This window comes from Carcharodon carcharias, chromosome 5 (assembly GCF_017639515.1).
Source record: "Carcharodon carcharias isolate sCarCar2 chromosome 5, sCarCar2.pri, whole genome shotgun sequence".
Classification (NCBI taxonomy): Eukaryota; Metazoa; Chordata; class Chondrichthyes; order Lamniformes; family Lamnidae; genus Carcharodon; species Carcharodon carcharias.
The window spans coordinates 187,212,652-187,342,673 of record NC_054471.1 but is presented as its reverse complement, the minus strand read 5'-3'; the positions used below and the strand labels follow the sequence as shown (position 1 = coordinate 187,342,673).

General features: G+C 43.3%; 1 protein-coding gene across 1 annotated transcript; it reads right to left on the bottom strand.

Annotated features, from left to right (window-relative positions):
- Positions 1-15,114: 15,114 nt before the first annotated feature.
- Positions 15,115-105,738, bottom strand: LOC121277842 (protein LYRIC-like). The gene is made up of 10 exons (XM_041187531.1): positions 105,554-105,738; positions 75,586-75,684; positions 71,186-71,270; positions 59,043-59,216; positions 34,214-34,453; positions 31,487-31,561; positions 23,725-23,823; positions 19,405-19,520; positions 16,077-16,193; positions 15,115-15,208 (listed from the first exon to the last, which is right to left on the bottom strand). Exons 1-10 carry the CDS (start codon positions 105,626-105,628, stop codon positions 15,191-15,193), a joined length of 1,098 nt encoding a protein of 365 aa, XP_041043465.1. The 5' UTR covers positions 105,629-105,738; the 3' UTR covers positions 15,115-15,190.
- Positions 105,739-130,022: the final 24,284 nt, after the last annotated feature.

Genomic DNA, 130,022 nt, shown 5'->3' with positions numbered 1-130,022 from the left:
GCAGTAAGTTCAAACATTAAATGTCTATCAAAGACCATTCGCGACCCCACTCACCCCTCATCCCGCCCGTGGAAGAGGTTTTTAAAAATGTGGCCTACCCTCCTGCCCGCTGCGCCCACGCGAAGATCTGAAGATCGCAGAGGACCCAGAAAATCGCCGTCTATTAGTGGCTTAATGGCCTTAACTGGCCCGTTAATTAATGGTGGGCGTGCATCGGAGATCATCACGTGCCTGCCCACCAAAATATCACGAGAGTGTGCAGTAATGTCGGGACATACACCTGACATCACCACACATCATTTTACGCGTCAGCACGTGGGGCCTGCCCCTGCATGCCGACGAGAAAACTCTGCCCTTAATGTTACTGGCTCATTTAAATAAATTAATGCAGATTCCCACAGACAGCCTGGTCAGCAGACGAAAACATGTGGCAGGAGGTAGGAAGCTTCCGCCAGTTGGGGGCGGGGAACGGTTAAAATCAGGCCTCGGCTCATTATTTGATGCCTGTTTTCCCAGATATGAGACGGCTTTATAAGGGTTTTGGATTTTACCCAACCTCATGATTAATAATACAAAAGGAAAGCGCTGATTAAACATTGAATTTGCTGGAAATGAATATGGTCGAAATAGCCATTGAAAACAGGAAATTTTAACTCAGCACAATTAAAAGGGTTCTGCTGGCAAAACACTAAAGCAGAAAGTTAAAGTTTTTCCAGATGATGGTACAACCTGTGTTTTTGAACAATTATCAATGCTGCAAAATTACTTCATAACCTCCCCCACAACAAAAAGAACTTAAAAAAATTAACTTTTCAATATTTCATGGATCTACTTCACAGCAAATGATTATGGCCTAGGAAATTCATTGCTCCGGAGGCAGTCCTGGCAGACTGTGGTACAACTGTTGTGAAGGCAGCTAAAAACCATGCAACAACAGCAGCCAGAGAGACTTAAGTTTTCAGAAGCAGAAAAAGGCCAAAAAATGCCCAGACATTAACCAGCAGCCTTAAACAACAAACCAGCTACTAAGCTACAAGTAATACATGAATCTTTTAAAGTAACACTGCTAAAGGGCCCTTCATGCCCAAAGTCCCGCAAGTTGCTGGGTGAATTTGTCACATGGTGACTCAGGTGCTGGACTCAGTCATTCTTGAGAAAAGGATCTTAAAACGGATGCAGGAGCTTAATTTGGATATTTCACTCGTTGTTTTAAATAGGTTGGCAGGCATCCTGGACGTCTACAATGTCGATGTCTTATTAAGTACATTGTTTTTTCTTTTTTTAAGACTGACACTGCCGTCCCTAATCTGACAAAAGCAATACAGTCTTTTTAAAACGTGAACAACAGTTGCTTTGTCCAGTGACCTTTGTACTGTTTTGCTTGATGGTGGAGACTTATCAGCAATTGTGAGCTGAAGGCGGCAGAAATTGAACCTCAACCCTCACGTTGAAAAAAAGCAGACACTTTTATTGTCTTTCGTTATTTGTTTTTTGAAAAAAAAATCTCTAGGTAAATGCAAACTGCAGCTGAAAAGATTAACTTTATAATATCGCACATCTGGAAAATGCAATCTACCCTGGCAATATGTGAGGTCGCCAGCGACACGCCAGGAGTCGTAGGGTCCAACGACAATCACTTTGTTAAATGTAAAGGTTTAATGGCAATTACGCTGTTAAGGCAATTGCATTGTTAAACACGTGCTGGGTATTGGTACATCTATAAATGGGGATAGATGTAGCTGGTTCACTCAGTTGATAAGATATAAATGCGGACAGCTGAACACTGAGGGGAGGAAACGGGAGAGTCTGTTATTTTGCTGTCCTGGAAATAAACCTGTTTTAAAGGTACAGGCTGGCTTTAGGCTCATTCTTCTTCAACATACAATTATTGGAACTGACATACATGAGCAGCTGGATACAATAGGACTGGCAGTATGCTTCCAGCAGCTAACAAGCACACTCTGCCTATCATTTTTGAAGCTCAGGCAGCTTTTTCATGACAATAAAACAGGCATAATACTATTGAATTTCGGGACCCCAAAGACAAGGCTTTAGCTCTTGATGGCAGCTGGGCAAGCAGGCTCCCTAGCAGGCAGCAAATCCATTGGGTCCCCACAGTGTGATCTGGGAGATTTTATGATAGAAATCAGCCTGGGCCTATTTCTCTGCCCAGATTCAGTGTGATAAAAGCAACATTTCCATTTGAAGCAAGAAATAAGAGGACTGATGGAAATTGGTCTTTAGCCTTGAACTGAATAAGCCGTCAGCGCTGCTGATATCTCCACAACCAGTTTGTCCAATATAGTAACTATTTCTGATTGTCTGCCTTGCTGGCAGCGGTCCTCAAATAAGTTTCGGTGAGGGTTGTGGGGTGGGTGGCACTGTATAGCTCTATTAAAATGTATGAATGACTGTCTCTGATATCACAGGATACAGGTTGGGGCGGTGGGGAAGATTGTATAGCGCTATTAAAAGGATGCTTTAGAACTGTCCTTGAACCAAGTGCATTCAAACGAGACATATTAATAGATGGAATTCTGTTTGCTTGCTTCAAACAAAGTGACTTGATAATATCTGGCATACAATCTGGTTTGAGCAAAGCAGAGGATCAAATTCAATTTAGATTATTACAATTTCTATTTCAAGGTATATAAAATTGAACTGACTAGTGCCCACCTAACTTGTCTGAATCTATTTTAAAGGATGTGATAGCTGGACGCTTAGAAAACAATGGTAGGATTAGGCAGAGTCAACACATATTTATGAAAGGGAAATCACGTCTGACAAACCATTTGGGAGATTTTTAAGGATGTGACAGAATAGATAAAGGGGAAACTAGTGAATGTGGTATGTTTGGATTTTCAGAAGGCTTTTGATGAGGTCCTATACATGAGGTTAGTAAACAAAATTAGAAACATAGGATTGGGGGTAACATACTGGCATGGATTGAGAATTGGTTAACGGCTAGGAAACAGTAGGAATAAATGGGTCATTCTCAGGTTGGCAGGCTGTGAGTAGTGGAGTACCGCAAGGATCAGTATGTTGGCCCCAGCTATTCAGAATCTATATCAATGATTTGGATGTGGAGGACCAAATATAATATTTCCAAATTTGCTGCAACACAAAATTAGGTGGGAATGAGAGTTTTGAGGAGGGTGCAAATAGGCTTCAAAGGAATAAAGACGAAGTGATTGGAAAAGATACAATATAATGTGGAAAAACAAAGTTATCCACTCTGGTAGGAAAAACTGGATTTTTTTTAAACAGTGAGAGATTGGGGAGTATTGATGTCCAAAGGAACCTGGGTGTCCTTGTTTATAAGTCACTGAAAGTTAACATGCAGGTGCAGCAAGCAACTAGGAAAGCAAATGTTGTGTTGGCCTTTATTTCAAGAGGGTTTGAGTACAAGAGTCTTGCTGCAATTGTATACAGCTTTGGTGAGACCACACCTGGAGTATTGTATACAGTATTGGTTACCTTATGTTAAGAAGGATATACTTGCCATAGAAAGAGTGCAACAAAGATCCACCAGACTGATTGCTAGGATGGCAGGATTGTCCTATGAGGGAGAATTTAGAAGAATGAGAGGTGATCTCATTGAAACATACAAAATTCTTGCAGGGCTCAACAGTGAGATGCAGGGAGGATGGTTTCCCTGGCTGGAGGTTCTAGAACCATGGGACACAGTCTCAAAATAATTTAGGACTGAGATGAGGAGGGATTTTCTCACTTGGAGGGTGGTGAATCTTTGGAATTCTCTACCACAGAGCTGTGGAGGCTCAGTCATTGCGCATGTTCAAGACAGAGATCGATAGATTTCTAGATATTAAAAACATCAAGGGATATGGGGATAGTGAGGGAAAGTGGCATTCAGCCATGATCAAGTTGAATGGTGGAGAAGGCTCAAGGGGCTGAACGGCCTACTCCTGCTCCTATTTCCCAAGTGCAATTACGATTCATAGGAAATCAATAGATCTACTATTGTTATTGAACTAGCAATTACACTTATGAATTACCACACTGTTATGATTAGTGAACAATTCCATTACCAAAGCATCATGTGACTATCAGGATGATAGAAAGTGAACTAGATGAACTTTGGTATGGTATGATCGCCTTTACAGCGATGTGATTGCAAGATGACCAAGGCTGGGAAATGAACAGTCAAAGGTATTTGACATTTCAAAAGGATAGGAAGAAAGGAAAAGGAGATGGGGTACTGTTAAATAAAGGATGAGATCAGTATAGCAGTGAGAAATGATCTTGGCTCAGGAGGTCAAGATATAGAATCAATTTGAGTGGAGATAATAGCAAGGGAAAGAAGTCACTGGGGGAATAGCTTATTGGACCCCTAACAGTAGCAGAGTATAAATCAAGAAATAATGGGGCCTTGTAAGAAAGGTACAGTAACAATCGTGAATTATTTTAATCTTCATACAGATTGGACAAATCAAACTAGCAAAGGCAGCCTTGAGGACGAGTTCATAGAGTGTATTTGGGACGGTTTCTTAAAATATTACATTGTGGAGCCAACCAGGCAACAGGTCATTTTAAACCTGGTAAAGCGTAATGAGACATGATTAATTAATGATCTCATAGTAAAGGATCCTCTGAGGAAGTATGATCATAACATAAGAGATTTTCGTATTTAGCTTGAAGGTGAGAAACCATTGTCTGAAACTAGTGTTTTAAACTTAAAGACAATTACAAAGGATGAGACTGGGGCATTAATAATGGGAAGCAAGGAAATGGCAAAGACTTTGAACAAATATTTTGTATATGTTTTCACTGTAGAAGACACTAAAAGCATCCCTCTAATAGTAAAAAATCAAGGGGTAAAAGGGAGGGGGAAACTTAAAACAATTGCTATCACTAGCGAAGAAGTACTAGAAAAACTAATGAGACTAAAGACTGACAAGTTCCCTGGACCTGATGGCCTGCATCCTAGGGTCTCAAAAGAAGTGGCTGCAGAGACAGTAGATGCATTGGTTGTGATCTTGCAAGGCTCCCTAGATTCCGCAAAGGCCTCAGCAAATTGGAAAACCATAAATATTATGCCTCCTTTCAAGAATGGAGGGAGACATAACAAGAAACCACAGGCTAGTCAGCCTAACATCTGTCATTGGGAAAGTGCTGGAATCCATTATTAAGGAAGTAGTAGCAGGAATTTAGAAAATCATAATACAATAAAGCAGAGTAATCAGGTTTTATGAAAGGGAAATTGTATTTGGAAAATTTATTACAGCTCCTTGAGGATGCAATAAGCAGTGTGGATAATGGGGAACCAGTAAGTATAGTGTACCTGGATTTCCAAAGACATTTGATAAGGTGCCACATAAAAAGGTTATAACACAAGAGCTCATGGAGTTGGGGGTGAAGTTTTAGCATGGATAGAGGATTGTATAAATAACAGGAAAGAGGGAGCCAGGACAAATGGATCATTTTCAGTTGGCAAACTATAACTGTAGCAAAGTGTAACTGTACCAAACTGATTACATCCTTGCAAGCTAAGATATCAAAACAGCAAAAAGAATTCATTGCCTACCCAGGTGCAGTTGTGGACACAAATCATAACCTAGTTGCCATGGATGCAAAAGTTCAACTCAAGAGAATAAAGGCGGCAAACCCAAAGCCCAGCTGGGATAGAAAGAAGATGCGGGATTCTGAGAGGGGTCAAGTGTTGTGAAGTAGTCGAGAAAAAATTAGAGATTAACAACAGCTCAGGAAGCAAATGTCAAGATCAGTGGGAAAGATTGAAAAGCACCATTTTAGAAATGGTAGTGTTAAAGGCAAAAGTGTTAGAAAGCCATTGTCTCAGAGGAATGCTGAAGAAAATGGACAAGAGAAGTGGAAGAAAAAAACTAAAAACTAATTGGGGTAAACAAATGTACAGAAAACTAAACAATGAGCTAAGAAGGGAGACTGACCAGGCAAGGGACAGAACTACAATAAAAAGAAAGAACGACACTTTCTGAGAAAATACAGGAATCGACTGGAGGAAGGAGAGGTAAGCAAGCACAAAGCGGAATTGATAGTAGAGATGATACTCTGTTTATGGAACTGCAGGAAGCAAAGAATAAATGGAAAAAGTACACAGAAGATCTGAATAACAGAGTGGAATTTGAAATATTAAGAACCATAAAAGAACTGGAGCCAGGAAAAGCAGAAGGATGTGACTGAATCCCTGCAGAAATGATAAAAGAACTGTGATAGAAAGCAACAAGAGAATTAATTAACTTGTGTAAGGAGATGTACACAAAGGGAGAATGGCCAGAAGACTTTTGGAGGAACAAAATAAGCAACAATATTGAGAAAACAAACAAACAATCCTCAATGTGCAAAACTGGTGCCCTCCACAGTAGCAAAATAATACTAATAACCAATGCTTCTTCAAAGAAAGTTTGATTTGAACTTCTCCAACACAAATCTAGCATTAAGAAATCAACTTCACCAGCCTTGGGCAGTGAATTGTTCATTATCCATTTTATATTGGTGACGTGAGTACTGGGGGTGGAGTTCACAGCAAAAGGTAAAATACAATGTGGGACACGACTACCATAATTATAGTAAAATGCAAGTTGAGCTGGCTATGATGGAGCCTTCCTTTGCCCACAGATATTCTTTGCCACAAATGTTGGTGTACCAACAACTTGCAAAATCAAAGCTACTGATTTGAAGTATTTCTTTACCCTCCGCTCAATTTAGAACTGCTCTCCTCCTCATTTTATTCTCAAGTGCCACTCAAGACCATACGTAGTTGGCCTGCTCCCAGGTCTCTGCCACTGCCACTTCATTCCCATATACTAGTGGGTTCAAGAGATTTTCTCAAGATCATTTGTCATCTGATTTTTCTTTTCTTTCTTCCTCCCTTTCATGGAATGGCATTGCCACGGTGAGGAACATTCTCCTTTGTTCCCTATGGGTTTGAATGCACATTCTACCAGAAGGAGCACTAGCTGATGTAATACCAATGTATGACATTGCCCTGAAACAACTGAGCACTTTTATCAAATAAATGCTTGCAAATAATAAAACCTCAAATTCTGCAAAGCAATAAAATTCAAATAAAGTATCTTAAATAGAAGTATGTTGAATATATTTCATTCACATCCTGTGGGCATTTGTAAGTTTGTGGCTCAAATGTTGTTTTTTCATATTATTATTTATGTAAACTGTAAAAGGAAGAAATTTAGTTCCACGAGAGAACACAAGAAATAGGTGGAGTAGAACAACCCCTCGAGCCTACTCTGCCATTCAATACGATAATGACTAATCTTGAGCCTCGGTTCCACTTTTCCGCCCGCTCTCCATAACCTGGTTCCGAGAGCTCAAAAATCTGTCTATCCCAGCATTAAATATAATCAATGCCGAGTATCCACAACCCTTTGCAGCAGATAATTCCAAAGATTCGCAACCCTCTGTGTGAAGAAATTTCTCCTCATCTCACTCCTAAATGATTGCCCCCTTACTTTGAGACCGTGTTCTAGATTCCTCAGACAAGGGAAGCAACCTCTTAGTGTCTACCCTGTTAAGCCCCTTCAAAATCTTGCACGTTTCAATGAGATACCAGAAGAAAGTTTGTTCCTATTTAAAATCACTTAGCTTACTTTTACTGGACGATGTGCTGGCCCCTGTATTCCACGGTTCAGTAAAAATATTCTCCATTAAACACTGTTTCACTCCAATTCCTGATCTTTCTAACAGCGTTCCCTTTGGATCCTCATCCACCGGAATCTTTTTTTGAGAATCATCTCTGAGCTTCCATGTAAAAAATAGAAAACAATGTGATACATTTAAAAACAACAACTTATGTAGTAAGAGGTGCTAAGGCACTTCACAGAACTGTTATCCAGCAATATTTGACACCAAGGCATATATTAAGGCAGGCAGCCAAAAGCTTGCTCACAGAAGTGCGTGTTAACGAGTGTTTTAAAGGAGAGAGAGGTAGAGGCATGGAGAGAATTAGGGAGGAAATTCCACAACTTAGGACCTAGACGGCTGAAAGCACTTCTGCCAATGGTGAGGCAATGGAAACTGTATTGAACAAGAAAGCAGACTTGTCGAATAACAGAGATCTCAGAGGTCAGGTGGGGCTGGTGGTGGTGGTGGAGTATAGGGTTGGAAGAGGCAGAGATAGGGACAGGTGAGGTGATGGTGAGATTTGAACTGAAGGATGAGTGTTTTACATTGAAGGACTCGGTGGACCAAGAGCAAATGCAGATCATCAGGCACAAGGGTGATGGGTGAGCAGGACTTAATGAAAGTTAGATTATGGGCAGCAAAGTATTGGATGAGTTGAAGCTTATGGAGAGTGAAAGGTGAGAGGCTGACCAAAAGAACTGATGGACTGGGGAAGGGGTGGAGAAGACTGATATTATGGAGGTGTAAGTAGGCAATCTTGGTGACAGAGAGGATGTGGGATTAGAAGCTCAGCTCAGGTCAACTCGAACACCAAGATTTTATTCAGCCTCAGACAATGGCTTGGAAGGGGGATGGAGTTGATGGCTAGGGGAGGGAATTTGTGGTGAGGGCTGAAGACAATAGCTCCGGACTTCTCCACATTTAACGGAAGGAAATTTCTGCTCATCCAATACTGAATTTCAGACAAGCAGAATGATAAGCAAGCAGCGATTTTCATAAAATATGAAAACTTCGATGGATTTACAGCAACATTTGAGTCTTTCACTTGATAAACCGTTCAAGGATCATGAACCTCGAACTCAGTCTTGGTATTTTTGTTATGCTTTTGCAGACAAGTAGAAAATTACATTTAGAACGGTAAGGGTAGATCTGCTTTTATGTTTCCTCCCTTTTTTCCCCAACCTCTTCTGAGATTTCCCATGGGCTCCCTGTAGTACCATGCTTAAATAGACATTATTCATGTACAAGTCAGGCAGTGATTGATAGGCAATTCAGCCTTGGAAGGAGGTATCAGCTGAGCCTGTTCCTGCGTTCAACTGAGGTCTGGACAGGCAGGCATATTCTTTCAAGTTAGGTTCACTAATTTTTAGTCAGGAGAAGGAACCCTGTCTTTATTACTCACTCTGCAGCCCAGGGACACCAAGGTCAATTGCAACTCTTACCGCATCCTGGCTACAATCTGATTATTCTGCATAGACAAGGACATTAATATGCCTGCTCCTGGTCCATACGGCACAGAAGCACACTATGCAAGTCATCATGGACCTTGTAAGGGTCTTTTACTGGTACTATTCCCACTTCATGATTTACAAGGAACTGAAAATATTAATTTAGACAATTAATGGGAGGATGGTATTAACTTTGCCTGATTTGACATTTTCCATGTTTAAATCCATTACTCCAGTAGCAATACTCCAGTCACAATCCACTCATATTTTATTTGTGCTTATAACTGTAATTCAGTATCCTTCTTTAATTTCTTTAAACTTACAGCAGGATTTGCAATACAGTGTACTTGACGCAGGCAGCATTAGCTGGATGGTCATATCTATTGTCGTGAAAATATAATAATTTTCATAACATTATTGCGATTTATTGTAACGGTAGGTTAATAGTGGGGTTTGGATTAGTTTCTCTGTGTGGATGTGTGTGGGGGGAATTTAATTGAATTAGAGACAGCTAGTCTGGAGCTTTTGAGCTATCAAAAAGGAAGCTAGGTTTGAAATGCTAAATACCTAAACATGGCTGGAGTTTTAGAGTGTGGTGTGAGCAACATTTGCATTTTTAGATAAACCAGAGTAGTGAATTTCAAAGAGATGGTAAGGTGTTACACATAGCCATAAGAGGCCAAGCCAAACAGTGTGTTTATTTTTCCCCAAAGGTTACTGATAATATGACTATGAAAACTTTATATTTTTAAAAAAGTAAAACCATATTGGAACAATGGGATTTACATTAAAAAAGGAGAAACATGTATAAAGGAGCTGAGTTTATGTTTAAGGAGAAGGCATTCTAAGATCTAACAAGTGTGAAAAACCTCCAGCCGCTAGGTATCAAGATGTTGTCTGCAGCAACCGAAGCTAAGAAAACTCACTGTGAATATCACTGTCCAACGTATTGTGTAGCTTTGCCTGGGTCTGTTGAAATTTATTTGTTTTTACTGTTGCCTTAATGGAGGTGTAACTGGGAGCTGGATTAATTAGGGAAGCTAAGAGTTATCATAGTACTAGTTTGTAGACCTATGTAGATGGTTAAAATCTTTTCTTTTATTAATAAAAGTTTAGTTTAGTTTTGTAAAAATACCTCTAAGTCTTGGTGGGCTCATTACTACTGAATTTAAGGCACGCGCCTTGAAATAAAGTACAAATTGCAAAACAGTTGTGGCAGCTGTTTAAAGTTTCCCTCTGGGATTTGAGGAGCTCGGCATTTACCATCTGCTGTGCCATTTCACTATCTTGTGTGATCACATTATTATGATTCGTCTTGAAGTAATATAAATGTGGGCCAGAAATCCTCAGATGGCATTGGCGGTGTACATGAAAGTGGTAGGCACCCATAAAGATGGGAAATTACAGGCCGATTAGCCTGATCTCGGTCGTTGGTAAGATTTTAGAGTCCATTATTAAGGATGAGATTTCAGAATACTTGGAAGTGCATGGTAAAATCGGGCAAAGTCAGCATGGTTTCATCAAGGGGAGGTCATGCCTGACAAATCTGTTAGCATTCTTTGAGGAGGTAACGAGTAGGTTAGTCAAAGGAGAGCCAATGGATGTTATCTACTTGGACTTCCAGAAGGCCTTTGACAAGGTGCCGCACAGGAGGCTGCTCAGTAAGATAAGAGCCCATGGTGTTAGAGACAAGGTATTAGCATGGATAGAAGATTGGCTGTCTGGCAGGAGGCAGAGAGTGGGGATAAGGGGGTCCTTCTCAGGATGGCGGCCGGTGACTGGTGGAGTTCCACAGGGGTCAATGCTGGGACCACAACTTTTCACTTTATACATTAATGATCTAGATGAAGGAACTGAGGGCATCCTGGCTAAGTTTGCAGATGATACAAAGATAGGTGGAGGGACAGGTAGTGTTGAGGAGGCAGGGAGGCTGCAGAAGGTTAGGAAAATGGGCAAAGAAGTGGCAGATGGAATACAACATGGGGAAATGTGAGGTCATGCACTTTGGGAGGAAGAATAGAGGCATGGACTATTTTCTAAATGGGGAGAGAATTCAGAAATCTGGAGTGCAAAGGGATTTGGGAGTCCTAGACCAGGATTCTCTTAAAGTTAACTTGCAGGTTGAGTCGGTAGTTAGGAAGGCAAATGCAATGTTGACATTTATTTCGAGAGGACTAGAATATAAAAGCAGGGATGTGCTGCTGAGGCTTTATAAGGCTCTGGTCAAACCACATTTAGAATATTGTGAGCAATTTTGGGCCCTGTATCTCAGGAAGGATGTGCTGGCACTGGAGACGGTCCAGAGAAGGTGCATGAGAATGATCCCAGGAATGAAAGGCTTAACATATGAGGAATGTTTGAGGACCCTGGGTCTATACTCGATGGAGTTTAGAAGGATGAAGGGGGGATCTGATTGAAACTTACAGAATACTGAAAGGCCTGGATAGACTGGACGTGGGGAAGATGTTTCCATTAGTAGGAGAGACTAGGACCCGAGCCTCAGCACAGCCTCAGAGTAAAGGGAAGACCTTTTAGAACAGAGATGAGGAGAAAATTCTTTAGCCAGAGAGTGGTGAATCTATTAAATTCATTGCCACAGAAAGCTGTGGAGGCCAGGTCATTGAGTGTATTTAAGACCGAGATAGATAGGCTCTTGATTGGTAAGGGGATCAAAGGTTACGGGGAGAAGGCGGGCGAATGGGGTTGAGAAACTTATCAGCCATGATTGAATGGCGGAGCAGACTTGATGGGCCGAATGGCCTAATTTCTGCTCCTGTGTCTTATGGTCTTATCACAATGGTGCTCCTTTCATACCTGCTGGAAATGGCGTGGGTGACATAGAAAATGTGTCCCACCAAAGGAGGCAAAAAAATATTTCTGCCACCACTTAAGGAGTGCCCGTTCCTAGATTTTGGCTTGAAAATGAAGTCCTTACTTCCACCACTACTCAAACTTGGTGATTCCCAACATAAGAATGCCATTTGCCTGCCCTCCGACATTATGAGGCATGCTTGTGGGAGACGCAGGCGCCACCCCAAGCAAGCACTGATGGAAACTTAGTGCCTAGGTCTGACATATCCAGGATTTACCTTCAGCCACGTGCCCTCTCAGCTAACTTATACTAAGAGTGCCACTGACTCCATTTTTATGTTTGGGCCTCATTTGAATGCGATTCGTGAGCTGCATGAAATACAGCGGCTCCTCTGTGAATCGCAGTGAAAGTTAGCACTTAAAGGGGTGAGTGGAAGGGAATCCTGGTGGAATGCACAGCAGCAAGCCAGCCAAAATGTATTTGGGATCCAGGAGCAGGAATGTTACTAAAATTTTTCCCCAGTGTTAACAGGGAACTGGACAGTTGAATATCACTCCAAAGGTCTCTATCTTGGTGATGAACAAAGCAATGAGTTCCTCCCTTTTTCCTAGAGGTGACGGTGGAATGATCGGGGAGAGAAGTTAAAACAGACAGTTGTTAGGAAAGGAAAAAGTATTTGGGAGCGGGGTTCTCTCTCCAGGATGATCCCAAAGTCAGGAGCAGCTTCAGCAGTGGAAAGTGAGGCTCAGTAGAGCTTGGTGTTGAGATAACAGAATGGAGTTACAGCCACATTACTTGCTGAAGTGCCCTTATGATTAGGATAAATTTAGTGCCCAGGATTATTACGAAGGTAATTTTAAGTAGATATTGTCACTGTGAGTCTACATTATCCCCCAGTGCTCCACAAGACTAATTTGGTCTTGTCAAAGTTTTAAGACTAACAACTTCTTCTCCTCTGTCCATCTAAGTAAATCACTTTGAAGTTGGGTCCTTATCTCAGGAGTTCTTGAAACATGGGGCAGAATTTTATGGCCTCGTTTCGGTGGGGACAGGGCCGTAAAATGCGGCGAGACATTCTAAACCCCGTTGGTTTCGGCGGGAACGTGTATTCCCGCTGCCATAAAATTTTGCCCATAAAGTTTCAAACTTTACAATGTTTCTTATTAACAGAGCAGAAAACTGAAATAATTACTGCCACTCCAAAGACAATACAGAGTACTGCACTGCTTCATCCATTATGTGAAAGGTCCCCGGACGTAAAAATTATACCATACCTTATTTATTTCTGAACCCGTTAAAACGAAATGGACCTCAGAAGAGCTAGCAATAACCGGATGTGTTTTTCCGAGTTCAGTTTGTGATTTACTGGGTTTTTCCAGTGTTACCTAGAATTAAAAAGATCAATACAGTTTATTTTTAAATTGCGTCTTTACTTTATTAATAATTGAAAATAACACTTATCAAAATTAAGGACAGCCTTTAGTACATTTTAATCATTTATCATTTTTCTTTGACATTTCACAGAAAAAGGTAAATAATAACCTCACTAATAATTTGTAGGTTTTCATGGCGTTTTATTCATACTTTTATGAACTCTTTTGAGCATTGAATGGTGAAGCAGAGGGGAGATGAGAATTTCTTTATGCGGCAGGCTGTCATGATCTGGAATGCACTGCCTGAAAGAGCGGCAGAAAGAGAGTCAATAGTAACTTTCAAAAAGGAATTGTATATATACTTGAAAAAGAAAAATTTTCACGGCTATGGGGAAAATAGCAAGGCACTTGGGATTAATGGGATGGCTCTTTCAAAGAGCCAGCACAAACATGATGGGCCAAATGGCATTCTTCAGAGCTGTATGATTCTATGTGGACTGCTTTACATCTATGCCTTGTAGGGAAGACGCTGAGGCTGGAATGAGACTGGCTTTTAACTGTTAAAAACAATGACACCAGTGGATCTACTAGGAAAGCTGGCTGTTTGGACACCATGGGTGGAATCTTGAGGCGTCGGGGGTCTTGCCTGCCAGCTGGAGAGTCGGCGATTTGATCAGCAATCGTTTCTTCTCTCAATACCGCAACTTCTTGTTTTGAAATTCAGTTTAATGTTGTTGATTTGATGGTGACCATTGTATATTCATGACTTGGCATTAACACTATCATTGAATGTGGCTGGTAGAAGGCAGGCTTGCCCAACATGCAGCCCACAAAGCTCCTCTATGAGGCCCCTGGAGCCAGTTTTGAAAATGCCGGTTAAACAGGTAAGAACATGAGAACTAGAAACGGAAGTAGGCAATTCAGCCCCTCGAGCCTGCCCCACCGTTCGTAACGATCATGGCTGATCTCATTTTGGCCTCAACTCCAATTTCGTGCCCTCTCCCCATAACCTTTCAACCCATTACTAATTAAAAATCTGTCCATCTCCTCCTTAAATTTATCAACATCCCGGCATCCACCGCACTCTGAGGTAGTGAATTCCACAGATTCACGACCCTTTGAGAAAAGTAATTCCTCCTCATCTCTGATCTATATCTACCACCCCTTTGCCTAAAACTATGGCCCCTCATTCTAGAATGCCCCAGAAGGGGAAACATCCACTCCACGTCTACTTTGTTTATCCTCTTTAGCATCTTATATACCTCAATTAGATCTCCTCTCTCCTAAACTCTAGCGAATATAGGCCTAAACTACTCAATCTCTCCTCATAAGACAAGCCCCGCATCTCTGGAACCAATCTACTGAACCTAATAAGATGGAATGGAAGATTCTACAAGGAGCAGCTTATCCAATCACAAACTGTTTCTCTCCCACATTTGCTGCTGATAGGCTCACTAAATCTAGGAGAGAAGCAATTTGTGATTGGAGAAGCAGCAAACGCCAGCGACAGTGAGTTCCAGACCAGGGGGAATGGATCTGGAGGTTGGAAAGAGGCTTATTGCCTCAGTTTTCTCATTTATTCACGCCACCACACATCAACACAAAAGCACACCAATTCACAGTGTGAACGAGCACTGGGAGACTGTAAGTGACCCTCTCACGCTCTGGTCATTTTCATTAATTACTCTTTTTCAACTTAACAACATATTGCTATGACATTGCTTTATTTTTGCTCAGCAATTGTTTATTTTCTTAATAACCTCAGCTATTTTTTTTTTTTGAAATTCGGTTTAAAGTTGTGCTGAACTTTATCTTTCCGAAACTTGCTCACCTGCCCCTTGAGGGGGGAAAAAAATGGAAATGTTCCATTTCCCGTGTCCCAAGCGAAAAGGTTGGACAAGCCAGGTGTAAGGAGATCATGAACTGTTTACATGCTGGGCACATAATGGAAAAGAAGAGATAAGTTTCGAAATACTGGAGCCTAATACAGCAGTTAGCAGGGCATGTGATATACTGCAGAACTGCTTCAAGCCAGATTTAGACAAAAAAAAAAATAGCACGTGATGGTAGGGTTAGATTAAATCCTTTAACTAAAGCCGGTGTACTTTAGAGAAAGAAATAAATATGGGATGAAGTCATGCATTTTTCATTGCTCAAGGCTAAGAGCCACCTTGGTTCTTTTTCTCTGATGGGTATTTTACTTATGAGTATTTAGGTGTCTTTCTTGCTTGCAATAATGGTTTAATGTTCAATAAATCTCTAAAGTTAAGCTTTGGCTACTACAGATAGGACTTTTAAAATATAGTCCAAATTAATAGTCTAACAGTTCTTGATCCATTTGAAAGCTAATACATATGTAGATTGTTTTTATAATTTAATAACATTTACGTAACACATTAAAAGGTCTTAAAAGAATTACATAAGAAATTATTTGTGAGGCAGGTTTTGCAAATTATTCTATTGTTTCTCCACTGCCAAACAGAAGATGCTGACTCAGGATAAAAAAAAAGGAAAATTATTACATTGCTCAGCACTATTCTTTCTCATTTGAATAAGCTGAAAATTCATCCAAAATATTAAAAATATAAAGTCCTGCTCAGTGTGTGATCCCTCTCCTCTTTTGCGTGGTGCCTGGAAGCATTTTGCACTCTTAAAGATGCTAAATAAGCGCATTGTGATTAGTATTACAAAGAACATGATGTTTCTCAAATACTCCAAAAAAACTGCTTCATTTCTCACTTTCTTAAAGCTGATCAAACTAAAGCTATTGTGCCTTTCAGGATTTTATGAACTTGTACGTACCTCCTCGCTGCCAACGGAATCCTCCGATTGCTTGCTCTTCTTCTTTTTCTTCTTTCGTTTTGACTTCCCACTGCCTGCAGAGCTCACCTGAGATTTTTCTTCCTCATCATCGGACACCTAGACAATGGAAAAAAAATGGCAACCCAGGGAAGTCACTGCATTTCCTTTTTAAAAAAAATCGCTCATGTCCCACTCACATTAGACATATGGGCCCGGATTTCGCGGAGTCGTGGAGACTCCACGTCTAGTCCAAAATGGCGCCCATATCCTAGATCTGGCATTCTTGCCCCCTTTTTGACAGATCCTAATTTCAACAGTAGGGGAAACGGGGAGGAGTGTGGTTCACACATGGGGGATACCCAAACCCGGCAGGGTCATTTGAACTCAGTGCCGAATTCAAACAGACCACATTTTTGCTGGAGTGAGGTACATTTCTCGCAGTGTGTGACTTACAACTTTTCTGAGTACATGTGAATTTTCATAAAAGACAGATAAGGTCTGTGGAACAGTCATGCTGTTGGGTCATTTAAATCCTCTGTCCTTTAAATTCCAGGGCAAAAGCGTGCCTGTGTGCAAGTTGAAAAAAATTGATGCTTTCAGTTTCAATAACCATTTGTTGACATAACTCCAAGTGCTATCATTACAGTATTATTATTGTTTGACTGCTTCCACAACCAATCATTATTACAATGGGAAAAACTGTTAAGTTTAGAGCTTGACTGACAGGTCCAAGCAGTTATTAAGAGATTAACTAGCTTTGAGTGGCTATGAATACGAATGTTTGTTTTTCACAAGGGATTAAGTATGTGAGGGGATTTAAATTTATTGTGCAGGTTTTTATCAATGTTTTTTAAATGTAGCAATGTATGTAACAGATACTTGGAACTTGATTTTATTTTACTTCAACATGACTCTGGGGGTCTACCCATGACGGATACTGGGTGAGTTGGCTAAGGGTGGTGGCTGGGGAGGGCACGGGTTGCCAATAAGTTAGCATAGGTGCTATAACATGCCATGGGAATGAGTGGGGGAGCATGGGTTAGTTTTGAGGGTAAAGGGGCCATTGGAGGTGGGTGGGGGCATGGGTTTGCATGAGTTGAAATGGATTTGGAATGGGCAGTGGATGGGGGTTGGGGGCTAGAGGGTCTAATATTCAACTACACAACTGGGACGAAGACCAGGGCACTGAGGCAGGCCTTTTAAACATCCTGCCTAGGCTGTTTTAGAAGACAATGGACCCGATGCCAGCACACACCTGCCACCCCCATTCCCAGAACGAAGATCCCGTTATTCGGGGCACTTTTTCGATAAGGCAGGTATGGTGAGCTGGGAAATTTCCCAACTTTGAACAGCCACCTCCGCAGCGAAAATCTGGGCTATGGTGTTTGAGACGTCATGCTCAAGGTGCTGAAGGCTAGGCTGGGGTACTTCAGCACAGTAATGAGAGAGTGCTGTGCTGTCGGATAAGATGTTAAACGCCCCCAGATAAGATGTCGGCCATCTCAGTTGGATGCAAAATATATCATGGCACTATTTCGAAAAAGAGCAAGGGAGTTTCTGTCTATGCCAATGTCTATCCCTCAACCAGCACTAATAGAATCTTGACAAGTGTGGGCTGCGTAAGCAGGTTGGGATGACGCGAGGTGGGGAGGGAGTTTCTGTCAGAAAATGTGTAAGTTTGGGCTTCCTGGCATGTTGTGGAGTTTTGACTCTCTGAACTGTACAACGTTTTGATTTGATTTACAGACTTGGCGTCCAGTCAGACAGGGAATACTCTGGAACAGGTCACAGGCTCAGGTAAATCACCTGCTGCTGCTAGTGAGAGCGTTGGAGAGCAGGGAGGGGAATGGGGGAGGTTATGATCTCCAAACCGGGGTGGGGGTGCATGATTGTTGTGGGTTCTTCTTTTAGCTGCTGGGTTTCCCCAAAGACTGAGAATTCTTGACAACCAGAAATAAATATGCAAAGCAAGTTAAATCGGAGATTTCCAGCCCCATTAAAATATTTAATTGGCCAACCTGTTCCTGGGAACCGTATGGCTGCCTGCCCTTGTCCCACCTCTGTTAAATTCAGAAGTGGGCAGGTTGGGGTGGGGGTTCAGATTTTTGAAGTTTTAATATCTCACCCAACCTAATTTACCCAGTTTTGTAAGTTCAACTCGGGTTATCTTGACATTTAGCTTGTGTTTGTGCGACCTGGCTGTGCGCAAATTGGCTGCCATGTTCCCCTACATTACAACACTGATGAAACTTCAAAGATACTTGATTGATTCTAAAGAGCTTTGAGCCTTCTGTGGTCACAAAAGCAAATATGCAATTGCAAATACTTTCATTAAATATGCACTGATGTTGTCAATGCAAATTCCAGAGCTGTACTTTCATAACAGCCAATATTAAATATGGTTTAAAGGAAGTTGGTGCATAAAGCTTACAGTAAACAACACAAGTTAAATATTTTTGAAACATCAATCTATACTAGACAATGCAAGTCTCAGTCATTTGCTGTCCGCTGTTGATGTGCAGTATTCCGCAACTGACTTCCAAAGTTAAAATTAGGGAGAATTGGCGTGAGTGGGTGGGCGTGCGGCCGATCGCCACCCGCGATTGGCTGCGCGTCGCCATTTTACGTGTGTGGGTCAATTAAGGCCGTCCAGCGTGTCGTGCACCCTGGAAGCGCTGTTTGCTCCCTGTGTGGGCAGGGGAGGAGGCTGAGTCAGGGCCTGCACTCTTTTGCACACACACATGAAAGAGCGTAGAAATCTCCCTGAGGCACCTAGCTGCCTCAGGGAGGTTAGTTTGATTTTTAAAAATTCAAATAAAGAAAGAAAAAATTTTTTAAGACATGCTCCCTCACGTGAAACTGTCACATGAACTGGCACAGGTCTATGAAGTTATTTAAAATTTTTTATTGAAGTTTAAAAACCTTCATGAAACCTCACCCCGCCCTTGGATGAGGTTTCACGATAAATGCGAAGGCCGCCTGGGCTCTTTGCCTGCCCGCCAACCTTAAAGGTTGGATGGGCAGCTATGTCAAGTATTTTAATTGACATTTAAATGGCCTTAATAGGCCTTAGACAGTTCGGCAGGCATGCACGCCGAACTGAAAATCGGAATGACATGCGGTGACGTCGGGAAGCACGCCTGATGTCAACGCGCATCATTTTATGCATCGGCAAGCGGGGCCCACCCCCGCTTGCCGACCCGAAGATTCTGGCCATTGAGTTGGAACACAAGTCAAAAGAGTTACATATGAGTTTATTGTAGGGCATTAAGGGGTCTTGAATTATTTCATTAACAGCACTGATTAGATAGTACGTTTTCATTATTACCTTCAGCTTCTCTTTTCCTACTTCCTGGGCTGTTAACATTTCCTCTCCTGTCCAGTTGCCCCATTCCTCTGTTGGTGGGCTCCAATCTGAGTTAAGGTCAACGGCAAAGGGGTCATCTGTAAAACAAAGGAATATAATTTTAACATATTCATGATTTTTTTTTCTATTAATGAACATCAAAATGATCTGAAAATATTGGACATCCTGTACAAGTGTCAACTTCAAGAAGTAACAGTTTCACCAACATTAAAATTAAGCACCCTCAATGTTACGAAATTACTTCCTAAGGGCTGAGGCTTTTCCACAGTCAGACAGGCAACTTGTTGCTGTCCATTACCTTTCACAATTACTTGTGGCAGGCAAGGGTCAGATGTGGTCCTGTGGCCAATGTTCAATTCCAATTTATTGCTGTACCTTTTGTCAGTAATTTTTCAAGGTTTGTTAGGTCTGTTCAATGGACTGGTTCCTCACAATCTTAAATCCACCAATGAAGGAGTAACACTGAAAACAGGCTTCCCAAATTCCAAATCAAATCCAGTGACTTTACCTGCATAAAAATAACATGCCAAGGGCAACATGTGCATTGTGAACCTAATCAGCAGGACTTTCCCAGCTGCAGTTTGCTCTAACATCTCTTCCCTGGTTCTATGCCACTTCTGTACATTGCTTTGATTGTGTCAAAAGGTTTGTACAACTAGTTCTTTCAGATATCTTTACCAATTTCCAGTCTTGGGGAAAAATTTTGAATTTCATCAGTCCCCTTCTCCCAATCTTTTGTAGAAACCAGCATTCATAGAGCTCCTAAGCTACCAAACCAAATGTTCCTACAAACAATACATCACTGAACATACCCTTCAACAGCAACAAGAAACACACAAATGCTGTGAAGATAGAAAACATCTATTACTCAGAAAAATTCCAAAATGCATGCTGACTGAACATTTTGGCCTCCCAGGAGTGAAATGGCAGGTAAGGGGGGGGTGGGGGGTAAAATTGGGCACCATGGCAGCTACCTGGCCTGTGGCAGGGGAGGCATTGAGCAGACTGCTTGCCCATGGGTCAATTGAGGCCCATAAGTAGCCAAATAATAGCAACTTCATGGGCTCCTCCTGCTGCTGCAGGGATTTTTCTGGAGGCAAGGGAGGCCAACGCCAAATGTCCAGGTGGGGGGAGTGGGTGCCTCCTATTTGGGCACCCTATGTCCATTGGAGGCCACCCCCACCCTGCCATCTTGGCCCCAGCGAGATCCCAGACTCACCTTGCTCTGGGCTCCTGGATCCTCTTCTTCAGGGGAATTGCTGTATTCCCAGCAATGGTTAATACTCCCACTGGAACTGCTGGGACAAGGGAGCTTCTGGCCATTTTATTAGCTGACAACTTTCAGAGGCAGGGTTTATCCTCAAATGGGGGCAGCAGCCTTGCCTCAAGATAATTAGAGGCCCAATGGGTCATTAAACGGCCATGGAATAGATGCCTATTAGGTTGAAAGCAATGATCTGAGGATCCACCAATGGTGATTAAGAATCCTTAAACGTCATTCTCATATCCCATGGCATCATCTGAAATCCTTTTAGTTTTGTTATTATTGACTGACAATTATTCTCCACGTCACATGTAATTGACTTTCCTGTTGCATTATCTCCCAAATATCAAAAATAATGTCATTCCAACAACCCTCCACCCCTATTGGGGTTACACTTAACAAAGACGTGGATTGAGCGATGGCAATGCTGTTAATGTCAAGGGGAGGTAGTTAGATTCTCTCTCACTGGACATGGTCATTGCTTTGCACATGTGTGGCGCAAATGTTACTTGCCATTTATCAGGCCAAGCCTGAATGTTCTCCAGGTCTTGCTGCATTTGTACAGGACTGTTTCACTATCTGAGGAGTTGGCAAGTGATACTGAACGTTATTATAAGTGAATATCCCCAACTCTGGCCTTATGATGGAGGGAAGGTCATTGATGAAGCAGCTAAGGTAGTTTGGCTTCGGAAGCTACCCTGAGGAACTTCTGTCATGATGTCCTGGACTGGAGATTATTGACCTCCAACAACCACAACCATCTTTCTTTGGGTTAGGTATGACTCCGACCAGTGGAGAGTTTTTCCCCTGGTTCCCATTGACTTTAATTTTGATGGAGTTCTTTGATGCCATAGATGGTCAAATGCTGCCTTGATGTCAAGGGCAATCATTCTCACCTCACCTCTTGAATTCAGATCTTTTGTCCATGGCTGGACCAAGGTTGTAACGAGGTCAGGAGCCGAGTGGCCCTGGCAGAACACAAACTAAGTGTTGGTGAGAAAGACCCACTCAACAGAACTGTAAACAACACATTCCATCACTTTGCTGATGATCAAGAGTAGACTGATGAGGCAGTAATTGGCCGGATTAGATTTTCTTGATTTTGGGGGACAGGGCATACATGGGCATTTGTCCACATTGTTGGGTAGAGGCCAGTGTTGTAGCTCTACTGGAACAGCCTGGTGAGGTCATATAGTTTTTTTTCCCTTTTGTTGGTTCCCTTAGCACCTGTCGCAGGCCCAGTCTGACAGGTGTGTCCTTCAGGACTCAGCCAGCTCAATCAGTAGTGGTGCTACTGAGCCACTCTTGCTGATGGACATTGAAGTTCCCCACCCAGAGTGCATTCTGTGCCTATGCTACCCTCAGTAATTTTGGGTAGTTCAATCACTAATGGCAGAATGGCAGTGCTGGGCTTGAGCCTGGGGTGAAAAGATATGGAGGTATTTTCCATTTTGGATGTAACTGAAAAACTGTTTGCATTGGATTGGCCACATGTGATACACTCTATTTTATCTTCCTTTCCAGTGACCTCCATGCCTGCTGAGTGTCTGCTTCATTTCGGTTGGTAAGCAAAGAGTTTACATGAGTGCAAAGGAGAGAAGGCGAATCAAGTGATTGAGTTGTTGCACCACACAGTGGTTGTAAACAGAAATACTCTCCTATAATGTAGTGTAGGTGGTGACTGAATGAAAACAGTCATTATTTACTGATTTTGATTTGAAATAAAATGTCAGCTTTTATTTCACCCGTGTTACAGCATACACCATCCTGGTGGACAGGCAAGTGCCATATAATTGGCAGGGGAATAACCAGAATTGATTTGCCTTCTGGCTTATCTCCCGTAAAACTAAAAAGCACCTAGATTCCGCATAGCAATGTTCCATGACCAAAACTATTACCTTACCAGGCAGGTGGCCTCATTGTGCTACAAAAAGTTAGTGAAAGAATTTGAATATCTGATGCTATTCATGAGTTTATTGAAGGAGAAAATTTTAATGATCAGTGTCTACAATCACTTAAATGTCAATTGATGTAGTTTCTTAATATTACTTTATATTAAATGGCATAAAAACCCTGAGGAAAATCCTTTATCAAATTCCAAAAAGAAAATCAAAAAACACATTTATGTTCTTGAGCCACACAGTGAGGGGCCAAAATTCTGCAGTCCTTCCAGCATACTCCTACCATTGCTCCAGCAAGAGTCTGATGAAGGAACCAAATATTAGACCTGGAACTGGGATAAGCCAGATCCTGGCATTCCCCTGCAGTTTCCCCGGGGCCTTGTGGGGGTGCATGCTGTCAATCTCCTTTACACTAAGCAGTTACTGGAAGTGCATCACTCTAATTACAGATGCCTTGTGTAAGAAAAAAGTGGCTTGTGACATCAAGTTTGGGTCTCATGAGCTTGAGGATTGTAGCAGGAAGGGAAGGCTAAAAAGAAGTCACGAGTTTCAGTTTTGGGGTCCTCGGGAAGGATTAAGACAGAGAAATTGCAAAATCCGTCTCACTTTCAACAAAATGAGGATGGAGCGAGGAGGGATGGCAAATCCGGTTGAATATTTTTCAAGCAGGATCCAGAGATGACTTTTTCGAGGAGCACAAGCCATAATAAAATGAAGTCAGGATTTCAAAAAAGATGCAGACAGTTCCTGACAGCAAGACAGGCAACTCCATCTTCCATTTTTACTTCACCCATTCTTATAAGTCAATAGCCCAATCACAAAATTTGCTGAGAACAACCAGTCAAAAACCCAAAGCAATCAATTCAAATTTGAATTTGGTATGTGACGCTGGTAACAAATAATTATTCTCAGACCAACTAAAACATTTTCTTTCAACTTTGCCCATTGCAACAGGGAGGCGCTTTATTCAGTTGTCTTACAATATACATTGTAAAACCAAGCTAATGTACTTCCCAATATGTAAAAGTTGTTAACTCCTTTACTGACTATATTAGGACTCATACCATGCAATTAATTTACACTGAGAAAAGTGTTTAAATAATGAGACTTTCCTACCTAGTCCAAGCCATGCTTCATCAATTGTATGAGACGACAATGAGGCACTCAGGTAACACCTTGATGGACTATCTTGAGATGATGTATTGTCTTGAGTAACTGAAGACAAAAAAAAATACTTTTTCAAACCAGTTCATGATGTCCTTAAAACTCAAGTGATAAGCTTGTAATCGGTGTAATTATGACATATTCATACGCTAATTTATATATTTCATGGAGACAATGTGACAGTTTACAAAGAAATGGCAATGTGAGGAAAACATTTTTGCATTATGGTATCACAGTGTTCCTGTCGCTATAACTTCCAATGAAAATTAACATTTTAGTTTTGATGTCGTTTGTCATTTTAATTACTTTTTTTACTCATTCACAGGATGTGAGCTTCGCTGGCTGGGCCAGCATTTATTGCCCATCCCTAATTGCCCTTGAGAAGGTAGTGGTGATCTGCCTTCTTGAACAGCTGCAGTCCATGTGGTGCAGTTACACCCACAGAGCTGTTAGGAAGGGAGTTCAGGATTTTGACCCAATGACAGTGAAGGAATGGCGATATATGTCCAAGTCAGGATGGTGAGTGACTTGGAGGGGAACTTCCAGGTAGTTGTGTTCCCATCTATCTGCTGCCCTTGTCCTTCTAGATGGTAGTGGTCCTGGGTTTGGAAGGTGCTGTTGAAGAAGCCTTGGTGAATTCTTGCAGTGCATCTTGTAGATGATACACACTTCTGCTACTGTGCGTTGGTGGTGGAGGGAGTGAATGTTTGTGGATGTACTGCCAAACAAGTGGGATGTTTTGCTCTGGATAGTGTCAAGCTTCTTGAGTGTTGTGGGAGACACACTCATCCAGGCAAGTGGGGAGTATTCCATCACACTCCTGACTTGTGCCTTGTAGATGGTGAACAGGCTTTGGGGAGTCAGGAGGTGAGTTATTCGCCACACGATTCCATGCCTCTGACCTGCTCTTCTGGTGACACTATTTATATGGCTAGTTCAGTTTCTGGTCAATGGTAACCTCCAGGATGTTGGTAGCGGGGGATTCAGTGATGGTAATGCCATTGAACTTCAAGGGGTGATGGTTGGATTCTCTCTTGTTGGAGATGATCATTGCCTGACACTTGTGTGGCACAAATGTTACTTGCCACTTGTCAGCCCAAGCCTAGATATCGTCTAGGTCTTGCTGCGTTTGGACATGGACTGCTTCAGTATCTGAGGAATCACAAATGGTGAACATTGTGAAATCATCAGCAAACATGTCTTGAAAGTCATTTTCAAGGGGATGCACTGTAAATCTTTCCCTTTTGCTTCATTTGGATTCCTCCTAAGATGCAGAGATCAGACAAAGTTGTGCCAGGTACTTTGCAACATGTTGTGTTCAGCATTTTATCTGCCCATGGCACCAGTTCAGATACCAGTGTCCTGGAAAATGCAGTACATTTGAAGCAGCACTGGGTAAATCACAACTTACCAACTGGCCTCTGGGTGGGAGGGCATTCCACCACTACACCACTTTCCTTCACCATTTTACAGGCTACATGTCCCTAAAGGCTGGTAAAATCCGGCCCCATGGGCAGAATTTTGAGTTTGGCGTGTGGGTGCAGTCAGTGGGCCTGGGAGCGGATGGGAAACAGGCTGATGCCCAACCGCGATTTCATGCTGGCTGCTGGCAATTAATGGCCAGCCAGCATGAAAGGCATGCTGAAATGCTCAGCGCTGCTGGGGTGGGTGCGGGAGGAGGGCAAGCACTGAAGTCAGCGCCGGTGCAGGGGAGCGCTCCCTGAAGGCAGGGAGCTGAGCTGTCTCAGGGAGCTGAAGAATTCAAAAGCCATAAATAAAGATTTTCAAATGGCGAAAAAATGTGCACGCATTAGTATCAGTCACCTGAACATATGGCTGATGTAAATTCTGTCTAAACATTTTTATATATTTTTTAAAAATTAATATCGGAAACCTCATCCCGCCCTTGGATGAGGTTTTCTCAAAAAGGCAAAGGCTGCCTGGGCGATTCACCCGCCTACCAACTGTAACGTTGGACAGGCAACGAAAAATCACCATTGATTACTAAGTTACTGGCTTTAATCGACCTCGTAGTTGTCGGCAGGCGTGTTGCCGACTCCTATTGCGTGAGCATGCGATGACATCGGGACGCTCGCCTGATGTCATCACGTGCTATTTCACGCTCAAGCGGGTCGGGCGCGCACCCATATGCCGACTGAAAAATTCTGCCCCACGCGTGCATTTGGGTTGGCTTGCAGAGTCTTGATGGCTACAGGGATTTTGTCTATAATCGAAAGGACTATTTGGCAGCTTGCACGTGATGAAATTTTGCACCTTCCACAATTGGTGTATTCTTTTTGGCGGGAAAGTGATAAGGGTGCTTATCTTGTCAAGCTTGATGCCAGTCACCTGCTTCATACAGGAATGAACTGTAAACTGGCTTATCTGCCAGATATCCCCTGCAATGGTCTAGAAGAATCCATGCTTAGCACCATGGTGATCATCACAGCTGTAGAAAGAACTATCCTAGTCCATAATGATGTCCACAAATCAGCCTGCACCAGCTGGCATAGTTTTGTCACTTGCCTCTCAATGAAGCTATGGCACTGAAGAGAGGTGTCTTGCGGTTTACTCAAGTATGGTGTCTTACTCTGCAAACCTGTGTACTTGGGATTTGTTCCTTTCAATAATTACCCCTGAGATTACTGGTAGGCCTGAACAAAATGATCCCTCATGAATTGGTCTTCCTCATCCAATTCATGCAGCACTTAGGCAACAACTGAAGAGATTTCCATCCCCCAACTTCAATCGCTGCAACTTGTATGCAGCAATAATTGGCAACTCTCCAGGGAATCATGTCTTATCAAACTCAAACCTTCCATAAGGAATTAACAATGTAGGAGGAAACACAAGTGTGCAAGATGTTCAATGCACATGTAAAAAAATGTGCACTGCAAAAAAAAAAATCGCTGGACTTTATCCAATGAAACTACAGCAGCCTTGGTTTATGTGATACTCCAAAGCTGGTCAGGCCTAATTTCCTGGCAATGAACAATAGAGCCATATAGATTTACAGCATAAAGAAAATTATTTGACTATTTGTGTTTGTGCTAGTTCCTTGGTAAAGCAATTGAAAACTAATCTCACTCTCCCCCTGTTACTGAATCATCCTCCGCCATTTTCTTTCCTCCAGTTTTTTCCTTAAAGGATGCAATGGTCTTTGCCTCAACTACTTCCTGCAGCAAAACATTCAACATTGTAATAACCCTCTGTGTAAAGAAGTACCTCCAAATTACCCTCTTCCTTCTTTTACAGGCAACTTAAATTGTTATCCCCTTATTGCTGATTCTCTATCCAGAGGAAATGGTCTTTTCCTGCTCATTCACATCAATTAAATCTCCTCTTTGCTTTCTCTGTTTTAGTGGAAATTGGTCTAGTATTTCATGTCTGTCCTCATAACTATAGTTTTTCATTTCTGATGTCATCCTGGTGAATTGCATATTCTTTATGGCTTTATTCTCTTTTCTATGATGGATCACCTAGAACTGAACAAAGGACTTCAAAAGTGGTCAAAAATGTCTGTATAAATTACTTATTTATTTGTTCTTTAATCCATGCCCTTACTTTATAAATAATGCAGGAAGACAGTGATTAAGAAACACTGTCACTTGCTCTCGCTGTCACCAGCTCAGAAACTTGAGGCAAACACAAAGGTGGGATCTGCACTCTGAGCATCAGTGGTGTGCATCCAGAAATAAAGGGTAACTTGCCAGAGGGTGAGGTTGCTCACAGATTCTGCAGAGTATTCAGATGAATACTTCAATGGGCCAGCATTCAGGAAAAGGGGGCAGGATTTTTCCTATGGCAGGTGGGCTGGGCGGGAACGGGCACGCCCCCAATTAAGGCCCGCCCAGCATAATATGCGGCCGGTAGCGCTCAGTGAAGAGCGCAGCAATCTCTGAGACACGGATCTGCCTCAGGGAGATTGAATGGATATTAAAATAATTAAAGAAATGATTTAGAAATGTATTTAAACATGTCCCTTCATGTGACTGTGTCAGAAATGTTATAGCCCATTGCAAACTCTTTCTGGCAGCCCTGCCAATGTCAAGGAGGGGTCTGGCACAGGCCTTTGAGCAGAGCTTGGAGCCCTTCCTTTCCAAAGCAGTACCAGCAGAAGCCACTCAGTCTCTGGGTGCTGCTATGGAAACTCAAGACGGTTCTCATTCAAGCTCAGCATGCTGCCACGCAAGCTCAAGATGGCTGTCATAATCGTGTCTTGCAGGGTGTCACAGCAGTCTGGCAATCTGTCCACTAAAAGATTACTGTGAATGCTGAGGTGCCACCCCGGGAAAGTGGCAGCGTCCCCATGAAGCACAAACCTGCTGTCCTCTCTCAGGAAAATAGCATTCATTCCCCCCACCACGACCACTCTGCCACTGCCCTTGCTGTTGTCGGTCAGCCAGCCAGCCAGCCCAGATTGCTGCCAAGATGGCGCAGTCTGAAGCCAGGCCTGCCTGCTCCGCTATTCAACATGATCATGGTTGATTTTCTGCGTCAACTTCATTTTCCTGCCCGCTCCCCATATCCCTGAATTCCGAGTGACCAAACATCGGTCCAGCTCAGCTTTCTGGCTTCTTGTTTTCTGGGTCCAGTCCTGCCTGAGGTCATCCTCCTAAGTTATCTGCAGTCTCTCTCAGCAAAAGTTAGCCAAGCTGCAGCCACAGGGGTAACATTGTAAAGGAGCATATGCCAGGCAAAGGCACACTGAACACACGCATAAAGGTAATGCAAAAGCTTGATTAGTTAGCGTTTGTACAGAATATGGCATGGTTTGATTTATTAATTTGGTTTTGAAATATTTACTTTGCATTAGCATTTATTTTTGCATTGTGGCTGAATGGTCTGGATGGTCAGTAACAGATGGTCAGTAAGTTAAGGTGCGAAACTGCTGTGAATGAGGAATTGGGATTGTATTTATTGATATAGTTGAATGAGTTCTTCACGGTCAGCACAGCCAGATGAGGGTGCTGTTGGTCGTCTCCTCTCTTCCTTCTCCTCAGCTGGTTGCTTTATAGCTGTTGTCAAGGCTGTGCCGTCATACTGGCAAGGTTATAAAGCATGCCGCAGACCATAACAAATCCTGACGCCTGCCAATTACTGCAGGACTCCTCCAGAGGAGTTCAAGCAGCACAATCATTGTTTCAGTACCCCACAGTCTAATCTATCTCATTTCATAGGGCAGCATAGCTTTCACATATGCATGCCGCCCATGTGTGTGCAGATGGCGCACCACAGTCATAAGTCATGTTGGATCAAATGATAGCTAATGCCACCCAGTAGCCACCATCTGGTTTGTCGTGGTGGCTCAAAAACAGATAACACAGTGGACTGCTGCAGAAGAAAGGCAGCATGGCTATTGCCAGGATACCAGGCATTGACTTGCATGATGTGCTATGACAGAACACCAGCTGTACTTTGAGGGAGTGAAATCTCTTCCAGTTGTGGTACATCTCAGGAGTTGACAATAAGTGCGCACAAAGCAATGTGAGTGTCGTCAATAGGACCTTGCGACATGAGGAAACCTGCAATCATGGTGAAGCTGCACATTCATTTCACCTACTTCTCTCTAAGAGAGATTGAAAGGTATTTAGCCTGCCTGGAATTCAGAACCTCAGGTGATCTCCCTTATTCAAATAGTGGACAGCAACTGGGTGAAGTTACAAATATCACCTGCTCTAGCCTGGAAGGAACCCGCGCATAGAAGTTCACTGCAATGGTCACCTTCATAGTTACTTGCAACGCTGTGCTCGCCCTGCTCTGAGATTGCAGTTGTGCCTGCAGGAGGTGGCATATTTCAGTGAAATTTTACTGAAACACAGATATCTCATATATTGTTCCTCATGGAGATTCAGGCAGGACAATTGTTCCCTGAATATCCTGAGTGGATAAGGCTTCCTGCTGAGAATCCTTCTTCCCTTTCTCCTCCTCCCTCTTCCAACAGCTTGTCCTGCTCTGTATCACTTCTGCTCATTCTCTCTGTTATGATTTGGTCCAAGGGGAATGCCTACTACTGCACCCATGTCAGGGAGTCAATGGTTTGTGCAGAATCCTTGAAGTCAGCACAAGACCCACAGCATGCGGCACACAATTTCCTGCACACATCAACTTTAAAAAGCTCTAGAAACCACCAAAAACCTCAAAGTTTCAGTGAGCCAGTAGAAATCAATCAAAAATTAACCTGAAAGTGGTTGATGATCCTTTTAAATAGCACTGGTTGACATCACGATCTGCCTACTCTGCATAAGTCTAGTGGATGCTCTCTGTGCATGTTAATGCCCTCACCAAAATCACATCCAGTATGGTTCGCATGAGAAGTGCACGCATGGCCACATACACCATTTTGGAGCCAAACAGGCAATTAACTGAAGCACTGAAAACAGGACACTAAAGAGTTAACAAAGTAAAACATCCCAAGGCTTTTCGAAGGAGCGTCAGGATGGTTGAGTCAGAAACTCCCGTAACATTTAAGTAGTAGTTAGATATTCACTTGTGTTGCCATAGCCTCCAGGGCTATGGGCCAAGCGGTGGAAAAAGGGATTAGTATAGTCAGATCTTTGTTGACCGGCGTGGACACGATGGGCCGAATGGCCTCCTTCTATGCTGTAGTCTATGAGTCTATGAGATAAAATTCAACCTCAAGCCACGTAGAATCATAGAGCAGTACAGCACAGGAGGACGGCATTCGGCCCATCAAGTCTGCGCCAACCTTAAGTCTTGTTTCATGTCAATATTATTACTACATTTCTTTTTATTGTACAAGCCTGTACTATTCTAGCCTCTTGCTGAACACCTTACTGAACATCCTCCTGAAAATCCATGTACACTACAATTGGCTTGGTCCCATTTTATATGAGCAAGGTGCACCTTGGGGGAAAGGCCTTGCCCAGAGTCACAAAATTTAATGTGGGGCCTAAATTAAATCATTTGAATATATCAGCATGAATTTTCCTTGGTTGCATTGCTTCTTTCCTCTGTCCAAAATCAATTTGGCCCACAAAGTTGGGGACCAATTTTTCAATCCAAACATACCACCAGCAAAGCGTTGTGCTACAAATGGAGCCTTGGAAAATGGGAGCTGTATGTATTAGTGGTAAATTCGCAAATCATATCTATCAAAAACAACTGTTATTCTGTGTGATACTACATCAGCAAACTCCTCTGAGGAGTCCTGCATCACAATGAAATTATTTAAAACAGAAACCTGTGACAACAAAGAGTAAGGCTGTTGTTGATGATACTTATTAAAAATATCAAAAATTCATTATCCTCTCAGACTATGGCATAATTTAAGGGGGAGGTGGTAACGTAGTGGATTTGAAAGCTTGTTTCAGTAATGAAGACTATTAAACTATCATCGATTGTCATAAAAACCCATCTGGTTCATTGATGTCCTTTCGGAAAGGAAATTTGCCTACCTTACCTGGTCTGGCCTACACATGACTCTAGATTCACAGCAGTGTGGTTGATTCTTAACTGCCCCTGAAATGGCTGAGCAAGCCAAAAGCAATTAGGGGTGGGCAGGAAATGCTGGCTTTGCCAGCAATGCTCACATCCCATGAAAGAATGAAAAGAAACTCAACTGTATTAGTGTTCTATGATTTAATGGCCACTATTCAGCAGCCTCTATTTATAATGCAATACAATATAGTTCACTGCTGACAATGAAATGAACCAAAAGTAGGGTTTGGACATGAGAATTCTCTGCACTTACTTGCTTCGGGAGGATCAGGAAATGCTCCAAAGGTCACAGGAGGTTTTCTCACGCCCGTCTTGTTGTCCCATGTTCCTAAACACAAATCAGCAAGATCAATTCATGACAAAGTAACAAATCAGTTGCTTCTCAAATCAATGGGTTTGAGATTGTTCATGACACTAGTTTTGGAATATGAGTGCTTGTAAAAGGGCTCATTTCCCAATTAGGCATATTCAGCATGTAACAGTCTTCACAGAAATTGCTGATCAGGGAATCTGTGTTACAAACTCCTGATTAGATCAGAGCTGCGGCGCTTTCCCATTTTCCCAACCAAATCTCTGAGTGTCGCTTACTGTAGAGAACATCCCATCAGGGAAAACAGCCCTTAAAACCTCTAACATTTAGCAAGTCTACATTTCAATGGGCAACAGACCTGAAGAATTTAAACCTGCAATCAAATTCTTATTTGCAAACAACCTTCTTGATTAGCTCTTTTTAAGATGTCAACAGGGTGCAAGTCTCCTATATATGTTACAATTAGTTCATAAAGTTTTTAACATTGCAATGTTAATGTAGAAGCTTCCACATAAAATTACATGACATTCTCATCCAAATCCACTTGAGACTCCTGCATCCTTAAAACTTGCCAATAAGTAGATATCAAAGTCCAGTTCTATAAATATTGCCAGTATCTGTCCATGTCTTTCAAGTTTTCTACAGTAATATTAAAGCAAAACTTCATTCTATACTACAATCTAACTATACAAACTGCCAACTTCCCTTATTGTTTCTGCCCTAGCTCCCCATCTCTCACTTATGTTCTCTCCCTTTCCTCTAAATCCTTTTCCTCCAAATTGTGGCTTATTTTTTGCCCAGTTGGTCTCCTTTCCCCTATCCTTTCTTTCTCACATACCCCAGCGTCTGCACAAAATTCTAGCTGCAGACACTGGCAGATTAGAAGTGATATAAACAATTCCTCTTGAATGCTTCCCGGGGTGGAAAAAAAATCAAAGTGAGAATCTTTGTCACTTTTTTTTGTTAGGCAAATAGACCATCGAGTTTAACAGGTCAAAAAATTGCTGCACACATAGTTATAAGAACAATGGCAAAGACTGAATCAACCACTTCAAATAACATAATAAAATGTCCCAAGGCAGATAAATGTTGTCGTTACTAAAGTCACTGCTTGGCAAATAATATACTTCTGTATCATCTTGAGTAAGCAGGGGACTTGAGAAAAGTTACATTTCACAGGTTTTTTTTAAAATAGCAGAAGAAACCTTTTCAGTTCAGAGTTGTTACTGTCAGCAATTTGTGTAAATATCCTTATAACCTATGTTAGGAGACATAATTGCGGTTTTATTATGGGATTGTAGCATGGGAACTATTGGCTGACTGTGTCTGCCTATCTTTATTTCATTTGTTAATAAAACAAGGCCAGCATTTGTTGTCCATCCTAAATTGCCCTTGAGAAACTAGTGTTGAACTGCCTTCATGAACCGCTGCAGTCCATGCGGTATAGTTACGCCCACAATACTGTTAGGAAGCAATTTCCAGGTTTTGACCCAGTGACAGTGAAAGAATAGGGATATAGTTCCAAGTCAGGATAGCGTTCTCATCATTCTGTTGTTCTTGTTCTTCTAGGTGGTAGCGATTGCAAGTTTGGAAGATGCTGCCGAAGGAGGCTTGGCAAGTGACTGCAGTGCATTTTGTAGATGGTGCACACTGTTGCCAATGTGCTTTGGTGGTGGAAGGAGTTATGTTTGAGGCGGTGGATGGGTTGCCAACTAGCAGGCTGCTTTGGCCTGCATGGTGTCAAGCTTCTTGCTTGTTGTCGAAGCTGCATTCATCCAGGCAAGTGGAGAGTATTCAATCACATTACTGGCTTGTGCCTTGTGCATGGTGGACAGGCTTTGGGAGTCAGGAGTGTGGGAGTCTTGGAACGTGTGAGAATGGTTAGAAGGCTGCTTGACTTGGTGAAATCTACTGACATACAGGCAGAAGATTTCCGTTATACAAGTGATTTAGTGTATATAAGGCAGATATAAAGCACAGTATAATGGAAAATTCTCAAAGTGAGACTCGACACGCTCATGTGTTACCACAAGACCATTCTAGATCGATCGCTTTGTGGATGTTGACAAGTACATTTCTGCATTTCTCTTATTTTATTATGCTATAAATATAAGCATTGTATGTTAATACTTTATTTCTTGTATTGTAGCTTCTTTTATAACGTTAATAAAACACACATACTTTGTACAAGGCAGCCTCTAGCCTAGAATACCAAAGATCAAATCTAATATAAATAATTTACAGAAGAATCCGAGAGCATCCAGGCCACAACTGTGGCATCTCCTGCTCTTTCCCATCATGAATTACCAGCTTTGCCAGGTGCAACCTCATATCACATTTAATGGGGTTATGTAAACTCTACTTCAGTGTTCCAACAATGCGCTTTAATCCCAGCCTCAGAGATTTCACTGATCCAGTGAGAGATTTTCACTTTCACCCCCTTCGTGGACAATATTGTGTCTCGTTATGGATTGTTTTGTGCCTGGAGTCAGACTAACTAAGAACAATATTGAGACTACTCATACTTGATCATGTGAGCTTCTAATCCTCAGTACAAGGAGACTTTTGTCACATCAGTTTATTCCATCTGTCTGGCCAGCTATTTTAATCCACTGCATCATCTATTCTTTTGCTCTTACTGCACTTACAAACAATTTTAAAGATATTGACCTATATTGGCGAAGATGTCCTGCTCAGCAGAATCTGCAGTATCCCAGTCGACTCCACTGCAGCTCAAGTCCTTGGCTGTTACTCCCCAACCTGAGGTAGCCATTGGTTTCTCCGAGGGTCCCCAGGACATAGAGTTCGCATCTCCTCCCGCTGTCCAAGCGCTGGCTTTGTCAGTTGCCTCATTCCAGCTGCACACTGTATCACCTAGAGAATCAGGTGGAGCACTCCATGCCATGGTCTCTGGAAAAATTAAACATAATAGCAGGTTAAAGGCCATCTGCTATAGAACCAGCAATATTTTACAGTCTGTTCTACAGTTATTTATAAGGCACGAGTTATTCATGGTCCAGTTTAAGGGACAGATTTATGGGACAGAATTTTACCCTTGGCGTGGCGGGGGGGTGAGGGGAAGAAGGGGGGATGTAAAATTCCGGTGAATGTTATTTTCGGCTATGTTTGTCACTCAGAAGTAAATGAGTTTTTTTTGTCTGTCACCAGTTTGACGCAACTGTGGACAGCTGATTGGAAGACTCAACACAGATCCCCCACTGAGCCCTGGAAAGAGCCGGAGACATAGATGTTTAGGGCCACTGTGACCTTCAGAGCCACTGGCATGACGTATCCACCCACACAGTCAGAGCTGATCTTATGACCATCCTCTGACAGATGGAGGTCACTGTCTCCCTTGGGAGACAGAGCCTCCTTCAGCACTGCACCTCAGTCATATTGAGGTAGCTGCATCGACGCCTGTAAACACTGGCAGCAGGACAGTGGCGCCTTCTGCTGCCTCTTCTGCCTTGGTCTTCTTGTTGGCCCTCCCCCCCCCCGTGCCTGCGCCTCTCCTCCCCTGGAAGCTGAATAGGACATCTGGCCTCCCCCTTCTGGCCCTCTCTTCCTCCTCAGAGGAGGTGCCTCTAGCGCACACCCCAATCCCTATTACAAGGGTAAGGGAAGGCTGTCTGACACCTGGAATGCTCCACGTGGTGTTGAATCATCCAGGGGCCTGGAAGACAACACCGAGTCCTGAACTGAAGATTCTAAATGCTCTGAATGCAGCTCTGAAGTGAAATGAAGCTGTCCTGTTCACAGGAACAAGCAGCAGCAAGTGATATCTACTCACTATTCGCTTTGTGAAGCCCACTGACCCCTCCTGTCCTGCCAGTGGATGAGGTTTTGCAAATTGTGGCCTGCCCGCGCGACAGCCTGAAAATCGCACGGGCTACGTAAACTCGGGAGTCAATCGGTCTCTCAAGGGCTTTAACTGGCCTCTTAATTAATGGCAGGCGCGCCTCCATCTTCATCGCGCACCTGCCTAGCGAAATATCTTGAGAGTGCACGTCGAGGTTGGGACGCTGGCCCGACATCAACGTGCTTTATTTCAAGCACGGGCATGTCAGGCGCATGCCCGCACGCCAAGGATAAAACTCTGCCCATGATTACAAAACCGATCCTGTTTCTACAGTGCATATCAAAGTCTGAATGAGTCAACTTAATGCCAACACGTAAATATTCCAGATGAACCTGAAATACAGCAGGGCTACAGAAGTTTCATCATTAGTGCTGTTATTGATGGATCCTTTTCCTGAAAAAGAATGTAAAATACGTATTCTCAGAACAATTCTTGTGCGTGGCTTTTGGAAGTGAAAATCAGCTGCAAGCTTGTGCCTTCGCTCTTTACCTTCTTACTGGCTACCCAAAGTCTCACACCTCAGGTTTACCCAATGTTGACAGAACTGCTCATTTCCTGCTTCATGGCCATTAAATAAAAACCTCTTGGATTTGAGAGTTGATTCAAACAAGGAGACGAGTACAAAAATGATGGATCTTTACTTTCAAAAATAGAACTACCAGGGCAGGGGCATCAAAAGGAATAATGAAGCTTTCAAGCTGATTTCCAGTTTCTAAAAATTTTACATGTAGGGCTTTGGGAAAACGGAAAACTTCGGACCAGTCACAAATGAGGACGTGTGTGTGTGTGTGTGTGTGTGTGTGTGTGTGCGTGTGCGCGCGCGCGCGCGCACGTGTGCGCGAGAGAGCACATGACAGAAATCTGATAAACCCAGTTTAATTTTTTGAGGATATCACCAATATGCTGGACAGGGGAATGTCTATGGATGTTGTCTATATGGTGTGGAAGGCATCCGATATGGTCTTACGCATGGGGCAGAATTTTTAGGTTGGCGGGTGGGCACGCGCCCGGCCTGATCGGAGGCAAAATTGCGCGAGATGACATCGGGTGAGTGTCCTGGAATCATCCCATGCTCACGTGATATTTCAGTCGGCGGGCGCATGGTTGGAAGCGCGCTCGCCAACAATTAAGAGGTCAGTTAAGGTAATTAAAGTTGCAACTGTCTTTACTTTTACATTGCCCGTCCAACCCTACAGTTGGCGGATGGTCGAATTGGCCAGGCGGACTTTGCATTTTTCTTCAAACCTCATCTGCGGGCGGGACGAGGCTTCCGCGACGAAATAAAATATAAATAAATTCCTGTGAACAGCATTTCAGTCACTAAACTTTTAGGTGATCACTTTCTTTCAGCTTCTAAAACCTTTTTTTTGATTTTATAGGTCTTCACCTCCCTGAGGCAGCTCTCTGCCTTCAAGGAGCTTTCATTCGGCGCTCACTCACACCCGCGCTGACATCGGCACCGGCCTTCCTCCCACCCCCACCCCCACCCTGGCGGTGCTGAGTATTTCAGCTTGCATTTCATGCTGGCTGGCTGTTAATTGGCCAGCCAGCGTGAAATCGCAGTTGGGGCCAATTGCGGCCAGTGGTCTGTTCCCCGGCCGATCCTGGGCCTGCTGATGGTGCCCACATGCCGACCTAAAAATTCTGCCCGTGAAATTTTTGGCAAAAAATAAAAGCATGCAGAACTGAAGATCACCTTGTAACGGTTGTAATGAGATGGGTGTTTTGACACAGTAGGAATAAAGGGAATGTACTGTGATTGACGGGATGTGAAAAGTGATGTTTCCAGGGATATGTACTGGGGCCTCAGCTGTCAATGACTTGGATGAAGGAATAGAGCTGAACATCCAAGATTGCAGATAACATTAAACTAGGAGGCACAGAATGCTTTGTAAGAAGAACTGCGAGTTATAAAGGGACATAGACAGATTAAGTGAGTGTGCAAAACTAAGGCAGATGGAATTAATTGTGTGAAGTCATCCATTTTGGATCCAAGAAAGACAAACCAGAATATAATTTTAATGGTGTGAGACTGGGAATCATGGGGGAGCTAGTACATGGGTACACAAACTAATCAAAAAGTCTAATGGAATATTGGACTTTTATGTCTTGGGTAAATGAGTTCGTTGGCCAACTGAACTCTAACTGCATGCCTTCCTATGTTCTCCTCAATTGCTGCTCACAATCAATAATGGAGGGAGACTGATATAAGAGGAAACAGCAATGGTTTATTGAGACACAGGGCAGAACACCAGATCATACTTACTCACTCAGAAACCTCCAGGACTAGACTTACAGTTCCCAGTTACCGGTAATGTACAGTGATTGTCACATGATCAGTACACTTGCATTCTCTTAAATGGACCGGATACCTCACTTTACACATAGACTTTATCTCAATGGGGTTGAAATACAGAGGGGAGGTTCCTCAAGTGTTGCTTTGGTGGTACAAAGCCTTGCTCGGGCTCTGACTGGACAGCAATGTTCTGTTTTAGGCACCACACCTCAGGAATGCTATTGGCTTTGGAGGGGTACAACAGGTTCAGCAGTATGATACCAGGGTTAAAGGGTTAAATTAGGAAAATTTACGTAAACTTGGTTTGTGTTTCTTGGAGGTTAGAAGCTTGAGGGTGACCCTTATTGAGGGGTTCGACATAATAAAAAGGTACAATAAACGTAGGTACAGAGAAGCTCATTCCTTTGCAGGCGGAATCCAGGACAAGAGCCATAGGCTGGGATTTTACAGCCCCCACTGCGGCGGGGCCGGCGAGCCATTGAAATCTCTGTTCACATTGGCGGGACCAGAAGATCCTACTGGCGTGAGGGGCTGGAAACTTCCAGCCAATGTTAAAATTAGAAAGAAGTGAAATCAACAAGCACTTCTTCGCATAATTCATAAAAATGTGGAATTCTCACCCCCAAAAGGAAAAAAGATACTCGAATTCATACATATCCATTTACTACATTTACATTCTTTCAACTACATTATCCCTTACAACAACAAACATTTCATTCCTTGCATAATCCCTTAATTGAAATGTTCCTGACTGAGACTGACAGATTTTTTATTATGGAGGAATATTAAGAGCTATGGATCAAAGGCATAGAGTTGAGGGACGGATCAACCGTGATTTAACTGAATGGCAGAACAGGCTCAAGGGGTTGTACGATCTACTCCTAATCCTATGTCCATGTGTATGGAAATCTGAGTGCAACTAAATGGACAGAATTTTGCCCTTGATGGGCGGGCGGGCCCGACTGACTTGGCAGCAGGCGGGCAGCCGATCGCCGCCGCCAAAATGGGCCCCGCTGCCATTTTAAGTGGGTGGGCCAATTAAGGCCCACCCAGCGTGACGCCCGATGGGAAGCGCTATGCGCTTCCTGTGCGGGCGGGAGAAGAATTCCCCAACTGCCAGAGTGCACTGTTTCACGCATGCACGTGAAAGAACGCACATCTCCCTGAGGCAAAGTGCTGCCTCAGGGAGATCACTGAAACTCTGTGAAACTCTAAAAATAGAAAAATTAAAAAATCATTAATATGTCCCCCTCATATGAAAATGTCACATGAGATGGGGCATATTAGTGAAGAACACAAACACTTTATTAAACTTTTTTAAACCCGATATCAAACCTCATCCCGCCACTGGATGAAGTTTGTAAAAAAAAAATCACTTAGCCACCTGCCCGTTGGGCCCATGCGCTGACCCAAAGTTTGCACGGGCCCCTCAAAATCCTGGTCGATTGGAGAGTTATGGGCCTTAAAAAGGCCTTTAAATTAATGGCAGGTGCACGTGCTACTGCATAGCACGCCCGCCGACCAACATATCACTATGCTGCGCGCTGACGTCAGAACGCTCGCACGACATTTTAAGCGCTGGCATGCGGACTCCGCTACCTGCACGTCAGCCAGAAGATTCTGCCCAATATGATTGCTGTTATTTAATGTAAAACCAGTCAATACTTTGTTGTATTTATTTTATAGTTACAACAACTGCATTTCCTGTGAACAGAAATCTCCAACAGTACTTCTTGGATTATTTCTCCTTGCTCCCCTGTTTTTGGACATCTAGCAACTTAGGTTGACAGAGACACCAAGTGGGTTACTTTATGCCATATCTTCATTAATTCCTCTTTAATCCAGGGAATCAGAGGTACAAGTGAACAGTTTGGAGTTAATTCTTTACTGGGAAGTACCTGGCCTCCAGTTAAGACTTGCCTGCTCTGATATAGCCTCAATTTTGAACATTAAAAACAGAGAGCAAAAGATTAACATCTGCGAAAACTTCCAGTGACACAAAGCTATATTTAGGTTCAAACTAAGGTATGATGCCTCTGACTGGTATTATCAATTTTGTAACCACAGTAACCATAATCTTCCCCCGCAGCTATTCTTTCACAGCTAGGTCTTCAAATTAATAACAGCTCTCAAAAGGTGCTGTTGAACAAAATCTCATTTCCCCTTCCAACTAAACTGAGTCACTGGACCTTCGTGCATGATAACATCAGGAAATAAATTCTCTATTAAAATTATATGAAGTGATGATGGCTGGCCAGCCCAACTTCCTAGGGGAACTATAGGTCTTGAGAAAAAGACCTAAAATGTCATATCTCAGTCCATCTAAATAGTCACTTTGGAATAATCTCAATCTCCAAATGCTATTTCAGTCGCATTCTGCTTGCATATTAACCCTCTAGGCACATGGTATTACATTTATTGTTGTGCTATTCCTAATTCTTTTCCACTTATCCTTTAGGAAAGGAGTTAAATACTTTACTGGGTTTATTCTCAACTTCTCTTACAACATTGTCATCCAACAGAAATTGCTGACCAGCGACAGGTGTGGCCCTTGGAGATACAGTGCTTTAGCCACATGTACAAACCTTAGAAGATGCCATGCATACATCGTGCAATACAAAGGTACTTCACACATGTGTATTTATTTAACAATCACCAACACCATTCAGTAATCAAGGGAAGTCAGGGGCACACAACAACCAAAAAAAAAACTCAGAGGTCATCAGCTCTGGCCTAGATTTTCATCTGTGGGTCAGGTATGCAGAGTCAGGAGAATTCCCAGCTCTCCGAATTCCAACCGTCTAAAAACATCTGACGGAATATCAGATTTTTATTCCAGGGTGGTGGACTGGCCTACCTCAGTGTCCAGGACTGTGTTGGAGTTTAATTTACAAAACAAAACTAAAAAACAGCCCTCCAGCCCTCGCCCCTAATCTACTACATGTTAATATGCCATCCATGCCAACCCATACCACCTAATGTCCTCTACCCACCCCCCCGTCCCTCATATCTATGCCCTTCTACCCACCCCATGGCCCTTTTATATCCCATATGCCAGCCTGTGCTCCCATGGTCCTTTATAACCCCTATGCCAAACTATGGCCCTCTACCCGCCCATGGCCCTTTATAGACCCTGTGCCAACTTAGTGCCAACTCATGCCTTCACATCTACTATACCAACTCACCCAGTATGCACTGGCAGGCTTCAGGACCCATGCTGAAATTAAATACAATAAAGTTCCAAATGTCTATTGCAGACTTTGGGCCAAATCTTCCACTGAGTAGCAATCACCCTCAGAATGCTAATCCGCTCCTTTTTCTTGGAGCTGCGCATTTCTCATCCGGACTTCCTACCTAGGCCTACTGAGAAATGTGTAGCGCAGCTGTTCTGGGAGTCCCTTCTGTGCAGTGCAGGATCAATGGGTGGAATCAAAGTCACGTCCCCTTATTAAGGCACTAGCTGTTGTAAACCAGTAAGTTTAATGATCCCAACCAAATTGACAGGAGAGAAAGCAAGTGTGTAAGGTAAGTGGGTCAGATGGGTTCCAGGGTGGGGGTGGGGAGTAGTCAGGTCCGGAATAGATGGGTGGTCAGCTGGGGTGGGGGTGTAGTTGGGTGGGCTAGTCATGGAGTGGGGGATTGGATGGTCGGGGGGGGGGGGGGGTGTTTGGTCAGGGGGTGGGGGGGGGATATGCGGCTTTAGTGGGGGGTGGGAGGCTGGTCATTGGGGGAATAATCTGTGGTGGGGGGGGGGGGGGCAGTGGTCAAGACTATAGTTACCCAGAATTTAAAAGTGATTTTAATCCTTCCACCTTTTCCTGAGTAACTATTCTGCCAAGGGAATTGGAACCATCCGACGTCTCCGATTTAAAATCGGAGTTTCGGATGGTTCCAAGTGCGGTTGATACTTCCCAGGCAATTCCTGTGCAAGGGGGGCAATTCCTGTGCAGTCCTTGCTGGTGATCTCCAGGAGATCCCCTGGATATCCACTGAATGGAAGGTCTGGGTCATTATTTTTTTCAAAACACCTCATTCATAAAAACCCATTTACTACATTTACATTCCTTATCTCTTACAACACCACCCTTTCATTCTTGCATAATCCCTTATGAAAACAAGCATTGGAATTCATAGTCCCATTTCAAAGAGTCCATAGCCACGTGGAGCTGTCAATCAAACTGCGAAATGGCTGGTACCCTACTGTGATAATGGCAGATTGTGAAATCACTCAGGCAGCAGTAATCCAGTAACGGAAGCAGGAAGGCTTATATCAACAGAGTGAAGTAGCATGCAATCTTCTTTTCCCAACATTGCTATCAGTTTTTACAAAGAGTTAAAGGGCAGGAGTTTTACATGCAGAGATAAAAACAAAAAACTGCAGATGCTGGAAATCCAAAACAAAAACAGAATTACCTGGAAAAACTCAGCAGGTCAGGCAGCACGGCGGAGAAGAAAAGAGTTGACGTTTCGAGTCCTCATGACCTTTCAACAGAACTGATTTTTCTTTACAAGAGGGGTGAAATATAAGCTGGTTTAAGGTGGTGGTGGGGTGGGGGGGGGGTGGGGGGAAAGAGAGAAGTGGATGGGGGTGTTGTTGTAGGGACAAGCAAGCAGTGATAGCAGATCATCAAATGATGTCACAGACAAAGGAACAAAAGAACACAGAGGTGTTGAAGTTGGTGATATTATCTAAACGAATGTGCTAATTAAGAATGGATGGTAGGGCACTCAAGGTATAGCTATAATGGGGGTGGGGAGGGGCATAAAAGATTTAAAATAATGGAAATAGGTGGGAAAAGAAAAATCTATATAAATTATTGGAAAAAAAAGGAAGGGGAGAAGAAACAGAAAGGGGGTGGGGATGGAGCAGGGAGCTCAAGACCTAAAGTTGTTGAATTCAATATTCAGTCCGGAAGGCTGTAAAGTATCTAGTTGGAAGATGAGGTGCTGTTCCTCCAGTTTGCGTTGGGCTTCACTGGAACAATGCAGCAGGCCAAGGACAGACATGTGGGCAAGAGAGAGCAGGGTGGAGTGTTAAAATGGCAAGCGACAGGGAGGTTTGGGTCATTCTTGCGGACAGACCGCAGGTGTTCTGCAAAGCGGTCGCCCAGTTTACGTTTGGCCTCTCCAGTGTAGAGGAGACCGCATTGGGAGCAACAAATGCAGCAGACTAAGTTGGGGGAAATGCAAGTGAAATGCTGCTTCACTTGAAAGGACTGTTTGGGCCCTTGGACGGTGAGGAGAGAGGAAGTGAAGGGGCACGTGTTACATCTTTTGCGTGGGCATGGGGAGGTGCCATAGGAGGGGGTTGAGGAGTAGGGGGTGATGGAGGAGTGGACCAGGGTGTCCCGGAGGGAATGATCCCTACGGAATGCCGACAGGGCAAGTGAAGGGAAGATGTGTTTGGTGGTGGCATCAAGCTGGAGTTGGCAGAAATGGCAGAGGATGATCCTTTGAATGCGGAGGCTGGTGGGGTGATAAGTGAGGACAAGGGGGACCCTATCATGTTTCTGGGAGGGAGGAGAAGGCGTGAGGGCGGATGCGCGGGAGATGGGTTGGACACGGTTGAGGGCCCTGTCAACGACCGTGGGTGGAAAACCTTGGTTAAGGAAGAAGGAGGACATGTCAGAGGAACTGTTGTTGAAGGTAGCATCATCGGAACAGATGCGACGGAGGCGAAGGAACTGAGAGAATGGGATGGAGCCCTTACAGGAAGCGGGGTGTGAGGAGCTGTAGTCAAGGTAGCTGTGGGAGTCAGTAGGCCTGTAATGGATAAAAACAAAAAAACTGCGGATGCTGGAAATCCAAAACAAAAACAGAATTACCTGGAAAAACTCAGCAGGTCTGGCAGCATCGGCGGAGAAGAAAAGAGTTGACGTTTCGAGTCCTCATGACCCTTCGACAGAACTTGAGTTCGAGTCCAGGAAAGAGCTGAAATATAAGCTGGTTTAAGGTGTGTGTGTGGGGGGCGGAGAGATAGAGAGACAGAGAGGTGGAGGGGGTTGGTGTGGTTGTAGCGACAAACAAGCAGTGATAGAAGCAGATCATCAAAAGATGTCAACAACAATAGTACAATAGAACACATAGGTGTTAAAGATAAAGTTGGTGATATTATCTAAACGAGTGTGCTAATTAAGAATGGATGGTAGGGCACTCAAGGTATAGCTCTAGTGGGTTTTTTTTTATTTTATATAATGGAAATAGGTGGGAAAAGGAAAATCTTTATAATTTATTGGGAAAAAAAAAAGAGAAGGGGGAAACAGAAAGGGGGTGGGGATGGGGGAGGGGACTCACGACCTAAAGTTGTTGAATTCAATATTCAGTCCGGAAGGCTGTAAAGTCCCTAGTCGGAAGATGAGGTGTTGTTCCTCCAGTTTGCGTTGGGCTTCACTGGAACAATGCAGCAAGCCAAGGACAGACATGTGGGCAAGAGAGCAGGGTGGAGTGTTAAAATGGCAAGCGACAGGGAGGTTTGGGTCATTCTTGCGGACAGACCGCAGGTGTTCTGCAAAGCGGTCGCCCAGTTTACGTTTGGTCTCTCCAATGTAGAGGAGACCACATTGGGAGCAACGAATGCAGTAGACTAAGTTGGGGGAAATGCAAGTGAAATGCTGCTTCACTTGAAAGGAGTGTTTGGGTCCTTGGACGGTGAGGAGAGAGGAAGTGAAGGGGCAGGTGTTGCATCTTTTGCGTGGGCAAGGGGTTGTGCCATAGGAGGGGGTTGAGGAGTAGGGGGTGATGGAGGAGTGGACCAGGGTGTCCCGGAGGGAGCGATCCCTACGGAATGCCGATAAGGGGGGTGAAGGGAAGATGTGTTTGGTAGTGGCATCATGCTGGAGTTGGCGGAAATGGCGGAGGATGATCCTTTGAATGCGGAGGCTGGTGGGGTGATAAGTGAGGACAAGGGGGACCCTATCATGTTTCTGGGAGGGAGGAGAAGGAGTGAGGGCGGATGCGCGGGAGATGGGCCGGACACGGTTGAGGGCCCTGTCAACGACCGTGGGTGGAAAACCTCGGTTAAGGAAGAAGGAGGACATGTCAGAGGAACTGTTTTTGAATGTAGCATCATCGGAACAGATGCGACGGAGGCGAAGGAACTGAGAGAATGGGATGGAGTCCTTACAGGAAGTGGGGTGTGAGGAGCTGTAGTCGAGATAGCTGTGGGTGTCGGTGGGTTTGTAATGGATATTGGTGGACAGTCTATCACCAGAGATTGAGACAGAGAGGTCAAGGAAGGGAAGGGAAGTGTCAGAGATGGACCACGTGAAAATGATGGAGGGGTGGAGATTGGAAGCAAAATTAATAAATTTTTCCAAGTCCTGACGAGAGCATGAAGCAGCACCGAAATAATCATCGATGTACCGGAGAAAGAGTTGTGGAAGGGGGCCGGAGTAGGACTGCAACAAGGAATGTTCCACATACCCCATAAAGAGACAGGCATAGCTGGGGCCCATGCGGGTACCCATAGCCACATCTTTTATTTGGAGGAAGTGAGAGGAGTTGAAGGAGAAATTGTTCAGCGTGAGAACAAGTTCAGCCAGACGGAGGAGAGTAGTGGTGGATGGGGATTGTTCGGGCCTCTGTTCGAGGAAGAAGCTAAGGGCCCTCAGACCATCCTGGTGGGGGATGGAGGTGTAGAGGGATTGGACGTCCATGGTGAAGAGGAAGCGGTAGGGGCCAGGGAACTGGAAATTGTTGATGTGACGTAAGGTGTCAGAGGAATCACGGATGTAGGTGGGAAGGGACTGGACAAGGGGAGAGAGAAGGGAGTCAAGATAACGAGAAATGAGTTCTGTGGGGCAGGAGCAAGCTGAGACGATCGGTCTACCGGGGCAGTTCTGTTTGTGGATTTTGGGTAGGAGATAGAAGCGGGCCGTCCGAGGTTGGGCAACTATCAGGTTGGAAGCTGTGGGAGGGAGATCCCCAGAGGAGATGAGGTCAGTGACAGTCCTGGAAACAATGGCTTGATGTTCAGTGGTGGGGTCATGGTCCAGGGAGAGGTAGGAGGAAGTGTCTGCGAGTTGACGCTCAGCCTCCGCGTGGTAGAGGTCAGTGCGCCAGACAACAACAGCACCACCCTTGTCAGCGGGTTTGATGACAATGTCAGGGTTGGACCTGAGAGAATGGAGTGCAGTAAGTTCAGAGAGAGACAGGTTAGAATGGGTGAGAGGAGCAGAGAAATTGAGACGACTAATGTCGCGCCGACAGTTCTCAATGAAAAGATCGAGAGAAGGTAAGAATCCAGAGGGAGGGGTCCAGGTGGAGGGAGAATATTGAAGATGGGTAAAAGGATCCGTTGAACTGGGAGAGGACTCCTGCCCAAAGAAGTGAGCCCGGAGACGAAGACGGCGGAAGAAGAGTTCAGTATCATGCCGAGCCCGAAATTCATTGAGGTGAGGGCGTAAGGGTATGAAACTAAGTCCTTTGCTGAGCACTGAACGTTCAGCATCGGAGAGGGGAAGGTCAGGGGGTATAGTGAATACACGGCTGGGGTTGGGATTGGAAGATGGGGTGGGGACGGTGGGGGGTCCCACCTTTTCCCACCTATTTCCATTATATAAAATAAAAAAAAACCCACTAGAGCTATACCTTGAGTGCCCTACCATCCATTCTTAATTAGCACATTCGTTTAGATAATATCACCAACTTTATCTTTAACACCTATGTGTTCTATTGTACTATTGTTGTTGACATCTTTTGATGATCTGCTTCTATCACTGCTTGTTTGTCGCTACAACCACACCAACCCCCTCCACCTCTCTGTCTCTCTATCTCTCCGCCCCCCACACACACACCTTAAACCAGCTTATATTTCAGCTCTTTCCTGGACTCGAACTCAAGTTCTGTCGAAGGGTCATGAGGACTCGAAACGTCAACTCTTTTCTTCTCCGCCGATGCTGCCAGACCTGCTGAGTTTTTCCAGGTAATTCTGTTTTTGTTTTGGATTTCCAGCATCCGCAGTTTTTTTGTTTTTATCTCTGTGTTTAATTGACTGCCACTGCTCTTCAAGAAATGCCTACCTCCTTGAAGAAGTTCTGTTCCTCTCTGCGACAAGATTTCCGGATTTCTCTGTTGCCTTGTTCACCTTCATTGCTTTCCATTTCTCTCCTAGTGTTTGACAAGGTGTTTACTAAAACCCGCTTTCACAGCCATATCTCCTTTCTCAGTGACTGTCTCCGTCTCCGACTTACCCCACATGGATTTCAACTGAAATTCCACCCCTCATGTTTCGAACCCACCCAGGATTATAGGTATCTCCGGGACATAAAACGTTTCTCGGACTGCTGTTCCCGTCACATTCTGAAATCCACTCTCAGTGCCATGCGCCGCCATATGAACACACTCGACCTTTCCCTCCAGCAGCACCGCCGTACCCTTTTTCAAAGCTGCGCGTGCCCCCAGTTTCATTTTATCCTTCGGCTCATCCGACGCCTCAACAAGAAACTTTTTCTCTTTCTCTCAAGTGCTAAGGAACGCAAGCTCCAACAACTCATCGACACCAACACCCATCTAGGACCCTCCACCCCTGCCTGTCCCTCCGTCCCCACCCCATCTTCCAATCCCAACCCCAGCCGTGTATTCACTATACCCCCTGACCTTCCCCTCTCCGATGCTGAACGTTCAGTGCTCAGCAAAGGACTTAGTTTCATACCCTTACGCCCTCACCTCAATGAATTTCGGGCTCGGCATGATACTGAACTCTTCTTCCGCCGTCTTCGTCTCCGGGCTCACTTCTTTGGGCAGGAGTCCTCTCCCAGTTCAACGGATCCTTTTACCCATCTTCAATATTCTCCCTCCACCTGGACCCCTCCCTCTGGATTCTTACCTTCTCTCGATCTTTTCATTGAGAACTGTCGGCGCGACATTAGTCGTCTCAATTTCTCTGCTCCTCTCACCCATTCTAACCTGTCTCTCTCTGAACTTACTGCACTCCATTCTCTCAGGTCCAACCCTGACATTGTCATCAAACCCGCTGACAAGGGTGGTGCTGTTGTTGTCTGGCGCACTGACCTCTACCACGCGGAGGCTGAGCGTCAACTCGCAGACACTTCCTCCTACCTCTCCCTGGACCATGACCCCACCACTGAACATCAAGCCATTGTTTCCAGGACTGTCACTGACCTCATCTCCTCTGGGGATCTCCCTCCCACAGCTTCCAACCTGATAGTTGCCCAACCTCGGACGGCCCGCTTCTATCTCCTACCCAAAATCCACAAACAGAACTGCCCCGGTAGACCGATCGTCTCAGCTTGCTCCTGCCCCACAGAACTCATTTCTCGTTATCTTGACTCCCTTCTCTCTCCCCTTGTCCAGTCCCTTCCCACCTACATCCGTGATTCCTCTGACACCTTACGTCACATCAACAATTTCCAGTTCCCTGGCCCCTACCGCTTCCTCTTCACCATGGACGTCCAATCCCTCTACACCTCCATCCCCCACCAGGATGGTCTGAGGGCCCTTAGCTTCTTCCTCGAACAGAGGCCCGAACAATCCCCATCCACCACTACTCTCCTCCGTCTGGCTGAACTTGTTCTCACGCTGAACAATTTCTCCTTCAACTCCTCTCACTTCCTCCAAATAAAAGGTGTGGCTATGGGTACCCGCATGGGCCCCAGCTATGCCTGTCTCTTTATGGGGTATGTGGAACATTCCTTGTTGCAGTCCTACTCCGGCCCCCTTCCACAACTCTTTCTCCGGTACATCGATGATTATTTCGGTGCTGCTTCATGCTCTCGTCAGGACTTGGAAAAATTTATTAATTTTGCTTCCAATCTCCACCCCTCCATCATTTTCACGTGGTCCATCTCTGACACTTCCCTTCCCTTCCTTGACCTCTCTGTCTCAATCTCTGGTGATAGACTGTCCACCAATATCCATTACAAACCCACCGACACCCACAGCTATCTCGACTACAGCTCCTCACACCCCACTTCCTGTAAGGACTCCATCCCATTCTCTCAGTTCCTTCGCCTCCGTCGCATCTGTTCCGATGATGCTACATTCAAAAACAGTTCCTCTGACATGTCCTCCTTCTTCCTTAACCGAGGTTTTCCACCCACGGTCGTTGACAGGGCCCTCAACCGTGTCCGGCCCATCTCCCGCGCATCCGCCCTCACTCCTTCTCCTCCCTCCCAGAAACATGATAGGGTCCCCCTTGTCCTCACTTATCACCCCACCAGCCTCCGCATTCAAAGGATCATCCTCCGCCATTTCCGCCAACTCCAGCATGATGCCACTACCAAACACATCTTCCCTTCACCCCCCTTATCGGCATTCCGTAGGGATCGCTCCCTCCGGGACACCCTGGTCCACTCCTCCATCACCCCCTACTCCTCAACCCCCTCCTATGGCACAAACCCTTGCCCACGCAAAAGATGCAACACCTGCCCCTTCACTTCCTCTCTCCTCACCGTCCAAGGACCCAAACACTCCTTTCAAGTGAAGCAGCATTTCACTTGCATTTCCCCCAACTTAGTCTACTGCATTCGTTGCTCCCAATGTGGTCTCCTCTACATTGGAGAGACCAAACGTAAACTGGGCGACCGCTTTGCAGAACACCTGCGGTCTGTCCGCAAGAATGACCCAAACCTCCCTGTCGCTTGCCATTTTAACACTCCACCCTGCTCTCTTGCCCACATGTCTGTCCTTGGCTTGCTGCATTGTTCCAGTGAAGCCCAACGCAAACTGGAGGAACAACACCTCATCTTCCGACTAGGGACTTTACAGCCTTCCGGACTGAATATTGAATTCAACAACTTTAGGTCGTGAGTCCCCTCCCCCATCCCCACCCCCTTTCTGTTTCCCCCTTCTCTTTTTTTTTTCCCAATAAATTATAAAGATTTTCCTTTTCCCACCTATTTCCATTATATAAAATAAAAAAAAAAAACCCACTAGAGCTATACCTTGAGTGCCCTACCATCCATTCTTAATTAGCACACTCGTTTAGATAATATCACCAACTTTATCTTTAACACCTATGTGTTCTATTGTACTATTGTTGTTGACATCTTTTGATGATCTGCTTCTATCACTGCTTGTTTGTCGCTACAACCACACCAACCCCCTCCACCTCTCTGTCTCTCTATCTCTCCGCCCCCCACACACACACCTTAAACCAGCTTATATTTCAGCTCTTTCCTGGACTCGAACTCAAGTTCTGTCGAAGGGTCATGAGGACTCGAAACGTCAACTCTTTTCTTCTCCGCCGATGCTGCCAGACCTGCTGAGTTTTTCCAGGTAGGCCTGTAATGGATATTGGTGGACAGTCTAACACCAAAGATTGAGACAGAGAGGTCAAGGAAAGGAAGGGAAGTGTCAGAGATGGACCACGTGAAAATGACGGAGGGGTGGAGATTGGAAGCAAAATTAATAAATTTTTCCAAGTCCCGACGAGAGCATGAAGCAGCACTGAAGTAAGCATCAATGTACCGGAGAAAAAGTTGTGGAAGGGGGCCGGAGTAGGACTGGAACAAGGAACGTTCCACATACCCCATAAAGAGACAGGCATAGCTGGGGCCCATGCGGGTACCCATAGCCACACCTTTTATTTGGAGGAAGTGAGAGGAGTTGAAGGAGAAATTGTTCAGTGTGAGAACAAGTTCAGCCAGACGGAGGAGAGTAGTGGTGGATGGGGATTGTTCGGGCCTCTGTTCGAGGAAGAAGCTAAGGGTCCTCAGACCATCCTGGTGGGGGATGGAGGTGTAGAGGGATTGGACGTCCATGGTGAAGAGGAAGCGGTTGGGACCAGGGAACTGGAAATTGTTGATGTGACGTAAGGTGTCAGAGGAATCACGGATGTAGGTGGGAAGGGACTGGACAAGGGGAGAGAGAAGGGAGTCAAGGTAGCGAGAAATGAGTTCCGTGGGGCAGGAGCAAGCTGACACGATCGGTCTACCGGGACAGTTCTGTTTGTGGATTTTGGGTTCTCTGCTCCTCTCACCCATTCTAATCACTCTCTTTCTGAACTTACTGCACTCCGTTCTCTCAGGTCCAACCACAACATTGTCATCAAACCCGCCGACAAGGGTGGTGCTGTTGTTATCTGGCGCACTGACCTCTACCTCGCGGAGGGTGAGCGTCAACTCACAGACACTTCCTCCTACCTCTCCCTTGACCATGACCCCACCACTGAACATCAAGCCATTGTTTCCAGGACTGTCACTGACCTCATCTCCACTGGGGATCTTCCCGCCACAGCTTCCAACCTGATAGTCGCTCAACCTCGGACAGCCCGCTTCTACCTCCTACCCAAAATCCTTTCTTGGACTCATTCAAGTTCTGTCGAAGGGTCATGAGGACTCGAAACATCAACTCTTTTCTTCTTCGCCGATGCTGCTAGACCTGCTGAGTTTTTCCAAGTAATTCTGCTTTTGTTTTGGATTTCCAGTATCCGCAGTTTTTTTGTTTTTATCTCTGTGTTTAATTGACTGCCACTGCTCTTCAAGAAACGCCTACCTCCTTGAAGAAGTTCTGTTCGTCTCTGCGACAAGATTTCCGTATCTCTCTTTTGCCTCGCTCACCTTCATTGCTTTCCATTTCTCTCCTCCCTTTCTTGGACTCATTCAAGTTCTGTCGAAAGGTCATGAGGACTCGAAACGTCAACTTTTTTCTTCTCCGCCGATGCTGCTAGACCTGCTGAGTTTTTCCAGGTAATTCTGTTTTTGTTTTGGATTTCCAGCATCCGCAGTTTTTTTGTTTTTATGCACAATGAAATGCTTGGTGTATTGGGAAACCTGCCAGAAAACCTGCAGCCAGAAACCAATTTGACACAAGGATTTGGACAGAGCTTGGAGCCCATTCTTTCCAGCACAGAAGTGCTGGCCAACTCCATTTGCATGCTTACAGACCCAAACATAAATGTTTAATCCTCCTGCTCCTATTTTGTGTCTCTATGTCACAGGTTCCATTGCAGCACAGGCAGCAATGACCCAACATCTGAATGCCGCAATGGGAGATCAGATTGAGGTCATAAATAGTCAGCTTTCTATGAAGGTAGACTGATGTCATCATAGCTCTGGATTACAGTGTATAAAATGGCCTGCAGGATGTCACAACTGTCCAACAGATTACTCGGATTGCTGAACCAGTTCCCCGTGAAGTTCCATGGAGTTGAAATCTGCTCTCCTCTCTCAGCAAGGTAACATTCATCCTCTTGCCCCACCATTCCACCAGTGCCCTTTCTGTTGCCTGTTCTTCCAGACCACTGTTGCCCATGCTGAGGTGGTGCAGTTCTCTGAGGGGGCGTTCTTGGTCCAGAGCTGCTAACGGTCATCCTGCAAGGCCACCTTCAGACTCTCACACTGAAATTCAATGCCCATTGTCTACATAAGGGCACTAGGGCAGGTGAAGGCACTTGGAAGAGAGGTGCTTAGGCAATGTACGCTAATGACTTTTGTATGCAATGTGGCATGTTCTTAGTTCTAAATTTGATTTGGAATGTTTATTTTGCGGTGGTTTTATTTTTACATTGTGACCAAGCAGATGTTATGGTCAGCGACAGAGGGGAGGTGTGAAATAGTTGGTGAATGGGGAATTGGGGTGTGGTTACTGGTATCGCATTCGGATGAGTTCTTCATAGACAGCATGGTCAGAAATGAGCTGTCTAGATTGCTTCCTCCCTTTCTCTTCCAACTGCTCCTTAGCTGGCCATTGTATAGCTGGTGGCAAGGGCTGTGCCCTCAATGGCAAGGCTGTGCAGCTTGCAGTAGATCATCACAATCTGGGCAACTGCTTTGTCGAGTACTGCAAGCTTCCTCTAGAGCAGACAAGTTAGCAGCAGGTCAATAATCTGCTCTGTGACATTTCATGTGACAACTTTCACTTCATGCATGCTGCTCACATGTATGTGTTTGTGGAGCTTGCACATCAGAGTCATCAGTCATGTCCTCAGCAGGTAACTCTTATCACCCAATAGTCATCCTTTGGTTTATCATGATGCTGTTGACCCAGTGGACTGCTGCAGAATGAAGGCATCATGACTGCTGCCAGGATAATAGGCATTGATGTGCATGGTTCTCTGTGTATAGGCACACACCAGCTGAACATGGAGGAGGGAGTGGAATCCCTTTTGGTTCTGATATAGGGAAGAGTTGACATGTGCCATTTGCAAAGCGAAATGCATGTATCTAACAGCATTCTGCACCATGGGAAAGCCTGCAATTTTAGCAAAGCATTATGCTCCCTCTTCATTCTCTCTTTCCAGAGAGAAGCATGGAATATACTTAGCTGTCACCGAGTAGAACACCTCAATAACCTTCCTTACATAACAGTGGATAGCAACCTGTGAGAATGTTGCAAATGGCTTCAGTTCCAGCCAGGACATAGCCAGATGCCTAAAATTTCATCACCATTTGGGGAGGGCAAACCGTACAAGGGTATATACAATAAATGTTAGAAAAGTGTAGTGAAATAAAGGGACCTTGGAGTGCATGTCTACATATCGCTGAAGTAGCAGAATAGGTAGACAAGGAAGCATATGGATACTTTCCATTATCAGCTGAGGCAAGGAATGTAAGTGCTGGGAGGTTATGTTAGAATTGTATAAAATGCTAGTTAGGCCACAGCTAGGTACTGTGTACAGTTATGGTCACTGCATTATAGGAAAGATGTGATCACACTAGCAAGTGTACAAGAAATTTACAAGGATATTGCCAGGAATAATTTAGCAATGAGGAAAGATTCGATAGGCTGACATGGTTTTCTCTGGAACTGAGGAGGCTAAGGGGAGATTTAATTGAGGTATATAAAATTATGATTGGAAAGAGCGGATAGAAAGGACCTATTGCCCTTAGCAGAGAGGTCAATAACCATGGGGTGTACACTTAAAGTAATTGGTAGAAGGATTAGTAGGGAGTTGTGGGGGGAATTTGTTTTCACCCAGGGGCTGGTAGAACTCACTGCCTGAAAGAGTGGTAGAGGCAAAAACCCTCAAAACATTTAGAAAGTACTTGGAAATGCACTTGAAATGCCAAAAACAGCAAGGCTGTGGACCAAGAAATGGAAGGCGAAGTTAGGAACATATGAACAGGAATAGGCCATTTAGCCCCTCAAGCCTGTACTGCCACGCAATGAGATCATAACCGATCTGCAAACTAACTCCCTTGCACACACCTTTGCTCCATATCCCTTCATACCTCTGGTTAACAAAACTCTAGCTCAGTTTTGCAGAATGTATAACTGGTACACCGGTGTCTGGGAGAAACTGGTTTGTGCAGAAGCCTTGAGGTTAACTTCCTTCAACATGCACGCTGCAGTCTTTTGCAACTTGGAAACAATTATAGAAAGCACCATGAATCAAAGCAATGACCAAATTAAATCAAACAGCAACTAACCTGTGGATAATGTTGTCGGGGGGGGGGGGTGGGGGGGGGGGGGGGGAGGAGGAGGCAGAAGCTGGGGTGGGGCACAAAAGGCAAAGGCCCTCGTGCTGCTGAATGTTTGTGTTCAGCTGTGAGAGGTTAAGAAAGAGCATTAGCTGGAGTGCTGAGCTCCAAAATGGCATTGCTGGTAATAAATCATTGACATGGTGATCTGCCTGCTCTGCATACTACTGGCAGATGATCACTGCACATGCATTACGCCCTCACCTATGTGGCATCCGGTACGATTTGCCTCAAGTATGTGTGCACGCATTGGGAATGCATTTTGAAGCTCTAAGGGTACTTGTAGCACTCAAAGAACAGGCACAAGCGGTATCAATTTCTCACCCAGCAACATAGTGGAAATTTCAAAGATCTGCTGTTCACCCTATCAGATAGTAAATAACACCTTATTGGAGAGGGACCTCAAGTGCAAGGAAATTTTACTTTTACACCACAGATTTCACCTTAGATTGCACAGCTTACCAATACAAGTATGAGCAATGATAAAGTTAAACTGTTAATGACAGCAGTTGGGTAATACCACTGTATGTAAATACAGCATGACTCAACATTGGCCACCACTTTAAGAATCACAAATAAACAATTCTATTTACAACACAGAAAGGGTTTAAAATCTGCACAAATATAACTACAACAGGGTGGTGTAGCCAGAGTATAATGCCACTAATGCTCTTTGATTTACTATGAGCTTCACATGACAATCCTCACCAATGTTATTGATAAAATGGCACACAAACTTGCAATACATTTTGCTATCATAGCAGTCTTGTGGTTTTATTTTGTGTTGTTTCACACAGTATTAAAACTATGAAGTAGCACTACGGACCAGTGAAAAGGAGAATAACTAAGGGTGGATTTTCGATGCTGGGATCATGTTAGAATGGAAGCAGGCAATGAAACAAGGAGCTGACGCCATGCATGACGATTCCCGCCTCTGTTCCTGACCCTACTGACTTTCGTGAGGGTGGGAGGCAAATGGAGGAGAAGGGCGGGAAAGTCAAGTGATCTGCATCATTAATTGGGCATATTCAGATAATTAAGCAGTTCCTTAAGCGGATGGCCACTGGGAGCTGTGTAAAGCTGAATAGCTCCAGCCTGTCAGGAACAGGATTAGCAGCATGAATAAAGTTTAATTTGTGTGAAAAAAGTGGAAGTTTTGAAGAAAATCTAATACACAGCAATAAAATTTTAATAACATGAATATTTCCCTACCCTGCCCTGGGTTTCAGCTCTCTATCTGTCCTGGCCAATTTGAAGATTGAAATGCTTTAATTTTATTAAAGTATGCACAAATGGCAGCCACAGCAATTGTTGCCAAATTGGACCAGAATGTGGCCTGCTTCCCTGGCGTCCTGCCTCCATTCCCATGCTTCTGCCTCCATTCCCACACTCCTTAGCCAAAATCCAGCCCTTAGCACCAGGATGAGGACCTATATGTAACAAATCTTATTTCAATCCAGCACTGTTGTTGTCAAAATCAACCCTTTTATTTTATAGTCTTCCTGTGCTGAAGGGCTGTTCTGTAAAGACTTGCAGTCATACATCTTGATAAAAAGTCTTTCAGTGATGGACATGCTCCACTGTCAGCACAGGCAGATGCACATGGAGAATGCCACTGGTCAGCAGTGACTTCATTAGCATTTCCATGTATTAAGATGGATCACAAGCCGACTACATGTTTTGAAATTTGTTTCAGTTTAGTTTAATTATTCTTAATAAACTGGATCACATAAAAGTCAATGCTTCCTAACTGATATTGTAATCTCCATGGTCATCCTTATACCCTATACAATGCACCTCACTGAAAACGCTGAAGTGAAATATATAACTCTAGGGCTACCTAGAAAAAGCTCCAGCAGGGATGAATTTGATTCTGGAACTAATCATTAAGGAGAGGTCAATACTTTTCCCTAAGTATTCACCCTGTCAGTAGTGTTCGAGTTGGTGCTGGTATTATCTGCGAGTGCTTACAATAGAAAATTCTGCAGATCAGCAACATATGAAAGAGGCAGGCTAATATTTTGTGTGGAATTCTGCATTGCAAGGTCCACCCATTCAATCTGAACTGATTAGTATTCATCGTTGATAAAGAATCTCAGCTGAAAGGTTAGCTTGTCTTTTTCTTTCAGATACTGACTGACCTGCTGTGCCTCTCCTATATTTCCTTTATTTAAGATTCCCACTATCCAATTTCAAATATTAGTCTTTACCCTGACAGTAATGCTTAACTTTTTGCTATCTACTAATAGATTCTTTTGTTGCTATTCCAGTACTCAAGGAAAACATGTTCACTCCCAGCTCTAGTACTTTCCTTTGCTATCAATTTCATCAAACTGTTGACCTCTAGATGTAACTGTTCGTGGAACAGTGCAAACACTGCATGTATTAGAGGATTCTATTTCAATCAGTTGCAATCCAGATCAGAATACAGGACATGACAACCGTAGTTATTTATTACAATATCATCAGCCAACTCAGCCTCAGTTATAGGATTTCACCTCTGAGTTTAGTCTAACATGACAGGCTCCGAAATACCCGAATAAATGTGCAAAATATCCAAAGCAATTATTTCTCAGGAATGGCCTTGCTTTTAAGCCAAAAAACATTCTGAACATTTGTAATATTTCTAACAGTTTAGTAACTTAATTGAATCTCTCACTAAAATGTATGCCCACTCCATCAAATTCCAACCTATTTCTTTCTAACCAGTGACTCTCATTCCAAAAGAGTATTCAGTACAATTCTATTCACTTGTTTGCTGAGAAGTTATATTTTGGTAACAAAAAATTATATTTTGGTTATTAATAATGTTCTATTTTGCTTCTGTTTAGCTCTGTAGTAATTATAGTATCTGTGTCCTACAAGGCTATTTCAGGCAAACAGATGTTTATGAAGCTACAGGGCTGAACTCTAGTTCACCTAGCATGCCTGCTTTGCCATCAGAAATATATCATATTGCAAAATCAGTGTCCTCCATTTACCAGACTTGCATTTATATCATGCCTTCGCTGCAGAAGAACATCCCAGAGTGTTTCACAGAGTCATAATGGACAGATGCTGAGACAAGCAAGGATGTATTATAGGGATAGTCAAGAAGGTGAGTTTTAAGAAGGGTCTTAAAGGGGCATAAGGTGGTGGAGAGGCAGAAAGGGATAGTGGCAAACTTCAGAGTATGCAATAGGGACAGCCGAATGGCCACAGAGTGGAGTAAAGAGGGGGGTAACACAACAGCATGGAATCCAGGGACATAGAGCTCAGTGGTGAGCAAGATTGTAGTGCTGGAGGAAATTACAGATAAGGAGCAGCAACACCTTGAAGGGATTTTAAAACATACACAGAAGTTTACAAATTAAGGCACTGGGGGTGGAGCAGCCAAAGTAGGTCAGCAAGGACATTAGCGGTGAGCAAGTAGGACTGATCTCAGGGTGGAGGTCATTATGTTAGAAGCTGAAGTAGACAGTCTTTGTGATAAATTGGACATGGGATTGGAAGCTCAGCTTGGGATCAAATAGGTTCAGCCTGAGATGGTGACTTTAGGGTGACGGGGGATAGAATAACTGGCTAGGGTAAAGAACATAAAGTATTGGAGCAGGAATAGACCATATGGTCCCTCAAACCTGCTCCACCATTCAATACGATCATGGTTGACCTTTATCCTCAACTCCACTTTCCCGTTTACTTCCCATATCATTCAGTTCCCTTAGCGATGAAGAATCTATCCATCCCAGTCTTGAAAATACTCAACGATGGAGCATTCACATTATCTTCTGCTCTTAAAAGGTACAGAATTTGAGGTGAAGCAAAGACAATGCCTTGGTCTTTCTGCTCTTTAGCTGAAAATAAACTGAGGCTCAAACAAATGCACCTTGTATTATTGTGTAACTTTGTGTATTATTGAAAGTTTTGGGAGAAAGAATGGTCAAGATATGCTGTTTCAGTATTAAGGTAGCAATGTCAAAAAAAATATCTGGCTCAGTTTCAAACTGCCAAATGTTAGTACACTGGTGAATAGGTTAAATTTCCATTACTATTTTTTGTTTTTCATTTACTTTCTAATACTGAACCCCAGCCCATGAGGAGGAAAATCTCCCAGTGGATGGTACCTAACATTCAAACAGGAAACTGTGAGCGTGAGCTCATACATTGTACTGCAATGCCAGCTACCTCAATCACCTATAACATGTCGACACCAGCAAAGACACATTCTCCCATTTTATGTTAAGATAGGAAGCTTCAAAAATCTGGAGGCTCTTTTCAGCAATCAGCTTGACAGCATTGTGCAGCTTGACAGCATTGAACTACAATGTTTTGGGAACCCTATAATTCCTTGGTTAATGTTCCTGATCTTAAATATGTCATTACAGGTAGAAGAGAGACATCAAATGGAAATTAATGGTCTTCCACAGAAGGGAAAGCAAATGAAATCAACCTAGAAGGCTCTTACACAGTGCCCAGTGAACAAAATAGATTGAGATGCAGCATAATCGGCATTTCGCAGAAGGATGACTGGGAGGTTCCCACAGAAATTCAACCCCATGTACTCAATAGTTAGATTGACAATCATGTGACTTAAAAAAGCAAGCTTTCTGTAAACAATGTGTTATTAGCTAAATGTCCAACAAATTTTAAAACATCACTGTCTGTGTGTTAGCCAACTTTGCAGAAAAATAAAAATTGAACTGGTCTGAAGAAAAATTTGGAGAATTTTCAAAATGTTAGGGACATTATGCTCCTTCACAAGCACTAATAGCATAATGCTTCTGTGGTTATTTAAATGTAAATTGGGTTGAGATGTTAATCAGCACCTAAGTAAACACCTTACTGCCATAACTAGAAAATAACTGAGACAAATAAAATCTAATGGCATCCTCTTTAAAGAAACGCTCCAATTGTTTTTTTGTACGTTTTTAAACTTCAACCTACATATCCAACAAAAAGGTCAGTGGTAATATTTTGCAATACCTTCTTGATCATCTGAACCCCTGTTGTCCTTAGCTGTTCTTGAAGCAGTCCTACTTCCATCAGAATAAAGTGGAAAACTAGGATCAAAGAAACCTGTTGTGTCACACTTCTTCTTTTGACGCTCCTTTCTCAACTGACGTTTCTCCCGATTGCTGATTTTCATAACCCAGTCCCCTAGAAAATAATAAAAACTTACATTTATATAGCACTTTATAATGTTGGAGCAGCTCAATAATTCACACAGTGAATACTGATGTGCAGTGAATATTGTGATGTAAGCAAAAAAAAATTGTTTAAAAAGCATCCATTACAAGCACGCAAACCAACTTGGATGTGTCAAATTTGATGCATATAAGTTTGCCAAAACAAGAGAATAGGTATCTGATCCAAGCAACAGTTACTTCTGGTGATAAATTTCACCTAACACTTGGCACTATTTTCAGCTACTGTTGCTAACAGGCAGATTATACTATCTAAGTGAACATGGCCAATTTAAATCATTGTTTTAATCACTGTCAGAGACAAAAAGGCGGAAAATCCAATCAAACTAATTTTCGTAATTGTTATAGCATGAACTTACTAATTTTTTTTTGTTGTGGTCTTTTCTACCCTCATTCTAGCTTTCTCAGTTTCTATATTTTAGATTACAGAGAATTAGGACTGATCTAGATGAGTAATGTTGAGACTAACTTGACTAGCATGCTGTCTCAGTTTTCAGCAGTGGCCATACAGAAAAAAACTGTTAATTACTTTAGACACTGAAATTATTCTATGCCTCCGGAGGATCTTTTCCCCTTCCACAAAAAGCAATATTGCGGATATTGTTTTAGACTTTTTAACCATCAAGCAAATTATTTTAAAACAGGTAAACAGTAAACAACTGTAATATAACACATATATTTGCAGTAGAATTTATATTTTTCTGACCCTCAAAAAGGAAAACAATGGCTGGGATTTTCTGTGCCGACTGGTGTTGGGCGTGTTGGTGGCGTGAGCGGACAATAAAGCAAGACGACCAAAAATTGGTTTCAAGGCTGTTATGAAAGCAGTTTGCAATCATCCGCTCAGTCTGTTGATGGCCGGCCGCGTTTCCTATCATCAGGTGTCGGGAACCCCAGTGTAATACATCAGCATTATCTGGCAGGTGAGGTGATGGCTTGGTGCTATTGTCACTGAATTAGTGATCTGGACACCCAGGATAGTGCCTGGGACCTGGGTTCAAATCCCACCACAGCAGATGGTGGAATTTGAATTCAATAAAAAAAATCTGGAATTAAATGACCACGAAACCATTGTTGTAAAACCCTACCTGGTTCACTTATGCCCTTCAGGGAAGGAAATCTGTTGTCCTACCCATGAGTGACTCCAGATCCACAGCAATGTGGTTGACTCTTAATTCCCTCTGAAATGGCCTAGCAAGCCACTCAGTGATAGGGATGGGCAATAAATGCTGGCCCAGCCAGCGAAGCCCACTTCCCTTGAATGAATAAATAAAAAAGCATATCATTATAAGGCCAGCCTGCTGGACTCATCCTCCCCTTGCTGGATGGTCCTCCTACGTCAGTGGAAAAACCCGCATAAGAACATAAGAAATAGGAACAGGAGTAGATCATTCGGCCCCTTGAGCCTGCTCCGCTGTTCAATAAGATCATGGCTGATTTCTAAATTTCCAACACCAATAACCTTTAATTCCCTTAGCTAACAACAATCTATCTACCTCTGCCTTAACAATATTCAATGACTCTGCCTCCACCACCTTCTGAGGCAGAGAGTTCCAAAGTCGCACAACCCTCAAAAAAATTTTTCCTCATCTCTATCCTAAAAAAGCAACCCCGAATATTAAAACAGTGCCCCCTAGATCTGGACTCACCCACAAGAGGAAACATCCGTTTGACGTCCACCTTTTCAAGGCCGTTCAAGATCTTGTATACTTCAATCAAATCACCCCCCACTCTTCTAAACTCCAGTGGAAACAAGCCCAGTCTGTTCAACTTTTCCTCATAAGACAACCCAATCGTTCCAGGTATCAATCTAATAAATCTCCTCTGAACCACCTCCAATGCATTTACATCATTCCTTAAATAAGGAGACCAAAACTGCAGAGTATTCAAGGTGCGGTCTCACCAATGCCCTGTATAACTGAAGCATAACATCCTTACTTTTATGCTCAGTCCCTGTCGTAATAAAGGATAGCCTTAAATACTTGCTCTACTGTCATACTAACTTTTTGTGACTCGTGCTTGAACACCTGAATCCCTTCGCACTTCAGAATTATGCAGCCAATCTCTATTTAATACTCTGCTTTTTTGTTCGGCCAAATGAACTTTACATTTTCCCACATTAAACTCCATTTGTCAGATTTTTGCCCATTCACTCAACCTATCTATATCCATCTGCAACCTCCTCGTGTCTTCTTCACAACATACTTTCCTAGCTATCTTTGTGTCATCTGCAAATTTAGCTACCATGCCTTCGTTCCCCTCATCTAAGTCATTGGTGTAAATTGTTGAGTGGGACTCCACTCATCAAATCCTGCCAATCTGAAAAGGACCCATTTATGCATACTCTCTGCTTTCTGCTAGCCAGCCAATCTTCTATCCATGCTAATATGTTACCCCCTACACCATGCGTTTTTATTTTCCATAATAACCTTTTATGTGGCACCTTACCAAATGCCTTCTGGAAATCCGAGTACAGTATGTCTACAGGCTCCCCGCCCTTGTGGGGGATGAAGGTGTCTGGGTGGGGGCAGGGGGGAGAGAATGAAGGTATCCGTAGGAGGGGGGTCGGGGATAAGCTTGTAGGGGGAAGGGAGGTGCAAGGGGGGTGTAAGATTTAAGGGACAGAGTTCAGAGGGGGGAAGGAATGCAAAGAGGGGGAGGAGTCTGGGAGAAAAGGAGTGCAAAAAGGGGAGGGTGTTCAGAGACGAGGAAGGAGTGCGGAGAGGGGAGGGGAGAAAGGGATGTCTACAGGCTCCCCTTAATTCACAACGCATGTTACTCCTTTAAAAAACTCCAATAAATTAGTTAAACATGATTTTCCTTTCACAAAACCATGCTGATTCTTCCTGATTGCCTTGAGCTCTAAGTGCCCAGCTATAACCTACTTAATGATTGATTCTAACAGCTTCCCCACGTCAGACATCAAGCTAACTGGCCTATAGTTTTCTGCCTCCCTCCCTTCTTGAACAGAGAGGTTATATTTACTAATTTCCAGTCTGATGGAACTTTGCCAGAATCGAACGAATTTTGGAAAATTAACACCAGCGCAGTGACTACCTCATTAGCCACCTCTTTTAAGACCCTAGGATGTAGTCCGTTGGGACCCAGAGACTTGCCAGCCCGCAGCTCCATCAATTTGCTCAGTACCGTTTCCTTCGCGATTTCAATTTCACCAAGTTCCTTTCTCCCGTTCACCTCCTGATTTGCAGCTATAACTGAAATGCTTTTGTATCCTCTATAGTGAGCACAGAAGCAAAATACTTATTCATTTCTTCCGCTATTTCCTTATTATCTACTATTAACTCCCCACTGTTACTCTCTAGAAGACGAACACTTACTTTTTCCTTTTTAAATACCTGTAAAAACTCTTGCTATCCGTTTTTACATTTCTGGCCAGCTTCCTCTCATGCTCTAATTTCTTTCTTCTGGTTAACCTTTTAGTTATTCTCTGATATTCTTTATATTCTGACCAATCATCTGTCCTGCCACTCATCTTTGCAGAGCTGTATGTTTTTTGCGTAAGTATGATGTTTTCCTTAACTTCTTTAGTTAACCACGGGTGGTGAGTCCTCCCCTTAGAATTTCTCTTTATAATAGGAATGTACTTATTCTGAATACTCTGAAATAACCCCTTAAATGTCTGTCACTGCCTCTATTGATCTATCCTCTAGTCTAGATTCCCAGTTCACTTCAGCTAGTTCAGCTTTCATCCCCATATAGTTGCCCTTATTTAAGTTTAAGATACTAGTCTTGGACCCACCCTTCTCTCTTTCAAACTGGATGTAAAATTCAATCATATCGTAGTCGCTGCTACCTAGGGGTGCCTACTCTGAGGTCATTAATGAATCCTGTCATGTTACACAATACCAAGTTAATATAACTTAGTTGGTTCCAGAACATGCTGCTCCAAGAAACTCTCAAAAGCATTCCAAGAACTCATCGAGGCTACTACTACTGCCAATCTGATTTTTCTAGTTTATATGTAGATTAAAATCACCCATGATCATTACTGTGCCTTTATCACAAGCACACAATATTTTCTCCTGGATACTTTGTCCTACACTGTGGCTACTGTTACGGGACCTGTAGACCACTCCCACTAATGACTTTTTTCCCTACACGTCTTGACAACTATGATGTGCAGAAGTCGGGGCTTTTGACAACTGTGATGTGCAGAGTCAGGGCTTAGCGGCAGGGCCTTGCTCACATTGTGGACATCCGAGTAGCACAGGAATCCGACAGCAATGGGATTCTGGAGGAATGTCCATGGCATGCTGGGTGGATTCTCATGGACATGGCTCTGCTGCGAAGCAGCCCACGGAAGTTGGAAAAACACCATTGATGCTCGCAATGGTTGATAGTTGTGGGGTGGGAGAGGAAGGTCTAGGATCGACTGGGAAAGGATGAGGTGTCAGGGGCGGGGGTGAGGATGGGGGCTGAGGGGGAATGAAGATGTCTGGGGGCGGGGGTGTTGGGGTTGAGGTTATGGGGGAAGGGAGGTGCGGGGGGGGCATGTAAGATGTAAGGGACGGGAGTTCAGAGGGGGAAGGAATGTGAAGAGGGGGAGGAGTCCAGGGGGAAAAGATGTGCAGAAAGGGGAGGGTGTTCAGAGGTGAGGAAGGAGTGCAGAGAGGGGAGGGGAATAAGGGTGGAGGAAGAAGTAAAGGTGGAGGAAGAAGTCGGGGAATGGAGGGGAAGGACTATGGGTGGCAGAGGAATTAAAGGTGTCTCGGAGTCAGAAAGGGTGAGGGACTAAGCGGGTGGGGGTGTGAAGACTAAGTGGGGGGAAATAACCGGGTGAACGTGTAAAGGAGGAGTTTGATGGGTCCATGACTGCCTCTTGGGGAGTGAACTGAGGGTGGGCATGGTATGAGGGAATGGTGAGAATAACCGAGGATAGAGTGAGGTGTAGAATGGGAGGGTGAGGGCTCGACAGTAGCGGTAGAAAAGACAGCGGGAGTGGTTGATGGAAACTCAAGAGGCAGACATGGACCCTGGGGGTGGGAAGGAGGAGATCGGAGAGGTGAATGTGGTTGGGGGTGGGATTTTCAGGAAGGAAGGGACTGTGCATGTTCACCTGGACATCCATGAAGGAAAAGGGTTGTGGCTGGTAGGTCACAGAGGAGAGGTGGAAAGTGATGCCTGGGAGGGGGGGTTGGGGGTCAACTTTGATGACGGAAAGGAAATGGGTGAGCGGGGGAGGGGAAAAGAAGGGGAAGCTGACGAAAAAGCGAATCCAGACCATTCTTCCAAATTGACAGTGAAACAACAGCCACGGTGAGTGAGATCAAGTGCTGCATGGGAGTGTGATCATTGGGTGTGCAGAGATGCAGGTCATGTCAGATGGACAACTGAAAGCGCACCCCAGCAGGCTGCATTCAAAATGCTAAGGACATTGAAGTGAGTGTGATACTTGAAGTACTTGCACGAGGTTCAGAAAGGCCCTGCCATACACACACTTCTCTCTCCAGGTTCACTCATTGGCCAGCTGCTCACTCTCCGGTGACAGAAGATGAGGTTGAGGGGTTCACAAGCAAAGGGGATTCGGAGGGAGAGGACAGCCTCTGAGATTCCTGAGTGGATGACCGAGGGGTGTTCAGTTGCCGCTCCTCCTCCCTTCAGGTGCCCAGGGGCCCCTGCCTAACTCCTTGAGGGAAAGGAGCACCTGGAGGAACGTCGACGTATCCTGTTTCCCTCTCACGTTGCCACTGTAGGAACTCTCCCATGGTTCCCGCGATGGGGGTGCAGGTCTGCACACATCTCTGCGTTCTGCTGGCCCAGGCTCTTTATGGGGAGGATGGTGGTCTCCATGGCATCCACCATCCTCCCATGGAGACCTCCATTCACGCACATGTGGGCGCCACTTCATCAAAGAGCAGGCGGATGCACTCCCCCAACTCACGTGCCACTCTGTGAGAACTTCCAACAGCTCTGCATGATGTTCCCATGCCTTCTGGTGGCTCTGCAGGATGAGCTGGAAGGCCAAATCTAGAGGCTCGTCATCTGACTCGGACCTCACAGATGCCTGATCCCCAACAGTCCACCGAGTGCCGGAGAACTTGCATGAACATGCCTCCTGCTGCTGCAGGAATGTGTCCTTGCAGTGACCACCAGATTGTGAACCTGAGCCTGCTCTAGATCTGGGTTCAACAGAGATGTGTGTCTTGTGCTGGTGGAGGGTGTGGGTGTGATGGGTCTTCCAGGCTGCTTATTTCCTGCTCTTCAATGGAGGTATCATCCTCTTGGTTAGGGGTGAGGATGTGGATGGAGCTGAGGGAATGGCTGGCTGAGGGTGTCGGTCGCTTGGCAGAGCACCCTGTGAACTGAAGTAGAGATAATTAGAGCATGGCAGCAGAATTAAAAGCAGGAAAGAGAGCACTCAGTTGCGTTGAGAGAGGATGATGTGGTGCAGGATTCTCAAGGTGGTGTTCTCCGCCAACCTCACTATCACCACATGCACGGCCCACATCCTCACCAGTCAGTGTGATGGAACATTCCGCAGAGCGTGCGGCCTAATGTGGGCCACTCCACCCTCAGTCTGGGACTTCTTCCTGCTGATGTGAGCAGGCTTCCCCTACACGATGGGGAGTGTGAGAGCAAGACACATGCCACTGTGTGGAATGTTTGTGTGGCGAGTGGAGCCATGGACAGGATAAGAACGCGAGCTCGAGAGGGTATGAGACTGATGGAGCTGTCAGGGTTTGAGAGAGAGTTAGTGGTGTTGTCCCTTGAGATAGAGATCCCTGCGGACATGTTTGTGAGTGTGAGAGTTGTGACTGACGAGAACAACCAATTAACTGGGTGGAACGGGTGAGACCATTCATCCGGTAGCGGCGCTGGGCGGCTGTCCATTTTTCCACGGCACTGGTGCTGACCACCGCTTTCCAAGCTGGATTAGGGTGGTTGCTGCCCATCCTGCGACCAGAGACAGGGTAGAGGATATCACGGCAAGCCTCCACTCCGTCCAAAAGGTACTGGAGAGACACACTGAACCTGTGGGCTGCAGTCTTTTTGTCTTTCAGGGCCACGTCTTCTTTGCAGCAATTGTGGGCTGGAAGCACTGAGGGGTGTGTGCACAGCTGCACGTTAAATATGGAGCCCGGCGTGCTGAAGCAACGAGGTGATGGCATGGCAGGCAAATGAGAGCCCGCCCGCCATGGAAACAATGTGTTTCCCGGGAATGCATAAGTAATATCCGCCTGCTACCGCACTTAGTGTAACCTGGGATAATTCCACCCAATGTTTGTGATCTCTATGTTACATCGCCAGTGATTTAAGTTAACATTTTGTATACACAGTGGTCTTTTTCTTTAAGTTCTCACCACTGTAGAAGTTACATCGGTCCGACCCTAACCTTTGTAGGTTCCAAATCAAATCATCCTGATTTTAACTCCAAAAAAAGGCCAAATTTTACCAGCCCTTTTGGGATGGGTTGGGAGATGGGAAGGCTGGCAAAATAATATGGGAATGGGACGGGTGACGTAACCATCATCTTCCCACCGCCATGGCACCTTGTCAGTGACAGGAAAGGTGGCAGACAGCCCACCCAATCGGTGTCCAATTGTGTCATGGTAAGTGGCTAATTAAGGTCCTCTTTTCACCTCCACTGGTATGTTACCAGCCGTTCTTGAGGTCCTCTGCCGTGAAGGTTTTGGGGGGGTGGGGGAGGGGTGCCTCCTTTTGGGCATTCTTTAGTCCCTGGAGGAGCACCCCCAGCGGCATTGGCCAAACCCGCAGTAATGGCACCGCCTGTCCTTGGTGATCCTCAATCCCGCCCCCAACCCCAGCCAGGGTCTGCCTGACTGGTTCCAGCGCCCCCAGACTTCACTTAACATCTTTGAGCACGCACGGTCATCAATTAGCCCCCAAATTGCAGGTGCAGCCCCAGCAATGATCACTTCTAGTAGTGGCGCTACTACGGTTACTGTATCTGGCTTTTAAACTTCTTGACCCCAAAATTCAACTGTGTAGTGCCCATACTATCAACGCTATGGGTGCTGTTTTGGGTCCAAAATGGCATTCTTACCACATGCCCACACTTCTGATGCTGTCTTTGAAGGTTGTTCGCATAGGCGCTGAGAACATTTGCCAAAACTATGCAGGGTAGGCAGATTGTGACATCCGTCATTACATAATGCTGATTTGGCTCTAGTGTGCCATTTTCAACATCAACATTCCAACTAATGCCTTCTCACAACCTGATACAGCATAACAGGCATTCAAAAACAGAAAGGAACCTCACCAGTGTTATTTAAAGGAATATCAATCACTTTCAGGTTACTTGCTGATTGTTTTCTACTGGCTGTAGCCAAGTTAGAAATGTTTGGCGGTTTCCACTGCTATTTATAGTTGAGTGTTGTGGCACATAGTGAAGACCTTGGTTCTCACTTCAAGGTTTCTGCTCACAACGCTTGCTCCGAGCCATGGGTGCTGTAGTTTCTATTCCCCCTTGACTAGCAGCATAACAGGTAGAATGAGAAGAGGTGACAAAGAGGAGGACAAGCTACTCAAAGAGGAAGGACGGGGAGAAAGGCTCTATGCAGGAAGCCTTATCCACCCAGGGTTTTCAGGGAGCACTTCTCCAACTTGTATGCGCCGTCTCTGTTTAACTATGGAGGTGCTCAATGAAATTTTCCATCTATTACTGGTGGACCTGCCATGGAGCAGGGTGAGGACAGCATATCCAATGGCTATAAGAGTGACTGTGGCCCTCAACTTCTTCATGTCAGGTTACTTCCAAGCTGCAGCAGCCAACATCTCTCATATATCTCTAATATTTTTCAGTTCACTCTCCAATTCTGTGCAAGGAAGGTCACTTGTGTTCTGTATGCAAAAGAAAGGGAATACATTGCCTTCACTCTTTCCAGAGAGAAGCAGGCAGAGTGAGCAACTGGTGCCATTAACTGCACACGTCACTTTGAGGGAAACGCATGTAAACTCAAAAATGTACTGCAAATACAATGGACTCTCCTCCCTCAACGTCCAGCTGGTGTGCGACTATACTCAGGGGATCATGCAGGTAAAATGCCTGGTATCTTGGTTGCAGTCATAATGCCTTTATTCTGCACCAGTCTGCCGTACCATGAGCATTTGAGCCACCATGAGAAACCAGAGGGTGGCTATTGGGTGAATAGAGCTATCTGCTGAAAACCTGGCTGCTAACTTTGATAGGTAACCTATGCACATGTGGGCAGCAATCATCACAAGAGCTGTGCTGCCACATGAAATGTCACTGAGCAGACCACTGGGATGCTTAAGCGATTCTTCCACTGCCCGCACCTCTGCAGTACTCAGAGTGGGTGTCATAATTCATTGTGGTCTGCTGCGTCCTGCACAAACTTGCCATCCTGAGGACACAGGCCTTGCCACCAGGTATACAGCAAGGAACTGAGGACCAGGAGGAGGAAGAGGAGATAGAGAAGAGGCAACCAATACATCTCATTTCCAACTGGCCTGTCTAAATTTGCCTCATCTGACCATGGCTGGAATTTTCTGGCCCCTCCTGCCAGAAAATCCCGGCGGGATCTTCCGGTCCTGTCGAAGTCAATGAACATTTGAATGGCACGGTGCATCCATCGTGGGGAAACCCGTCATGGCAGGGCCAGAAAATTCTAGCTTGTGTTTCCAATGAGCATGATCACAATTCTGCATTCGACAACAGTCTCACACCTGACCTTCCTCCTGTTGCTGACCGTCACCGAATCCTCTTGGCCACAGTGCTGAAGTAAAAACCACCAGAAAACAAACATTGCAAACCAACTTTATCTATCAAACCATTCATTACTCTATCCAAAAGTCAACCAATCACTCTTTTGTATTCCTTAGTGCCTGTTTTCTGTGTGCCTTTGCCTGGTCTATTGTTCTTGCAGAGAGGTACCCTAGAGCTTGTAACATGGTCGGCACACACCTGCTGGCTTTGACTGAGGAGACTGCTGATGGTCCTGCAGGACAACCTCGCACAGCTCTGGTCTTAGAAAGTCCAGTGTTGGGCTGCACCATCTTGACACAGGCTGGCTGACAGGCAGCAGCAAGGGCACTGGCAGGAGGACAAATGCTGTCATCCTGAGGGTAGATATGTTTGTGCTCCACAGTGCCACTACCACACTCCGCCATCACCCCACACCCCCCTCCACCCACCCCACCCCCCCTCCCTGTCCACCCCAACCCCCAGCGGGGAGGTGCCTCAGCAATCCTAGTCATCTGTTGGAGGACAAATTGCTGGGCTGCTTGAGATAGTGTAACTCCCCTTAACACTGGTATTTGCAGCCATGATAGCAGCCCTCTGTCTGTTTGTGTCAGCAAGCTGAATTTGCATGACTTGTGTCAGCTTCCACTGCAGCTATCAGACAAGAAGGTTTCTGCTTGTGTTGCAATGGAAACATCAGCCATCAGATGCTGCAACACAGTTGGGACTTTAAGTGGGAAAATAAAATTGGCCACTAATTCATGGGTGAAAGGATGGGCTCTAGACTCAGCACAAAGCCTGGTGCCAGACTTGGCCCTGCTCTTTGACAGTAACACCTGGCTTTCTAGCAGGCCTGCCAATGCTTCGCATATTGTGTACAAACCCATCAGACTTTTACTATAGGCTGCCCCATCAAAGTGCTCATCTGAATTCTGTACAGCAGAACTTGTATGTGACCTTGTACTATGGCAAACTGGCATCTGCATTGTCCTTTCTCCATGCCTTGGCTACACCTCGCTTGTGCCTTGTGTGTCACGATGTGCAGGTTCCCACTATGCTAAGCTAACCTTTTAAGGTGTGTGTAGTCAGTATCTGAGCTGGTGGCTGCAAGTGTGAAAGTGAGAGAAGATGTTTCTTCATCATTCCTGTTTTCTCTCTTCCACATCTTGTTCCTTCTTCACTGCCTGGCCAGCTAGCAGTTCCTGAGTAACTGAAAGGAGAAAAGCACAATCGCAAGGTTGGGGTGGGGGAAGGTGGAGAAACCAAGAGATGCACGATTAGATCACTTGCAGCCTGTACATCGGAATGGATTGCGGGATGAAGGGAAAGTGGGTTGTGAGAAGGAGTATTAGGTATGAGCCATATTAGCTATGATACCATTAGGTATGAGATAATACCATCATCTTCGATACTTTCAATCCAGGCACTGGCCACGGCCTCAGTCATGAATACTCCAACACTGATGAGCAAAATCTCTCCGTTGAAGTGGATATGCAGACATGCCTAACCACCACCACCCACCCCACCAGATATCCGTTGCTGCCTGCAGTTGTTTGCCACCTTGCCCTCCAAGAGAGATGTGTGTCAGTGAGTTTAAAGAAATCTGTTTTGATAACATTCAATAGCTGGCAAAGCAGGCAAGCTGAGAGGTGTGGATGTGAGGCTTGCAGCAGCGCTAAGTGTGCAAGGATGATGTAAAGTTTTGAATGTGAGGTTTGAGTTGTTACTGGAGATTGTTGGTAAGTGGGTGAAGGGGTAGTATTGAGCAGTATGGTAAGTGAGTGAAGGGGTAGTATTGAGTAGCATGGAAGGCTAGTAGTTCTGTTGTAAAACTATGGCATTTCAAGATGCATTCATTAACCTGGTCATTGTGAGAGTCATTGAAGAAATGCAGCATTGCATCTAGGTCCTCGGGGCTATACTGAACATTGACCACAAAGGCTATCTGCTTCCACTGCCTTTGTAGTGTCTGTTTTCCTTCTTAGTGTCTGAACTAATTCTAAGCTCTCTCAACATAGCTTGAATTGGTGATGGCATCATACACCACAGAAATCATCACGTACTCTCCCTCAAACCTAAACTGGGTTTATTGGTCTCTTCCTTGAGTACTTTGTTCACAATTTAGCGCAAAACATTTCGTTGATTGAAAAGGAAATGAATCCACGCCAAAGACGTTCCTCCGTTAACTGAAGATTTACAATTTCAGGATTACTTTTACTTGTGGTTTTCAAACTCACCAGCTTCTTCCTCATTTCTTTCTTTGTTTCCTGAAACACTTGGCTCCTTTGATCTCTCATCTAACCGCTGCTTTTTCTTCTTGGCCTATGAAAGAATAAAAACATTGCCCTCAGTGGTTTGTAATGTGCAGAATGCTTTATTTAACCACAGGGAGGTGGAAAACACAGAAGGCCAGATTTTACCAGCCCTTTGGAGAGGGGCTGGGGGGCAGGAGGGCTAGCAAAATGGTAACAAAAGGTGTTGGGAGGGGAGCTCCACATCTTCCTGCTGCCACGGGAGTGTCAACCGTGGGAATAGCAGCAGCACGGCTGCTGGTCTCTGGTTGGCGGATGACAATTAATGCAGTTAACTGGTCAACACACGGCCATTTCCTGCTGCTGTCGGATGGCCCCCCGCCACGTGGGGAGACCATCAAGTATATTGAGGTGGCCTTATAGTGGGTTCTGGGGGTGGGGGTGGCAGTGGTGCGGGGGGGATGCCCTCCGTTATAACCACTCCATGGCCAAAGGAAGGGGCCTCCCCGACAGAATTGGCCACTCCCATGGTTTCATACCTCAACCGGAGGGTTCACATCTCTGACTGCCAGGGCCTGCCTGCCCATGGCACATTAAAAAAAACACTTATCTGCCTGTCAAGGGTGCCTTAACATGGAGGCACCCTCTGCTTCTGTTTGTAGCCTCAGCTGCAGCCACATCTAATGGTGGCACTGCCAAAGCTGCCAAGCTGCCAACCCCCTAATTGCATCAGCAACTTAGAGGAGTGCCACCAACCTTAAGTAGATGCTGGGCCTGGCAGTGGACTCTTAATTAGCTGAGCCAGTAAAATCCCCAGGCCAGCCCCATGGTCGCATCTTCTGCCCTCACTTTCGGCTGTAACAACAGGGCTTCAGCTAAAATTCCAGCCAGAGTTTTCAAAAATAAACACATGCACACACACATTTAAAAAAAGCTGTTTAATTAAACTTTATGCTGTGGCTGCCTGTTATTTGCATATCAAGATCACATACTAATGAGGGTAGATGGGCTGTAAATTGCTATGACATATTTCTAGTAGGTTGTCTCTGGACAATTTCCCATTGTCAGGCCATCAAAATGCAGATGCTGTAAATTATCAGGGCTGTCTTCCTGAAGTTACTGTGTAAATTTTCACAATGAAATGTCTGAAACTGTGCCAATCCACCCTTCAATTTACACCCACTTTTGACTCTGCTGCATATCTAATAATAAGTATTTAAAATAATTAAAATATTCAATATAAATATGGCAACTGAAAGCCTTGTTAAAAAAACTAAAGTGGAATAGATGGTCAGCTGTACCGTTAATATGTTGAATAGCCAGTTTAAACAACAGCTACAAGAATACCTACTGCTTCAGGAGTTATGAGAATGGATAGAGATCATTGTTTACCACGTGATAGCTGAGCTGTTTAGTTCATGGAAATGGCATGTCAAGAAATGTCAAAAGACATGTAAGATTGAATAAACATTCCAGAGTCTTGCTTTCTTGGGCTTTAGAGGGCTACAATTCTTCAGATTCCCAGTGTGATGGAACAGATTATGCATAGTCCATATGAAGAATGGGCTTGGTATGCCACTGACTCAGACAGTCTGGATCTGAACCTTACCCTTGACCTTGAGGCAAGTACAGTAAAATAGTTCAATTCACTGATTGACACTTGGGGAAGACAGAGGTGTCGTGGTAATGTCACAGGACTAGTAATCCAGAGGCCCAGGATAATGCTCTGGGAGCACGGGTTCAAATCCCACCATTCAATTAATAAAATCTGGAATATAAAACTAGTCTCAGTAATGGTGATTGTTGTAAAAACCTATCTGGTTTAATAATGTCCTCAAGGGAAGGAAATCTGCCATCCTTACCTGGTCTGGCCATGTGACTCCAGATCCACAGCAATGTGGTGGGCTCTTAGCTGCCCTCCAAAATAGCCTAGTAAGCCACTCAGTTCAAGGGCAATTAAGCATACAGCAACAAATCCTGGCCTAGCCAGCAATGTCCACATCCCATGAAAGAAAAAAAATATATAAATGAACTAATGTATTCAACACTCTGAACTCCTACACTTTTGGTGGTTGTGATATTTGACAGATTAAATAGGCCAACAGAGTAAGAGCCAGTCAGCAACAATGATTCAAAATCAATCTCAAATTTATTATCGTGTTTTTAACCTATCATTTTGCACAAGCATGGGTTCACAGATCTTTTTTAAAATTCTCCAAGAGGAAACCAAGCGAAAAATAAAAGACAGAAGAAAGAACCATGAAGTCACGCTGCACTGGCCAGACTTACCAAAAAAAACTGCAAAGTTCTAGGAGGGTTTCTAAATCCTCCTCATAAACATCAAGGCCTCTGACACCCACCCAGATGTCACTGATCTGCCCCTCAGCCCATCCTGTTCTGTACTCAGTGTGTCAATTAAATAAAAAACAGTCCATTCTCTCCTTGTCTACTCTATTATGTATTGCTAGCACATCTTTTTCACAGAATCTTAGAAAGCCTGAGCACATGATACATGCCATTTGGTCCATTCAGTTGTTTTTTGCCACATGAGCTGCTCCTTCTAATCCCACTCTCTTTGTTATTCCATGTATTCGCTAATATTCCTCTTAATCGAGCAATAATTTATGGAATATGTTTCAACAAAGGTTTGTAGCAGAAAACTGCATGTTATAATCTGTGTACACTTGCTAACGCAAATGTAATAGCATTTTAATGAAAAATTAAAAACTGGTACAGTGTCCCAGCTGTACATCTACCAGAGAGGTTTACCCTTTTGACTGGTATTGAAACCTCATCTCCAAAAGTAAACATTCATGTTATTAGAAGGTGTCATCTGTCACTGGACTGGAATAGCTATATTATTTTAATTATAAGAAGCAACTGTAATAATAAGAAAATAAATGTTCTAGTGTTGACAGTTCTGTACAGCTTGTGCAGCAGCTTTCTCAACTGTGGTTTCATTGCAAATCATTCCTTCAAAGAACATTTCTAGCACAAACCAAACTGTTCGAAGTCAACAGGACTCATAACAGACCAATTGCTTTCCACATCTCTTTGGTAGCCATGCACCACACACAACTGACCTTGGGGCAAATCTGTGACAGACATACAGGCAAGGCTTGTTATCTCACGCAAGTTTACTGAGCCGCAGACACTCTCACTGGAGTTTGGTACACTTCTTTATCTTGCCTACCTTTTTTTTAACACCAGGCCAGTTGCCACATGATCTTGCATGAGATCAATGGAATCATAAAGAAAATGGTCAGTGCCACAACTGTATTTAGTAGCACCCAATTTCAAGATAGAGAAATACAAACACCCCTAAAAAATCTGCAGAACTTTCCTGGCAACCTAGGGAATTTCAAAAATTTCATGCAGCTGTTCTGCTCATGTCCTGCAAACACACAATATATGACCACCCAAGTAGCTGTCACTCTACTTGTACATACTTTAATGCTGCCTGAAGGAAGCTTGTAAGAGGTGAAAGGGAACATCCTGTGATTTTAATTAAACTCTTCAGCAGAACCATGGAAGTCATAGACTCATCCATGTCTATATTAGCTGTTTGATAGAGCGATGCAAAATTAATCTAAAGCCTTGGTTTTTTTTATTGTCAGCATATTCCTAGACTTCAAATGTTTATCCATTATTCCCTTAGAAGATATTTAAGAATCAGGAGCAAGAGTAGGCCATTCGGTCTCTTGAGTTTGCTCCACCATTCAAAAAGATCATGGCTGATCTTCTACTTCAACTCCATCTAGCCACACTATCCCCATATTCCTCGATTCCCTTAGCATCCAAAAATCTATTGTCCTCAGTCTTGAATAAGTACAACAACTGAGCATCCACAGCTCTCTGTAGGTGGAAAATTTCAACGATTCAGTGACTGAAGAAATTTCTCCTCACCTCAGTCCTAATCGGCCGACTACTTATTTTGAGACCGTGGCCTCCAAATTGTAGGCCCCCCAGCCAGGGGAAACGTCTTACTAGCATCTGCCCTGTCAAACTTCTTAAGAATTTTATGTTTCAACGAGATCATCTCCCATTCTTCAAAATTGTAGGGAATGTAGGCTTAGTGGACTTAATCTCTCCTCATAGGACAATCGTACAGTGGTCTCGGCCTCAAATACACTCTATAGCAAAGCATTCCATGCAATAGGAACACACCACATAAAGAAAAATCTCCTAACATCTCTGCTGATAATTCTTTGTGACCTTTTTGTCACTGACTTATAATCAAATACTCTTTCTTCTTCACGTTACCAATACCTTTCATCATAATCTTGGAACCTTCTATTCTAACATGGGTAAGGCACATTTATCCACTAAAACACTGGAAAAGCTCAAACAAAGGATCAAATGAATGATGATTGTCTTCAATGTACCTTAAGAGATTTCTTCTCTGTAGCTAGTGAACCTTTTGTTTCTTCCACAGGAATTAGCTGTATGTCATTTGATAAGGGAGGGTGTCCATTCACTGGCTCCTTGTAAGAAAAACAGAAGTAGATTCATTAATTTTCTAAGAAAAACTTAAGTGCATGGCAAAAGAAATATTTGTAATTACTGAAAGCAATTTTACCTCATTTTAAATATTAATTAAATCGTATTAATACAAAGCAGTGCCTAACAGTTTTTAAACAAAAGAACAGTAATATGCAGATTAATAACAAATTAACCACAGACAACTTTTCTGTTCGAAATCACCATCAGAAATACTACTCATATACCACTCCTTGGCTCCTATCAGCAGATATTCCCCATTAGGTCCAAAATATTATAGAATTTCATAGGATACACAGCATGTAAACAGGCCATTCAGCCCAAGCAGTCCACACCAATGTTTATGCTCCACTCATGCCTCCTCCCAAATCTTCATCTAATTCTGACAGCATACCCCTCTACTCCCTTCTTTCCCATATGCTTACCAACTTCCTCTTAAACGCATTTCTTCTTTTTGTCTCAACTATTCCCTTTGGTACTGAGTTTCACATTCTCACCACTCTTTGGGTAAATACATTTCTATTAAATCCCTTGTTTGATTTTTTTTTGTAACCATGTTAACAGCCTCCAGTTTTGCTCTTCCCCACAACTGGGGGCATTCAGTACTCTATAAAGCTTTCATAATTCTAATCAGCTTTTATAACTGAACCACCTGTTTTTAATTCTAACTACCTGATTGGAGTGCCAACCATAAGCCATCCAGTGAGATGATCAGAATTTGGATACACCTACTGCACAATACTCTCAAGTTGTACTTCATAATTAATACCAACTTAAAAAAAACTGACAAAATCAGTTTTATAAATGTATGCACTTCAAAACTGGATCTGATGCTGAAACAACTATTTTTAGGTGCAGTTCATTTGAAATTGGCACTGGCTCTTCTCTTAGACTAGTTCAGTAAATTTCTTAATAAATTCAAGTATAATTTACAAAAGAATATGGACAAAGAATGGATCAAATCATGAGGTACAGTTGAGTACTTTCATTAACCTGAAGCAGCTGTTTCAACATAAAATAAACCATGATGTAACTATGATGCTTGGAGTAGATGAGTTTGTTTTACAATATAGGCTTATATTAACAGCTGTTCTTTCAGCCAAGAGGGTTAAGATTTTTCTATGCCATTTTACAAAATTCAGATCCATTAAAAGCTGTTGAGAACTGAAATTCCTTATTTTAAATATTTACTATATAATTCTTATACAACTATCATTTTCTCACATGAAATACTTGAAGCAGAGCACTTTTGAAAGACGACAAAGGAAATTAATGTTTTATTATTATTGAGTGTAACAATGTCAGGATTTTTTCCATTCTCTACAAATGAAAGATGTATGTCAAACAACAGAACAGTAGTTTATGAGAAGTTCAATGATTTGGCTAAAAGGACAAAGGTAAATCAACACTAGAACATAAAAAGGATTGAGAGGTCATCAGCAGCAACCTGCACAGACTGTAAATGTCTTATCACAAAAATATATAATTATAGCATGACCGTTAGAACTAATACATAAATTGGCTACAAGTATTGCAAAATCCCATATTGGCGAAAACTCAACCTGACTTCTATCGCAAATTCTTATTTGTAAGGAAAGCTCAGGATTTTTAATAAAGTCAGGTAACACTTGTTAAAATATAGTGATAGGTGCTATTGGGAAAGAAATGCTATTCACTGCTTTGTATTTTAAAAAGTACAAATGCATTGGTTTTCCCTATGAGCTGGTGCAACAGGATAGGAATGAAAACAATAGATAAAAACATAAAAACTGCGGATGCTGGAAATCCAAAACAAAAACAGAATTACCTGGAAAAACTCAGCAGGTCTGGCAGCATCGGCGGAGAAGAAAAGAGTTGACATTTCGAGTCCTCATGACCCTTCGACAGAACTTGAGTTCGAGTCCAAGAAAGAGTTGAAATATAAGCTGGTTTAAGGTGTGTGACTACAGCTTCTCACACCCTGCTTCCTGTAAGGACTCCATCCCATTCTCTCAGTTCCTTCGCCTCCGTCGCATCTGTTCCGATGATGCCACCTTCAAAAACAGTTCCTCTGACATGTCCTCCTTCTTCCTTAACCGAGGTTTTCCTCAACCATGTCCGGCCCATCTCCCGCGCATCCGCCCTCACGCCTTCTCCTCCCTCCCAGAAACATGATAGGGTTCCCCTTGTCCTCACTTATCACCCCACCAGCCTCCGCATTCAAAGGATCATCCTCCGCCATTTCCGCCAACTCCAGCATGATGCCACCACCAAACACATCTTCCCTTCACCCCCCCTTTCGGCATTCCGTAGGGATCGCTCCCTCCGGGACACCCTGGTCCACTCCTCCATCACCTCCTACTCCTCAACCCCCTCCTATGGCACCACCCCATGCCCACACAAAAGATGCAACACCTGCCCCTTCACTTCCTCTCTCCTCACCGTACAATGGCCCAAACACTCCTTTCAAGTGAAGCAGCATTTCACTTGCATTTCCCCCAACTTAGTCTACTGCATTCGTTGCTCCCAATGTGGTCTCCTCTACATTGGAGAGACCAAACGTAAACTGAGCGACCGCTTTGCAGAACACCTGCGGTCTGTCCGCAAGAATGACCCAAACCTCCCTGTCGCTTGCCATTTTAACACTCCACCCTGCTCTCTTGCCCACATGTCTGTCCTTGGCTTGCTGCATTGTTCCAGTGAAGCCCAATGCAAACTGGAGGAACAACACCTCATCTTCCGACTAGGCACTTTACAGCCTTCCGGACTGAATATTGAATTCAACAACTTTAGGTCGTGAGCTCCCTCCCCCATCCCCACCCCCTTTCTGTTTCCCCCTTCCTTTTTTTTCCAATAAATTATATAGATTTTTCTTTTCCCACCTATTTCCATTATTTTTAAATATCTTAAAATCTTTTATGCTCTCCCCACCCCCACTAGAGCTATACCTTGAGTGCCCTACTATCCATTCTTAATTAGCACATTTGTTTAGATAATATCACCAACTTTAACACCTATGTGTTCTTTTGTTCTATTGTTGTTGACATCTTTTGATGATCTGCTTCTATCACTGCTTGTTTGTCCCTACAACCACAGCCCCCCCACTTCTCTCTCTCTCTCCGCACCCCCCCCTCCCACACACCTTAAACCAGCTTATACTTCAACTCGTTCTTGGACTTGAACTCAAGTTCTGTCGAAGGGTCATGAGGACTCGAAACGTCAACTCTTTTCTTCTCCGCCGATGCTGCCAGACCTGCTGAGTTTTTCCAGGTAATTCTGTTTTTGTTTAGGATAGGAATGACATAACTTCTGACTGGATTCAAAATTAACATCTCTGACTCATGTGCACAGATAATATGTAGCTTTCTGTATCAACACCAATTGTAAAAAAGGAATGCCTTGCCTGTTGTTTTAGGCCAAGCTGACTTACAGCACCAGAGCTAAAGCTGGGCAAATTCCAGCAGAGGATCTGCTGCCCTGTAAGGGTTGCCTAGTTGACTTATCTGTAATCAGCTACAAAACTCTTCTGAGAATAGAGAGCCTTGTGATGGGAGGTCAGCAATCTACACAGGTCACATATTTATGATACTCAACACAATGCAAGTAGGGCCTTGAACCCTTTCTCTTCCCCCAACTCCAGTTCTCAGACCTGACTAGCTGCCATAAAATAGGATCATACTATTAACCTCAACCAATCCCTTGATTCACATTATTTCTGGCATAAACACAGTCATGCCAAGAAACCTATATATATTGATGCACCCCTCCCACAAGCACAGTACAGTCTAAAAGTACAAAAGAATCAAAGGCACCTGTACATGTATACTCTTGAAAATTAAAAACAAAACAACAGCCCTGAAAACAAAAGCATCATAAGAGTTCTGAAAAGTTTACTGTACTGGGTTTGGAAAAGTGCTTAATTTGTCAGTGAAAGTTAAACAGTGCATTGCTTTCCAATTTGCTTATCTATTTGTATTTCTTTCCAAGCTTCTTAATAAGCCCAAATTTGTATTTTATAGCCTGATGAAACTTGATATACAAGTGGGCTTGGCTAAACAGCACATTAAACAACTGATTTATATGTGTCTAATGTGGTGGCTTACCCCTGTGATAACTCCCGCTGAATCTAAAATCTACCAGTGTTTGAGAGCTGGCCCTATCTTGACTACCACAAGGAACCAATGCAGACTGAACACTGGCCAAGAATTTCCTCAGTGGTTCCTTCAATCCTTTGCTATGATTTCGGCAGAAAATTTCTAAGGGATGTCACTAATCTTCTGTCACAGTTACTGTGGAAAATCAGGAAACCACTGCTGAGTAAGTAATTAGGAAAGCTAATAGAATGTTGGGATGAAACTTTCAGGTTACTACCAGATTAGCCATGAAATGACGGAGCAGGCCCCGAGGGGTTGGATGGCCTACTCCTGCTCCTTGTTTGCAAGTTTTTCCCTTGTTCTTGCAGCTCCCTAAATGATCTGAATGTTTGCATACACTGCTGTTCCAGATTGCTTTCTTATCCTGGACATACAACCCCAGTAAAAGTTGTGCAATGGGTGGTAAAGTAACATCAGGATATTGGCATTAATAAAATCATTTTTCATAGGGCAGAAAGCTTGAAATGACACTAAGCTTGCACGCTGATGCTGCTTGTCTTCTTGCCGAAATATCCATCTGCTTTCAATGTCATATTCCACGGATGTTAGCAGTGTGTGCGCCCTCAAAGACCATATAGGTTTCATCTAACACACAGTGCATGCTCTACAGGACAAAAACAATGTTGTAATCTTCAAATGTATTTACAGATATTAAAACAGGCTGTGACAGTTTGTTATTTTGCATGATTTTTGTTGGTGCATATATCAGAGGTTCTGCTAAAAATGCAGTGCATAATTATTCTGTGCCTTATTTGCCTCTACAAACAGTGCACTCTGGATGTGGCCACAGAACTTATTAGCTGACTTTTTTTTAATAAACATGTAATACCTGGCTGCAACATACTAGTCAGCAATGGGCAGAAGCCATTCCCATTCAGAAACCAGAAGTGAAATTGAGTATTTGGGACCACCGGTTGCACCATCAGGAGAGATGCAAGTGGGGAGAGAATTTATGGAAAAAGGAAAGCAATTCTGAATATTTGTCTACTGCATTCGTTGCTCCCAACGCGGTTTCCTCTACGTTGGAGACACAAAACGCAGACTGGATGACCGCTTTGCAGAACACCTTTGGTCTGTCCGCAAGCATGACCCAGACCTCCCTGTCGCTTGCCATTCAACACTCCACCCTGCTCTCATGCCCACATGTCCGTCCTTGGCCTGCTGCATTGTTCCAGTGAAGCTCAACACAAACTGGAGGAACAACACCTCATCTTCCGACTAGGCACTTTACAGCCTTCCGGTCTGAATATTGAGTTCAACTATTTTAGATCATGAACTCTCTCTTCCATCCCCTCCCCCTTTCCGATTTCCCCTTTTTTCCAAATAATTAATATAGATTTTTCTTTTCCCATATATTTCCTTTATTTTTAAATGTATTTCCAGCCTTTGTTTTATTTCTACCTTTTAGCCCATTTCAATTCCTTCACCCCACCCCACCCCCACTAGGGCTATCTGTACCTTGCTTGTCCTGCTTTCTATGCTTAATTAGCACATTCCTTAGATAATATCACCACCTTCAACACCTTTGTCCTTTTGTCTGTGACATCTTTTGGCTATCTCCACCTATCACTGGCCCTCTATCCAGCTCTACCCTCCCCCCACTTAAACCAGCTTATATTTCACCTCTTTTCTATTTTTACTTAGTTCTGTTGAAGAGTCATACAGACTCGAAACGTTAACTGTGTTCCTTGCCGTAGATGCTGCCAGACCTGCTGAGTTTTTCCAGGTATTTTTGTTTTGAATATTTTCTACAAGTCTTACTATTTTGGCCACCACTTCATTCTTATATTATTGAACCACTGCTACAGATTTTAATCTCTTTCTCACAAGTCCACCATACAAGAGGGACTGAGGAGCAACCCTGCTTGAAACAATGCTTTAAACAAAAACATCTGTGAGGGCACTTAATAACTCAACTGCCTAATAATAGCTGTCAGCCCACAGCATGCACTTTTGTAACTAATGTTCCACCACAGGAAATGCTGCATCACATACTGGGCCCTCCACATGATTCTGGTTTTCTTCTGCTTAAACAGTATTTCTGACAGGATATCTAAAATTGTTGCAAAAAGGAAGAAAACCTTATATGCAATCATCTTAAGTTTTTTAAACTCTCATCCTTGTTTTCAAATCCCTCCACAGCCTCACCCCTCTCAATCTCTGAAATTTCCTACAGCCCTATAACCCTCTGAGATCTTCATGCTCCTCCAGTTTGGGTCTCTTGAACATTCCTGATTTTATTTGCTTCACCATTGGTGGCCACTTTTTCAGCTGCCAAGGGACTAAGCTCTGGAATTCCTTCCCTCAACCTTGACACCTCTCTCTTTCCTCTTGTAAAACACACCTTAAAGCATTCCTCTGGGATCAATATTTCCTGATGTAGCTCAGTGCCAAATGCTGTTACACAACACTCCTGCGAAGCAAGCTTGGGATGTTTACTACATTATACATGCCATATAAATGCAAATTGTTGTTCCTTTAGGATTTAGCAGGTTACAGACTTTAAAATCTAACTCTTCACTAAGAAATGATTACAAAGTCATAGAAAATCAACTAGTTCCAAATAATTTACCACGAATAATGACATATTTTAAATTCCTAAATAATTCCTTTATTGCATTAATCAATTTAACCAACTTTTCCTTCATTCTCAATAATTAAAATATACCATTATTTATACATTATCCAGTAGATCATCTAATTTTATCTTATAGTCATTTGGTAGTACAGAACTTGAGTACTGTTGAAATAAAAGAGACTTTTTTTGGTCAAAACTTTTCGTCTTGCTTTCATCAGGACAATTTGCAAGAAAATACCAATGTCAGGGGAAACAACATATTTATACCGTATGAGAAGAGAGTGCTGATTGGTTAGAAAGTGGACTCTGATTGGTTAGAAAGTGGACTCTGATTGGTAGAGATGTTGCCATGGAGAATGCACCAGTTGATGGTGATAGACAGTTAACTGTAGGTAAGACATTGCCCTGGAGAATGAACCAGCAAATGGTTGTCACTTATTAAACAAAATGCCTGGCAGTTAACTGTCAGTCACCATCAATTGGTGCATTATCCACAGTTATACCAGAGTCCATTTGCCAACCAATCAGCACTCTCTTCTTAAACAGTATGAAAATGTTGTTTCCCCTAACATTTGGCATTTTCTTGTGAATTGTCCTGATGAGGGCAAGATGAACAGCTTCGACCAAAAAATCTCTTTTTTCAATATTACTAATCCTATCTTCCTAAAACAGCCTAAAATCCAACTTCCCTTTAAAATTGTCACAGAAGATCCACCATTAGGAATTAAAAAGACATTTACCAGGTCAGGCAACCTGGGATTTTACCTCTAACTCTGCAGATAAGCAGGGGAAAGAAAAATTAGATGATGTTCTTGCATCTCCATAAGCCCATTAGCCTTAAGCACCAATATAACAGCATCTGGTAAAATACTGATATGCATATTGTCTCATCTATTCATTTAAGAGTTGTTATAACATGAAACAAAAATTGGAATCCTTAGCTCAATATTCCCAGGGAAGGATTTCCAGGTTTGGGGTCTTCCAGGTCGGGGGTGGGGGGAGAAATGTTGTGGTTTAAGAATGTGGATCTGGGGTTGTGGATTAAGAGGCTCAGTTCAAAAAACCAGGAAATCCATGCAGCAGTTCTCGGTTTGTTGGGCCATCAGATTTCCCCCAAGGAGCGGGAAACTCAATCTGCTAGCGTTAGCAACAAAAGAGATAAGATCTATGGCACATAGCCAGTCATATAAATATTTTAATGAGGCTTCCTGGGAGGGATTTGCCTGAATGCCATTCTCCAAACTGCCCTCCAATCCCCAATCCCCCCATACCCACCCTTATCTCACCTCTGTTAAAACAGGTAAGTTTGAGGCATGTTCATTTTGGGTTTGGAATTTTAAAAAATGTAAACATCTCACCAGACTCAAATCAACTGGTCACTAGGGCTTAAAATCACCCACTCCATTATCTCTGCATTCAATAATGAAGTGAATACTTGACAACTTTCTGCTACCAACCTCCTAATGAGGTTGGCTAAATCAAATCTAATCCAGGGATTAACAAAATTACTGACATCTTGAGTTAAATACCAGCTACACTTTATCTCAATGGTCCCTGATTCAATGGCATAGCATCTGTTGCTCACCACCATTGCCCACTTCTTACAGAAACAAAGGGAGGAATTTTACAGCCCCCATCACAGACATATATGAAGGCAAAATAAAACAGGGGGCTAGCCCATCGCCTTCCTGCCCACCCGAGCTGTCCTCTGTATTAGGGCGGGCAGGTAAGGTGTCAGCCAGCCCGCCCACTCTCTTAAAGGCCATGAAGGGCCTCTTTCCACCTCCACCGCCATGATGCAGGGGAAAGCAGAAGAAAAATGGCCAACCTGCTACTTTCTCAACTTTGGGTAAAGGCAAGAAAGAAGGCGGTAAACCCTTTGTGTGTGTGTGTGTGTGTGTGTGTGTGTGTGTGTGTGTGTGTGTGTGTGTGTGTGTGTGTGCGCGTGGGGGGGGGGGGGCCTGTGCCTATCGGGGTACCCCACCCCACTTGTGCCTCCCACACCCTTGGCCTTTTGAACATGACACCCTACTCGCCTCACTAGGGTCCCCAATCCCTCTGTGAATAAAACCCCATGTATCCACGATCTTCTTCTTGGGGCTCCCTTGTAGTCTCAGCGGTGGCCACTATTGCTTTCTGACACTGCTGGGACTACTCAGCTGCCGGCCAATCAGATTGACTGGCAGCGCTAGAGGGTGATACTTCCTAGCCCCGAGGGGCAAAAGTCTCACTCTCACCTTGTTAAGGCCACCACCCCCCCAGCACATTACCACTGTAGGGCAGCTCTTTTTAAAGTGGGCAAACTAGGGGCAGGCAGGGTGAGCAATATGCTCCCTTTTAAAATTGACACCCAAAATCTCACCTTTAAAATGTCAATGTCATCTTTGGAAGAGTTCCCCCCAACTCCCCACTCACCCCCACCCCCCTCCACCCCCCCCCACCCCAAGAGAATTCATACTTATTTTGTCCTTGTCGATATTATTTTGTACCTCCTTTTCTCAAATTGTCAATCTCAGCTGATCTACTCAGGGATCCATGAAATAAAGGGAGAAATAATTTGCAGATGATTCTCACCAACCATTCTTAGAGGCTGTTATTAGCTCAAACTATACAGCAGCATTGGAAGATTCCTTGAGGCAGGTCAGCTGAATACTCGCATACCTTTGATATAACAGGATGGAAGAAAATAATTTAAAATTTAGTTTTTTGTTAATTTTTTTCATTATTTTACATATTATATATATATATATAAAAAACATAAATTATCATAACATGCTAGTTTAAACTATGTGATAGCAGAGGCTCAATTAGCATTACCCACTAATTTAAACTTATAGTAGAGGCTGACAACAATACCTGAAGAAAAAAACTCACTAGTTATTTTCTTAAAGCATGAAAACCGCACAACAAAGGACTAAACTGTTGCAGAAATACTTGGAAATCACAAACTACACATTGTCTGGCATTAGTTAGGAAAGGCTACGTGCCACATATATAAATAAATCTGTCAAGTTTTAACTTTTTATTTTCTGTACTTACAAGCTTATTGTAATGTTTTTATAATATAATTAGTACTTCTATTAAATTACTAAATTTTAATATTACCTATGCTGTATTTAAAAATAATGTCCCTAACAGCTGATTATAATCTATTGAATATCAAAATCAGATCTTGGAAAATAGCCACAGTATTTAAATAATAAATCATGAATTAAAAAATTACAACTTTCTCTTAATTTTTTATCTAAGATTTTTCTTGTATCCACCCAGGAATATGACAACAATGCTAAAAGAGCAATTCCAAATGTAGTATTCAAGACTTGGGTGCTTCTGGGCTTTTTACCAGTTATTGAAGAGAAAGTAACTTTTGTACTATAGAATTAAGAGAGTTTCTTGGAGCAGCCTGAGCAATGAAGATGTGAGAGTCCCAGCTGAGAGTGAATAAGACAGTGAAATCAAGAATGTGGAAAGATGATAACAGTGACATCAAAAGTAAGTTTTGGTACCCGTTGAATGGATTTGTAAAAGACATGAAGAATACCTTATTTAACAGATTAAAAGAAACATTTTCAATGCCTCATTCAAGAGCATGGAGAAGATCCAGACGTGGCGATTCAAATGCTGCACAGTGAGAAGATGTGCACAGTCTAATAACCTGCTTACACTACATTACATCGTGGTAATGTCACTGGATTCATAATCCAGACTCCCAGGCTAATGCCCTGGAGACATGGGGCAGAATTTTATGGCCCCTGCGGCCAACCGTTCAAAAGTCCACTGACTTCAGCGGGACCGAAAAATCCCACCAGTGCAAAATTCCGCCCATGGTTTCACAGCAGCTGATGGAATTTAAAAATCAATAAATCAAAAAGACCTGGGCTGGGATTTGGCGGGATGCAGTGGGCCAGCCAAAAGTCCATCGAATTTCGGCGGGAACCGGACGATCCCAGCGGAAGACGGGGCCAGAAAATCCCACCCACTAATCTTGGTTTCATGGTCACCATTACTATCGTCGATTGTTGTAAAACTCCATCTGGTTCAATAATGTCCTTCAGGAAAGGAAATCTACCATCCTTACCTGGTCTGCTTACATGTGACTCCAGACCTACAGTAATGTGTCTGGCTCTTAAATGGTCCTCTGAAATGGTCTAGCAAGCCACTCAGTTCAAGGGCAATTGGGGATGGGCAACAATGCTGGCTTTGCCAGCGATGCTCATACCCATGAAAGAATAAATTAAGCCTTGAATGTGACCAGAAATGACTCAGAACTCTTGTAACTATGGACAACACAATCTTGGAAAGAACAGTGAACAATTCCTCAATTTCTTTCTTCAAAAGGGAGCTCGATAAATATTTGGCTGAGAACAGGGTAGGGATTTAAAGAGTTTCAATGGGACAATTAAATATTCCATGAGATGTGGTGGCCAGGGTTCATGGAGAAGAGAAAACAGGAATAAAGGGGAGTGTTTGTTGTCTGCGCAGAATAACATGTCTGAGCTGATGAGCGCAGGTGAATATGAAGAATTTTTCTTGCATAACATATGGGAATCAGGCACTTATTTATGCAGCGTTTTCTCTCAGGCGCATAGATGGGTAAGGTAGAATTCATGATAGGGTAAATCTCACATAGGCTGAGAATTCCAGGGAAGGTGAGGGCATAGTGGTAATGTCACTGAACAAGTAATCCAGAGGCCCAGGCTAATACTCTGGGGGCATGGGTTCAAATCCCACCATGGTAGCTGGTGAAATTTGTATTCAATTAATAAATCTAGAATTAAAAGCTAGCCTCAGTAATGGTGACCCTGAAACCATTGTCGATTTTTTTCACAAAAGCCCTTTTGGGGAGGAAATCCGCCGTCCTTATCTGGTCTGGCCTACACGTGACTCCAAACTCTCAGCAATGTGGTTGACTTGTAAATGTCTTCTGTAATGGTCTAGCAAGCCACTCAGTTGTGTCTGAAGAAGAGTCTTATGGACTCGAAATGTCAACTCTTTCTCTCTCCACAGATGCTGTCAGACCTGCTGAGTTTTTGCAGCATTTTCTGTTTTTGACTCAGGTGTATCAAACTGCTACAGGAAAAGTCAATAAGGAATGAAACCAGACGGACCACCCAACATTGACCTAGCACCGGAAACAATAATGCCCCACATCCAGCCCCATCAATCCTGCAAAGTCCTCCTTACCAAACATTTGGGGGCTTGTGCCAAAATTGGGAGAGCTGTCTCACAGACTAGTCAAGCAACAGCCTGACTGTGTCATTCTCACAGAATCATACCTTATAATGTCCTAGATACTACCATCATCATCCCTGGGTACGTCCTATCCCACCAGAGCTGGTGGCAGGGAGTTGCCCTGTGGGTTCTCAACATTGACTCTGAACTCCATGAAGTCTCATGGCAGCAGGTCAAAGATGGACAAGGAAACCTCCTACTGAATACCACCCACGGTACCCCTGCCCCTCAGCTGATTAATCTGTATTCCTAAATTTTGAATACCGCTTGGAAGAAGCACCGAGGGTGGCAAAGGCACAGAATGTGCTCTGGGTGGAGGACTTCAATGATAGCACCGCCACTAACAGAGCCCTCAAGTAGGTCAGCGATAGCTGGTGAGGAAACCAACAAAAGGGAAAAACCTACTCCTCACCAATCTACCAGTCACAGATGCATCTGTCCATGACAGTATTGGTAGGTGTGCCCACTACACAGTCCTTGTGGAGACGAAGTCCCATCTTTACATTGAGGATGCCCTCCATCATGTTTTCACATTGAGGATGCCCTCCATCGTGTTGTGTGGCACTACCACCGTGCTACATGGGATAGATTTCAAACAGATCAAGCAACTCAAAACTGGGCAGCCATGAGGTGCTGTGGGCCATCAGCAGCAGAATTGTACTCAACCATAACCTCATGGCGTGGCATATCCTGCATTCTAACATTACCACCAACCCAGGGGATCAACCCTGGTTCAATGGAGAGTGCAGAAGAGCATGCTAGGTACACCTAAAAATGAAGTATCGATGAAGCAACAACAGAGGACTACTTACATGCCTAACAGTGTAAGCATAATTTGGTCGACAAGAGCTAAGCGATCCCACAACCAACGGATCAGAACTAAGCACTGCAGACCTGTCACATCCAGTCATGAATGGTGGTGGACAATTAAACAACTAACAGGAAGAGGCTCCAAAAATATCCCCATCCTCAATGATGGGGGAGAACAAGACATCACTGCAAAAGACAAAGCTGAAGCATTCACAACCATCTTCAGCCAGAAGTGCCAAGTGGACAATCCACCTCGGCCCCTACCCGAGAACCACAGCACCATTAATGCCAGGCTTCAGTCAATTCGATTCACTCCCCATGATATCAAATAATGGCTGAAGGCACTGAAGACACTTGAAGGCAAAAACAATGAGTCCTGACAATATTCCAGGAATAATACTGAAAGGTTGTGCTCCAGAACTAGCCACACCTCTAACAAAGCTGTTCCAGCACAGCTAAAACACTGGCATCTACCTGGAAAATTGCTCAGGTATGTCCTGTCCACAAAAAGCTATCAAATTGCACTTACTCGGCAATAACCTGTTCACTGATGCTCAGTTTGGGTTCTGCTAATGGCCACTTCGCTCTTGCCCTCATTACATACTTGGTTCAAACATGGACAAAAGAGCTGAACCCAAGAGGTGAGGTGACAGTGACTGCCTTTGATATCAAGGCAGCATTTGACCAAGTGTGAAATCAATGAGCCCTGAAGGAGTCAACAGGAATCAGGGTGAAAGCTCTCCACTGGCTAGAGTCATACCTAGCACAAAGGAAGATAGTTGTGGTTGTTGGAAGTCAATCATCTCAGTCCCAGGACATCACTGCAGGAGTTTTTTTTTCATTCATGCGTCACTGGCACAGCCAGCATTTATTGCCCATGCCCCATTGCCCCAGTGGGGCATGGGCAATAAATGTAGGCCAGACCAGGTAAGGACAGCAGATTTCCTTCCCTAAAGGGAATTAGTGACCTAGATGGGTTTTTACAACAATCAACAATGGTTTCATAGTCAAAAACAAAAACAGAATTACCTGGAAAAACTCAGCAGGTCTGGCAGCATCGGCGGAAAAGAAAAGAGTTGACGTTTCGAGTTTTGGATTTCCAGCATGGGCAGTTTTTTGTTTTTATCTAATGGTTTCATAGTCATCATTAGACTTTTAACTCCAGATTTTTATTAAATTAAATTCCACCATCTGCCGTGGTGGGGTTCGAACCCAGGTCACCAGAGCATTACCCTGGGTCTCTGGATTACTAGTCCAGTGACAATACCACTACACCATTGCCTCCCTCAGGCTGGTGTCTGTAGCCCAACCATTTTCAGTTACTTCATCAGTGACCTTCCTTCCATCATAGTGGGGGATGTTCACTGATGGCTGCACAATGTTCAGCACCATTCGCAACTCCTCAGATACTGAAGCAGTCCGTGTCCATATGCAGCAAGACCTGGACAACATTCAAGCTTTGGCTGATAAATGGCAAGTAACAAGTGCCAGGCAACGACCATCTCCAACTAGAGAGAATCTGACCATCTCCGCTTGTCATTCAATGACATTACCATCACTGATTCCTCCACTAACAACATCCTAGGGGTTACCATTGAATAGAAACTGAACTGGACCAGCCACATAAATACTGTGGCTATAAGAGCAGGTCAGAGGCTGGGGATCCTGTGGCGAGTAACTCACCTAGTGGCTCCCCAAAGTCTGTCCACCAGCCACAAGGTACAAGTCAGGAATGTGATGGAATACTCTCCACTTGTCTGGATGAGTGCAGCTCCAACACGAGAAGCTTGACAACACCCAGGACAAAGCAGCCCACTTGATCAGCACACCATCCACCACCTTGAACATTTGTTCTCTCCACCACCACAGTGGCAGCAGTGTATACCATCTAAAACATGCGCTGCAGCAACTCACCAAGGTTCCTTTAACAGCACCTTACAATCCCCACCTCTACCACCTAGAAGGGCAGCAGATGTATGGGAATACCACCACCTGCAACTTCCCCTCCAAACCACAAGGCATCCTGACTTGGAACTATATTGCCGTTCCTTCACTGTTGCTGGGTCATAAGCATGTAACTTCCTTCCTAAAAGCACTGTGGGTGTATCTACAGCACATGGACTGCAGCGGTTCAATACTGCATCTCATCACCAACTTCTCATGGGCAATGAATGCTGGCATAGCCAGCTTTCAGTCCGCTACACCATGGCTTCATCAAAAGAGAGAAGCAGATACCCTTTTTATATGCATAAAGAGGGACTGCAAAGCACTCAAAGTTATGGCAGTGGAGCAGAAGCAACTCCAATGAAATTCCCAGCCACGGTCTGTGGACTTAGTTTGCTTGACCAAATGAATTTTTTCACATGATTTATGTTTTCTGCTTTGCTACCTTACAGCATCTTTGCCCCCTAGTCTAATAGTTCAGTACTATTGTAACTTTGTCTTCACAAGAATTTGCATTATACTATTTTCATTTTTTTTTGCTCTGCACCATAGAACTTTTTTCAAAAAGAAAATCCAAATTTAATTTTTACTTTTAAAAAAAATACTTAAGATAAATTTTTGAAAGGAAGTTTTGCAATGATTTCCTATAATTCCTACACTGGTCTTTACAAAAGACTGCTGACTAAATAAAATTGTGGAACTACAGATATGTTCTTATATCTGCAACCTTAGAAGGTATACTGTATAAAGCTATGAAATTAAGTCAGTAGACCTCAATGGTAAAAGAGATATATTGAGTTTCATCTTTAAAAGCGTCATTTTCTTCCGCATTTTCAAGGTATGGTACACTCGCAAATATATTTAATGCAAAAAGTAGCAAAGAATCATGACAAACCTAACACATAATTAGGACATGTTCAATGATTGTATTTTCCTGGCCCTAAGATTGAAAATTATGGAAAATCTTTTTGCTAACATTGTGAAAGAAGAGATCTGTACATCCTGAAAGCTCAAGGGAGTTCAATGTCAAATGTGACATATAAAGAGAAAAGGATTGTTCAGAGAAAGGAGATACCATTATAAGATCCCAAGCAAGCCATTTTCATACTTATTTGTATAATCCGCATGATAATTAGGCATTCACACACTCAAACTATAGTGAGAAACAAGAGCAATGCTGTTAAACAAGATCTGTCATGTCAGGACAAAAGTCTCTTGAATAAAACAATGGTAAGAGCAGTAAACTGCGAAACCACCCAGATTAGAGTCAAAAACAGCACTTGTTCTTTTCATCGGTACAGTACACCTACTTCCAGAGTAGAGTGAATGTCACCGTTGAATGCTAGCTTTCTTACATAAAATGCTATTTAGGTGGTTCCTCATGTGTGTTACAGGTAGATCGTAATTATGAGTAGCTGGTGGGCTTTTTTTCCCTCCCAATCAGTAGTAACCAGTTATAAATCATTGATGGTTTCAAATTAAGTTGGATCTTAAGCTTGATTTGAAAATATGTTGAACTGGATCTTGCTGGAAAAATAATGGTGTTATCGATATACATTGTTAATAATATGCAAATCAGCCAGCAAGCTCAAGGAATTGTGAGCTATGCTGCAAATTGTGAATCTCCAGACCTTGTTGGTCAGTTTACACCGCTCTGCCATTTGCTTTGCACAAATGGCATCTCACCCTTAGTGCTATTTTTAAGAAATTGCTGGACTTTCAGACTAATTTCCTCTTCAACTCACCACAGGGTTAAGTCCAATAATTAGGTGTGTAAGCACCTTTTTAACAATGTAATAATTATTAATGTAATGCCATACAACCTCACTGCTCAGAATAGGAACAATTTAGGGGGTTCAATCTCATTCCTGAGTGCAGTCAATTGTTGTTAGAGATATTAAGAATGCCAGATTTTTATTTTTACATTTTCTTCTTACTTTTCCTTTCAGTCCCTTTTTTCTCTCTCTCAATACAAATTTCCTTCCTCTCTTTTTGCACCCTATATGACTGCAATTCATCCACTTTAATTTCACTCTCCTGTCCCTTTGTTCCACTGTTTTTTCTTAATACTTGAATATCACTGGTTAAGATATACTATTCGTCCTACTGTTATTCAAGGTCCCAGATGCCCCAGTACCAGCACCACATCACTATCGCCTCGCATTTCCAGCAAGTTATGTAGCAAAAAGAATTGAAGTTAAAGGATGTAGAGAAAATTCTAACTAATGGTGCACACTGTGAAGCCCAGTGAAGCCCAACGCAAACTGGAGGAGCAGCACCTCATCTTCCGACTAGGCACTTTACAGCTTTCCGGACTGAATATTGAATTCAACAACTTTAGGTCTTGAGCTCCCTCCTCCATCCCCACCCCCTTTTTGTTTCTTCCCCCTTCCTTTTGTTTTTTTCCAATAATTTATATAGATTTTGCTTTTTCCATCTATTTCCATTATTTTTAAATTTTTTATGCCCCCCCCACCCCCACTAGAGCTATACCTTGAGTGCCCTACCATCCATTCTTAATTAGCACATTCGTTTAGATAATATCACCAACTTCAACACCTCTGTGCTCTTTTGTTCCTTTGTCTGTGACATCTTTTGATGATCTGCTCCTATCACTGCTTGCTTGTCCCTACAACAACACCCCCTCCTCCACTTCTCTCTCCCCAACACCTCCCCCCCCACCTTAAATCAGCTTATATTTCACCCCTCTCATTGTAAAGAAAAATCAGTTCTGTTGAAGGGTCACGAGGACTCGAAACGTCAACTCTTTTCTTCTCCGCCGACGCTGCCAGACCTGCTGAGCTTTTCCAGGTAATTCTGTTTTTGATTGATTGAGTACATAATTTCAGAATGATACAATGGAGTTAAGCACAAGTCAAAATATTCCAATAAAATAGTTGAGAAATAGCTGCACAAAAAAGTCTCTCTCTTGCAGGCATTCTAGATCAGAACCTTTCAATTCTTTTTTTAAACTGGCACTTGTAAGACATTATTGCTTTTAACAAACTGGATAGAATGTAAGGGAGATTGGACAAGTGATGTGATTGTGCCATTAACTCTGGTTGCAAAAAAAACCGTAAAGTTTCATCTTGTAATGGATAAAAGTAGCTAGAGGCTAACATAGTATGACATATTACACGTGTGCATGTGTGAGAGTGGGAAAACAATTACATACACTATCAACTGATGATTTTGGAATCACTGCATGTACCCTTCTCTTTGTTGGTACTCGAGCAGTAATTTCAAAGCATGCACAAAGGCTTAGAGCCCATGGATCTACAAAATGGTTACTGTTGGAGTTACCAATAGCTCCATAATATAAATTAGTGCATAGCCAGTGCAGAAAGGCATGTAAACCAAACTAGACTTACACATTTGATTTCCTATACTGCAGCACTGAAGCAAAGCTACTCCAATCTCCCCAAACATCAAGTAATTATGTAGCACCTTCAACATAATAAAATGTTACAAGGCACTTCAAAGTAGCATTATAAAGCAAAGTATGACAACAAGCCATCTAAGAGGTATTAAGCTTGGTCAAAGAGGTAAGCTTTAAGCAACATCCTATAGGAGGAAAGCAAGGTGGAGAGGCAGAAATGTTTAGGGAGGGAATTCCAGAGCTTAGGGTCTAGGCAGCTGAAGGCACAGCCACCATAGAAAAGTGACAGTGCAGAAAGAAGCCATTCAGCTTATCGTGTCTGCGCCAACCGAAAAGAGAAAAAAAACTAGCCTCTCATTTTAATCCCAGTGGTGGGATGATTAAAATCGGGGATACATACGGGCCAGAATTAGAGGGGTACAGAGAACTCGGAAGGTTTCAAGGCTAGACGACATTACAGGGATTATAGGGAGGGGCGCGTCTATGGAAAGATTTGAAAACAAGGATGATCATTTTAAAATCAAGGCATTGCTTAAACAAGAACCAGTGCAGGTTATCAAACAAAGGGATGATTGTTGAATGGAACTTGGAGTGAGTTAGGAAACGAGCAGAGTTTTGGATGGCTCTTCTAGGGTGCAAAACTGGGAGGCTCACTAGGAGGGCTTTGAAATACTCATACAGAAGTGGAAATAGGCAGTCTTAGTGATGATGCAGATATGTGGTCAGAAGCTCATCTCAGGATCAAATATGATACCATGACTGAGAACCTTTTGGTTCAGCCTCAGACTGATGCCAGGGAGAGGGATGGAATCAGGGGCTAGATGACAGATTTTGTGCTGGTAACCAATGACAATGGCTTCAGTTTTCCTGATATGTAAATGAGAACATAATAGGAACTGAAGTAAGGCCATTTGCCCCTTTGAGCCTGCTATGACATTCAGTAAGATCGTGGCTGGAGGAACATACGAACATATGAATAGGGGCAGTGGTAAGCCACTTGGCCCCTCGAGCCTGCTTTGACATTTGATAAGATCATGGCTGATCTGTTTGGGTTTCGAGTTCCACATTCCTATCTACCCCGATAACCTTTGATTTCTTTGCCTAACAAGAATCTATCTACCTCTGCCTTAAAAGTATTCAGTGACCCCGCCTCCACCACCTTCTGAGGCAGAAAGTTCCAAAGTCGCAAAACCCTTAGAAATAAATTCTCACCAACTCTGTCCTAAAAGGGCAACACCTAATTTTAAAATAGCACCCCCTTTTTCTGGACTCACCCACAGCAAGAAACATCCTTTCCAAGTCCACCTTGTCAAAACCATTCAGGATCTTATATATTTCAATCAAGTCACCTCTCACTCTTCTAAACTCCAGTGGAAACAAACCCAGTCTGTCTAATCGTTCCTCATAAGACAGCCCACTCATTCCAGGTATCAATCTAGTAGACCTCCTTTGAACTGCCTCCAGTGCACTTACATCTTTTCTTAAATAAGGAGACCAAAACTGCACACAATATTTGAGATGCGGTCTCACCAATATCCTGTATAACTGAAGCATAATATCCTTACTTTTATGTTCAATTCCTCTCATAATAAAGGATAGCATTCCATTGGCCTTCTTAATTACTTGCTGTACCTGCATACTAACTTTTTGTGACTCATGCACGAGAACACCTAGATCTCGCTGTACCTCGGAATTCTGCAGCTGTTTTCCATTTAAGTTATACTCTTTTTTTATTCTTCCTGCCAAAGTGAACAACTTCACATTTTCCCACATTAAACACCATCTGCCAGATTTTTGCACACTCACTCAACATATCTATATCCATCTGCAACCTCCATGTCCACTTCACAATATACTTTCCTATCTACCTTCGTGTCACCTGCAAATTTAGCTACCATGCCTTCACTCCCCTCATCTAAGTCATCGATATAAGTTGTAAGTTGAGGCCCCAGCACAAACCCCTGGGGCTGGATTTTACCGTGGGCGAGTGGGGGCGGGGCCCCCTCACCAACGCATAAAATGACGTGCGGTGACGTCAGGCAAAGCTCCCGATGTCACTGCACTCCAATTAAATTTTCAGGAAGGCAGGGGCGCAGCAAAATTAGCTGCACGCCCGCCGACCTGCCAATGGCCAATTGAGGCCACTGACAGAACAATTAAAGTAATTAGTGGACCTGCCTGTCCAACCATAAGGTTGGCGGGCAGGCTGAGCCTCGGTGGGAATTAGAAAAAACATAAAACCTCATCCATGGGTGGGATGAGGTTTCAAGTAGGGTTTTAAAAATTTTTTTAAATTTTGTTTGGAAATTATAAACATGTCCCAACTCATGTGGCATTGTCACATGAGGGGACATGTAAGGGAAATTTTATTTTACTATTTTTGTCATTTTTACATTTACAGACTATCTCCCTGAGGCTGCACTTAGCCTCAGGGAGATGAGTACACTCTTTCGTGCGCATGCGCAAAAGAGCACACACTCGATTTTAGGAATCGCCCCCGCCCACGCAGGGAGCGCATAGCACTTCCCTGCTGATGTCATGCTGGGTGGGCCAATGGCGCCGCACCTCCAATCGGGGGTGCCAATCGGAAGCGTGCCCGCACGTGTCCGCCCATCAACTTCTTCCCCAATGAGTTAAAATTCAGCCCCTGGACTCCACTCATTGCATCCTGCCAATCAGAAAAAGACCCATTTATGCATGCTCTGTTTTCTGTCAGCCAGGCAATCTTCTATCCATGCTAATATCTTAGCCCCTACACCATGAGCTTTTATTTTCCACAATAACCCTTAATGTGGCACCTTATCAAATGCCTTTGGAAATCTAAGTACAGGATGTCTACAGGCTACCCTTTATCTACAGCGCATATTACTCCCAAGAACTCCAATAAATTGGTTAAACATGATTTCCCTTTCACAAAGTCATGCTGACTCTTTCTGATTACCCTGAGTTTCTCTAAGTGCCCAGCTTAATGATTGATTCTAACACCTTCCACATGACAGATGTCAAGCTAACTGGCCTATAGTTTCTTGTTTTCTGCCTTCCTCCCTTATTGAATAGAGAGGTAATATTTGCTACTTTCCAGTCAGATGGAACATTTCCAGAACCTAGTGCAATTTGGAAAATTAACAACAACGCATCGACTACCGGATCAGCCACCTCTTTTAGACCCTAGGATGAAGTCCATCGGGACCCGGAGACTTGTCAGCTCGTAGCTCCATCAGTTTGCTGAATACCACTTCCCTAGTGATTGTAATTTCACCAAGTCCCCCTCTCCCTTCCACCTCTTGACTTACAGCAATTACTGGATGTTATGACACAGCATTTGGTAAAGCTGAGTTATTTTTAAAATCCCAGAGAGAAACTTTAAACAACTGTCATTACCTGTATTTTTAAATGGTATGTTTGAGATGCAGCTCTAAATTCAGGAATCAGACCACCAGTTCTCGAGAGGGTTTTATATCAAAATACATGAGACGTTTAATAATTTACACAAGTTAAATTGATACACATGACTACAAATCACTGCTATCATAACTTTTAACAAATTCCCAAACTAATCTCCATTAAGGCAACAACAATCTCTAGACTTTAAGCAGACACCAGGCAAAGCATTTTCACCTTGCAAATTCAAAATGAAGTTCCTTTCACTTTGGTTCCTTTGTAGGCACAGTGGTAGGTTTATAGGCTTTGATCTTACATTGCCACTGCCTTGCACATACAAAACTGCTATTGGTTATACCTAGCACATCTCACTAAATGTAAATTCTCACTGTATCATCAGCCCCTTTGATCTCCACCTCTTCTAACAATAAAACCCCTTTCATAGTACCAATCGTATTAATAATATAAACATTGTTTGGTCTCTGTTAGCTAGTTGCCAGATTTCACTGCTCTTCTTGAATGCTCCATTCAACAAAACTGAAAAGCACTCTACCTCTCTTACATCTCAAAACTAGTATACATCAAAGCACCCAGACTAGCTGGCTTTAATCCAATTAAGACACGTCCACAGACTATGCATCTATTTTAAAAGAAAAATAATTTCTAATAATATACATTAATAGCTTTATGACATTGGAATGTTTTTTGTATCTGCTATAGTAAACAAAGAAGCAAAGTATTTGTTAATTTCATCTGCCATTTCCTTATCTACTATTAACTCCCCATGCTCACACTCTAGAGAACCAACACTCACCACTTACCTTTTCCTTTTTAAATACCTGTAGAAACTCTTATTATCTGTTTTTACATGTCTAGCTAGCTTCCTTTTATAATCTAGTTTCTTTCCTCTGATTAACTTTTTACTCTAGTTTCTTTCCTCTGATTAACTTTTTAGTCATTCTCTGCCATTCTTTATATTCTGAACAATCATCTGACCTGTCACTCATCTTTGCCCAGTTATATGCTTTTTCCTTAAAGCTGATGTTTTCCTTGACTTCTTTAGTTATCCACAGATGGTGGGTCCTCCCTTTAGAATTTTTCTTTATAGTAGGAATATACTCATTCTGAAATATCCCCTTAAATGTCTGCCACTGCTTCTCTATTGATCTATCCTCTAGCCTAGTATCCCAGTTCACTTCAGCTAGTTCAGCTTTCATACACACATAGTTACCCTCATTTAAGTTTAAAATACTAATCTTAGACCCATTCTTCTCCTTTTCAAACTGGATGTAAAATTCAATCATATTGTGGTCACAGCTACCTAGGGGATACCTTCACTCTGAGGTAATTAATTAATCCTGTCACATTACACAATACAAAATCTAATATAACCTGCTCTCTGGTTGGTTTCAGAACATGCTGCTCTAAAAAAAAAACCGATCTTGAAAGCATTCTATGAACTCCTCATCCAGGCTCCAACTTCCATTCTGATTTTTCCAGTTTATATGTAAATTAAAATCACCCATGAATAATACTGTCCCTCTATCACATGCATCCAGTTTTGTCCTACGCTATGGTTACTGTTAGGGGGGCTGCAGACCACTCCCACTAGTGACTTCTTTCCCATACGACTCCTCATCTCCACATCCTGATATCCTGAACCAAGGTCAACTCTTAACTATTGCACCAATGCCATCCTTGATGAACAGTTCTACCCCTCCACCTTTACCTAGCTTCCTATTCCTCTTGAATGTCATACACCCCTCAATATTCGGGACCTAATCCTTGACATCCAGAACCACATCTCCCTAATCGCTATCAGATCATGTTTATTTACTTCAATATGCGCTATCAATTCATTTACTTTATTATGAATGCTACGTGCATTCAGATACAAAGTCTTTAGTTTTGTCTTTTTGTTATCTTGGTAACATCTAGTTTTGACTACTGGTGTATTCTTAGGTTTTATACCTTTGTCCCTTTCTGTTATTCTATGACCCTCATTCTCCATATTACGATTATGGTCTCCTGCCTTGAATCTACCCCTCGATTTACCACATCTACCCAAGTTTGATCCCTCACCCCCATATTTAGTTTAAAGCTCCATCTACTTCCCTAGTTATGCAAATCGCAAGGGCACTCGTCTCAGCACTTTCCTCAGTATTGATACCAGTGCCCCATGAACTGGAACCCACTTCTCCCGCTCCACTCTTTGAGCCATGTACTCATCTCTCTTATCTTATTTGCCCTATGCCAATTTACACATGGCTCTCGTAGAAAGCCAGAGAATATTACCTTTAAAGTTCTGCTTCTTAATTTGGTACCTAGCTTCTCATACTGACTATGCAGAAGCTCATTCCTTATCCTGCCTTTGTCGTTGGTACCTACATGAACCATGCAATTAGATCCTCCCACTCCCACTGTAAGCTCCTCTCCAGCCCTGAGTGGATGTCCTGAACTCTGGAACTGGGCAGGCAACACAGCCTTCTGGACTCTTGCTCTTTGCTGCAGAGAACAGTGTCAATCCCCCTCACTATACTGTCCCCTACTACCACTATATTCCTGTTTGCTCCCCCTGCTTGAACGACTTCCTTTACCATGGTGCCGTGGCCAGCCAACTCATCCACCCTGCAGACCTCGTTTTGACCCACACAGGTTGTGAACACCTCAAACCTGTTTGACAATTGCAAAGTCTGAGGCCCCTCCAATACTGTCTGCTCGGTGCCATTACCTGCCTCACTGAAGGTCACATCCTCCTGGCCCTCACTGCTGACCAAAACAGACATTTCTAAGAGGCATGACCATCTTCTGGAACAAAGTGTCCAGGTATTTCTTCCCCTCCTTGATGTTGCATAGTGTCTGCAGTTCAGCTTCCAGATCAATAATCCTGATCCAGAATTCCCCTAGCTGCTTGCACTCTCTGCAGATGTGTTTGTCATGGATCGCCTTGGCATCCAAAAGCGCCCTCATTCCATAGCTGCAACATAACACCTGCCCTTATATTGTTACTTATGCCATTTAGTTAATTACTCACTTAATTAATTTAGAATAATTCCTATGTATACTACACTTCTTTTCCCCAATGCAGCGAATTTCCATGTGAACCTAACTCACTCCTCACTCAGCCTCCATCTCACTCCGGCATAGTCACTGGTCTCCTCACATGCCCTTTGAAAAGCCTGCTTCTTTTATAGACATTCTGATGAGTCACTACTAGTTTAGCTTCCTGCTAAAGTAATTAACACCACTTGAGCAACTGCTTTCAGGTGATTGACAGATAACTGCCACTCCAGGCAGTTCTCTACTTAACAAGTTAGCCTAACTTACTTGAAGGTTAGAACTATGTCAGATCTTGATTTTTAATCCTGAAAAAGACTTACCAGAACTTATTTCATGAACCTAATTTGCTACTCATTCAGTCTTCAACTCAATCCAGCATAGTTGCCTGTCTCCTCGCACACCCTTTACTTGAACTTGTTTGACAAGTGCAAACTAAGGCCCCACCAGTATTGCCCGCTCGGTGCCTTTACCTGCCTCACTCACGGTCAAATCCTCCTGTTCCTCACAGCTTATTCAGTACCGGATGGTGGACAAAGCCTGATAATTTAGACACAGTGGAGGGCTCCGGAGAAGGTGTTGGTGAGGTAGAACTGGGTACTGTCAATTTGTGTGTGCTTTTGGATGATGTCACCAAGAAGCAGCATGTAGGTGAGACAACAGGAGGGGATCAAGGATGGGTCCTTAGAGGACAACAAAGCTAGTAGCATGAGAGCAGGAGAAGCCATTGATGGCAATTTTCTGGCTATGGTTAGATAGATAAGAATGAAACAAAGCAAGTGCAGTACCACCCAGCTGGAAGACGGTGGAAAGGAGGATGATGGTGTGGTCAACCATGTGAAAAGCTGCAGACAGGTTGATAAAGACAAGAAAAGATACCTTTAAGATTACCTTTATCATAGTAACATAGGGTTTTCACTGTGACTTTGATAAGAGTAGTTTTGGTACCCTGATTAGAGAGATTCAAATATGGAGTTCCAGGAAACTTGGGCACTGGTTTTGAAGGTGATAACAAGTTCAATGACTTTGATGAGGAAAGGGAGGTTGGAGATGGGGTGGTAGCTTGCAAGGATGGAGAGGTCAAGAGTTATTTTTTTGAGGAGAGGAATGATGAAGATAGATTTGAAAGAGGTGAGGACAGTGTCTGAGAAGACACTACTGTTGAATATCAGCTAACATGGAAGCCTGGAAGAGAAAGTGGGTGGTTAGCAGTTTACAGGGAATGAGGCCAAGAAAGCAGAAGGTGGGGCTCATGGACAAGATGAGCTCAGAGAGGACATGAGGGAAGAAAGGAAAGAAACTAGGCAAAGATAAAAAGTTCAGAGCAAGGGCAAGGAGGAAACTTAGATGATGTTTGGCCTGGTGGGCTAGGGAAAGGAAGGTAAGTGGCGGAGACAGCTGATTGAATGGTTTCAATCTTAGTGACAAAGAAGTCCATGAGCTCCTCGCATGTTGTTGGAGGTGAGGGTGGAGGAGAGAGGCAAAAGATGTTTAAAAAGATGGAAGGGATTTAAGAAAACAAAACAAATATAAGAAAAATGTGAGAACCAGAAGATCACACAGCTGTGGACATGGGGGTTTGTATATTAAAAGCAACAAGAAAAATGTCTTAATTCCATTCTTGACATTTGTCGCATATACTAATGGGAGAAGGGCAACTTTCAAAAGATGGCCAAGCCTTTTCAAGATGCAGGCACTGACTGTAGGGTCCCAAAGAGCATCGTTCTAAATATACAAATTCCTGATCATGATAAAAGAATTCTAAGTATAATTAAAGTTGCCATTTTTTTAAAACTTATTTAGTAACCAGTCACTATTTAAATATTATAAATATATATTGATGAAAGTATTTTTTAGATAGACTAAGAATGTCAGGACTGCCAATTCCAAATTGGAGTTCTTAAATGCTCAGCCATTGTGTCATGCATTTAATGTAGGGCCATAGTAGCCTGTTTTATTTAAAATATCACTACTAATAAACAAAAAACAACTAGGCTACACAATTAGTTAGAATATTGTTCTTTCATCTCTGCAGCCAGATTTAAACTCAATCCATTGTGAGAATCCTGTGTTAGTTAAGTTTGTAACAATTTTAGACCAGTACCTATTGCAAAAGTTCAGAACATTACATCAAATTTACAGCCCAGAAACAGGCCTTCAATGTTCCGCTTGAGACTCCTCCCACTCTACTTGCATCATTGCACTCTAAACATGTTTATATTCCTTTCACCCTTGAGTACTTTCTAGTTTCTCCTTAAATGCATCTATGCTATTCGCCTCAACAAGCACTCCATGTGGTTCACACTAGAGTTCACACTATTACAGTATTGGGTGCTCTCATGAGCTGGAGTTGAGCATTTTTCAGGCAGTGGAGGTGAAACTTTCCTGTGCAGCAAGCCATCATGCGCCTGACATGGGAGTGATCGATAACACATTAAATGCCAGAATGGAAAAACATTTAGCCTGAGGGTTACAAAAGTTTACTATAAAATCTGTGCTATTGCAAGGCACCAAAACAGCCATTCGAATGGTGCTTCAAATCAGGTCAGGGCCATCATATAGCTGTTTTATAATATAGTTTGGAACTATAAACAAAAACATTTTGATATAAGACCATAAGACATAGGAGCAGAAATTAGGCCATTCAGCCCACAGAGTCTGCTCCACCATTCAATCATGGCTGATAAGTTTCTCAACCCTATTCTCCTGCCTTCTCCCCGTAACCTTTGATCCCCTTACCAATCAAGAACCTATCTATCTCAGTTTTAAATACACTCAATGACCTGGCCTCCACAGCCTTCTGTGACAATGAATTCTATAGATTCACCACTCCCTGACTAAAGATGTTTCTCCTCATCTCTGTTCTAAAAGGTCTTCCCTTTACTCTGAGGCTATGCCTCGGGTCCTAGTCTCTCCTGCTAATGGAAACATCTTCCCCATGTCCACTCTATCCAGGCCTTTCAGTATTCTGTCAGTTTCAATCAGATCCCCCCTCATCCTTCTAAACTCCATCGAGGACAGACCCAAGAGTCCTCAAACGTTCCTCATATGTTAAGCCTTTCATTCCTCAGATCGTTCTCGTGAACCTCCTCTGGACCCTCTCCAGGGCCAGCACATCCTTCCTGAGATACGGGGCCCAAAATTGCTCACAATATTCTAAATGTGGTCTGACCAGAGCCTTATAAAGCCTCAGCAGCATATCCCTGCTTTTATATTCTAGTCCTCTCGAAATAAATGCCAACATTGCATTTGCCTTCCTAAATACTGACTCAACCTGCAAGTTAACCTTAAGAGAATCCTGGACTAGGACTCCCAAGTCCCTTTGCACTCCAGATTTCTGAATTCTCTCCCCATTTAGAAAATAGTCTATGCCTCTATTCTTCCTACCAAAGTGCATGACCTCACACTTGCCCACGTTGTATTCCATCTGCCACTTCTTTGCCCATTCTCCTAATCTGTCCAAATCCTTCTGCCATCTCCCCGCCTCCTCAATACTGCCTGTCCCTCCACCTATCTTTGTGTCATCTGCAAACTTAGCCAGGATGCCCTCAGTTCCTTCATCTAGATCATTAATGTATAAAGCGAAAAGCTGTGGTCCCAACACTGACCCCTGTGGAACTCCAACAGCCGCCATCCTGAGAATCCTGACCAGCCCAGCAAGGATTTAGTTAACTCAAGTTTGAATCAATCCCTGAACCTGTTCATTTTCATAGAGACAGAATGAATTAATGGTGGTGAAGAAATATTTCGAATTACCAAATGTGCAAGTAATTATTTATTAGTTTGTAGTTTTATAATGCAAGCTAGATTAATTAACAGCTGTTACTGTCTTGCGTCTTTGCATTTCTGAAATGGTTTTCTGCAAACTGCTTCTTAGTACAGTAAGATGAATGAGAACTCATCTCTCACTTAACAACCGCATGACTTGAGGAAGAGCACATCATTGATGAAAAGCGTCATAGTCTGACCTGTGGCCGTGTGCAGTCAAATAAATAGTTACCACACTCTCACACACCAAGGGCTGCATTATTGTGCTTGGAATAAATAAGAATTCATGATTATTTACTTGGTAGATATATAGCACCTGGTAAAATTAGCATTGACATTTAGCCTCAGCAACAACTTGAGCCAGCTCTCCATGGTAAACTACTCCTACAGACCCTGACGCCCTTTGGCACTTCCCAGAATTAAAATGTGATTTTTCTTTGTTTTTTTTTTTAAAAAAGTAAACAAACTAGTAATTAATGACAGTAAGTGGGAACAGAGAAGATGTCACCGATCACTGACATCCTGAGTGTGATTAATCTCTTCTCCCACATGTACAAGCTTTTTTTATTATTATATAACGTGGTTAAAGGCTGCTGAGGTGCAGCAGGAACATGGAAACTACCAGGAGTTGGGGAGGGCAGTTCCATGGCTATGCCTGTACTTGTAAGTAGAAACTTTTGTGTGTGTGTGTGTGACCTCAGCAGGAATATGGAAACTACCAGGAGTTGGGGAGGGCAGTTCCATGGCTATGCCTGTACTTATAAGTTGAAACTTTTTGGTGTGTGTGTGTGTGTGTGTGGAAAATCAACCCCATAGTAATAAGAAAAACATGAAGTATTAGGGTCATTAACACCGTTATTTGGGAAAGGAGTTATTTGGGAATTACTATGTCATTTGGGAGTTATTATGTCATTAACACCGTTATGTGGGAAATGAGTTACTTGGGAGTTATTATGCCATTAACACCGGTATGTGGGAAAGGAGTTATTTGGGAAAGGAGTTATTTGGGAGTTATTATGCCATTAACACCGTTATTTGGGAGTTATCATGTCATTAACGCCGTTATTTGGGAAAGGAGTTATTTGGGAGTTATTGTGTCATTAAAACCGTTATGTGGGAAAGGAGTCGGCCAGGCACCCTCCAGCCACGACTGTCCCTGTACAAGCAGACACACCACCAAACCCCGAAGGGCAGCCAAGACCACAAAAATTTTGGCCGTGCGCAGGACTCCCAACGAATCACTGTGGACGTCCCACTGTTAAAAGGGCGGGTTGGACATTCACTAGCCCGTGCCTCATCCTGTCTGGGGAAGAGGGCCCAAGTTTGCGGACGTTCCGGTGGTACCTATCGCAGCTTCACCCACGCTGCGTTTGTTGTTGTTGTTGTTGTTTCTGTTGTTGTTATTGCTCCCTCCCTCCCCCGCCCCAAATGCACTTCACTCCAGCGGGGTATTGTTGGGATGAAGCTCTCAGCTGCCGCTTTGGAAATGGACCAAGCTCCACCCGTTGCACATTGTTCCCTAAAATCTCCTAACACCGCAGCCTCTCTCTCTCTCTCTCTCTCTCCTTTACCTTCCCTTTCTCTTTCCTCCTCTTCTTCTTCGGCTCTTCGCGTTTCTTCCAAGCCGCGGGCTCCTCCTCCAGCATCTGCCCGATCGGCAGGGCCCGGTTGGCGGCAGCGGCGGCGACGTCGGCGACAGAAGAAACAGCGGCGGCGGCGGCGGCGGCGGCGCCACCACCACCACCACCACCACGGCCTCGACCCCGCACGAAGACCACCGCCACCACCACCGCCGCCGCCGCCGCCAGCGCCAGCAGCAGCAGCAGCAGCAGCAGCGCCACGGCGCCCAGCAGCAGGCTGAGGGCGAGCGCGGGCAGGACGGCGAGCGCGGGCTCCGAGAGACCGCCTCCCAGCAGCAACTCGCTGCCCCGCAGCTGCAGCACCTGCAGCCAGCGAGCGAGCGGCTCGAGCATGGCTGGCGAGAAAACAATGGATCGAATGGAACGGTTGGCGGTTGGTTGGTGGTGTAAAGAGTGTGGGGGGGGGGCGTGGTGGCCGACTGAACGTTCCAAATCCGAATGTGAGCCCAGACGCGGCCGACCCGGCGCGCGCGCACGCGCGCGCGCGCGGGGCGAAGCTCCCCGGGCTGGTTCCCCCGCCCCCCCCACCCACGTGCACACCGCAAAGCCGAGCTCCACTTTCCTGCAGAGGGGAGGGAGGCTGCCCAAACTTTTCTTTCCTGCAATGCTCTCAACTTGTGCGTGTTGCTACTGTAGATGTGACGGTGGCCACGAAAGACCAAATCGCAACCCCAACCATCCCCCCCCCTCCCCCCCCCCCCCAAAAAAAAAATCACATTGCAAATTTTTATTTAAAAAAAAATAAGCTTGATTTGCAGGTGATGCTGTGACTCGGGGACGAAGCAGTTTTTTTTTTGGGGAGGGGGGGTTTTCAATGCTTCTTTTTTTTGCCCCTTAATCGCGGAAAATGTGATAATTGCAGGAGGAGGAGGAGGAGGAGGAGGAAGGGAGGGGGGGGGGGGAATTATTTCTATCGCCTTGCATGTTGGTAATGTCGATTGGACGATTGCAATCGACTGTCTCGATTTATTTCCGCCCCCACCCCCCACCACTCCAGCCAGCGCGATTAAGGGCAGCTTTATAAGGTGCAGCTTTGCCTAAGATACAGGGTGAACGTAGAGCTCTGGGAGCTCCACATCAAACAAAGCAAGATAAGTCCTGTGCTAATTCCACCTCCCACACCCCCCCCCCCCCCCATGCCCAAATTTTACACCCGCAAATTTGGAATAACAAAACCCAATGCCAACAATCTGAACACGAGGATCAAATATGCTTTGGCCGGGAATGATTTTTTTTTTTGTCTTGTCTTGTTAAAGTCCTGTAAGACACCCGTTGAAAGGTTTTAACTTGCTCTTAAAGCGCGACGTGGAAAGGCTTTTGTCTCCCTCCGGATACAAAAGAGCTTTTTTTTTTTGGTTTGTTTGTTTGTTTTTTTTAAAAAAAAAAGAAAACATTTGCAAAATGTAGCACGTGGAAAAACAGCCTGCCCCTGGCCCCCTGAGTTGCTTTACGCTTTGATCCTTGTGTTAACCGCGGAGAGGAGGTGCGCGCTGGTCGAAAATGCAAAAACCCAAAACGACTCCTCGGTGCGAGTGCGAAGCGCAGACGCTTGGAAACGGCATCGCAAAGGAGTAAGAACGATGCCGCTGCCAGGTGCAGCGACGTTCCAGATGCGAAGATTTCGTCTAACCGATATCATTAGCAGCGAAATCACAGACACACACACACACACACACACACAAAAATCAACATTTGGTATTTTTGCTGGAAATGCCGGGCAGAGGGAATCCTTATGATTGACACTTACAATGCCATTGCACACAGCCACCAGAGTGCATTAATTCTAAAACAAAAAACAGAACTACCTGGAAAAACTCAGCAGGTCTGGCAAAACTCAAGTTCTGTCGAAGGGTCACGAGGACTCGAAACGTCAACTCTTTTCTTCTCCGCCGATGCTGCCAGACCTGCTTGAGTTTTTCCAGGTAATTCTGTTTTTTGTTTTGGATTTCCAGCATCCTCAGTTTTTTTTTTTTGTTTTTATTGTTTTTCTCTCTCAATCAAGTTTGGCTGTGATTATTTCCCACCAACCTTGCCTTGGATTCACAACTTTTTTGTTCATCCTCCCCTCACAAAAAAACTCAATCTGCTAGACTCTAGGTACAACTTTCTCATTTTCTCTCTGATCTTTCTCTTTCCCCTACTCATACTTGAGAGTCTGAAAACCTTTTTATGAGCCCAACACTCGCCACTGTGACATCTGACATAGAGGACTCCATCTCTCAAAATGTTTCTGACTTTTATTTCAACAATGTTGTGACCCAGGGCAAGCAAAGTTAGAAAACAATTGAAATCTCCGCCGATGCTGCCAGACCTGCTGAGTTTTTCCAGGTAATTCTGTTTTTTGTTTTGGATTTCCAGCATCCGCAGTTTTTTTTTTGTTTTTATCTCTCTGTATTAATTCTAACCTCGGGAGAGCACCGGGGCTATTTCTCCCGTGCAACTTAAGTGTACAAAACTCCGTTTCTGCCAATCGACACCACCGATAAAGAGCGTGTAACAACACCAATTTGTGGTTTTCCAGTTATTAACGTTAGTGAGTGGAAAATCAGGACTGGACTTAAACTTATTTTTTTTTAACCCTTTATTGCCACGCTGTGGGCGGTTTTGTGCTGTGCACTTTGAGTTTGCGCTTCACACGGGACTCAGAGCCTGAACTTGTATTTCCATCCTTATCAGCTTAGACTCCCGCTGAAAGCAGTTCACAGAAGTAGAAGAACCGGTGACCACTGTGTGTAACATACCCCCTATTCCTGGATAGCTCGGAGAATTCATCTTCAGTCTGAAGCCAGAAGAGTGAAGTAATATTTTGATCATTGGCGCTCATGATGTCAGTTATGCATTTCATTCCCATATTTCCCTATTTTGTGCAGGTTGTGCACTAACTGGGGCTAAGAAATCAAACGGGTTTCTGATGCCAGTCCACCAGCAAAGCTACCATGAATTTAATATCAGAAGGTGTGCAAAGATTGTGTGACATGACTTTCTCTCTCTCTCAACCCGGGGTGAAGTTATTGAATTTGTTTTCCACTTAATGGCATCATGAATTGATGCTCCAATAGTGATGCACCACCATTATTTATGATTGTTTTATTCATAGTCATTCTGAGCCAGTTTACATACATACGTACATATGAACATATGAATTAGGAGCAGGAGTAGGCCACTTGGCCCCTCGAGCCTGCTCCCCCATTCAGTAAGATCATGGCTGATATGCATGTAACCTCAATCCCACATTCCTGCCTACCCCCGATAACCATTCGCCCCTTGTTAATCAAGAACCTTTCTAGCTCTGCCTTAAAAATATTCAAAAACTTTGCTTCCACTGCCTTTTGAGAAAGAGTTCCAAAGACTCACTACCCTCTGGGAGAAAACAAATCTCATCTCTGTCTTAAATGAGAGACCCCTTATTTTTAAATTAGATTTTCCCACAAAAGGAAACATCCTTTCCACATCCACCCTGTCAAGACCCCTCAGGATCTTAAAGGTTTCAATTAAGTTGCCTTTTACTGTACTAAATTCCAATAACCTGCCTGGTCTTCCCTCATAAGACAACCTGCCCATTCCTGGTATTAGTCTAGTAAGCTTCTCTGAATTGCTTCTAATGCATTTACATCTTTCTTTAAATAAGGAGACTGGTACTGTACACAGTACTCCCAATGTCACAGTACTCAACAATGCCCTGTGTAACTGGAGCATAACCTCCCTACTTTTGTAATCAGTTCCCCTCACAATAAATTATAACATTCTGTGAGCTTTCTTAATTACCTGCTGTACCTGCATACTAACCTTTTGTGATTCATGTACTAGGACACCCAGATCCATCTGAATCTCAGAGCTCTGCAATCTCTCACCATTTAGATAATAAACTTCCTTTTTATTCTTCCTGCCAAAATGCATGATTTGCACTTTGTTAGCTTTATATAGTTGACCTGGTTGTAAGGAAGCAATGGTTTGTGCAATGTGCTAATAAGGTTTCTCACATATAACTTTAAGGACCTTGTTATCCAAAACCATCAATATTCTAGTGAGGAGGAGAAGCATTAATCGTTAATTTAGATTTCCCTTTTGATGTTTTTGTAAGTTTAGAGAAGAGGCGGCATGGTTGAGAGAGTATCATCAATCGTTGTAAGATAACCAAACCGCTTAGACATTTTAGCACGTTAAGATGAGGAACTACCTTTACAACCTTTTCAGGTTGACTCTGGCAGCACTTTACTCACATTTGCAGTACGATCTTTGGCCATCTATTACCATCCTTTGCCCTTTCTCTCCCAATATCATCTCTTTCGCTGCTTAAGATCCCTTGGTTGTAATAGTGGACGCATTTAGTCCGAACTACAAGTTCAGGCCATGAGTTTAATGCTACCTGTGCAGAGTCCATTACCCATCCCCTGACTCTGCTTGTTCATTGTTTTCACTGAACTCTTTTTAACAGCTGGAATTCTGTTCCAATTTAATTTCTGAGACTCGTGGATATGTCTGCCATCAGGGTACTGATGCTGTACTGAAATATTCTATAAGTCTTGGTTGTTGTGATTCTACTCTGCCACTCAAGTCTCTTCAAGTTTTAAGGCACTGTTTTATTGCCTACACCCCATCCCCATTTGCTGCATTTATCTGCTGAGCTTTTGACTGTGCTTAAGTGCACTGCTAGCTTCTCAGTTTTATTTTGCTGTGTGGGTTCTGGGCAAAAATCTGCTTCCTCATGGGCTGGTCCATTTCTGCACTGTTTCTAGACACTATAGTGACACCCAACATCACCTTGTTTTCTATACAGACTGTTTTCTCTGCATGGTCATTTCGATTCTAATATCGGTCTGCTGCTGCATCCACAGCTCACCTTCTGAGAATTTTTCACTCCAACTGAGTGATCTGTTTCTGCTGGTTCCCATTCTGTTTTGGATTCTGCTCAACTCCTTTTAAGTGAGCTTTTCTCTATCACTTGCCACCTGCTTCCCAATGTCACTGACTCCACTCATCCCTTTGCTATTATATTGAATTTGTTGGTGGGCACTACTATAACAACAACAACTTGTATTGTCACGAAGAATTAGAGAACAGCTTCCCGAATCACCTACGGGCATATTGAACTTTTTAAGGTAGACTTGGTGTTTTTTAAAGAAACACAAGTAAATACTTGAAAAGGCGGCCGATACTATAGCGTGACCACTTTCTAAAAAATCCCTATGTGGATTATACTGACAGACCTGTCCTAAAAACATGGAATTTTGCACCTGAAGTGGTGCCAAGGTCCACTTCAAACAGAGACACTTGAAAGAAAGATATGGAAAATGCAAAAGGCTGGGCTTTAATCTACTGTGGTTGTCAAGACAATGGATTGTTTCCTGTACATTTAATCAGAAATCCCAAAAAACATCTCCTGTTGTTTTATATCTTATAATGTGTAAAAAAAGATTCTGAGATGAAAGCAAAATGGACTGTTGATGCAAGACATGCCTATTTCCCCCCTCCCAGGAATACATAGAGAAATTGGCTTTAAACTGGCTGAACAACAGTGAGTGACAGAGCAGAAGAACAAAGCAGTAAGACCAACAACAGGATCTCTCCCTCTCTCTTTCATGAGGCAAGTTGTCTAACAGTCAGCAAGCAGGAGTTAACTCTGCAAGACAACCAGGTCACCTCTCTCTCTGGGGACAAGCCAAGCCAACAAGTGTCTCCAACAGACTGCGAATCTGCCAAAGTCAGCTCTACCAAAATTACCCAACTTAATGGCCGCAACATACCACCATCTCCACCTCATGGACATGCCAAGGACTGATTTGTATATATTTTTAAAACTTTTATTTGTCTCTGCACTTCTCATTTCTGATCTGTGTGTCTATTATTTTTCCTTGCGTTTTAGTAAGTAATAAACTTACTCTTTCTTTGACTCAAGAAAGCCTGGTTAAATTGGCTCCTTATAAAAAGTAAATACATTTGGATTGGGAAAGGTATCAATGGGGCAAGAATTTTAAACAAACATTTGTTGTGAACAACCAAGGATGTTGGAAAAGAGAGGAGCCAGCTTATTCCTCCTCACCAGTTGTAACGGTATTTACATAGTGCCTTTAAACCAAAACAGCTAACCCAATGTGCTCCACAGGAGCAATTTGAAGCAATATTGGATACTGAGCCAAATAAGGTGATATTAGGGCAGATGGCCAATAGCTTTTTCAAAGAGGCAGGATTCAAAGAACATTTTAAAGGAGGAAAAGAGGTTGAGAGGTAGAGAGATTTATGGAGGGAATTCCAGAACCTAAGGCCTGGGCAACTGAAAGCATGGTCACCAGAGCTGGAGTAAATAAAATTGAAGATGCTCAATAGACTAGAATTAGACAAATGCAGGTATTTAAGAGATTTGTGGGGCTAAAGGAGTTTACAGAGACAGGGAGGAACAAGGCCATGGAGCAATTTGAAAACAAGGATATGAATTTTAAAATTGAGGTATTATGATCCTAAAAGGACCATTAATTTTTAAAAAAGAAATACAAACATGCAACAATTAACCATCTGAACAGTGCCACAATATTTTATGTTTTAAAACAAAAACAAACTTAATTGTATATCAAAAAGAATTAAACAAAGTAAGCATTATTATCTTAACACTATATTTTACAACTGCATATATTATGAGCTCAGTTTTACTTTTTACTTCCTCCCAAGAATTCCCTTATATAGTACAACAATCTGAAGGTTCACTCACTTCTTTAGAGACCAACCCAAAGGTATACTACAACTCTGCAGAATTCACTTTAATTCTCCTCAGTGTTACAGCAATTCCTCCAGGTTAAGATTCTATGGGGTCCTTTTTTTAGTTTTTTGGCTATGCGACCTTCCAACTTTTCTTCACAGGCCTCATGTGGATGCCATATCACCTTGTTCAAGTTACTGGGTGTTACCCAACTGCCTTCCCACAACTTTCCAAGCTAACTCTGCTGACTGCATCCTGCCGCAAGACTCTGTGAGGACCAGAGTAGATTTCTTTCATTAGTTGAAATCTAGAGAAAAGCTCCCAGGTGCATTTTCCTCATGAAATCCAAATTGAGATGGGGCCCCACACATATTCCACATAGTGAAAGATGAATTTTCTCTGCTCAAAATGCAGGCCAAACTGATAAGTATTTCCTGTCGGCTCTCTGAATCCTGTGAGATGCAGTCTGTACCAAGGCAAAGCTACAATAGCCTATGTATGTTCCCCCAAACTGAACTGCTTGCCTCTGTAAATAAACACACACAAATAGATCAAACAAAGAAACCTTTTACCCCCATGGCTTGCCTCCATAATTATGTGTCATGCTCTGGGATATTCTCAAATAGAAATGTAAATGAATTATTTTACCTTTCATTCTACTCTTTGATTCTGTAACCCTGTTAAGGCGTGGCAGATGATGTATGCCAGGCAGATCAAATCAATGAGGGAAAATTGATCACACCGTCACAACTGTTTTGCAATTTGTATTTTATTTTGAGATGTGTGCCTTAATTCAGAAGTAATAAGTCTGCCATGACTTATAAGGTTTTTAGAAAACAGCTTTGGTTCCTGTAGGTAATAACTTGATGCACAGAGGCTGAAGGCTTTTCACATTTGTGTTAGATCTTAGAATGCCTTCCCCTCATCTTCTTTATACATGTTTCTCCCTTTTTAATGCAAATTCCATTGTCCCCAAGTGTCTTTGGAATTTTACCTTTCTCAAAATACAAATTTTTTTATAGCACTAATTTTATCAGTAATCTTTGGGAAAAGTAAACACACTGTTTTGCTTAGCTTCTTCTGGCCAGGTATAATATCTTACCATCTCTTTGAAATTCAAACTACTCTGGTTTATCTAAAAATGCAAATTTTCCTTACACCTCACATTCTAAAACTTCAGCCATGTTTATGTATTTAGCATTTCAAACCTAGCTTCTTTTTGATAACTCAAAGCCTCTGGACCAGCAGTTACAATTCACTTAAATCCCCCACACACAAACGTATACACGGAGAAACTATTTAAACCCCACTATTAACCTACCGTCACAATAAATCACAATAATATTATGAGAATTATTAGATTTTCATGACAGCCCCCTCCTTACGGGAAAATGAAATGCCATATTTAAAAAGATGGCTTCATTTCCTTAACCCATCTTACACTACCTCCTATATTTATCTATATACTCACACTATTGCATCACCAGATGCATGCATTAACATAACAATATATATACACAAATCCTTTGTATCAACAGAAATCATTCCAGTCCTGTGTCAAGGTTTTTAAATGTCCAATTTTCCCTTTGAGCTTCAAACTCTTAACAATGCATCTGCAATTAGATTTTCTCATCCAGCCACACGTATAATCTGTAGATTAAATAGTTGCAATAAAAAACTCCATCTGAATAGCCTTGTACTTTTGTTTCAAAATTTGTCCAGAAACATTAAAGGATTGAGGTCTGTATAAACAATTTTGTCTGCTGAATTATTTGCAATGTAAATCATAAAATGCTGTAATGCTAACACTAGACCCAGAGTCTACTTTTCAATCGTTGAATATCTTTTCTATTGTACATTCAACTTCTGTGAAAATACCCTATCAGCTTCTCAATTCCAGTTTCATCTTCTTGTAGCAGTATGGCCCCAATGCCTATATCGCTTGTGTCAATGGCCAACTTAAATTGCTTGTCCTAATTGGATACTGGCAAAATTGGTGTCATAGTCAATACAGTTTTTAAACTGTCAAATGCCTTCTGACACTCGTGCCCATTGAAACTTCTTGTTATTCTTGAAATGTTCAGTCGATGGAGCAATCACACTGCTAAAATTTGACACAAATTTCCTGTAAAACCCACTCATACCCAGAAATCTCAAAACTTCTCATTTTGTTGTAGGCACAGGGAAATCCACGATAGCCTTGACTTTCACATCTCTCGGAGCCACCTTACCATGTCCAATGGTATGGCCTAGATATGTAACTTGCACTTTTGCAAATTCACTTTTAGCCAAGTTCATCACCAAATTAGCTCCTTGTAGTTAACAAAATAATTCTTCCAGATGTTGTAAATGCTCTTCCCACACTTGAATGAAAACAATCAAGTTGTCAATGTAAACAGCCCAATTGCTCAGTCCCGCACTTACCTTGTTTGTCAGTCTTTGAAATGTTGCAGGTGCATTTTTCATACCAAATGGCATGACTTGAAACTGATATAATCCATCTGGCATCAGAAAAACCAATATCTCCTTTGCTGTCTCCGATAATGGTACTTGCCAATACCCTCTAAGCAAGTCAATCTTTGTGATAAATTTTGATCATCCCGTTTTCTCAATGCAATCTTCCAACTGTGGTGTAGGATATGAATCTGCTTTTGTCACTGCATTCACCTTTTGATGGTCCACACACAGTCTTTGTTTTCCATCTGGTTTCGATGCCATCACAATAGGCAAACTCCAGTTACTGCAACTAGACTCAATGGTGTCATTTGGAAGCATGAATTCAATTTCTTTCTGTACTTGTGATAACTTTGCTGGATTTAATCTATAAAAGTGTTGCTTTATTGAAGATGAAACTTCTACACACACACCATATATAGCTAAATTTATCCTCCCCGGCTTATTCCCACAAACAGCTTTGTGTGACAGCAATAGATTCTCCAAATCATTTTGACACTTGTCTGGAAGGTAACTCAATATTTAAATTTTCAAGTACCCCATTATCATCCAATTTGATTAGAGGGAAATCAATTTCAGAATCCTTCATTTCTACCTGTTTCTCTTTATTTACTACCACTAATACCTCCTTTTGGTCCTCTTCCCTGTCAAAGTGCTTTTTAAACATATTTACATGATGTACCCTCTGCTTCTTCCTTCTATCTGGAGTATTTCTTAAATAATTTACTTCACTCAATCTATTTTCAATCCTGTAAAGACCCCTAAACCTTGCCTTTAAATGAGTCACCCAGTACTGGTAACAAAACTAGCACATTTTCCCCAGCAACAAAACTATAAGCTATAGCTTTCCTGTCTGCCTTCATTTTCATCATTTGCTGTGATATCTTTATAGGTCCCCTAGATAACTCACATGCTCCAATCTTTCTCTGAAGTTTGATACATAATCCAGGAGAATGGTTTCCAAATTTTGACCCACCAATTTCTCACTAATCAATTTTAGTGGTCCCCTTACCTCATGACCATAGGCTAGTTTAAAAGGACTAAATCCAGATGACATATTAGGACCATCCCTAATAGCAAATAACAAGAATAGAATTCTATCCCAATCCTGTGGATAGTCCTGACTATATGCCCTCAACATAGCATTTAAAGTTTGATGCCATCTTTCCAAAACCCCTTGTGATTCCAGATGATAGGCTGTTTACTTAAAATGTTTTATCCCCAAACTGTTCATTACTTCCGTAAATAGCTGTGACATGAAATTTGAACCCTGATCTGATTGTATTTCTTTGGTAAACCATATCTTGTAAAAAATGTAGTCAACTCTTCCACAATTTTCCTTGTTGTCATATTTCTTAAAGATATGGCTTCAGGAAGCCTTGTAGACACATCCATTATTGTTAGTACTGATTTCCAGTTTTACTCTTAGGGAGAAGTCCTACACAATCAATCACAACCCTAGAAAATGTTCTTCAAATGCTGGAATTGGAATTAAAGATGCTGACTTAATCACTGCTTGAGGTTTCCCTATCATCTGACATGTGTGAAATATTCTACAGAATTTGACTATATCTCTATCCAATCCAGGCCAATAAAAATGTTTGTATTTTTGCCTCTGCCTTTCCAATTCCTAAATGTCCCCCATTGGAATTTCATGGGCTATTCCCAGGATCTCATTTCTACATCCAAATGGTATACTAAGCTGATGTACTTCCCCCCAGATTCCATCTGCTGAAACATGATATAGCTACCACTTTCTCATTAACACATTGCCCTTAAGGTAATACTATTCTGGAATACATTCTGCCTCTGTTCCGCATAAGCTGTCAGATATAACTGTCTTATCTGCATATCCTTTTTCTGTAACTCTACCAACTGCCTTGAGCTAAATATCTCAGCTGCATTATCCTCCATTCTTTCTTCCTGAACAATCTTATAAAAAAGTGTCAGCTAATTGAACTTCAACACCTTCTCCCTGCCTTTTAACTTCCTGTTCTTTCTGTTTCAACCCGTGAGCCTGTAGTCTTGATACCACACAATCTGGAAACAATACAGGATTCTCTTTCTGCAATACTTTTGTTCAAAGTGCCTCTATAGGCTGCTCAACTACCATAGGCATCACCCACATCTGTGACCCAGCTATATCATTACCTAAAATAAATTGAACCCCTACAATGGCCATTTTTCCACTACTCTAACAATCACCTCATCTGTTTTTCACTTACTCTTTACATTTAAATTTACCTTCTACAATGGAATAGGTTTAGCATCTCCACAAATCTCATTTCCTGCAATACTCCCTTTGAACAACAAATATTGTTATCCCATAACATTATGGATTGACTAGCCCCTGTATCCCTTAAAATTTTAATATCTTTACCTACTCCACCCTCTATACATGGAAAGACTTTCCCTTCACACACAAAATCTTTAAACATTTCTGCAACCTGCTCCTCAGAACTCCCCTTGGTAAATTGTGAACACAATCCCACTTCTTTACCTATGGCTGATCCTTCCTGCTTTACCTGTACACAAACTATTGGTTTTTCCTGTGCTTGAACCTCAGAACCCACAGTACTTTTACTTGCAGAATTTTTCTCATCCCAATAATTCCAACAGATTTTCCCTGTAATTTTCAACACGCTGACTTTGTGTGGCCAACTTTATTACAATGAAAATACTTCAATTTGCCAGTGTCACTTCTAACCTCAGCACCTTTATTTTGAGAAAAAATTTCCCGGGAATTTCTACCTACCCCTTCTTTTCCCTGATCAGTCAAGTTCCTTTCACCTTCCCACTTCCTATCCTTCTAATTTAAAAGGGTGACATAAAAAACGTTTAGATCAATGAACTAACTCATAATCATCGGCTATATCTGCTGCTTGTCTTACCGTTTTAACCCTCTGTTCCTCCACATGAGATATCATTACCAAAGTATTTGAATCTTTAAATTCTTCCAAAATAATTACTTGTTTAAGAGCTGCATACGTTGTCTCTATCTTTAATGCCCATATCCACCAGTCAAATTTACTTTGTTTTACTCTCTCAAATTCAATATAAGTTTTCCCAGGCTGTTTTCTCATATTCTTAAATTTTTGCCTGTATGCCCCAGGAATCAACTCATATGCACTCAAAATAGCCTTTTTTTTAACCACACCATAGTTCACTGACATTTTTTCTGACAGTGAAGCATAAACCTCATGTGCTCTACCCACCAACCTAGATTGTAACAACAATGTCCAGTTTTCTTGTGGCCCTTTCATCTGTTTAGACATCTTCTCAAATGAAATGAAGAATGCCTCCACATCTCTTTCCTCAAACTTTAGACGAGCTTGTACAAATTTAAACATCTCCTCATTGGTTTTAGGTTAAAGGTTTTCTCATCATAAAAACTTTCCTCAGCATCTGATGTCTCCTTTCTAAAGTCTAACTTTTTAAGCCGTTACTCTCTGTCTCTTTCCTTCATTCTCTCTTCCATTGCTAACTTTTCCTTCTAGAGATCAAGTTTTCACATTTCCATTTCTTTTTAAAATAATCTCTCTTTTTCCCTTTCATTTCTTTTTTCTTTTTCCTGCCTTTCCATCAATTCCCTTTGGAATGCCCTTTCTCTTTCCTTTTCTTTTTCTGCTGCCTCTAGTTTTTCATTTCCAATTCTCTTTCCTATTTGTTTGCCTCCAATTCAATTTTTATCAGTTCCTTTGCTTGTTCAAATTCAAGCCTCTTCATTTCCAACTGAAGTCTCACTCTCTCCAGCTGTGACTCACTAGTGGCAAGTATCACTTCCAACTTTAAATGCTGTGCTATCACTTCAACTATATCTCCTTTCTTTGTCCCTACAGGCAACCTCAACTGCAACTTATCTGCCAGCTCTGTTAATTTACCTTTAGATACTTTTTGTTGTTTTGTTGTTTATGATTGTTGGAGGTCATTCATTGCTGCAGGAATTTCTCAGTGTAGTATCCTATGCCTAACCATCTTCAGCTGCTTCATCAATGACCTTCCTTCCATCCTAAGTCAAACGTGGGGATGTTCACTGATGATTGCACAATATTCAGCACCATTTGCAACTCCTCAGATACTGAAGCAGTCCATGTCCAAATGCAGCAAGACCTGGACAGCATTCAGGCTTGGACTGATAAGTGGTAAGCAACATTTGCGGCACACAAGTACCAAGAAATGACCATCTCCAACAAGAGAGAATCTAATCATCCCCCCTTGACATTCAATGGTATTACCATCACTGAACCCCTCACTATCAATATCCTGGCGATTATCATCGACCAGAAGCTGAACGGGACCAGCCATATAAATACTCTGGCTGGAAGAACGTTCAGAGGCTAGGAACCCTGTGGCAAGTAACTCACCTCTTGACTCCCAAAGTCTGATCTGCATCTACAAGGCACAAGTCATTAGTGTGACGAAATACTCTCCACTTGCCTGATTCAGTACAGCTCCCACAATACACAAAAAGCTTAACACCATTGAGGACAAAGCAGCCCACTTTATTGGCACCCCATTCACCACCTTCAACACTCACTCCATCCACCACCAACGGACAGTGGCAGCAGTGTATACCACATATAAGATGCACTGCAGAAACTCATCAAGATGCCTTCGACAACACCTTCCAAACCCATGACCTCTGCCACCTAGAAGGACAAGGGCAGCAAATGCATGGGATCACCACCAACTGCAAGTTCTTCTCCAAGTCACACACCGTTCTGACTTGGAACTATATCACTGTTCCTTCAACGTCACTGGGTCAAAATCCTGGAACTCCCTTTCTAATAGCACTTTGGGTGTACCTACACCACACGGACTGCAGCGGTTCAAGAAGGTTGCTCACCACCATCTTCTCAAGGGCAGTTAGGGATGGGCAATAAATGCTGGCCACAACTTGTGAAACAATAAATACGAATATGAATAATTTGTATTGTAAATAGAATTTTACAACCCTTTTTCTAGAGTCCCTGGGGCCACAAACAAACCGCATGTTTATAAAGCTGCTTTGAGCTCCCTTCCATCTGGAAACTACATTAGTCAGAATTTTACAGCAGCACGGTTTTATGTTCCCGCCGAAGTCAATGGGGTTTACAATGGCTGGCCATGTTTTACGACACTGTCACTGCCAATTTGGGGCTGTAAAATTCTAGCCATAACTTAAATAACTTATTGAAATATTTCTGGCTCCACTGCAAAACTAGAGGTGGGTCATTCATTGTTTAAGTTTTACACTTGTACCTCTGACTTTGTAAGATAAACATAGGTTTGCTTTTAAATTGCAATTAACTCCAAGCTTTTTTGAATTACATTCAGCTGAGATGCCTATCAACTTCTTAACTAGATGCCCCCATTTAGCTACAATTCAAACCTTAATTCCTAAAATTAAGAGTTATGTTCTAAAACATTTAAACCATGAACTAGATTTTTTCAACAGAGGAGTTACTTGAGCAATAGCCAATGTAAATCAACTAGCATAGGGGGTGATGGGTTCATGGGACTTCGGCAGCAGAGTTTTGGATGACTTCAAGTTTACAGAGTGTAGAGTGGGGGCCTGGCTAGGAGTATGTAGGAATAGTCAAGTCTAGAGGTGTCAAATGCATGGATGATATTAATGACCTCCTTCCAGATTAGATGGATCAACTAGATCATTCTCTGCCATTTCCACCAAACCCAGCATGATGCCACCATCAAGACCATCTTCCCCTCGCCCCCCACCCCTGTCAGCATTCCACAGGGACCATTCCCTTCAGGACGCCCTGGTCCACTCCTCCATCACCCCCACACCTTATCCCCTTCCCACGGCACCTTCCCATGCAATCGCAGAAGGCGCAACACCTGCCCCTTCACCTCCTCTCTCCTCACCATCCAAGGGCCTGAACACTTCTTTCAGGTGAAGCAGACTGGGTGACCACTTTGCAGAACACCTTCGGTCTGTCCACAAGCATGCATCAGACCTCCCTGTCGCTTGCCATTTTAACAATCTACCCTGCTGTCATGCCCACATGTCTGTCCTTGGCCTGCTGCAATGTTCCAGTGAAGCCCAACGCAAACTGGAGGAACAGCACCTCATCTCCCGATTAGGCACTTTACAGCCATCCGGACTTAACATTGAGTTCAACAACTTCAACTCTCTCCTCCATCCTCACCCCCTTTTTTAAATCCTTTTTTTGGCATTCATTTTTATTTTTTATCCACTTATTTTAGTTTTTATTCATTTATCTGTGGTTTTATCCCTCTTTTTATCCTAATTTCTATCCCATTTTCTATCTAATTTTTCCCTACCACTGCCCTCTCTCCCCCCACCCCATCCCCTACAGGGCCATCTGTTACTTGTTCCATGTTGTTCTTTCACACAATGCTACCCTTGTTCTGCTATTATCGCATTCTGCTTTCTTACCTCTATGCCACTATCAGCATCTTTATTTTTTTAGCACTAATCACTACCATTAACACTCCCTCTGACCTTTAGTTCATTACATCTTTGTCAATCCCTCCTTTGTCCCCACCTACCGCTGGCCTTCTGTCCAGCTCCACCTGCTTGACCCCCCCTTAAACAGTATAAATTTCATCACATTTCTCTTCAGCTCTGAAGAAGGGTTATACAGACTCAAAATGTTGCCTCTGTTTCTCTCTCCACAAAAGCTGTCAGACCTACTGAGCTTTTCCAGCATTTTCTGTTTTTGTTTCAGTTTCCATAAACCCATCTCCCTACACCTTCCATCTTCACCTGCAACAAGTGCAAGGATCTCATAGATTACTTTGTCACTAAGATTAAAACCATCAATCCACTTGCCTTTGCTACATCCCCCATTCCACTTGACCACTAAGTCAAACCTCACCCAAGGCTCCCCCTGTCTTAGCCCTGAATCCATATCTTTCTCTAGTTTCTTTCCTACCTATCCTTGTGCTCTCCAAGTTCATTGTATCAATGAAACTTACCTCCAAACCCCTTGAACACATTCCCACTAAACTGCTGATCATCGAACTTCCCCTTCTGACCCAATGTTAACTGGCATTGTAAGCGATTTCCCCTCCTCAGGTACTGCCCTTCTCCCTTGCCAACTGCCATCATCATCCTCTCAAACAATCCCCCTTGTGACCCTTCTGTCCAAATCTCCCTTTCCTTTTCAAAGTTAATGCACATGTGACTGCCTCCCAAATCCACGACTACTTCCTCACAACTCTGTTTGAATCTCTCCGATCAGTTTTTCACCCCTGCCACAACACTGAGACAGGCCAAAGCTAAGTTACAAATGACATCACCTGTAACAGATGCCCTCCTGGCTGACCTTCCATCTTCCACCTTCTGTAAACCTGCATTCATTCAAAGCTCTGTTAGCCATACTATACCTGATCCAAACCCTGTCCCCACAGCACATATGCTTACTGACTGACCTACATAGGCTGCCAGGTTTGCAATGTCACAAACTTAAAATTCTCATTCTTGTGCTTATACCCCTCCTAGGCCTCACCTCACTTTATATATGTTCCCCTGTACTTCAACTCTCCAAGAACTCTGCATTCTTCCAACTCTGGCCTCTTGTGCACCTCCTTCTCCCTTCACTGGGCTATTGGTGGCCAAGCCTTCAGCTGTTTAGGTCCTAAACTCAAGAATCCCCTCTATAAACTTCTCTGCCTTTCTATTTCCCTCTCTCCTCCTTTAAGACCCTCCTTGAAACCTACTCCTTTGATCAATTTGTTAATCACTTCTCCTAATATCTTCCCCTTTTGCTCATTATTTGATTACATTCCTGTAAACTTCATGGAACGTTTTCCTATGTTAATGACATTATTATATAAATGCAAATTATTGTTGATTTTTTTAAAAAACTTTGAGCTTGTTTCTGAAAATATCAGTATGTTGCTAGACATCTCCTGGCTAAGTGATGTGTCTCACAGGTGTCTTCACGCAGACTGTGAAACTTGTTAAATAAGTGTCAAATTATTTGCCTGTTAGGTATCACAGTGACAGAAATTATGTAAGAGGAATGAATTCCATTTGCAGTTATTTTTTCAAAAGTCTTTTATGAATGTTAATCCTTCTTGCAATGAAAACTTATTTCAAATGTTTTGCACAAAGTCAGGTTGTAAATTGCATTTTATTGTGTTTTTTTGGCAACTGGAAAAAGTTGAAACAATTATCAGCAGTTTACATTATTCTCTAAAATTAATATTTTTTTTAAGCGGAGTTGTAGACTATATTCCTGCATCGTAGGGATGAGGGTCAAATTTTCATTTTAAGTACATTGGATTAAGATTACATATCTTGGGCCATTGAGTCTGTTTCACCACTTTGTTTACTGTGATGTTGGAAAGATGTAAACAAAATAAATTTTGGCCTTTTTTATTTTATCTTATTTGATAAATTCTGTTTTACTTCACACATATAGCTAACTAAGTGGATTCTCAAATTTTATGAACGCATGTGCTGTGGTTCAAATAAACCTTCACAGAGTGTTATTTAACATTGGGAGAGGATACTTGAATACACACTTCGGAATTTGGGACTTGTAAAGTTAATTTTCTGGAGTATCTACAAATCTACAGCAGTGACATCTTTTAACTTTTAAACATTGTGGAAGAAAAAATGTGTTATAATTGACATATATATAAGCATGAAGTTAAATGCCTTCAATTGATAAATTTAGTGAAAAAAGCAACGAGAATTTCCCAATTTATGCATTTTCCTACAACTGTCAGCAGGAGCAATTTTCATTTATGCCTATTGTAGCATAAAATAAATTAATGGTAATTGAAGAGCCTTTCAAGTGAGCTTTTCAAGTGGACTCTTCATGGAAGTAATCTTTCGGAGGTGTTAATTCAGCTCACACTTAACTCTGGATCTGAAAGTTGTAATTGAGCTTCACATCTGAATTTGAGTGCACTGCTGGAAGTAATGGTATTTTGGTCAACATTCTTTGCTCATAACTTATTGTGCAATGTTATTACTGATGCATTTTCCAACGTTACACTTGCAAAGTAATTTCTTAGGATTTACAAAATTGTACTCCCAGTAGGGAACCAAGCTCCACAAAATGTCAAATCAGGAATGTAGACCTGAAGCCATGGAGAACATAATCCTGAATTCATGACGTATGTGCCTACCAAACAAGGCTCCTTGCCAATAACTTAATTTCATAAAATCGGCCTCATGAAATATTTTAAGATGTGTCAAGGTAGTAACAACAACAACAATTTCAATTTATTTGATCAAATAAAATAGCCCAAAGTTCTTCACAGGAGCATTATGAACCAAAATTTGACACGGGGCCATGTAAAGAAATTCTAGAATAAGTGACCAAAACCTTGGTCAATCAGCTAGGTTTTAAGGATCATCTTAAAGGAGGAGAGAAGGTGAGAGAAGCAGGGATATTTAGAGAGGGAATTAACTTTTAAGCAGCCTAAAGGAATTGGCTACAGGGATAGTGGAGACATTGGTCGAAATATTCCAGAACTCACTGGAAGGATCCCAGCGAATTGGAAAACTGCTAATGTGATGCCCCTGTTCAAGAAGGAAGGGAGACAAAAAGCAGGAAACCATAGGCCAGTCAGCTTAGCATCTGTCATTGGGAAAATGCTGCAGCCCATTATTAAGGAAGAAATCGCAGGACATTTAGAAAAGCTTAACACAAATCAAACAAAGTCAACATGGTTTTGTGAAAAGGAAATCATGGTTTGACAAGTTTACTAGAGGTTTTTGAGAATATATCAAACAGACTTGATAAAGGGGAACTGGTAGATGTAGTGTGTTTGGATTTCCAGAAGGCATTCGATAAAGGCATCACTGCAGGAGTTCCCCAGGGTAGTATCTTAGGCCCAACCATCTTCAGCTGCCTCATCAATGACCTTCCTTCAATAATAAGGTCAGAAGTGGGGATGTTCATTGATGATTGCACAATCATTCGTGACTCCGCAGATACTGAAGCCGTCCATATCCAAATGCAGCAAGACCTGGACAATATCCAGGCTTGGGCTGACAAGTGGCAAGTTACATTTACGCCACACAAGTGTCAGGCCAAGACCATCTCCAACAAGAGAGAATCCAACCATCACCCTTTGATGTTCATTGACATTACCATCACTGAATCCCCCACTATCAACATCCTGGGGGTTACCATTGACCAGAAATTGAACTGGACTAGCCAAATAAATACTGTAGCTACAAGAGCAGGTCAGAGGCTAGGAATCATGCTGCAAGTAACTCACCTCCTGAAGCCCCAAAGACTGTCCACCATCTACAAGGCACAAGTCAGGAGTGTAATGGAATACCCCCCGCTTGCCTGGATGAGTGCAGCTCCCACAACACTCAAGAAGCTGGACACCGTCCAGGGCAAAGCAGTCTGCTTGAGTGGCACCACATCCATAAACATTCGCTCCCTCCACTACCAACGCACAGTAGCAGCAGTGAGTACCATCTACAAGATGCACTGCAGGAATTCACCAAGGGTCCTTAGGCAACACGTTCCAAACCTACGACTACTGCCACCTAGAAGGATGAGAGCAGCAGATAGATGGGAATACCACCACTTGGAAGATCCCCCCAAGTCACTCATTATCCTCACTTGGAAATATATCGCCATTCTTTGATTGTTGTTGGGTCAAAGTCCTGGAATTCCCTTCTTAACAGCACTGTGGGTGTACCTACACCAAGTGGACTGCAGCGGTTCAAGAAGGCAGCTCACCACCACCTTCTCAAGGGCAACTAGGGATAGGCAATAAATGCTGGCCCAGCCCGCGAAGCCCACATCCCGTGAATGAATAAAAAAAGAAGGGATCACCTAAAAGGTTATTGCACAAGATAAGAGCTCACGGCATTGGGGGTAATGTATTAGCATGGATTGAGGATCGAATAACGCACAGGAAACAGAGTTGGGATTAATGGGTCTTTTTCAGGTTGGAAAGAAGTAAGTAGTGGGGTGCCACAAGGATCAGTCCTAGGGTCTCAATTATTTACTATCTACATTAATGACTTGGAGGAGGGGGCAGAGTGTCATGTATCCAAATTTGCTGATGATACAAAAATAGATGGGAGGGCATGTTGTGATGAGAACATAAGGAATCTGCAAGGGGATATAGATAGGGTGAGTGAGTGGATAAAAACTTGGCAGATGGAGTTTAATGTAGGAAAGCGTGAGGTCATGCACTTTTCTCGGAAGAATCAAAAGGCAGATAATTATTTAAATGGGGAGAGATTCCAGAAATGTGCAGCACAAAAGGATCTGGGTGTTCTTGTGCATGAAACACAAAAAGTTAGCATGCAGGTGCAGCAAGTAATTAAGAAGGCAAATGGAATTTTGGCCTGTATTGCTAGGGGGTTGGAGTTTAAAAATAGGGAAGTCGTGTTACAGCTGTACAGGTGTTGGTGAGGCCGCACCTGGAGTACTGTGTTCAGTTTTGGTCCCCATATTTAAGAATGCCTTGGAGGCAGTTCAAAAGTGATTCACTAGGCTGATTCCTGGGATGAAGGGGTTGACTTATCAAGAACAACTAAACAGGTTAGGCCTTTATTCAATTGCGTTTAGAAGAGTGAGGGGTGATCTTATTGAAATGTACAAGATTCAGAGGGGGCTTGAGAGTTTAGATGTTGAGATGTTTCCACTAATGGGGGAATCTCGAACTAGGGGAATTAGTTACAGAATAAGGGGGCACTCATTTAAATTTGAAGTGCAAAAGAATTTCTTCTCTCAGAGGGTAGTGAATGTCTGAATTCTCTACCTCAGAGAGCTGTGGAGGCTGGATCGCTGAAAGTATTTAAAGAGGAGGTAGATAGATTTTTGAAATATTGGGGAATTGAGGGCTATGAGGAGCTGGCATGAAAGAGGAGTTGATGCCTGGGGCAGAAAAGCCATGATCTTATTAAATGGCAGGGTAGGCTTGAGGGGCCGATTGACCTACTCCTGCTCCTTTTCCTCATGTTCTTGTGTTCTTAAGGCATGGCCATCAATGGTGCAGAAATTAAAATTGGCCATCTGCAAGAAGCCAGATTTGGAGCAGCACATAGACCTCAGAGGGTTGTGAGGCTGGAAGAGGTTACAGCGATAGAGATGGGTGAGGGTATGGAGGGTGATTTGCTAACTGGACATGGTGTGAGATAGGAATAAAGCAGATGAGTTTTGGATGATCTCAGGCTTACTAGGAGGCCAACTAGTCGAACATTGGAATAGTCAAATCTAGAGGTAAAAAAGAGGGAAATGCGAAGGTGGTAGCAGCAGGTGAGCTGAGGCAGAGATGAAGATAGGCAGTGTTATGGTGGTTGAAGTATTGATGATGGGAATAGGGCTGAATTTTCAGGCCCTGACAATGTCAGGAATGGAGGCACATTTTACCGCTGGCAATATTGATGGGGTGGTGGGGGAGGGGTGGTGTGGCAGTGGAGGGGTGGGGGGGGAGTCTTCTTGATTAAGGCCAATTATACTTGTTAAACAGCTCCTTAAAGGTGGGGTAGTCGAAAGTTTTGCACAGAGTGTACACATTGGGCAGAATTTTCAGGTTGGTGGGCTGGCGCGATTGGCGAGTCCAAGAGTGGTCAGACAATGGACCGCCGACCACGATCGGCCCCCGACCATGATTTCATGCTGGCTGGCCAATTAATGGCCAGTGTGAAGTGCAAGCTGAAATGCTCAGCGCTGCTGGGGTGGGGGGGCAGGAGGAGGGCTGGTGCTGAGGTAAGCGAGGGTGTGGGTGAGCGCCGAATGAAAGCTCCCTGAAGGCAGAGAGTTGTCTCAGGGAGCTGGAGACTTCAAAAGGTATTAAATAAAGATTTTAAAATCAGAACAAAAATGTCCAAGCATCACAGTCACCTGAACATATACATTATAAAAATGCTGTCCATAGATGTTTATTTTTTTAAAATTTAATAACAAAATCCTCATCCTATGAAGTTTCATGAAAAACGCAAAAGCTGCCTGGCCGATTTGCCCATCCACCAACAGTGAGGTTGGACGGATCATAAGAATTCGGGGACAATTACTACTTTAGCGGGTTTAATTGCCCTCTTAATTGTCAGCGGGTGCACTTCCAACTTTTGCGTGCGCCCACCGAATGAAATATCGCGCAGGTGTGGGATGACGTTGGGGTGCTCGTCCGGCATCATCACACACTATTACACGCGCAACCCAGTCAGGTGCACGCCCTCACGCTGACTGAAAATTCTGCCCATTGTCTGGGGAAGACTACTTAGAGGGAGGTGGATAGACAATGGGGAGACAGTCATAGCCACCCCAGGGAATTACCTCCACCACATAAAAGTATCAGTGGGGACTCGGCCCTTGGGGAACAGGTGCTCTTTGCACTGCACAGGTGGTGGGGAGAGTGGGCAGTCAGTGCTCGGGCAGTGCAGGAGGCCACGACCCTCCTGGCACCATGGAAGCAGAAGAGGAGGGGGCAAGGCTGCCAAGGGCAATATGACAGCCACCTGTCCACAAAGGGAAGGCTGCAGCAGGTAATGGGGGAATAGCTCTCAGACTTTGTGCCCAGTAGCAATGAGTGACAATACTGCCTGCAGGAAGGGTGGAACCCTGAGCAGCAGGAGGCACGGGAGAGGAAGGAGGAGCAGGAAGGCAATGGGGGGCATACACTCAACATAGGATCCAACACCAGGGATGGAGCTACTTGGAGATGACTGAGACCCAATGCTGCAGGAGACTGCGATTCTCCAGACAGATGGTCACAGACATTAGTGACCCCATTGCTGAAGACCTCAAACCTCACAGCACTGCCAATGGCTGTCAAAATCACCGTGGCCTTGAACTTCTCTGCTTTCAGCTCCTTCCAAGGATCAGCTGCAGCCCAGTGGCATCTTGAAAACAACAGCAGACCATTGCAGCTCATGGGTCGCTGATGCCTTATTTATCAGAGCTGGACAGTACAGTTATTTGACGACAAAAGTGGCCTCACATCCATAGAGGACAGTGGATCTCAGCACCATCACTGGATTCCCCCAGTGCAGGGCATCATCAGTTATGCCTTCATGGCCATCAAGGCATCCAGTGACCATCCAATCAAAATCATCCAGGAAGGCCTTCCACTCCCTCAACAAGAGTTTCCCGTGTGTGTGCACTCACTTTCCTGACAGCTGCCATGACTCCTTCATCCTCTGTCATCTAGCCTGTCACCAATCATCACTCCAACCCCCAAATTCCATGCATAGGTCCTAGGGCAGAAATTCTATACCTTGAAGACATGACTACTGACTCCTTCACAGGGGCCCCAAACAAAAACACAGAGGAGATACAGCCAATGTCACCTTCTCACTGCAACAACTATTGAACAGGCCATTGGAATTCTCAGAACACTTGCTTGTGGTGCTTGGGTCAGTTGGGTGGCAGCTTTCAATGCCCTCCTGCAAGGGTCTTGGTCATGGTGGTGATTGTGCTGTGTTTTACATAAAATGGCCATTCAGAGAGATGTGGAGCTTGAGGATGGTAAGGCCCTGGAATAAATCATTGGGGGAAGAGCAGGAGGAGGAAGAGGAGGCAGCGGTGGAGGATGAAGAACATTTAGGTGCTCAGGGGTGATGGCTGGTTATGGCACAGATGTGAAGGGCTCATCACAATGCTTTGAATTTTAAGGATCTTTTGATTCAGTAGCATTTCAACTGAGTCCATCTGATCCTGCATGAAGGGCAAGGCATGGCAATGAGTCTGCGATACCACTGAAGACACAACATGAAACATTTAATCACTTACTACCTCTTACTTACTCTTCTGAAATGCTTTATCCTCACTTTGGAGTAACCCATAACCTCCCTCACCATGCCATACCTCTAGACCTGTAACGTCTGCAATAAAAAGAGTCCTAGAAGTGTGCCTTAAAGTGCCATTGTTTATATTGTGCTATGGAAGGAAAACAGTTGACAGGGAGAGTAAGACAACACCTCTAGTGCTCCGTGCGATGTGGTAGCTTCCGCACACGGCTACTCAAACCCGGTGATCTCTTTGTGGCATCCAAGAAGGTGCAGCAGTCTGTTCACTCATCTCAGCTTGAGGCTAAGATGCATGTGGTGGTCATCCTCATTGTGGAGGTGTCCATGGGGCTGTTGCACCTGCTTCATTGTGAGGCTAACCTCCATCACCTTGCCCTGCTGCACAAAGGCTCCCCCAGCCAGAGGAACCAGGAAGACCGAGGATGATGAAAGTGCCCATGAGGAGGGTGGCGACACCCTAATCATCCTCTGTGACATCCTGTGCCCTTGCTGGGTGCTTCAGATGCCTAGAGGAGAAAACCAGCTGGGTGCAACCGGAATCCCCTTCA

What these genes read in the sequence shown, in the direction of transcription:
- LOC121277842 (XM_041187531.1), bottom strand. Translation starts at nt 105,628, where the DNA reads ATGCTGGAGGAGGAGCCCGCGGCTTGGAAGAAACGCGAAGAGCCGAAG. An exon ending in AAGAAATGAGGAAGAAGCTG is followed by an intron (nt 59,217 to 71,185) that starts GTGAGTTTGAAA and finishes ATTATTTTCTAG; the next exon opens with GGGACTGGGTTATGAAAATC. An exon ending in GGACATCTTCGCCAATATAG is followed by an intron (nt 31,562 to 34,213) that starts GTCAATATCTTT and finishes ATTTGTGTTTAG; the next exon opens with GAACATGGGACAACAAGACG.